The sequence below is a fragment of the Melanostigma gelatinosum genome (assembly GCF_949748355.1).
Source record: "Melanostigma gelatinosum genome assembly, chromosome: 5".
Taxonomy (NCBI): Eukaryota; Metazoa; Chordata; class Actinopteri; order Perciformes; family Zoarcidae; genus Melanostigma; species Melanostigma gelatinosum.
In genome coordinates this window covers 2,377,455-2,521,633 of record NC_136638.1, presented here as the reverse complement: position 1 = coordinate 2,521,633, position 144,179 = coordinate 2,377,455, and the positions used below count along the sequence as shown (strand labels likewise).

At 42.8% G+C, this 144,179-nt stretch overlaps 3 protein-coding genes across 3 annotated transcripts in view; 1 reads left to right on the top strand and 2 right to left on the bottom strand.

Moving 5' to 3' along the window:
* Positions 1–35,512: 35,512 nt before the first annotated feature.
* On the bottom strand, positions 35,513–94,819 carry enpp6 (ectonucleotide pyrophosphatase/phosphodiesterase 6). Its single transcript, XM_079268572.1, has 8 exons — positions 94,531–94,819; positions 52,996–53,175; positions 48,423–48,534; positions 47,663–47,804; positions 47,380–47,559; positions 39,567–39,704; positions 39,207–39,330; positions 35,513–37,075 (listed from the first exon to the last, which is right to left on the bottom strand). Exons 1-8 carry the CDS (start codon positions 94,784–94,786, stop codon positions 36,870–36,872), a joined length of 1,338 nt encoding a protein of 445 aa, XP_079124698.1. The 5' UTR covers positions 94,787–94,819; the 3' UTR covers positions 35,513–36,869.
* On the top strand, positions 74,109–76,877 carry LOC306777450 (E3 SUMO-protein ligase ZBED1-like). Its single transcript, XM_079268571.1, has 2 exons — positions 74,109–75,043; positions 75,400–76,877. The coding sequence occupies exons 1-2, from the start codon at positions 74,188–74,190 to the stop codon at positions 76,416–76,418; spliced, it is 1,875 nt and encodes a 624-aa protein (XP_079124697.1). The 5' UTR covers positions 74,109–74,187; the 3' UTR covers positions 76,419–76,877.
* An 11,767-nt stretch (positions 94,820–106,586) lies between the features above and the next one.
* LOC306777393 (storkhead-box protein 2-like) overlaps positions 106,587–144,179 on the bottom strand; it is an 80,388-nt gene continuing 42,795 nt past the window's right edge. The window contains exons 2-5 of the mRNA XM_079268480.1: positions 131,239–131,391; positions 111,076–113,467; positions 109,553–109,770; positions 106,587–109,158 (exon numbers count right to left, since the gene is read on the bottom strand). Of these exons, the coding sequence (XP_079124606.1) occupies positions 109,566–109,770; positions 111,076–113,467; positions 131,239–131,391 (2,750 nt within the window). The 3' untranslated portion in view covers positions 106,587–109,158; positions 109,553–109,565. The remainder of the gene's footprint in view (positions 109,159–109,552; positions 109,771–111,075; positions 113,468–131,238; positions 131,392–144,179) is intronic.

Below are 144,179 nucleotides of genomic sequence, written 5' to 3'. Positions count from 1 at the left end.
GGTGTTTTGCGCTGTTAAAGAGCGTTAGTTGTGGGTTGTTCATTGTTGTTATAAAGTTATGACCATGACTATACAGCTCTCTATACCTCTCAATACAGCTAAGACGACTAGCATTCCTAGCGGCGAACAATATATTTTGCTGCCTGTTTAAGAGCGACAGAAGTTGTTACGGCTGTGCACCGGTATGACGGTATATGAAAAATTCATATCGTACGGGAAATTAAAACCAGTATACCGGTTCAACCGGTATACCGCCCAGCCCTATTTGGCGTGACATTAATCTTCTAGCATCAGCAGCAGGTTGACATTTTTGTTTTTTAGTGAAATATCTCAACAACTATTGGATGTCTTGCAAGTGCATATGGTAAACACATTCATGGTCCTCTCAGGATGAACTGTAAACTTTGGTGATCCTCCAACTCTTCTCTTAGCGCCAACATCAGGTCAGAATGTGTCCAGTACTTTGGTTGCTGAACAAAAACCTGCAACGCTAATGACATTCCTGTGCAGTCAGTGCAGATAAGGAGATGTTAGCATGCTAACAAGCTGAACTAAGAGGGTGAACGTGGTAAACATAACACCTGCTAAACGTTAGCATGTTAGCATTGTCATTGTGAGTATGTTAGCATGCCGATTAGGGGTGGGAATCGCCAGAGATCTCGCGATACGATATTATTGCGATACTTGGGTCACGATACGATATTATCACGATACTTCGATATTATCACGATACTGCAATATTCTGAGTATTGTGATAACATATATTGCGATGTATTGCTTTTTTCAACTTCAAATTATGTCCCCAAAGGAAAACAACATGTTTTATCTGAGTTCTTTCTTTGATGTCTCCATCTTTGTTTCGACCAACTTCCTACCAATCACGCACGCAGACCCGGCACCTTTGCTGACCTCACCATAAAACAACTCAGCACCATCTAGTGGACTGAAAAAGCAATTGATTTAATTTTTATTTATTTTTTTTTAAAAATAGTTTATATAATAAAAGATCGATACTTGGCGTCCGTGTATCGATATAATATCGCCACGCAAAATATCGCGATACTATGCTGTATCGATTTTTGCCCCCACCCCTAATGCCGATTTGGCTCAAAGTAATGCTGTGCCTAAAGACAACCACTTGGGGCTGCCAGCATAGACATATTTGTGTGGGTGTCTTAAAGCTCACATGGTATTCGGTTTCAGAATCAGCTTTATTGGATAAAGCCGTGTGTCACATCACTGGTCTCATCGATCTGTAACAGCTGAGCCAATCACAGGGAAGCTTGATAACAACAGCTTAACAAATGGAAAGATGTTTCTTCAGAGAATCCCATTGTTGTCTGGATGGTTCCGAGCAGCACGACAGGAACACAAAGTAACACAAATCTGCAGCCAGAGGCAGATGGTGTGGTTTGTCTTCAATTTGGAAAATGACAGCAATAAATAATACAACCTGTTGATGACGCCGTTTATATGTATCGATCTGACACCATTTCAATTATAAGTCTTCCGTATCTCACATCGTAGATTGTCACATCTAATCACTATTGTAATTGGGGTAAGACACATTTGCTTCCGGTCTCCAATGAACCCAGCTCCTTCACTCTGCACGGAGTTCAGTCTGATTCAGCATCGGAAATACACGAGGGCAAAGGGCAAAACTGCCCCGAAGAAATATAATTTTGCCCCTGATATCACTAGGACAAGGGCAAAAAATGCCCCCATAATTTCCTCTAATAATAATGATAATTTAATGAACTTGTCAAAAACATCGTACCCTATATGACCCGGTCCAGTTGCCATAGAATGGTTTTGATTTTCGCCTTGACTGATGTTGCGTGTGCGTGAAGAACCGAACGTTCTAAACAAATGAATAAATGTGCGCTTCTTAATCAGACCTGTGACTGCGAGACTGTGGTCAACTCAGCAGACACTTAAATTTGAGTGCACCTACTGTATATGCTGAAATTCACGGTAAACGCATTCAAACGGCACAGATCGGGCGCGAGTGAAGGACTTTGAAAGTTAGCGGAAAGATTAATGTGAGACAACATCCGGTTTCTTCAGATGAACATCCGGTTTTCAGAATAAGATACCAACAAAGTATACATATTGCATAATGGAAATTAGATTCAATGAATTATATTCACATTAAGTATAAAACATGCTCCCTGCATCTCGTCAGTTAAAGGGAAAATACACCTAAATTGTGCGTAAAGTGTCTTTATTCTTTGATTTGAGGATGCTGGAAATGAATAATACCTGACTGACAGTCAATTAAGATATTTTACAAAGCAAAAACTCTGAACTGAATTTGGACCTTCAAATGGCACATTTTTGAAATTTTTAAGGTGCTATAAAAATGTTTTTCTCAAAAATTCCACACAATGACGAATGCATATAAACGGGTCAATGACATGACATGCATATTTTTGTGTCCACTATTTCCTTTTAAAATAATTGTATCAATTCGTGACATATATCATTTCATTCTATACAACCTATCCAGTTTTGATACATTTTCAGTTCAATCAAATAATATATATTATTTATTTATGTTTTGGCATCTCAAACCCTGAAAATGTCAGGCGGTGCACCCGTCCTAGCAGATGAACAGACTAAAAACTATTAAAAAAGGTATTTAAATGCTAATAAATTAAAAATAAAATACTATGGCATGCTTTTATTGTTGAAACGATTCAAATAAACCAATTCTTTTACAAATACCAAAAGTTTTAAGCTGTTGCGATAATTTAAAAACTTTTGTCCAGCAATTTGAATGTCAAATGTCAGGGTGGCACAGCTGTAAAGATGGGACTTTTATTATGAAATTAAAGTGCAGAACAGTAAACAGGATATTGCATCATCAAGAGGACCTCAACTGACCTTTATAGCAGAGTGAACATGTTGTTATATCTCTTTTGAATATTTATTAAAAACAGCTACTTTCAATTTATAGGTAGAGTGGTTCACTTTCCATGTCAGGGCGGTACAACCAATGTAAAACTAGAAAAAAATAGTTTTATCATAAATGTCTTTATTCTATTTAAAATGTATATGTATGCAGTTGTTAGCAAGAACAAAAGCTAATGCTAGTGTCCTCGTAAATGCCTGTTTAATTTGAAATCAGTTGCAAATGTCAGGTAGCGCAACCAGTAAGGCAGGTGGCGCAACTGCAAAGAATGTTACTCCATGATATTATATTTAAAGCTCTAACATTATTATTTTTTTTATTCAAAAGTTGTTAAGTTGATGTTATTATACACTTTCAAATTTTTTTTATGATATTAATGAATATTGTTTAACTATTAAGGATGCCACTGTCAAGTAAAGCAAAATCAGCAGGATGCAGGGAGCAGACAACAAGTCCTGTATGGAGTGTGTGCAAAACGCTACTACAATGAGGTAGAAGCTGCAACACTCAGGCGGAAGCGACTGTGATTTTGCCTGTTCCAGTTATGTGCTAAACATGATTGCTATGAAATGTTTACTACTTTTACTTAAAAAGAGTCTGTTGACTAAAAGTATGTTGTTGTATTTGAAAAAAAATTGCAAATTGTCTGCATATTTGCTGTGATTACTAATATTGTCAGGTGGCACAACTGATGAATGTCATGGTGGTGCGACCAGGTAAAATATTAATTTAAAGCAATAATAATAGGTTAAAGTGAATATTTTTTGCTTAATATGATGTGAAGAACTATTGTATTGAATGTATTCATTTGTATATTTGTATTATTATGTTTCTCTGTTTAAATGTAAAGTCAAAAGTTAAATATACTAAATACCTGGCCAAGGGAACGTAATTATAATAAATGATTGTATATATATCAAACACAACCACAAAATACGATGTGTTAGACACAGTAGACATTCTAAGGCAGGGGTGTCAAACTCATCTCCACTCTGGGCCACATCAGCATCACGGTCGCCCTCAAAGGGCCGGTTGTAACTGTAAGACTGTATAACTAACTTCTCCTAACATATTGTTAAATAACTCTCTCTGCATTTGATTATTGTTTATTCAAGTGTAAACATATTGTACATGCAGTTATATAAATGAAAAATGATATTTAAACACATTTCTGTTCTAACATAAATCATTTTAATTGAGGGTTAAGAAACCCACATGACTCTATCAAAGATCAAACTATTAAAGAAAATAACAGACAAATATCAAACACAAGTTCTGACATTAACTTTGTTCAAAGCTGTTTGTTCACCTCTCTGCATCACTAATGTTCCTCCCTGTCGTCGTCCTGTGCATGCAGCTACATCCAAGAGCTGCTGACTGAGAGTCAGGTCTGATGAACATGGATAGATGATGTATCCGTGTTGTCTGTGCTTTCATCAACAGTTCATTACAAACACAAGTACCTGCTCGTCTCTTAGCTAGCTGTGTTGTTAGATTGCTGCTAGTTCATCAACTCGGTCTGCGATGGTGTTTCTTCACAAACTGACATTTGTAAAAGTCTGTATCTGGTCGGAGCTCTGCTCACATACCTTCAGCATGCACTGGGCTGTAGCTGTGTAAATATATTCTGCTGTGATTGCTGTGTCTGCCTTTTAATTCTTGGACAGTTTGATGTTTTTCTTGGAGGCTAAATTTAGCTCCGTGTTTGGTGTCAAAATGCCGACGTGAATTGTATCCTTCATCACCGACACGCCTCATAACACAGAAGACAGACCCGTTGTTCTCCTTGAAGCACAAACATGTATTCTCTTTCCCATCTTTCATTACATTTTCTTCCCTCTGCATCAATTTTTCTCTTCGTGGACATTTTGGGATTATTTGTCGATCTTTTTCAATCGTTGGAAAACCGCTTTTCGGGCTGTTGCGATAGTTTTAATGTTGGTACACAGACAACATGCTATCTCATAATTTCGACCATGGGGATACTTTTATTTTCAAGTCTAACTTTTAATAATTTTTCCAAAAAAAAAAAAATAATAATAATTTTATTTTGTTTTGTTTTGCTGGCGGATTCGCGGGCCAGATAAAATGACGTGGCAGGCCTTGAGTTTGACACGTGCTCTAAGGGATACAGTTTGAATAAATATTAGGAATATATATATTGTTTTATAAATATGTGGTTGCGCCACCTGACATTTTTTAGCCATTTTTAAAACACTATGAAAAGTTGGTTCACAACTTAGACTTGTGTCAATACATTTTTCCAGACACAAAAATATGCATTACATCCATTTTGAAGATCATTTTTAAAATGACCTTTTTAGAAGCCTTATTTGTCAATGACCCAAACGTCGAACAAAAAGTTCGGAAATTTGTGTTTGGTAGATTATTTCTCTGTTGTAACAATGCTTCTTAGCAATAAATTGTATTCAGATGGAAAGCCTGTTTATTTACCTTACAAATGGTTCCCTATTTGTAAGGAACATCCATTTCTGGGATGAGCAGCACAGCTGAGGATGTGGGTTGCGCCCATGAAAAATTTGCCAAATCTTCTCTGCCAATGCCAAACAGCTTATTCTGCTGTTGCTATTGACCGCCAGGCCCATTTGCGCTGGTGTCGGCAACACCTGCACCGGAACCTGAACATGTGGAGGAACGTTATGTTCAGCGATGAGTCCAGATTCTGCCTAAGGAATTTGGATCCTAGGGTCAAAGTGTGGAGAAGACTGGGAGAACTCTATGCTGATTGCTGCACCGATAGAGTAATGCTGCGTTCACAGCAAATGCGTCGCGAATTCATCGTGCCGCATATAGAGTGGTCTCACCTACGTCATGATCTCCTTAGTTACGAGGTCTGTCAGCCATGTTGGAGTACATACAGATCCTACATGGCGGCGAGTAAACAAGGAAGTGCGGCGAAAATACCATACTTTGAATCACCGGATAGTGCATCAAAGGTTCGCTACCTGGCCAAATTGAAGGTTATTGGTAATTTGGATCCCTATACGATGAGTGCAGATCGTTTCAGTGCCGATTCTACTTACCTTCCATCGGTAAACTACGCCAACATCTACGCGTATCTCGTGAACACCCCCAGTCCTTACACAAAAGACGAGTTGGCGTGCTACAAAGGGCTCAACGCTTATAATCAGTTTGTCAGTGGATGGGTCCGAGACGTCAAAGCAACGGTCGTCGAGAATTCTCATCTCGTCATTGGAAGGGTAAATATATACAGATCTGGTCAGATATTTAGCAATATTCAATGTTTACTCAGTGCAAACAGACACGTGTGTTTGTTTACATTGTACATGCATGTCATTGTGTGCGTGTGTGTAGGAATTAACTTTCAACCAACCCCTAACTTCATCCCCCCCCCCCACACACACACACACACATATATATATGATCTGACGTTAAACTCATATCAAGCAATGCTGAGGCTGCATCTCTGTGTTTCGCCTGTTGTACACGCTCGACACGTCTGGCACCGACTGCTGTCACGGGCCGATGAAGCTTCGGTAACCTTCTCATGTCCAAGTTTAATTTATATTTCCTTTATTAAATACTGTTCACAAACGAATTTGTAAATAAAATCACTGACCACTTATAAAGTGATCCGCACATACTCGAGTGTACACCAAATTCCATTCCATTATATCTCGAGAGATGCGTGACAGCCATTTCTCGCGACGTCGCTTGGATAGCTCCTTCGTGTCATTTCCTTGATGTGTAATGACCGCTGGCAAACAAAAGTTTTCTCCCCATGTGTCTAATTTCTACTGGCACCACGGGATATTTGTGAATATCCCCATGCACACACTTAATTTTTACCCACAATGCCTCCACCAATGCCCCGGGCCGAACCAGGCTCTGGTGAATCATCGACTGCGTACAGCCAGTATCCACCATTGCCTGATGTATACCCCCCTGAATCCTTACCGGAATGCGGTACGTCGACCCTGGACCGGGGGAGGGCGTTGGAGGGCCGGCAACCCGAACCACCTGGCCCACCTCCATCAGTGGACATTCCCTCCGGAAGTGACCGGGCTGCCCGCACCTCCAACACTCCAGCCCTGGCGCTTGAGGGCCCCGATGTGGGTTGGGAAGAGTGCCGGCAGACGCGGAGGTCGGTGCCTCGGGAGAGGGGAGGAAGGGGGCCGCCCGCGGAGCCAGGGGGGGCCGCACCAGCAGTTGCGGAGGCAGCCGCCTCCGAGGTGCCGGCGTCGGCCGGGCTGGCGCCAGCGGGCGGCCACTGTCTACCGGGCCGCTGGGATGAACTGCCAGGTGGTCCTCTGCCAGGGTGATGGCGGTCCCCAGGGTCGGGGCCCGGTGATATCGGACCCAAGCTGACGTGCGAGCCGGCAGCGCCCCGACGAACTGCTCCAGGACCACCTTCTCCACTACTCCCTGCGCCCCCCCCCCTGGACTCTCTGGTTGCAGCCACCTGGCGGCGTCGTCCCTCAGCCGCTGAGCGAAGGCGAAGGGCCGGTCCTCGGGTCCCAGTCTGGCCTCACGAAACCTCCGCCGGTGGTCCTCCGGAGACAGGCCCAGGCGATCGGTGACAGCTTTACGCACGTCCTCGTAGCGGTGCCTCGCGGCCGGTGGCAGCCCCAGGGTTGCTGTTTGTGCCTCCCCCGTGAGGAGAGGCAGAAGCCAGACCCCCCACTCTGCCGCGGGCCAGCCGCACGCCTCCACCGTCGCCTCGAATGTGTCCAGAAATGACTGCACGTCGGCGGCGGCACTCATCTTGTGGAGGACCACCCCCGCCAATGGAGAGGGGGCCGTCACCGGCGGGCCGGCCGCTGCCCGGACCTCGAGCTGCTCCAGGGCGTGGGCCTGCCGCTCCGCCTGGGTCTGGAGCGCCCCCAGGAACTGCCGGTTCGCCTCAGCCTGGTCCCGCTGCATGGCCACGATCCCTCCCAGCATCTGGCCCAGCATCATAATCGGCTGTGCCGGTGCCTCCGGTGCTGCTCCGTCCATGTCTCTGTGCTCGGCCCCACGTTGGGCTCCACTGTAGCAGGTTCTCTGCTACCCGGTGGGTCTGGGGAGCACAATGATGCCAGCACACGGTGGAATGACGGTTTCAACGGTTCTTTATTGTTTTAAACCCTCACGGGCCTGGCCAGGTGCTCTCCTGCCTCGCCTCCGAGCACACGCCGCAGGAGCTTTCCGCCCTGTCCGTCCCTCGCCTCAGTCTCTACTGTGGGATTAAATACAGCCATGAGTGAGACAATCAGGATCCCTTCCAGCTGCGCCTAATTAAGTCCCTTACCAGCACCGTTCCCCGAACCACTCCCACACTCCGCCCCCTCCACAGCTGAGCCACCCACGCCCACCACCACAAACACCTTTTGGTGGAAAAACGAGGCTGGTCTTCATTGGAGGCAATCTCAATGCAGAGAGATATCGAGATGAGATTCTGCAACCAGTGGCAATCCCATTTCTCCACAGTCTGGGACCGAACTCCATCCTCCAAGATGACAACGCTCGCCCCCACAGAGCGGTTCATCAGAGACTACCTCCAGAATGTGGGAGTAGAGAGGATGGAATGGCCTGCCAGCAGTCCTGACCTCAACCCAAGTGAACACTTGTGGGGTCAGCTGTTCGTGCCAGTGACCAACACAACCACGTTGGCTGACTTGCGACATATCCTGCTTGAGGAGTGAAATGCCATCCCACAGCAGTGTGTGAGCAGGCTGGTGACCAGCATGAGGAGGAGGAGCCAGCCTGGTGACCAGCATGAGGAGGAGGAGCCAGCCTGGTGACCAGCATGAGGAGGAGCCAGCCTGGTGACCAGCATGAGGAGGAGCCAGCCTGGTGACCAGCATGAGGAGGAGGAGCCAGGCTGGTGTGGCTGTGTATGGTTCTTCCACACGCTACTGAGGCTCCTGTTTGTTAAATGAATAAATTGTAAAATTGCCAATATGTCTTGTTTCTTCCTTGTTACTGATAGACTTCAATCATCCAATCCACCAAACAACACCAAACAAGAGTCAACAGCAACAGCAGAATAAGCTGTTTGGCAGAGAAGATTTGGCAAATCTTCCATGGGCGCAACCCACATACTCAGCTGTGCTGCTCATCCCAGAAATGCATGTTCCTTACAAATGGGGCACCGTTTGAAGGGTAAATAAACAGGCTTTCCAACGGTACAACATTTATTGCCAAGAAGCATTGTTACAACAGAGAAATAATCTACCAAACACAAATTTCCGAATTTTTTGTTCAATGTTTATGTTCAGGACAAAAAAGGCTAATATCACAATACTTGAGGCGCTACAAACATTTTTCTCAATAATTCCATACAATGACGTATGTTGTATATGTAAGCAAGGCATCGTTGACTTAATAATTGTTAATAGTTGTGAAAAAATGTAATCATAACAATAAATAACCACAAAGAAATAAGAATAAAATTGAATATGATTGTCTGATTAGGGCCTGAGTAACCGACGTCGGGCCAGTGAGGCCCTATTTAAACTGTAGGGGTTATTATTAGGGCCCGAGCAACCGATGTCGGGCCAGCGAGGCCCTATTGAAACTGTAGGGGTTATTATTAGGGCCCGAGCAACCGACGTCGGGCCAGCGAGGCCCTATTGAAACTGTAGACATCTGTTATTATTAGGGCCCAAGCAACCGACAACGTCGGGCCAGTGAAGGCCCTATTGAAATTGTAAGGGGTATTATTATTATTAGGGCCCGAGCAACCGACAACGTCGGGCCTACGAAGGCCCTATTGAAACTGTAAGGGGTATTATTATTTTTCCTCTGATTCTTATTTTTAAGCTTTGGCTGCACTTTTGGAGTATTTGCCATACCCCAAAACTCACCAGATTTTGGGGACTTGTCAGGCCTGGTGAAAATAGAGGTATGAAAAAAGGATGCACGTTTCTGTGTAAAACAATGGCTCTCTAGCGCCCCCTACAAGTCGGACCGGCGATGCCCCTCGGCCAGTATGTCCGATTGACTTGAAATTCGACACACATGTCTGACTCCGCTAGATCTAAAGAAAAGGGTTTGGGTTATTTGCTGTGGATGATTACTGGATCTACGTCATCAAAAGGTATCAAAAACCTTTTGATATCTCTTTTCGTTTACAAGATATGGACCAATAAACTTCTTAGGGCGTGGCTTAATGTCTTTGCACTGGCTTCCTGTCCAACAAAGAATTGACTTTAAAATCCTGCTCTTGGTTTACAAAGCACTGCATGGTTTAGGGCCAAAATACATCTCTGATCTGCTGCTACCTTATGAACCATCCCGACCCCTCAGGTCGTCTGGGACCGGTCTACTTTCTGTTCCCAGTCAGAACTAAACATGGAGAAGCAGCGTTCAGTTTTTCTGTTCCACAAATCTGGAACAAAGTCCCAGAAAGCTGCAGGTCTGCTGAGACCCTCAGCTCATTTAAATCAAGATTGAAGACTTCTGTTTGCTGCTGCCTTTAATTGAACCACATTCAATTAATATATTAATCAATTTCCTGCATTTCTGCATTTTACTACTGTATTTTATTTCTTACACTGTTTAAAAAAAAAAAAATGTTTTAATGCAATGAATGTTCTTAATTGACCGCAACCCAAAAGTGGGTCGCAGGCCTTTGCCTGACAAAAAAAAAAAAAAAAGATTTTATTTTGAAGGGCATATTTTATGCAGCGGAATTATTCCAGCATTTACGGCACTTGTTCAGCGGTGCAGGAAAAACACCGACCAATGCGTTGTGAATCACATCACGTGATGAAGCTCAGCCAATCAAATATGAGTATATCAGAGCAGGACTATTTATTGAGGTGTGAGTCGTGAAAGTCAAATCATAGGACGATCTCCAAAAGAGAGAAATGGCCAGAGAGACCAGAGTCATTAGACTCTGAAGAATTCACCTCTATGAGTCTGTCCAGTCAAACACTAATTTCTCTTTTTAGAAGATGAGAAAAATATAATATTGTGGCTTTTTCACTTCACCCTGAATGAACTGAATTTGAAGCTGCAGGGCAATTCAGTGAAATTTATTTTTCTAAATTGAATTTCATTAAGTAATTTATTTTTTAATTCAGCAGTTATTTTACTTGAAATGAGAAGAACATTTATTTATGTATTTCTATGTATTATTTATAATCCATCCAGTTTAATTTGAAAATTGAGAATATTTGTTAAATTGATGTGTACTTTCTTTATTTGATTTGACAGTTTACTACACAGAGACATTACTACTACTAGACTTCTTGAATATAGATATACCCAAATTATATATATATATATATATATATATATATATATATATATATATATCAAATTTGGGTCGTGGGTCCCGGCTTGTCATTAAGGGGTTATGGTGGTCCTCTCAGCCAGACCAGTTGAGAACCACTGGTTTACAGCACACTTGTAATTCCCTGCAGAGGGACTTATTTTGGTTTTGTAATGTAGTGAGGTGGCTCACACAGATACAGGTGTTGAAAAAAATGCAGCTTTTTTCTATATTAGACTGTTGTAGTCTGGTTTTTGAAAGCACTTTCTAAATAAAAATGCAGTTCACATTTATCTGACTGCTTCCATTAATTCTTGAAAAAGTAGCGAAACATTGAGATGCATCAATGACTGGAAATGGAATTGTGAGGTGAGTGAAGATTCACAGCTCTACTGCTCTCCGGGTCAATATAGCAGCACTGAGGAACTATTGCTAAATGGACTACATTTACCATCAACACTGTTTGGACAGCCACATAAAAGGTGCCTAGTTTTCTCTTAAAAGCTGCACAGTTGTGCTAATTCTCATTGTGTTTGACATTACACAGAATAGTTTAGCCTCACCTGGTTAGGTGTCCGCTGTGATTTCTCCAGCTGCTCCTCCAGCAGCTGGTTCACTCTGGTTATGTACGTTGCCGTTAGGCGAGCCCTCCTGGTGTACTCGTGTATGAAGAGCAGCAGGGAGCGCTGCTCCAGCAGCCTCCACAGAGCTGTGTAGTGCCCCTGCAGGACGGAGGAGGAGGGCAGGAGGAGAACGCCACCCTCTGCTGGGACACCTTTAACACAGACCTGATGGGGGAGGAGGAGAGAGGAGGAGGGTTTGACACTCAAATTATGACATTGCTTCACAATGAGAACTATAATTCTTCATTTTTGCCTCTCCTTTTTATCTTTTTATTTCACTTCTTTATCTAATTTTTTCAATTATTTAAACATCTTGTTCTGTTAACAACTACCCTTACTGACAAATCGACACCCTCTATATCACATACGCCCATGCAACCACACAGAATAGTCTGGTCTCCGACCCCCATCATTACTCATGTCTCGTCAGTCCAGTATTAACCTGTTAACCACTCATCTTGTCCGCTCTAGTCTTTGTATTTATGCTCTGTCATGTTGGCTGAGCGTTATCACTTACAGCGTTCTGTCTCATTCACCTATTTGATTCATAAAAGTTGTATATGCTTCAATCAGGTAGAAGACAACAGAAATACTGCAGAGATGCTCAAAAAAGAACTAAAACAGTAAACACACGAATCACAAGAAAACTAGGATTACTGCCCATCGACTGTGCGTATACCAACCGTATGTATTATATGTATTGTATGCCCAAAATGTCTTCATTTATCATGTTAGACATTTGTGTGAAGTTGTCATAAAATTATTGGAAATCTTCGGTAATGGCCAAACATGTGGTTTTTTAGGTCACAGTGACCTTTGACCTCCAAAATCTCATCAGTTCATCCTCGAGTCCAAGTGGACGTTCATGTTAAATTTGAAGATTTGAAGAAATTCCCTCCAGGCATTCCTGAGAGATCTCCTTCACGAGAATGAGAAGGACTGCTGGACAACCTGAAAACATAACGTCTCCAATGATGGCATAAAGCTCTTGTTTCATAAAAACTACCACTAGAGACCAGTGCAGCGGGGACATCCAGTACAGTATTGGACCTGTTTCAAATATTGGTCCAAAACTAAACGGGCTGCAGCGTGTCTGACAACATTATGAAAGCACGCATCAGAGAAATAAAAGGTTCTTCCTTCTTTCTCTCAAACATGAGGTTGAGGGGATCACACACATCAACACCTGCTGAAATCCAGAACCCACCTGTGGAGATCCCCTCTGTGCCCAGCTCACCGGCTGCCACTGGGGTGCCATGGTCAGAAGAGCTTGTTGCAGACGAAGGAGACGTGCAGAGGACCGGGACACCAGATTGTGAGCGACCACAAAATTTCCCTCTACGTCTTCCTCATCTTGACTGCGGCCGTGGAACAGCCACTTCAGACTGGGATTAAAGGTGCTTCTGAGTAAAGACTCAGCTCGCTGCAAGGAACGGGAGAGGGACCTCTGTGACCAGGAACCTGGAGGGGCAGACCAGGGGTGGGGGTTAAACAACAAAAGAAGCCAAAAACTCCACACCATTCTGTTACCCTCCTTCAATAACTACAAATTACAAACAATAGTCTCTGATCACTGCAACTGTTTCTGAGTTTGCTTCTCCAGAATACTGTTGTCTTTTATATATTGTACAGATTAGGATGTTGTAATTTTTGTATGAGATTGATTGAGATGTTTCTATGATTTATTTGTTAGTAACGACTTGCCTCCTGTTCCCGCCTTTTCGGCCAGGCGGTCATTGTAAATGAGAACTGGTTCTCAATTGACTTATCTGGTTAAATAAATGTAAAATAAAGACAAAACATTGGTAAAATGTCTTTACTTCACATTAGCTTATCAATTGGCATTTTCAGCTTTTAAAAATGAATCAAACTGCAGGAAAAAACAGTGAAGTGACATTCTACATCTGTATGGGTACTAAAACTTATTTTTGGTAGTGACCAAAGCAAAATGTGTCAGTATCCCTGTCAGACCAGACACCTCCCATGGCCACACAGCTGCAGACACTTCAGCTAATCACCTCCTGTGGGCTGACACACCTGTCCCAGATCCTACTAACGAGGTCTGGGCAGTATTTGAACCCTGGTCCTCCAGACCTGTGCTGTCAGTTCGTACCGTCTTTCACAGGCTTCAACCCCATATCGTCTTCTGCCTTGAGCGCCTGCCTCCGGTATCTGCCGGTCCGGGAATCCCCCGTGCCCTCCGTTGTGTTCCACAGGACTTCACACCGTCGATCTGCCTGTCTTCCGGTGTCGATCCACGGGAATCACAGCGTCGATCTGCCTGCCCTCCGGTGTCGATCCACAGGACTTCACACCGTCGATCTGCCTGTCTTCCGGTGTCGATCCACGGGAATCACAGCGTCGATCTGCCTGCCCTCCGGTGTCGATCCACAGGACATCACACCGTCGATCTGCCTGTCTTCCGGTGTCGATCCACGGGAATCACACCGTCGATTTGCCTGTCTTCCGATGTCGATCCACAGGAATCACACCGTCGATCTGCCTGTCTTCCGATGTCGATCCACAGGAATCACACCGTCGATCTGCCTGTCTTCCGGTGTCGATCCACGGGAATCACACCGTCGATTTGCCTGTCTTCCGATGTCAATCCACGGGACATCGCACCGTAGATCTGCCTGTCTTCCGATGTCGATCCACGGGACATCGCACCGTCGATCTGCCTGTCTTCCGATGTCGATCCACGGGACATCGCACCGTCGATCTGCCTGTCTTCCGATGTCGATCCACGGGACATCGCACCGTCGATCTGCCTGTCTTCCGATGTCGATCCACGGGACATCGCACCGTCGATCTGCCTGTCTTCCGATATCGATCCACGGGACATCGCACCGTCGATTTTCCTGCCCTCCTGTGTCAGACCACGGGCTCCACACAGCCATTCCTGTCTTTTATGTTGGTAAAATAAAATCTGTTTTACCAGATTCTGTCTCCTGTGGTCTTGCTATTGGGTCTTGAACTCTCGTGACAAAATGATGTTGCTCTAATAAAATAAGGTATCTGTTTTTAAGAGGGACACTTTGGACATCTAGTTTGCAGTGACATTCCAAAGTCTCAGCTTGCTGGACATCACCTGTTAGTATAAAGCAGTTATGCATGTTGATGTGTGTCGTAACTGCTAAAACAGTATCTAGTGATGGATGTAGTACATCCTGTATATAGATCTCGGACAGAGATATGTGCTCCAAATACACAACAATTGTCTGATAATAGTGTTTTTGGACACAGTTCTTCCAGCAGCATACATGTACCATTAGTTGTCAGATCCTCTGTCACCATGCAGGAACTCCTCTGAAAGACAAAGGGAAATCAATCGTAGAGCTAGTGTTTTCTAGAAGATCATCTGTGAATGCTCTTTACATTTTAAGTTCTCTCAAAACTTGTTATCACTGCTGTACCGATTCAGTTGTACATCTTGCTTAAGCCTCAATGTCGCAAAATAGTTTGTTTTATAAGACCGCTTCAACCTTTCAAAAAAATATATGGCCGACAATTACCTGCAGCTCCAGGAGTAAACTAGAGGGGACTGTTAACGCTTTCGTTCTCTCCTTTTTGACTTCACACCCCCTGAACCTAGTCTTTGCTGACCTCCAGTCACTTTGATGCGGTGATGTGATAGTGTACTCAAGGACTTTGTGACACTTGTGACCACACCCATCAGTGATCCCAAGTGTGGTCAGAGGAGAAACAGGCTTGAAACTCTCAATCAGAGAAGGCAGAAAAACACTTTCAGCCTGCTTGTTACTCTTTGAAATATGTGAACACATATGAATTTATATTTTATCATGCTTTATCTCGAAAGTATGTACATTATGTCTGTTGACTTAGTGTTTGTATTGTTAATCTGTAGTTCATGATCTGTAGGCTATGATCTGTGATGATCTGTAGGCAATGATCTGTAGTCTGTAGTCTATGATCTGAAGGCTAAGATGTGTAGTCTGAGATGTGTAGTCCGTGATCTGTAGTCTGTGGTCTGTAGTCCGAGATGTGTAGTCTCAGATGTGTAGTCTGAGATCTGTAGTCTATGATCTGTAGTCTATGATCTGTAGTCTGTGATATGTAGTCTGTGATCTGTAGTCTGTAGTCTATGATCTGTAGTCAGTGAGCTGTAGTCTGTGATCTGTAGTCTGTAGTCTATGATCTGTAGTCAGTGAGCTGTAGTCTATGATCTGTAGTCAGTGAGCTGTAGTCTGTGATCTGTAGTCAGTGATATTTAGTCTATGATCTGTAGTCTGTAGTCTATGATCTGTAGTCAGTGAGCTGTAGTCTGTGATCTGTAGTCTGTAGTCTATGATCTGTAGTCAGTGAGCTGTAGTCTGTGATCTGTAGTCAGTGATATGTAGTCTATGATCTGTAGTCTGTAGTCTATGATCTGTAGTCAGTGAGCTGTAGTCTGTGATCTGTAGTCAGTGATCTGTAGTCTGTGATCTGTAGTCTATGATCTGTAGTCTGATCTGTAGTCTGTGATCTGTAGTCTATGATCTGTAGTCTATGATCTGTAGCCTGTGATATGTAGTCTATGATCTGTAGTCTGTGATCTGTAGTCTGTGATCTGTAGTCTGTGATCTGTAGTCTATGATCTGTAGTCTGTCGTCGGTGATCTGTAGTCGGTGATCTGTAGTCTGTGATCTGTAGTCTGTAGTCTATGATCTGTAGTCTGTGATCTGTAGTCTGTGATCTGTCGTCTGTGATCTGTCGTCTGTGATCTGTCGTCTGTGATCTGTAGTCTGATCTGTAGTCTGTGATCTGTAGTCTGTGATCTGTAGTCTGTGATCTGTAGTCTGATCTGTAGTCTGTGATCTGTAGTTTGTGATCTGTAGTCTGTGATCTGTAGTCTGTGATCTGTAGTCTGATCTGTAGTCTGTAGTCTATGATCTGTAGTCCGTGATCTGTAGTCTGTAGTCCGTGATCTGTAGTCTGTGATCTGTCGTCCGTGATCTGTAGTCTATGATCTGTAGTCTGTAGTCTATGATCTGTAGTCGGTGATCTGTAGTCTGTCGTCTATGAGCTGTAGTCTGTAGTCGCTGATCTGTAGTCGCTGATCTGTAGTCTGTAGTCTATGATCTGTAGTCGATCTGTAGTCCGTGATATGTAGTCGATGATCTGTAGTCGGTGATCTGTAGTCTGTAGTCTATGATCTGTAGTCGATCTGTAGTCCATGATATGTAGTCGATGATCTGTAGTCTATGATCTATAGTCGGTGATCTGTAGTCTATGATCTGTAGTTGATGATCTGTAGTCTGTAGTCGATGATTTGTAGTCGATCTGTAGTCCGTGATCTGTAGTCGATGATCTGTAGTCGATAATCTGGAGTCTATGATCTGTAGTCTGTAGTCTATAAACTGTAGTCTATGAGTTGTAGTCTGTAGTCTACGATCTGTAGTCTGTAGTCTATGATCTGTAGTGGATGATCTGTAGTCTATGATCTGTAGTCTATGAGCTGTAGTCTATGAGCTGTAGTCTATGAGCTGTAGTCTATGAGCTGTAGTCTATGAGCTGTAGTCTGTAGTCTATGATCTGTAGTCTGTAGTCTATGATCTGTAGTCTATGATCTGTAGTCTATGAGCTGTAGTCTGTAGTCTACGATCTGTAGTCTGTAGTCGATAATCTGTAGTCGGTGATCTGTAGTCGATGATGTGTAGTCGTGATCTGTAGTCTGTAGTCTATGATCTGTAGTCGATGATCTGTAGTCTGTAGTCGATGATCTGTAGTCCGTGATCTGTAGTCGATGATCTGTAGTCTGTAGTCGATGATCTTTAGTCCGTGATCTGTAGTCGATGATCTGTAGTCTGCAGTCTATGAGCTGTAGTCTGTGATCTGTAGTCTGTAGTCGATGATCTGTAGTCCGTAGTCTATTATCTGTAGTCAATGATCTGTAGTCGATGATCTGTAGACTGTGATCTGTAGTTTGTAGTCTATGAGCTGTAGTCTGTAGTCTACGATCTGTCGTCTGTAGTCGATGATCTGTAGTCTATGATCTGTAGTCTATGAGCTGTAGTCTGTAGTCTACGATCTGTAGTCTGTAGTCTATGATCTGTAGTCGATGATGTGTAGTCTGTAGTCGATGATCTGTAGTCTGTAGTCGATGATCTGTAGTCGATGATCTGTAGTCTGTAGTCGATGATCTGTAGTCTATGATCTGTAGTCGATGATCTGTAGTCGATCTGTAGTCCGTGATCTGTAGTCGATGATCTGTAGTCCGTGATCTGTAGTCAGTGATCTGTAGTCTGTAGTCTATTAGCTGTAGTCTGTAGTCTACGATCTGTAGTCTGTAGTCTATGATCTGTAGTCGATGATGTGTAGTCGATGATCTGTAGTCTGTAGTCTATGATCTGTAGTCGATGATGTGTAGTCGATGATCTGTAGTCTATGATCTGTAGTCGATGATCTGTAGTCTTTAGTCGATGATCTGTAGTCGATCTGTAGTCGGTGATCTGTAGTCGGTGATCTGTAGTCTGTAGTCTACGATCTGTAGTCTGTAGTCTATGATCTGTAGTCGATGAACTGTAGTCTGAGCTGTAGTCTGTAGTCTACGATCTGTAGTCGATGATGTGTAGTCGATGATCTGTAGTCGGTGATCTGTAGTCTGTAGTCTATGATCTGAAGTCGATGATCTGTATTCTGTAGTCGATGATCTGTAGTCGATCTGTAGTCCGTGATCTGTAGTCGATGATCTGTAGTCTGTAGTCGATGATCTGTAGTCTGTAGTCGATGATCTGTAGTCCGTGATCTGTAGTCCGTGATCTGTAGTCTGTGGTCTGTAGTCGATGATCTGTAGTCTGTAGTCTATGATCTGTAGTCCATGATCTGTAGTCTGTGGTCTGTAGTCTATGATCTGTAGTCGATGATCTGTAGTCTGATCTGTAGTCTGTAGTCTATGATCTGTAGTCTGTGGTCTGTAGTCGATGATCTGTAGTCTGTAGTCTATGATCTGTAGTCCATGATCTGTAGTCTGTAGTCTGTAGTCTATGATCTGTAGTCGATGATCTGTAGTCTGTAGTCTATGAGCTGTAGTCTGTAGTCTACGATCTGTAGTCTGTAGTCTATGATCTGTAGTCTATGAGCTGTAGTCCGTAGTCTATGATCTGTAGTCTGTAGTCGATGATCTGTAGTCTATGATCTGTAGTCTGTAGTCTATGAGCTGTAGTCTGTAGTCTACGATCTGTAGTCTATGAGCTGTAGTCCGTAGTCTACGATCTGTAGTCTGTAGTCGATGATCTGTAGTCTATGATCTGTAGTCTGTAGTCTATGAGCTGTAGTCTGTAGTCTACGATCTGTAGTCTGTAGTCTATGATCTGTAGTCTATGAGCTGTAGTCCGTAGTCTATGATCTGTAGTCTGTAGTCGATGATCTGTAGTCTATGATCTGTAGTCTGTAGTCTATGAGCTGTAGTCTGTAGTCTACGATCTGTAGTCTGTAGTCTATGATCTGTAGTCGATGATGTGTAGTCGATGATCTGTAGTCTGTAGTCTATGATCTGTAGTCGATCTGTCGTCTGTAGTCGGTGATCTGTAGTCTGTAGTCGGTGATCTGTAGTCCATGCGACCAAAGCTAAAATGCTTTAAAGCTCCTGGAGCTGCAGGATGAGCTGTCATTCTCTCTGGGTTCCTCTATACAAGCAACCCCCTCTCAATTATTACCAGTAATAGACAGAAACATGTTTTACTGAACTAACCTGCTCTTTTTCTGGACAGATTGACTCTGAATTATCCTGGTCTGGAAGAGAGAGACAAACAAAAAACACAATCATCAGAAAAACAAAACAAATGACAGTATCACCAACATGTTCAAAAAGAGCTAGACTGGATCTTGTATTACTTTCCACGGATTCTCAGGAACCATGAAGGTAATGAAATGCCATGCGTAAGGGTTAGAAATTAATAAACTAATTGAAGGGATGTCATTTGAGAGGTCCTACCACCCCATTGTGTTTGAACCAGAATCATATCAGATGGAATCTAAACAAATCTGTCTTTTTATGTTGGTAGGAGTTTTAAGTCCACCACTTAAGAAATTCACTGTGTCCCAATTTCCCAATACACACTGGGATTTGAGTGTGTAGTGCAAACCAGATAATTGACATCAACTTCACCAACAGTGAGCCTTAGTCAAATACAAAAGCTCCTCTCATTGATAATTTCTAGGTTATAAAAACTGAATCATCTCTGATACAACACTTACAACTTTAAACTATTGGATGTATGGATTTGAGGATCTCGCTAACAGGCTACACAGCAGAGGAGAAAGCACCAAGGTGAACTTGAAGACTGTTTAAAGGTCTGGGGAGCAGAGCTGCTGTTCCTTCACTAATGACACATGATGTGGATGTAAACAACCTCACACTCATTGTTTCACTGCAAATCCAATGTGCTGGAGTGCGAGACAACACGACATAAAATGTGCCACTGTCCTATACTTTGTGAGGGAAATATACAGTATGTTAATAACCATGTGTGTGTATGTGTGCATCACCTGCTGTTAGACCAGGTTCTCCACCAGGATCTGTCACAATCTCTGGGTTGTTGTGATCCATCACAGACAATGCAGCTAAGCTGTGAACACAGTATGGATATTGTTAGCTGCTTGGTAAATGGTAAATGGACTGTACATGTATTTCTCTTTTCTAGTCTTCTGACCACTCAAAGCTCTTCAACACTACATGTTCATTCACCCATTCATTCACTGATGACAGGAGCTACCATTCAAGGTGCCACCTGCTTACTGTGATTGACCAGAACCGTATCCGGCCTTATCCGTATCTCTACGTCACTCCTCCGCATTCCAAATATGGTAACTTCTGTTCATTGGTTGCAAAAAAAACAACAACTGTCAGGATCCAGGATCCCTGTCTGACCCGGTGTGTGTTTCCCCTGATCTCCTCTACTCATGTGTCCTGTCATTCCCCTGTGTGTTATTGTGTGCCATGTGCTCTCTGTTTGTCCTCTGCCTTGAGTCTCCGTTGAGGCAGGTAGTGTCAGGATCCAGGATCCCTGTCTGACCTGACGCCTCCCATGGCCACACCCTTGAGTGTGCACAGCTGAGGACACTCCAGCCGATCACCTCCTGTGGCCTGACACACCAGACTCAGGGCCCACTAATGATTCCCCTGTCTCTATATAAACTCTGGTCCTGCAGTCTGGGGTGGTCAGGTCGTACCGTCTTTCACCCGCTTCAACCCCGTGGCGTCCTCTGCCCTCCTTGTGTTACACGGACTACACACGCCGTCAAGCTGCCAGCCCTCCGGTGTCGAGCCACGGGCCTTACACCGTCGATCTGCCGCTCGGGTGTCGGACCACGGGCTCCACACCTTCCTGTCTTAGTCAGGCTAAATAAAACCTGTTTCCATTAACTTCTGTCTCCTGTGGTCTTGCGTTTGGGTCCTACCTGTGAACTCCCGTGACAACAACATCACTAAAAAAAGTTATTAAAGTGTAACTTTACTCCAGGTCTGAGCCTAAGTCCACCCACTGCATAATTAAAAAAATGCAAAAGAGATGAGGCTGAGAGATGAAACCATTATCCACTTCTGAATGACGAAAGCCTCGACACAGAATCGACAAATATGACAGTAGCTTGAGAAATAGCAGATTATCAAAGGTCACTGAATTTGACGGATCTACTGTTTATAAGACTAAAAATGAGACATGACACATGTCCCTCTGCCTCATCCCTCAACTCTGGGAGAGTTCGCCAGGAGGAGAGCAAGCACCAGTTAAGGAGACGGCTGCAGGAACTGGGATTGAGCCAGAGCCAGACCGAGCTGCTCAGTGTCCTGAGAGGCTGTCTGCAGTCCTCTAGCGGCGGGGGGGCAGGGACCAACCAGTGTAACGTTTGCACTATCGCCTCCATTCCATTGTCATTGTCGTTGTATAGGTTTATGTTCATATGTGTATGTATATATATATATATATATATATATATATATATATATATATATATATATATATATATTGTACATAGTCGTTAAATGTTCATACTTACATCTGTTCCGTTTTTGCGTACGCATACATGGCCAATAAAGCTGATCAAGAAAACATGTTGGAATTAGCAAGCTAACTAGTCAGCCGCCTAATAAGTCAAATTAAACAACGTTAAGAAGAAGAAAGGAGAGAACAGGCTTGTGCTTTGCTCTGATTGTAACGCTAACGTTACACTGTGGTTACAGAAAAAGTAAAAAGAATAGAGTAACAAATGTAAATATTAAGCATTGATGTGTTTCAGTCATATCATTTAGTTTATAGCTTAAAATACATTAAGTCTGCAGTTACTCTTTAAGTTACCGACCTTTAAGGAGAATTTTTAGGTACTTTTACTTGAGTCTTTCCAGGGGCGTTTCTAGGATTCAAAGAAAGGGGGGGCTTTGCCCCACGGCGAGTGGCATGTTTGCGAGGCAATTTTTTGGGGGCTGCTGATTGGTTCAATCAGAACAAGTGATTTTGCTCTGTAGTTTTGCTTGCATTCAGTATATAACACAAGAGACATAATTTCAGGGTCATAGTGAAATTTGACAACACAAATATGAACTTTTCTCAAATAAAGAGAGAGAAATAATTGTCCTGCTTGTAAAGGAAAGACGGATAAACTAGCTTTCATATCCGCGTCACTCCCAAATCATAATTCTTAAAGGGACCGCACACAATGGATCGAGAATGGACTTAGCGAGAAAGTCGCCAAGTCGGCAACACTGCTTGGCAGAGTGAGAAAGCCAGCACAGCAGCCTCGCCAAGGTCCTAGTGCCCGGGGTTTATATCGTTAATATGATGTTAGGCTATTGGATTGTAATTTGAAGGGTGAGAAAACATACAAACCAGAACGCACGCACATATGCAGCATGTTAGAGTTATAAATAACTTGTCCATGTGAGAAACAATAGTTTAATTTAATGACATCACCAAAATAAAAAAAAATATATATATATTTTTAAAGCCAATAATGCCAAATTATTTGGGGGGGGGGGCTGAAGAACATTTTAGGGGGGCTTCAGCCAAGTTTCAGCCCCCCTAAAATGGGCCTAACGATGCCCCTGAGTCTTTCCATTTCATGCAACTGTACTTCAGAGGGAATGTTTTTGTCTTCCTTTACTTTATACATCACTACATTTATCTGACAGCTGATGGTTAGATACTGATCCAGATTTCAGATTCAAAACATATAATGAACTTATAATATATGATGCATTGCTATAGATAACACCACCAAACTGTATATAAAGTAGTTCAAATTAACTTCACCTCGACCAACAGTAACACCCACACGGACCGTATACCTTAAGGTATTTTCCTTCATTTATTTGAGTATATTTGAACAGAATCATTTTACTTCTTGCGGTCTATTTTTAGATAATTGCAACGCTACGTTCACGTCAGTAACGGATATGAATACTGCACCTCTTGGTTGGGAGGTACAGTAGCTGATATGTGTCTTCTGTACCGTTAAAACCGGCACTGTGTCGTCACGTTACGGGGCTCCACAGCGGGCACAGCCGTGTTTACGTGTGACGAAGCAGGAGCTGGAAGAGACGTGGTTCCACAGCTGTTTGTCACAACCCCAAAGCATCATCAAGACATTCTTACTGAACATTAGAAATGGCGTCCAGACGTCCATCCCCGGGGCATCCTGACGACTCCACACAAGAACCGTTGGACCACTCACTTGTCTTCACGAGTTGATCATCCCACAGAACTATAGTCTCAACAGCAGCAGCAGGGTTCGCCCATTTCGCTCCAACTAAGGTTTGTTTGTATCCGTGTACAGTGTACACTATTTGTATTTATCACGTTCCTTCAGTTAAATGGCCGCCGACCGCCAAGTGTCTTATTATTGACTTACTCCTTTTGTAAGATGTACCTGTTAATCCACCGCTCGCGAAGGCAGTGTGGTTTAAAATAGCATCTGCTAGCAAAGCCTGAAAACCGTAAACACAGGATGTAAAATCAGCCAATCAGGAGAAAGCATCCACGGTTGTTATGGAAAACAGGCCGCCTGCTTCTTCTTCTGTTCATAGATTTCCGGCAGACTACATGCCGTGCGGCCCGTCTCTGCCCTCTAACGGGCCGTTGTCAGACTGCAGTTGAGTGTTTCCTTTTTCCCGAGGTGTATGCTGCCGCTGAGGTGAGTTCAATGGTTGTGCGATTGAGCGTGCGATTGAGCCAGGGACGTGCGGTCAGGGGAGGCCATCATGAAAAGTAAAAAACAAATAATGATCAAATAAAATAAAAATTAATATTTATCTACTGATCTGTGCTATACATGTCATTTCTGTATGATTCCCATCATTTCAAGCATTTTTGTAATCAAAATCGCTGAATTTGCGCATTTCCTGTTCAGAGGAGACGTGTCTAAATAATGCTGATATGAAATATGAAAAACAACCAGTAGTCAATGTGCAGGCTGCCAATTGAATTGTGATTTAAGATACTCTATATTGGGTTCATATATTTGTAAATCGGACTCTGAAAGAGTCAGTGCCTCACCAGCCACGAACCTCACCGCACGTCACTGGATTGAGCAGCCTGTTCTTTGTGTCCAGGCATGACGATGCAGCACATGAAGCCTGGCTCTTTGTTCCATGTGATCGTTGCTTTCCACGAGTAATTGTTCCAACAATGTCCCAGTCCAGTCATAACTGGATGCCGATCCTCCTCTCTCTAACTAATGTTATTTCTTTATAACAGCCCTTCTTTTCATTTTCTCACTCGTTCTGTCACACAGCTATTTTTCCTTGGTACGATAAGATTCATACCTAGGGAAATTGTTGTGAAGCAGTTGCAATACAATGTAGAAAAGAGTGCAAATAAAACAAAATAAACAAGATTATCGATAGGGTGCAATTCAACCAAATGTAAATAATGCTTATGTGTAAACAAGCTAAAAGTCCCTGAACAGGATTACACTGAACTTTTCAGAAAACCTCTGACGACAAAAAATGATGAGAGTTGAGGACATTTATGTGTTACAATGAATTTTCAGGTGATCGTAAAATCAACAACAGTACTGAAGGCTGTCACCGACCTCTCTCTTAACATTTAAACTACTGAGTGGAAATGAATTCTGATGGACATGTGATATCAGATCAGTGAGAATTCAGATGCACATGCTACGTATAGATAGGATGTGTTTATAACTGTATAATCAGCCTGACAAATACTCATGTGCGCCACTTAATGTTTACATTGGGCCTGCTCACAGATATGATTTATGTCAGCTAATAGGTCTGCCTCCTGCCCTGAGACACTACGTCATCACACCCCCAGAGCATTTGCTCTGAGCTTCTAATAATGACGTGGATGGGTTTACATTGTGGTGACTTTAAAGCTCGTGCCTTGTCCGTCCGTATCAGACGCCGAGCGGCATGACAAAGTGTCTGTATTCTACACCCTGACAACGGGCCTCAACATTATAATAACAATGAGAGCCTACACAGGAAAACTGTTACAAATGAACAGTTATCTAAACCTATATGTTATGTTGTATAAACCCATGACTCAGAGCCCTTTAAAGAGAGAGTCCCATCATCTCCGTTCACTCCAATGGTCCATTTTTTGCTGTGGAGTTGCAGCGAAACGGACCGTTCATGATGGACTTTTAACAGGTAAGACTTTTAAAGAAGATTTTATATTATCACCACACCTGAATAAAATGTGCATTACAGGATGTTAGTGGAGTTTCATGGAATGAACAACCTAGAAACTGTAAATTATGTTTGCTTAAGGCCATTCTATCAAACGTTGTGTAATTAAAGGGATAAAGGCTTCTAAACAGGATTTTCAGCGTGTGAGATAGATGTATATTTAATTAGTTGTAAGAATATCAATTTATGAAAATCTAGGCTGAACACTGTTGTATACACTGTCTTTAGTTTTCATGAGTAACTAATTTGATACTGTTATGTTTGTAATATCAAAAACGGCCAGCAGCTGTCGCCATCTCACCACTAGAGGGGTTGTCTTGTGCCTTGTGTTCACGCTTCCTTCTCAAGTTTCTCAGAAGAAGAACAGTATTGACACAAAAGAAAAGTGTAATGCAGTAAACAGGCACTCTAATGAGATGTTTGTTTGAACTGTTTTTAATGTGTCTGCTGCCGTTATTTGGTGCCCCCTGCCATCATACACTGACGGGAGGGCAACATATCTTGGCCAGCCCGGAGAAAGGTGTCTGAGTAGAATCTCCAGCTGTGAGAGGAAGAACTTTCTCCCAAGACGAACCTAGAACAACAGTTAGAGAACTACAGTTCCGTCATGGACCCTAACCCTAACCCTTGAGGCGCTTCTGGACAGAGCCAGCTCAATTCTGACCAAACCACACTGGGATCTGGTAGTACAAGTCTGCATACACCTGAACTGTAGACTGCGGTCAAGCCAGCCTCCACTTCGAAAAACACAGTCAAGCCAGCCCGCACGTTGTTTTGCTGTACGCATACATACTAGGCATTACTGTAAGAGTGCGTAAGAACTGACTTCAAAATAAGAGCAACGTTCTTATTCCGGCCCAATGCTGCTCTTCTTAGAAAGAAAGGAGTGGCTCACTGCCGACAGATCTCCTGTAACACCAGAGAAATCTGCCTTCAAGGGTCCGAAGAAACTCACATCCAGAGGTTGAAGGATGTGAGACGTATGTGGTGGCAGGCACAAGAGAATGACCCCCTCCCTCTGTGCCGCCCGGACCAGCTCTGGATCCAAGTGGGATTGATGTCCGTCCATGATGAGCAGCAGCGGGCGCTCCTGCGCGGCGAACTTCAGGAAGTGCACGACTGGTTCCCTGGGCCTGCCTCTAAGCATGTTTAGTCCCCCGGGGCACCATGACCTTTCTTCTTGGAGAGTCCAGCTGAAGCCCTGTTTCATCGCAGTTGTATATCTGACGGGGTTTCTCCCTCAACCCGTGCTCCTCCAGGGTGGTGGTGAGGAGCCCGAAATACTCCTCAATTGGCCCCCTCTTGGCGCAGGATGTCCTCCCACGGTCAATGATGTCTGGGGTCCGGGCAGTAAGGCGATGGTGTTGCCGCTCTCTAAAGTTAATCAACCACGTCTGGCCAAGCACGGTTCTTGGTGCTGCCTGATGGCGGCGGTTGTAAATGGCCAGAGCGTGGGCCAGGACCTGAGGCTTCGTCACTGGAAACCCATAACTGGCAGAATACAAACAGTACTCCACCAGGGAATCCTCATGACCAAAGACACAGTCAGGACACCCTTCCACTGACTCGGTCACTCAGGCTGGACTTGGGGACCCCAAACTGCTGGGCTGCCTGCCGTAGAGAGAGCCTGCCTGCTTTCACCTCCAGTAGGGCCTGTGCCATGGCCTCCTGGGTCCACTCCCTCATCTTCCTCTCCCTCTTCCTGACTTGCCGCATGTTTGGCATCTGCAAATACACATTCATTTTGGCACAGGAAGAAATTTAATTCAAAATTTGTTTTAAAGCCACATTACATGTCTCAATAAATTGAATAATTCTATAAATTGCTAGATTACCATGTATCAGTGGCGGACTGTGGATTTTATACCTGGGCCTTCAGTGCTGTCCTACTACAGTTGAATTTCCTCCTAATAACCTCATTACGAAGCACCAATCCAGCAAACCTGCAGCAGATCCACGCATTCCACCACACAAGAGCACGAGCCATTCAAATAGTATTCATAAAAACGACACGATAGACAAATGAACAGTAGTAACGTTACTATGTAAAAAAACAAACGCAGTTTGTCACTTACCGAAACTTAAAGAGTTTAATCCCAGTACATCGTTTCGGTTCCAGTAAGAAGTCCTTCTCCATTCATGGACACCAGTGACAGTCGAGCCTCCCCAGTTATATTTCGCCGGTCTGCTGCGGCAGGTTCGCAGTGGGACCGGGATCAGGTTCGCAGTGGGATCAGGTTTGCAGCGGGACCGGGATCCCACCTCCGCCGGCGCAGACCTCATGCCAGGCCGCGTTTGTGGAGCAGTTTCCCTGAGAACGTGTTCGTTGAGTTGTAGATCCACTTGAGTCTCTACAAAAGTTTTCAAATGCTATGGCGTCCTCAGGTTAGCGTAGCTCCAAACACCAACAGCTCACTTAAAATGAAATATTTTTATAATAAGGTTTGGGAAGTGGGGAGACTACCTAGTTATTGGAAAGAAGCTGTGATTATCCCAATCAGGAAACCAGGCAAAGACTCTTCAAACCCAATAAATTATAGACCCATAGCATTAACATCCCATGTAGGTAAGATAATGGAAAGAATGATTACAGATAGATTCACTTTTTATATGGAGTCCAGGGGAATGCTAACACCTCATCAAAGTGGATTTCGGAAAGGTAAGGCAAGGCAAGTTTATTTGTATAGCACATTTCAACAACAAGGTAATTCAAAGTGCTTCACATAAAACCATTAAAAGCATCAAAACATAAGGCAAAAGAAAAGGAGATTTAAAAACAATTAAAGAAACAGTGTAAGAAATAAAATTCAGTAGTAAAAAGTAAAGGAGATTTAAAACATACATTGAAACAATAATTGATGTCTCCCTGAGACATTATGCTGCACGCAATCAACCATACACTGCCGCAATTCTGCAATTACTCGCACACAAACCACGTCTTGAAAAGATCTCTGCCGATCTGCGTTTTATAGTGTACGCCTTGCACGAACTCGGTCCCGGAGGAAATGGCGATATATTGTGCAGTCCTTTTAAAACCATTAAAAGCATCAAAACATAAGGCAAAAGAAAAGGAGATTTAACAGCAATTAAGAACAGTGTAAGAAATAAAATACAGTAGTAAAATGCAGAAATGCAGGAAATTGATTAATATATTAATTGAATGTGGTTCAATTAAAGGCAGCAGCAAACAGAAAAGTCTTCAATCTTGATTTAAATGAGCTGAGGGTCTCAGCAGACCTGCAGCTTTCTGGGACTTTGTTCCAGATATGTGGAGCAGAAAAACTGAACGCTGCTTCTCCATGTTTAGTTCTGACTCTGGGAACAGATAGTAGACCGGTCCCAGACGACCTGAGGGGTCGGGATGGTTCATAAGGTAGCAGCAGATCAAAGATGTATTTTGGCCCTAAACCATTCAGTGCTTTGTAAACCAACAGCAGGATTTTAAAGTCAATTCTTTGTTGGACAGGAAGCCAGTGCAAAGACATCAGAACTGGGGTGATATGATCCACCCTCCTGGTCTTAGCGAGGACTCGAGCTGCAGCGTTCTGAATCAGCTGCAGCTTTCTGACGGACTTTTTACAGAGACCTGTAAACACACCGTTACAGTAGTCCAGTCTGCTGAAGATAAATGCGTGGACAAGTTTTTCCAAATCCTGTTGAGACATAAGTCCTCTAATCCTTGATATATTCTTCAGGTGATAGTAGGCTGATTTTGTAATTGTCTTGATATGGCTGTTCAGGTTGAGGTCTGAATCCATAACTACACCTAGATTTCTGGCTTGGTTTGTGGGTTTTAACATCAGTGACTGAAGCTGAGCGGTGATTTTCAATTGTTCGTCCTTGGTACCAAAAACAATTACTTCTGTTTTATCTTTGTTTAATTGAAGAAAATTCTGGCACATCCAGTTGTTGGTTTGTTCAATGCAGTTACCCATCCCTTGTATGGGATTATAGTCCCCTGGTGACATAGTTATGTAGATTTGTGTGTCGTCTGCATAATTATGATAACACACTTTGTTGCTTTCCATAATCTGAGCTAGTGGAAGCATGTAGATGTTGAACAGAAGAGGCCCCAGTATTGAACCTTGGGGAACACCACATGTCATTTTAGTCAGCTCTGATGTGTAATCAGCCACAGACACAAAGTATTCTCGGTCCTTCAAGTAGGATTCAAACCAGTTAAGTGCTGTGCCAGAGAGTCCCACCCAGATGTTTAGTCTTTCTAGGAGTATGGCATGGTCGACCGTGTCGAATGCAGCACTGAGATCCAGTAACACTAAGACTGAACTTCTGCCATTGTCTATGTTTAAGTGGATGTCGTTGAAAACCTTAACAAGAGCAGATTCAGTACTGTGGTGCTGTCGAAAGCCTGACTGGAAAACATCAAAGCAGTTATTTACAGTCAAGAAGTTGGTCAGCTGTTGGAAAACCGCTTTTTCAATTATTTTACTTAAAAATGGGAGGTTTGATATTGGCCTATAATTTTTCATCGTTGCAGAGTCTAAACTAGCCTTCTTTAGGAGTGGTTTAATAACTGCAGTTTTTATGGCTTGTGGGAAGACACCTGAGAGAAGGGATGTGTTTACAATTTGTAAGAGATCAGTGGTCATGCAGTTTGAAATATCTTTGAAAAAGTGTGTTGGTAGAATATCCAAGCAGCAGGAGGATGACTTCAGATGTTGTATAATGTCTTCTAGGCTTCTACGGTCGATTGAATGAAATTGTGTCATGATATTTGAATGGATGTTATTCAGAGATCAGGACAACACATATCCTGTGGTTGGTGTGGAGGCACTGACTGCTTGTCTAATTTTCTGAATTTTGTCAGTAAAAAAGGAGGCAAATTGATTGCATGCCCAGGTGGATTGGAGCTCAGCAGCTACCGACACTGGAGGGTTTGTTAGTCTGTCGACGGTAGCAAATAAGGCGCGTGTATTGTTCTTGGTAGCGGAACTATGGACCCAATTATATGTTTAGAAACAGAAATCAAAAAGGCCCAGGTGAATAAGGAGTCAGTGATGGCTGTTCTTTGATGTGGAAAAGGCATATGATATGGTTTGGAGGGAGGGGTTATTGATTAAATAAAAAATGATAGGAATAGGTGGCAGAACATATAATTGGATTAAAGATTTTTTAGTTAACAGATTTATTCAAGTTAGAATTCGGACAGCACTATCTCGAAGATACCAGGTAGAGAATGGAACACCTCAGGGAAGTGTCATCAGTCCGATACTGTTCTCCATCATGATAAATGATGTTTTTCTTCAAGGTCAGGGATCGCCCAATATCACCCTATTTGCTGATGATGGAGCACTGTGGAAGAGGGGGAAGAACATAAATCATATTAAAGGGAAAGTACAAGAGGCTGTGCATGTGGTAGAAAGATGGTCTTATTCATGGGGATTCAAATTGTCTGTGTGAAAAACTAAAACAATCATGTTTACTAGAAAGAGAGGAGTTGATGCTCAGATAAAGATGTACGGGCAAAAGATTGAGCAAGTGAACGTTTTTAGGTTTCTTGGTGTGAGGCTCGATGATAAATGAACATGGAATGAGCATATTCAGAGGACAGTTATGAAATGTAAAAAGATTCTAAATGTAACTAGAAAAAGCATTTCCTGCTGAAAATGCGTTGGAATGCTGAAAGCTGAAATTAATTGTGAAAAAATTGCTGAAAATTAAGAAATGGGTGACTGTTTGAAAAATGTTGAAGCCCGAAAGCATTTAAACTGCACTGCTGAAAAACCTTCTAGTTGAAATGTCTAACTATGGTGTCTGTAGCTGAAAGTATGAGGAAGAAGAAGGCTTTGAAAGTTGAAGTATAACAGGATTTGAAGATTTTCTCCATAGAGATCCCATTCAAAAGAAAATTGCAAAAAGCTTAATTCAAAAAGTTTAAAGATTGCAAATGTGAAAAATCAAAGCACTCCTTTCCTGAAAGAGCTGAACATTTTGATATTTGAACAATTTCTGTAGCTTAAACTAATTTCAGAAGTAGTGATATTTGTAGTAATAGTAGTAGAAGTATTATTAGCATTAGAATAAGTAGCAGTAGTGATATTTGTAATAGTAGAAGTCGTAGAAGTATCATAAGTGGTAGAAGTATTAGTATTTAGAAGAAGTATTAATATTTAGAAGAAGTAGTAGACGACGTAGTATCAGTAGTCATGGTAATAGCTGTCGTAGTGGTCGTAGTATTTAATATAACAGTAGTAGTAGTAAAAGTAATGGCAGTATTTGAAGTAGCAGTAGTAGTAGTACTGGTAGCAGTCGTACTAATAGCTGTAGTAGTATTAGTACTGGTAGTAGCATGAATAGCAGTAGTAGAAGTTGTAGTATAAGTAATAGTAGTAGTGGTAGTAATAGTAGTAGTAATAATATTGATGGTAGCAGTAATAGCACTAGTAATAGTAGCAACACCAAAAGTTGTAGCAGCAGTAGTAGTAGTAATACTAGAAATATTAGCAGCAGTAGTAGTTGTTGCAGTATTTGTAAGAGCATTCATTATTTCAACAAAAGCCAAATGTTGAGCTTAATGTTCAAATACAGTTAATCCATGGGGCTTTTATTTTGAAAGGGTGGGGGAGAGGAGACATAATCATATGTTTGACACACAAACAGAGGTTATTAAATGACAGGCTTCATCACAAGCAGTTCAGTTAGAATTCACTCTCTGGGGCTTTTATTTTGAAATGGGGTGTGGGGGAGAAGGGGAGAGGAGACAGAATCATAACGTTAGATAAACACAAACCGATTATTAAATGACAGGCTCATCACAAGCATTTCAGTTAGGATTCATTCTGTGGGGCTTTTATTTTTAAAATGGCGTGTGTGTGGGTGGGGGTGGAGGAGGGGGGAAAGACCTCTAAAGATCCCTATGACCTGAATGACTGTATGAGAGACACACAGAGAGAGAGAGAGAGGGAGAGGAGTGTATGTGCGTCTGTGTGTTTATCAACATCACTAATTGGCTCAATCGCGAACACCTGTGTGCCTGAAGCCATTTGAAAATATTCTCCATAGAGATCCCATTGAAAATAAAAAGCTTAATAATTAAAAAAGTTTAAAGGTTGGAAACATGAAAAGTCATAGTACCCCTCTGGTGAAAGAGCTGAACATTTTGATAGTTGAATGGTTTCTGTAGCTTAAAAAACTAGAAAAAGCATTTCCTGCTGAAAATGTGTTGGAATGCTGAAAACTGAAATTAATCGCAAAAACATTGCTGAAAATAGATATCCAATTCAAAAACAAAATGCAAAAAGCTTAATAATTCAAAAAGTTGAAAGATTACAAATATGAAAAGTCATATCACACCTCTCCTGAAAGAGCTGAACATTTTGATATTTGAACAGTTTCTGTGGCTTAAAAAAATTCATCAGTGGTGATATTTGTAGGAGTATAAGTTGTCGAAGTATTATAAGTAGAAGTATTAGTAGCATTAGAATAACTACTACTAGTAGTAGTGATATTTGTAGTAGAAGTTGTAGTTGTAGTAGAAGTATTATTTGTAGAAGTATTAGTAGCATTAGAATAACTACTAGTAGTAGTATTAGTGATATTTGTAGTAGTAGTAGAAGTTGTAGAAGTATTATTAGTAGTAGAAGTAGTAGAAGACGTAGTATCAGTAGTCATAGTAATAGCTGTAGTATTGGTCGTAGTATTTAATATCACACTAGTAGTAGTAGTAGTAGTAATAGTAATGGCAGTAGAAGATGTAGCGGCAGTAGTACTAGTAGCAGTCGTACTAATAGCTGTAGTAGTATTAGTATTTTTGATAACATAGCTGGAGTGGTGATGGATAGACTACAGACAACATATCAGTCATTTACTCCAGCACACACAGATGGGTCTAAAGATCCTGATACAGGTAGAACTGGGTTTGCAGTCACAATATCATCCCTGCAATATGAAGTCAAAAGGAGAACATCAGATCATCTGTCTGTTTATACAGTTGAGACGTTGGCCATTATAACTGCAGTGGGTAGAGGAGGTTCGGCTCGAAAAGGTCGTTGTCTGTTCAGATTCCAGTTCAGTATTATCCTCATTACAATCACACATCTCATAGCAGGCAGGATTTAATTAATGGAATCTACGAAACACTGTTCCGGCTCAAGAATATGGGTATTTTAGTCTCATTTATGTGGGTACCAGCACACAGCGAGGTGAAAGGAAACGAAAGAGCAGATACATTAGCAAAACAAGCTTTAGGAAGTCAGCACAAGACAGACATGTTACTCAGCAAAGCAGAAGCTAAATCAATCATCAAAATAAATATTATTAAGGAATGGCAGCATAGTTGGGATGTAGGAGACACAGGAAGACATCTGTATGCGGTTCAGAAAGAAGTTGGCAAAGGGAGAACATCCAGAAGAAGCACCACAGAAGAAAACATGTCAACTAGACTGAGGATTGGACACACAAGGCTGAACAAAACAATGCAACTAATAAACACACACCCAGCAGGACTATGTGAGCACTGCCAAATATCAGAAACTGTAGAACATATCATTTGTCATTGTCAGAAATTTTCACTTGAGCGAGACAGGTTGAAGAGTGGAGGAACTAAATCTAAAGGATGCATTAACCTTGAGGGCAGGAAACTTACTGCAATACTTGAAAGAAACAGGACTGAACAGAAGAATTAAGGCTCTGAAATGGAGAACTCCTTTTTTGTTTTAAGTTGTGTAAGGGGATCAGTTATAGGATCCACACTCCAATATAGTAGGTGGCGGTAATGCACCATTCACTGGATGCCAGCCGCCATCAAATCAAAAAGAAGAAGAATGTTCTAGTTGTCAGATCGTTTTTGTTCTTCCCCGTGTGCTTCATGTTCTGGCTTTGTTCCTCCCCGTGCGCTCATGGTGTTTCCTGCGCTAACCCCTCGCTCCTCCCCGTGTATGCATCGTGTCGCCAGAGTTTTCCCTCGTGTTGTCTCTACGTTCCATGGTTTGACTTTGCCTTTTGTTCAGTTTGGATTTTTTGCCTGCTCCCTGTTGGAGTTGTTTTCCGTTAGTGTTTGATGGCTTAGACCCCAGTAAAGATACCTCGTTTTCCACTTCACCTTGTCTCCTGTGTCTGCGATTGAGTCTTAGCTGAACCTGACATCTGTACAATACTGCTAGCATTTTGAACAGTAGTTAGTTCAGGTGGGGCACTGAAGTCGGGCTTGTATTGGCTAATTGTCGTCAGCGTTACAATGATTGACTTTTCACAGCTGTGTGGCAATTAACATATCTACAGAGCAGAGATTACAACCCGACACTTATCGCTGTTTAGGCCTTTAAACTAAAGGGCATGGCAAAAAACAATGCAAAAATGCAAAATACTTGCCTGTGTATAGGAGCCACAGTCTATGGCTTCGGCGAGAACTAGGGGTGAGTTTTAATATCTGTCAACAGTAGTTTACTAGCTAATGTTTGCTTCAAGGGCTAGAATGATTACTGTTGCTTGGAAACACTGTCAGCTGCCCCGGCTGTTCTCTCTCATTAGCCATCATGGTCCAGCTCAAGAAGTAGTGAAGTTATCATCCACATTTGAACCCCTTGAATATCAAACATGTTTGATAATATCGGAGCAGTCCCGATGAGGCTGTGAACGGTCCAGAAGGTTTAAGACTGGACTGTATACGTTACCAGATAGTCAGAGTTGAACATCGGTACAGACCAAGGTCTCGGACCAGATTTGCCCTCAGATTGTTTGGAGGGGTGAATCTGCATTAGACTCTTGAAGTCAAGACCCGGCCTGACTCAAAAAGATGCTGAGCTTTTTTCAGCGCGTGATATTCACGTTCTATGTGAGTATTAACTCATTAGCTCCCTCCACCCACCTCCTAATGGGTTGACTTAGCTAAGATCTCTGGTCATGAGTCAGTGAGAGCTCCCTCAAACAGCTGAGTCGCTCTGCCAAATCTAACTGAATAACCATTTGATATAAATGATAAATTCCTTTTGTCACGAACTGCAATATATTCTTGACTAGCAAAAGCTTTGTGGTTTAATCCCAATAGATTCACCGCTCTTCTTCATTCTAAAGTGTTAGCACAGAAGTGGTTAAGCAAAATGATAAAATCCTGATGGCCAGTCATGTTTTCCAAATCAAAGCAAATTTATTTATGAAGCACATTTCACAAAGCGTGTCATACAGAGTCATAAAGATCCAACGCAAAGACATTAATAGCTGAGTTCAAGGTCCAGCGTTATACATACAGGATTGCACAATGGAATAAAGTTGTTGCCCAATCCAAATAAGCATCTCACTTATAATCAACTACACAGAGTGAGCCTCTGTGCCTTGCCAAAAGAACGCATAGTTTATTATTCCTCCTAATTTCTAGCTGTTACACATGTTGAAAGCAGGCAACATCAGCATTATGTACTTTATGAAGTCTGTCAATTTAAAAGTGCTCTTCTGTGGCTAAGTGGAGAGCAGGGTCGGCCTTCAATTGGAGCATTGGCGGTTCGATCCCCGGCTCCGCTAGTCACATGTCGATGTGTCCTTGAGCAAGACACTTAACCCCAAAAGGTGTACGAGTGTTAGGTAGTGTGAAAGTGGTTGAAAAACACCACACAAGTACAGTCCATTCACCATATCCAAAACAAGTCCTTATCTGGATACACGGGGCTTTGTTCTATGCATCACTGTTTCCTGGAGAACGGCAATAATCGAGAGAAGAGGTTTGCATTAAACATCTTCAAGGTTACAAATATCCAGAGATCAGCAATGCTTTTTTTTCACGAGTCTGTATAATTTCCTGGAAGTTCCTAGAAAGAACTTTGTAAAAGAAAGTCCATGTATATTCAACTTTTAATGTTTCACTATGGTTGACAACGAGTAGTTAGCGAGAGAAATTGCAGAAGATAATATAATTAACAATGTGTTGTTATGCTGGACATTTAAGGTATGTACCGCCTCAGACATCAACACATCACTCAGACATTGAGCGATGCAAAAGCAAGAGACACTGCATTAGGGGAGACAGTGGGGCACTGGGTTAAGAGGTCGTCTGGGAACCGGAAGGTCAACGGTTCGAACCCTGACTGGGACGTGTCACGTGTTTAAGTGTCCCTGAGCAATACACTGAACCCCCGGCCTGTCATTTGGCAGCCCACTGCGCCCTAATACAGGGATGGGTCAAATGCAGAGACAAATTTCCCCCTTAAAGGGATCAATATAATATAAATTCTATTCTATTACAGACCCAGAAGTCCGTTGTAAGGTTCATGTAAAATAATTTTTTTCCCCGGTCCATTTGGGAAGTGTGGATGAGGTCCTGGAAAACTCTCCAGGCACTTTAAGTCCAAGTTCTTGGTCCTTAAGAATAACTATTTCAAGATTGATTTTTTATTTCTCTTCCATTACTTTTGAATGCATTACTGTTCTTATTCTTTCTAGCAGATCATTTCGCGATACAATCAGATGCCGTAAACACTGAACTCTGACGCTTTAGTCCCATAGTGCAAGCAGGATTCCCAATATTCCCATGCAGCAGAGGGTTGTGGGTAGGGATGGATTATAAGAGCCATTCAGGAAGTACTCAACCCGAGACCAGGACCCATTATTTGGCAAAGGTTCCACTCCCAACGTCCAGCACATCACGTTGTAGATGTCCACCACTCGAATTGGAGCAGCCCGGAAATTTTTCTTGAAGTCTGAATGAAGTTAAGTAAATGTAATTAGATCTACATTTCAAATGAGCAAATAAATGTGAATGTTGACAGCGGAAATGAATTGCAAATAGTTACTGAAAATACAGAAATCCTGAATTGTCAGTTGAAAGCTGAACTGCATTACATACAAGAAAACAAAATACATTCTATAAAAGCCGGAAGCTAAACTGTAATACTGTCAAGGTAAAAATGAATAAATGAACTCGTTAGACAAAAAGTAATATTTGTATGGCAAACATCTTGTTATCGTGTGTGTACTTACTCTATGGGACTTTCATTTTGAAAATAAAACTTGCTTTTATTTTGGAGGGAGTTGAGACAGAATCACGCCGTCTCTGGTAAATGCCCTTTGGCCTGCTGACCTAGTTTTCACTGTATTCTGAGAGGCCTGATTGGACTATAATGTTAAAGATCAGGCAGGTAGAAACCAAATCACCAAGCCAAATTCCTTGTATGTGCAATGTACTTGTCAAATAAACAGTTTGATTCAGAGAAAGGGGTGTGCCCATTAACAATTTAAAATATATGATATGAATAGGTAGCCAATGAAAGGATGCTAAAGCTGGTGAAATGGATCCCATCACAGCAGCCCATTTGACATATCATTGATTACTACGTCATCATTGATAACAGTCATTCTTCCATTTAGGCCCTGGTATTGTACTTGTTGGCTCAATGGAATGGCTGTGACAGACATTAGAATGGGACCGTAATTTACTTTCATCAATTACGCCCGTTTACCCAGTTATATGAATGTTAAATGGCTGCTGTGAAAATGAATCCAAATGTTCTCAGTTAAGTTTCTGGCTGCAGCATTCTGAACCATTTGAAGACATTTAGTACTGTTGCCAGCTTTAAAGGTTTAAAGATACCAATAATGTGGAACATTGTAAGGTGTGAATGGAGGTTTTAGCTGACAGTACGCGTACTGTCAGCTAAAACTGCGCTAAAAATGCGCAATTAAACTGCACTAATTAGCTCATCTAAATCACCTGTGTCTGCAGCAATCAAAGGTTGCAGTGTTAATGGTAATTGCTAAGCTATAATCTGGTACAGTGCATCGAATGGCGACATTTATGTTGAAACTGTACATGGTTCCTTTTAAATAAATGAAATAAAAAATAAGTGACTCAGTCACATGATCTTTGTGGTTTTGGTCAGAGTTATCAGTTGCTTGGTGCTCTTGTCACTTTCAGGCTCTTATGGTCAAATGAGTAAGTCCGTTGGATTCCATAGTATTATGTCTGCGACCAGCACCACATTTTATACCTTTTGACCAGAAATTAGGCATGAAAAGTAAAAATTGTGGGAATGTCAGCAAGTTGAACATATTTTTTCCCAAAAATGTTAAAGCTCCTCTCCACATCAACTGTGAGGTTACTCACTGTAAGCAGCACAATACACGCCTATTACAAACTCAGAAAATGTCTAAAAGCAGCTGAAACATAAGCTGATAATGTGAAAGCTTATGTTAAGATCCTGATATCGTACAACACTAGACGGCCTAATCAACCAATTGGTACCAACCGTCTCATGCTGAATAATGCCCCAAAGTTCGGCTACATTTTGGTATGTGACTTTCAGAAGGACCCCCTTTGACCTCTCCCCTCAACATATGAGAATGGTTCTTTTACAGACACGCCCACTTTATCCTAATCCCATGCAGATGTGACCTCTAGGATAATTCCAACCTCATGAAATTTAGACACGAGAGACCTTGTGTAGCAGTTTCCAGGACAGAAGCCATCCTATTACAAATCTTGAATCAATTTCCACATGTCAAAATGTTTGTGTAGTATTCAGATGTAGTTAAGAAATGTAAAAATAAAAAAAAAATTTGTTCAAGTTGAAGAATAATGATTTGGATGACAATAGTGTCCTGATATTACAATTTTTAACTTCACAAACTATTGGCCATACGTTCATATACTCAGTCTGCCTCATAAAGCACCCAGGACCCAGTCCAACCTGGCTGTAGGTCATGTCTGCTTTAGATAGTGGACAACAGGAGAGGGCTAGGGTTGCTTTAGGACAGATTGGATTGTGAAGCAGAGAAATCATAGGAATACAATAATGCATAGACTGTACTATTCAAATATGAAACATTTGTTACCAGGTCCTGTCGCAAAGAAAATCCCTCTCATGTCGAGGAACTCGTTGTCATAACCATGCCAACCATTTTGCCATCGTGACGGCTCCCCAGAGTCGTTGCTCCAGTATGGAAGTTTTGCCTTGTTCTAGGGACAAACAAACACGCTCTACATGATTCAAACAAAAGATAGAATGAAGTAAGATTTTATTGGCTGAAACTATACCGATCCACATGTGCTCCAGAATAGCTACTAAATGGACCTTTTGTCAACTGCCATTTCTAAAGTCACCATATTTTAAAGGTGCCCCGCTGAGCTTTTTAAACCCACCTACATTAAGGTTACATTCAGTGTTACCTTAATGTGTGTATTAATGAAGTTACCTCAGCGATGAACCAGCCAGGATGAGCCACCAGTGTCAAGGGGGAAACAAACTGCCCTCCTTTGAAATGGAACCGTTCAGGGATCTCCTGTCTGGCATAGACATCCATGTTAGGGATCTGGGACAATGCGGCATACACCTGGAATAATGCACACACACACATTAATTGAATGGTTTTAATAACAAACCATCAACTTATCCCACAGTAACCCAGCAAGGCCGAGATCCTCCTTGTGGCACTGCAGTGGCTAGTCTATGGCAAGCGTCAAGTCAGGTGTCAGGACTGTGGCAAGCGAGCAGCACTTGTTCGGTGCCCTTTAACTATCCAACAAATAATTCCCTTTTGACGGCACTCCATGGTTTAGGGCCGAAATACATCTCTGATCTGCTACTACCTTATGAACCATCCCGACCCCTCAGGTCGTCTGGGACCGGTCTACTTTCTGTTCCCAGAGTCAGAACTAAACATGGAGAAGCAGCGTTCAGTTTTTCTGCTCCACATATCTGGAACAAAGTCCCAGAAAGCTGCAGGTCTGCTGAGACCCTCAGCTCATTTAAATCAAGATGGAAGACTTTTCTGTTTGCTGCCTTTAATTGAACCACATTCAATTAATATATTAATCAATTTCCTGCATTTTACTACTGTATTTTATTTCTTACTGTAACGGGTGTAGTACGGACCAGTGGCGGCTGGTCAATAGAGGGCCATGGGGCATGGCCCCACCATGAGCCACACAAAAAATAAATAAATAATAATCATAAATTATATAAATTGTCAATATTTGTGTTTTTGAACTGTGGAATGTACCCAGTAATGTGTGTAAAATATGATATCTGCGCAAAATATGCTTTTCCTGCTCCTCGTCTCCGCCTGTGTGCTCTCTGCTCGTGCTCTCTGTCTGTGTGCACGACACTCTGAGAACGCGCAGCTTGGGGGGCCTGATCGTTTTGGCCCAAAAGAGGCGGGTCTATGAAGCAGTTTAGCCAATTGCTGATTAAAGATATAAATGAGTGACATACAATTTAGCCAATCAGCGCCCTCAAATAGATTCAGCGTGGGGCCAGAACGATCAGGCCCCCCTCACTGCGCGTTCTTGTCAGGAGAAGTCTCTACAGGCGAGCACTCCTCCTCCAAGACCCGTTTGAGAGGAGAACTTTGAGGAGATTCTGCAGCCAAAGAGCTGATATCAGATCAGCCTGACCTCACAATCAGACAGCAGACTCGCGGGAAAGGGAAGCAGTACATGAAGCTTCTGTACTAGCTGTACACCAGACAGGTTTGGCTAGCTAGCTGGATGACGTCATGCTAATCATTTATTTAGCTTTTTAAAACAACGGGGACGGATCCAGCACGGACAGTTACGGGAGTGAGGGATGTGGAGGTAAGGAAACATGAGAACACTAGGGTAGGGAGTGAGGGATGAGGAGGTAAGGAAACATAACACCAGGGTAGGGAGTGAGGAGGTAAGGAAACATGAGCACACCAGGGTAGGGAGTGAGGGATGAGGAGGTAAGGAAACATGACAACACCAGGGTAGGGAGTGAGGGATGAGGAGGTAAGGAAACATGACAACACCAGGGTAGGGAGTGAGGGATGAGGAGGTAAGGAAACATGACAACACCAGGGTAGGGAGTGAGGAGGTAAGGAAACATGAGAACACCAGGGTAGGGAGTGAGGAGGTAAGGAAACATGAGAACACCAGGGTAGGGAGTGAGGGATGAGGAGGTAAGGAAACATGAGAACACCAGGGTAGGGAGTGAGGGATGAGGAGGTAAGGAAACATGACAACACCAGGGTAGGGAGTGAGGGATAAGGAGGTAAGGAAACATGAGAACACCAGGGTAGGGAGTGAGGGATGAGGAGGTAAGGAAACATGCCAACACCAGGGTAGGGAGTGAGGAGGTAAGGAAACATGACAACACCAGGGTAGGGAGTGAGGGATGAGGAGGTAAGGAAACATGACAACACCAGGGTAGGGAGTGAGGGATGAGGAGGTAAGGAAACATGAGAACACCAGGGTAGGGAGTGAGGGATGAGGAGGTAAGGAAACATGAGCACACCAGGGTAGGGAGTGAGGGATGAGGAGGTAAGGAAACATGACAACACCAGGGTAGGGAGTGAGGGATGAGGAGGTAAGGAAACATGACAACACCAGGGTAGGGAGTGAGGGATGAGGAGGTAAGGAAACATGAGAACACCAGGGTAGGGAGTGAGGGATGAGGAGGTAAGGAAACATGAGAACACCAGGGTAGGGCGTGAGGGATGAGGTGGTAAGGAAACATGAGAACACCAGGACACACATGAGAACTCTGTCAAGCTACATGTTAGACAAAGTGAACATCTTTTCTTCTACATATTGTCCTCAGTCTCATCTGCTTAACTTGGTCATGGAGGCATCAACATGTAATAGAGATGTTAAATTAACAGTGAAAACTCATCATAGCTTAATTTAACATCAGTATTGATAATTACACTTCATGTTTACTTCTCCTGATCTTTACCGCCTATAACAAGGTCCATAGGGGCATCTCAATAAATGAACATGTTATATTATATTATATAAGTGTTATTTACTGATTGTTTTTTTGTGTTGGAATACATGTTAAATATTTAACTGCCAAGTAATAATGCGTGTTTGATACTTTAATTTTTTTTGCATTAAATCATACTGGGATGTTTGCTGAAATTGATAGGATGGCCCTACCTAGAACATGTTCCACCAGCCGCCACTGGTAAGGACCCAGGAGCAGTAAGACAGCCACCAGGGATAGTTTGAATCAAAGCTTTATTTTCCTCTGGACACACAACGGGTAGAATGTGAGGGAAAGATTTAATGTGGGGGTCCTGATAAAATCTAAAGTTAAAAATAATTTACCCTGGTTCAATGAAAATCTGTGGAAGCTGATGAAGACTAGAGATGCTGCACTAAGAAGGGCAATTACAACTAGAAGGGCCACTGACGTGCTGATCTATAAAGGTCTAAGGAACAAAGTCACCCAGGAGCTGAGATTGGCTAAATCTCGCTTTTATCTCAATATTTTGAATTCGGCAAAAGGCAACAGCAAATTGATCTGGAAAAATACCGATGATCTCACAAAGAGGGACCCAAAATTTTTAGGAGACTTTAAACTCAAAGTACAAGGTGAACTAACTGATGATCATCTTGCGGTTCCGTCTGTTTTTAATAATTTCTCTTGAGTCTGTATATGAACTAGGAAAAAAAGTTTACAAAAAGGAAATTGGACATTGTTCCTACGGATGCTACGGGTCAGGTTTTTGAGTTGTTACAGACCAACGAGTTACAAGTGAACAAAATCATTAGTTCCTTAAACTCCAAATGCAGAGATACTTTTCAATTTGATGGTATGTTTGTGAAAGCCCAGAGTGATATTTTAACTCTCCCTATTGCTCATTTCATTAACTTGTCTTTTAAACACAGCTCTTTCCCTGATGACTGGAAATGTGCCATTGTCACACCTATTTTTAAATCTGGAGACCGCCTTGATGCCAGTAACTATCGAGTGATAAGTATACTGCCAGTACTGTCAAAGATTGCAGAGAAAGTTTTCATTGAACAACTCACAACTGGTCTTAGTACAAGCACCTGTGGTCTACAACGTATGCAGTTCGGCTTTAGAACAAATCATTCCACCGAAACTGCTACCTTGCACTTCAGAGAGCAAATCAAAGCTCGATAGAGTAGTTGGTGCTGTATTTTTAGATCTACGCAAAACTTTTGATACAGTCAATCACGATGTGTTAATATCGAAACTTTCTGTGTTCAACTTTTCACCAGGAGCACTGGCTTGGATGTCTTCTTATTTATCAAATAGGAAGCAATGTGATAAAATGTGTGACTCACTGCCAAGCAACCTGAAGTGCACAATGGGTGTTCCACAAGGCTCAGTGTTAGCTCCCTTATTATTCAGTCTATATATATTAATGATCTCCCTCAACAGCGTCATGATGTACAACTGCAAATGTATGCAGATGACACTGTTGTATATACACATGCAAAAACAGCCGAGTTAGCAGCTGCCAAGCTAACAATTGTGCTGAAAAGGATCACACACTGGCTCCAAAACCATCAGACAACCTCCTGATGCGAACATTCTTATCAACAGAGAAAGGCGAGAAATAGTCACTGATTTTAAGTATCTTGGTGTGATACTAGATCAAAATTTGACATTTAAGAAACTTGTAAAAAAAAAAACAATGGTTAAAACCATAAAATACAACGTAGCAAATTTTAGACACATCAGAAACTGTCTCTCTCCAAATGCAGCAAAGATATTTATGCATGCCATGATCCTTTATCACAGGGATTCCCAAAGTGGGGTGCGCGCACCCCTGGGGGTGCGCGAGCTGCCTCTAGGGGGTGCGCGAGAGGAAAAGTGTAATGGCGGTCTGATGGTGTAATAATATTAAATATAAAAAAAAATGTAATTTAAAAACTGTCAGGTGGGACATCTGAAGCTATCAGTCGTAAAAGAGGAGAGGGACAGAGAGAGAGAGGAATCGGAGGCGAGGGGAACGGAGAGGTGCGTTGGGGAGAGACCGGGAGAAGAAATCGAGCCAGAGTCAGAGGAAGATGAGACGGAGGAGACCGAAAAGGAGGAAGGGATAGCACAGACAAATCGGGAGCACATCGGCCCATCGCGGAGTCAAGGTGAAAAAAGAGGAAACGAGAGTGAGCATCAGACTGGGAAAAAAAGAGGAAATATGATGAAAAGTATGTGCGTCTGGGCTTCACTCGGATTGGCAACGCAGATTGCCCAAAGCCACAGTGCGTGGTGTGCAGTGAGGTTCTGGCTAACAGTCTGAAGCTCTTATTTACGTCGCCACCTGAACACCAAGCATGCCAGTGCAAGTCAAAAGCCCCTTACATTCTTTATATCGAAATTGGAGGAGTTACAAAACAGCCAAAAACAACTGGAGTCTCATTCATGTGTTGGGTCTATAAATGACGCACTACGGGCTTCATATCTGGTTACAGAATAGCGAGAAAGGGGCTACCGCACACAATCGGCGAAGACGTGAGCTTGCCAGCTGCCAGAGAGATGGTGGAATGTATGATTGGGGAGAAAGAAGCAAAAAAGTTGGACATGATCCCGGTGTCCAACAACACTGTGTCGCGCCGCATCGATGCTTTGTCCGAAGACATCCTGGCTGCATTAGTCGCTCATTAATTGTAAATTAAATGTGATAATCTGCCTCTGAGCCTGTGCGTGTGTGCTCGCATCCGTATTGCTCTTTAAAAGTGACGCCTTGTGTCACTGAAAGTTATTGAAACTTTGTTGCAGTGTTTCAGGGCGTTTTCACACCTTCAGTTCGTTTGCTTTGTTGCAGTTGCTCCTTTGTTCGGTTTGTGTTCACACTGCAACATTTAACAGCGGACTAAATCTTGTAAACAAATGCCACGCGCGAGCAAACTGTTCTCTCATTGGTCCGATTATTATGCGGCTATGAAGGCTTAAAAGGCTGTTGCTTCTTTTTTTTTTTTTTTATTAAGGGGGGGGGGTGCGCGAACCCGGTCGGGATGTAGAAGGGGGTGCGCGGCCTAAAAAGTTTGGGAACCGCTGCTTTATCACATGTCCTACTGCATTACATGTTGGGGGCAGGCTGGTGAAACAGCCATAAGACCTCTCCAGTCTCTATATAAGCAAACAATAAAAATTCTGGACAAAAGGCCGCTGCACTGTCACCATTGTCGGGTACTGGAGAAGCATAATCTGAGCTTTAACAATTTTAGATTGTTCTCAAATTTGTGCCTGGTCTATAGACTTTTAAATGGCTTGGCCCCTCCTCCACACCGTGACTTTGTATATACTCGCTCAGCAACTTCTATTAGGTCAGCGAGAATATCCTCTACCATTTCGCCGCACTACTTTTGGTCAATCAGCCTTCTCTGGAACAGCAACACACCAGTGGAACAGCCTGAAGCTGTGAGGAGCTGCAGCACTATTAGCACTTTTAAAGCCAACTTGAAAAGTCTTTTAAAAACTGCACAACACTGCACACACTGACCTCAATTCTTGTTGTCTTTTATGATTTCATGTTATTGACACATTCATTTTTGATGTGCTATTTGTGTGTAGTGTTGTATTGGGTGTCCTGTATGTTTTTGTGGTATAGCTCTATATTATGTCTTTTCCTTTTACTGTGTTGTTGTTATGTCCTTGTTTGACCTGCAGATGCAAATTAGCTTAAACTATAATCTGGTACAGTGCATCGAATGGAGATATTTATGTTTAAGCTGTACATGGTCCCTTTTAAATAAATGAAATAAATTTAATTAAATATTCACAGGGAAAAAGCGGCAGGATGTCGTGGTCGGAGACAGAAGGCTGAGTGAATTACCGGGGCAGAGGCAAGGCGGGGTAGTCCAAGACAGGCAGGGTCGGTAACGGGGAATCAGTCCATGGGTATTCGCTGGAAGGTCTGCCATGAATGCAGAGAACGATCTGGCAGTGAGTGTGTGTGTGACTGGGGTTTAAATAGTGGATGCTGCAGAGTGAGCAGGTGAGAGTGATGAGCTGATGAGGTGGGTGTGACTAACAGGTGCACTGAATGAACTGATTAGGTGAGCGAGAGATAGATAAACAGGATAGTCGTGGCAGAGCTGTGACACGTACACTGCTTTTTAGTGTTTTAATGACTGTTTTTAATGTTTCAATGAATGTTAATTGTTTTTAAATCTCCTTTTCTTTTGCCTTATGTTTTGATGCTTTTAATGGTTTTATGTGAAGCACTTTGAATTACCTTGTTGTTGAAATGTGCTATACAAATAAACTTGCCTTGCCTTACACAGAGCTCTTGCACCCATGAGTCGCTGAATTCTTACAATGCTAGAGTATCTTGCTGGTTCAACGTAATGTCTGCAGTCTGTAGATAATAATAAATCAAATCCATTACAGTGTAGACACTTGGCACAATCTGATTCACACTCTGAAGGTAAAAAAGTGAAGTGCTTTAAACTATCTCGATAGCAACTACCGTAGCTGCATAGATAGTGTTTTCACTGGCTTGTGTGACACATGCGAGCAACTAGGCTCAAGGTTAGGATAGTTCACTTTAGGGGTGTCTGAAATCGTATTACAAGATGCTTCCAGGCATGAATATGGGAAATGAAACTTAGCAGAAGTTCAGTCAGGGAGACTCTCCTAACGCTCCTATTCATTCACAACCTCTCTGTCTCCGGTTCTCCAGCTACTACTAAATCAGCTGAGTATGGACCAGATCTTGACACTATCTCCCTTAGCCAATCATATCTTTGCTGTGAAACTTAAAAACTGTTTTTCTCTCTGCTGCGTCAGTGGTCATTTCAGATAAACCAACCCGATACCCCTCCGCCCCTTCATCTCCAGTCTCCATCACTTCAGTGCCCAGCCCTGCTCCACATCCCATCATTCAGATCTTCTGCCGACTCTCCTTACCAACAACACCAGTGTCTAGACTCCGGGAGACATATTCCTTAACGATATAGACCACATCACAATGGGTCTTATCACCAAAGACACTTCAGATTTAAATGTATTGTGCAACATGTCAAGCAGGGGTCTCTCCTGACATATATTGTATTATTTATGATTACAGGGAAGAAGGATGTATAAATGTTTTCACCTCACGGACATGGTGTTTTTGCTTCTTTTGGGAGGGGGTCCATGTCTTAATTAGGGGGTTCAGACCTCCCCATAATTCAAACCGTGGACCAAGCAGTCATTAAAAGAACATGAGCCTTTGCTGGCTTATCAGCCATGAACAAAACCAATCCCAGCTCTCTTGTGAAAGGAAATACGGATTGTGGCTTTACCTCTTGGTGCTTGTTATATTGGGGCCACAGACTGACTATGGGTCCTCTGTCCATCATCTTGACAATAGCTGACATGTTGATGTACTTGTCCAGCTCTATGACCTTCTCCATCCACTGGATCTTTGTCATACCGTGGTCTGAAAATAGCACAATGTTCAGCTGGTTCACCATCTTTTTCTCCTGAAAGAATCACAAGAGACAGAAACAGATGGAAAATAAACTGCATGACAGGGAGCGCAGTGCTAGTTGTAATTGTGGTAACAATAGTAGTGATATTACTGACTTTTATTTTGCGGTTGAGTGTCTGCATAGCGAGATCCAGTTGTCGTACAGCTGTTCTAACCTGATGAGACTCTGGACCAAAGTGATGGCCCTCCACATCTATTTTCTCATAATATATTGCTGCCATGGTCGCTTCGCCTGAGCTACACACACACACACACACACACACACCTTTAGGTATCTGCTGCTATCATTAGTGTGCCTATTAATGAAAACAAACCATGGGCCGACACAATGTCCACCTTTCAGGCTGTGTTAAGCTTGAGAACTATATTTTTACCATCTGCGGGACATCTTTATTAGTAATACTCTACAACAGTTCATCTGATTGACTTGTTGAGTTAAAAGCAACCCAGCGCTGGTACTCATGTCATTGCCACTGGGTGCCGTCCATATCCATAAAATATACATTTTGAACAAACAACTGTATTACACTGTCAAAAAAACAACTAGTCTTTATCTGAACATGGCAGCAAGCCACACAAGATACTGTGACGAAAGGCTGAATTTTAAGTTATTAGCATTGTTACAACTGTCAATGGGATTTTTGAATGAGGTTTTCTGGATTTCTGGAACTGAACCCACTTCGGATCTCTATATGTTGAATAATAAACATAAGGTCTGGCTTTTGCTGTTTTTTCCCCAGCTCAAAACTTTAAAACGTTTTTACTGTCATGACACTCAAATCTCAAGTTGACAGCTCTTTTCCATGTAAGGGCTAAAAGTAAGCCATGAATCACAGGACATCATTGTGTTCTTACCTCAGGACATTAAGAGCATTCACTATTGACTCTGTGAGGTTTTTCTCTGATGGGTTGTAGACATATTCCTCACAGAATGATGGACGGACACTCAGAATCGCCACCTCACAGCCTGAAGACAAACAAAAGATTATTTCTTACTAACGTTGATGGTCTTATCTCCAAATTAATGTGGGACAACTCAAGGCAAGGCAAGGCAAGTTTATTAGTACAGCACATTTCAACAACAAGGTAATTCAAAGTGCTTCACATGAAACCATTAAAAGCATCAAAACATAAGGCAAAAGAAAAGGAGATTTAAAAACAATTAAGAACATTCATTGCATTAAACCATTAAAAAACAGTGTAAGAAATAAAATACAGTAGTAAAATGCAGAAAATTGATAAATATATTAACTGAATGTGGTTCAATTAAAGGCAGCAGCAAACAGAAAAGTCTTCAATCTTGATTTAAATGAGCTGAGGGTCTCAGCAGACCTGCAGCTTTCTGGGACTTTGTTCCAGATATGTGGAGCAGAAAAACTGAACGCTGCTTCTCCATGTTTAGTTCTGACTCTGGGAACAGATAGTAGACCGGTCCCAGACGACCTGAGGGGTCGGGATGGTTCATAAGGTAGCAGCAGATCAGAGATGTATTTTGGCCCTAAACCATTCAGTGCTTTGTAAACCAACAGCAGGATTTTAAAGTAAATTCTTTGTTGGACAGGAAGCCAGTGCAAAGACATCAGAACTGGAGTGATGTGATCCACCCTCCTGGTCTTAGTGAGGACTCGAGCTGCAGCGTTCTGAATCAGCTGCAGCTTTCTGACGGACTTTTTACAGAGACCTGTAAACACACCGTTACAGTAGTCCAGTCTGCTGAAGATAAATGCGTGGACAAGTTTTTCCAAATCCTGTTGAGACATAAGTCCTCTAATCCTTGATATATTCTTCAGGTGATAGTAGGCTGATTTTGTAATTGTCTTGATATGGCTGTTCAGGTTGAGGTCTGAATCCATAACTACACCTAGATTTCTGGCTTGGTTTGTGGGTTTTAACATCAGGGACTGAAGCTGAGCGGTGATTTTCAATTGTTCGTCCTTGGTACCAAAAACAATTACTTCTGTTTTATCTTTGTTTAATTGAAGAAAATTCTGGCACATCCAGTTGTTGATTTGTTCAATGCAGTTACCCAGCCCTTGTATGGGATTATAGTCCCCTGGTGACATAGTTATGTAGATTTGTGTGTCGTCTGCATAATTATGATAACACACTTTGTTGTTTTCCATAATCTGAGCTAGTGGAAGCATGTAGATGTTGAACAGAAGAGGCCCCAGTATTGAACCTTGGGGAACGCCACATGTCATTTTAGTCAGCTCTGATGTGTAATCAGCTACAGACACAAAGTATTCTCGGTCCGTCAAGTAGGATTCAAACCAGTTAAGTGCTGTGCCAGAGAGTCCCACCCAGATGTTTAGTCTTTCTAGGAGTATGGCATGGTCGACCGTGTCGAATGCAGCACTGAGATCCAGTAATACTAAGACTGAACTTCTGCCATTGTCTATGTTTAAGTGGATGTCGTTGAAAACCTTAACAAGAGCAGATTCAGTACTGTGGTGCTGTCGAAAGCCTGACTGGAAAACATCAAAGCAGTTATTTACAGTCAAGAAGTTGGTCAGCTGTTGGAAAACCGCTTTTCAATTATTTTACTGAAAAATGGGAGGTTTGATATTGGCCTATCATTTTTCATCGTTGCGGAGTCTAAACTAGCCTTCTTTAGGAGCGGTTTAATAACTGCAGTTTTTAGGGCTTGTGGGAAGACACCTGAGAGAAGGGATGTGTTTACAATATGTAAGAGATCAGTGGTCATGCAGTTTGAAATATTTTTGAAAAAGTGTGTTGGTAGAATATCCAAGCAGCAGGAGGATGACTTCAGATCTTGTATAATGTCTTCTAGGCTTCTCCGGTCGATTGGATGAAATTGTGTCATGATATTTGAATGGAGAGAAGGGGACAACACATATCCTGTGGTTGGTGTGGAGGCACTGACTGCTTCTCTAATTTTCTGAATTTTGTCAGTAAAAAAGGTGGCAAATTGATTGCATGCCCAGGTGGATTGGAGCTCAGCAGCTACCGACACTGGAGGGTTTGTTAGCCTGTCGACGGTAGCAAATAAGGCGCGTGTATTGTTCTTGTTTTTGGTTATGATGTCAGAGAAGAATGACTGCCTTGCATTTCTAAGTTCCAAATTATAATTGCGAAGTCTCTCTTTATAGATGTCACAGTGAACCTGGAGATTAGTTTTTCGCCACCTGCGCTCAGCTTTCCGACACTCTCGTTTCTCTATTTTGACCAGCGTAGCATTTCTCCAAGGAGATCTTTGCTTACCCGAGACAACCTTCACTTTAGTGGGTGCAATGGCATCAATAATATTTTTAACTTTAAAATTTAAGCCATCTACAAGCTCATTGACTGAGAGGCAAGAGAGGGCTGGTGTGGAGGAGAACTTCTGAATAAATAGTTCACTGGTGTTTTCAGAGATGTAACGCTTTGTCACAACCTTGGTTTGGACATTTGTGTGCAAGGAGATTGCACTCTCAAAGAAAACACAGAAATGATAAGAGAGTGCAACATCAGTCACAGCAACCTTGGAAATGTTTACACCTTTGGTGATGATTAGGTCCAGAGTGTACCCCCTGTTGTGGGTGGGTCCTGTCACATGCTGAGTCAGATCATAGTTATCAAGGACACCACATAGTTCTATAGACTCTCTGTCCTGGGGATTATCAACATGGATATTAAAATCACCAACAATAACAACACTTTTTTAAAAAGTAGGTTAGATCCCACTGCACTGTCTCCCAGGAAAAGCTGATTCCAGGGTTCTGGAAAGGTAGCACAAACCAATAATTCAACCTCAGATGCATGAGGAGAAATGCGGATTCCGTCCTGGTTGTGGAACAGTGGACCATCTCTTTACCCTTGCAGGGTTGTTTGGGGGTTCATGGGAGTTTGCCCATCCAGATGTGATTTGGTTGTAGTAGTCGGGACGAGAGGCAGCACCTCCAAATCTGAGGCTACTTGGGTAGTGACCGAAATAATGAGATTATGTAGGGGTCAGTTGAGATCGTTCGGGCATCTGATCAGGATGCCTCCTGGGAGCATTTCCTCTGTTTCCTGTGAGCGTCCTGACTGGTAGAAGACAATATATCTAATCTGCCTTGGGTAATGTAAGTAAGACCTGGAAAACTTTGTTGGGGAGAGTTCTTGACCACTTTGCTAATCCTGTTTCCTCAGTGACCCGGCCCTGGATTAGTGGCAGAAAATAGATGGATGGATGCTTTGTGACTCTACTTGAATGTGACAACCTTTTGTTGCTTCAATCTTGTGTGAATAAAGAGAGGGACCGGTGTTCGTGAGAAGAAAGCCGTGAATCAGAATGATTAAATGTCATTTTCGGATTCTAATCTATTCTGAAGCACAAATAAACACATCCCCACATCCTCACAAACCTGCAGGATGGTGTCGTATTTTGAATGAATGCAGCTCGAGGCAGGCTTCATCCTGCTGTCTGCTCTCTCTCTGCTCTCGGCTCTAAAACTAAAACTGACTGTTCGATATTACACCATACATCAGAGAGACTGACAGGGAAACACATATACACAGGAATACTTACAAAACAAACTGCAATGTAACAACACATGCTCCACCTGTATAAGACTATACATTGTTTTTTATGGTAATTGTTGCATATTATACCCTTAAGTGATCATAAACGGGGTGCTGTAGTCGTTTCCAAGGAGCAACATAGTGGCATTATAGCTTTGAACAACTCTAGTGTGGGCAGCAGACCGCTGTCTCATCATCTCCTCCAGTAGCACATTATATAGCCTATTTCTTCTTTAACTACACAACAAACTTTTAAAATTGTTTTTAAAATGATATTTTATTATATTTTTAAATAAATTGTTTGACTAATAACCGGTCGATTAATTGGTCAAAATGTATTTAACTGATTAACGGTTAATTATTAACACAGTAACACAGGTGTTGAAGAAAATCATCATATAACTTAGGATTGAACTGAACACATTTGGTTTCACAAGTAAACAGTTTATATAACTTGTTATGTTGAACACATTTGGTTTCATAAAAACATTCTTAGGAAGTGACTAAGGTGCGCCAGACAAAGTGTAATCTATCACTCCTATTTGTATCAGAACATTTCCCGTACACGAATCGTGTGTCCTGCCAAAAGGTTATCTTGACCCAAACGAAAACACGAGAGCATGACATAGTGAAGAGACCAGATGTGCTTTGTTTGTGGTTCAACCGACTGGTTTGATTGGTGGAAAGTGACTTAAGGGGGGTGACGTTTAACAATAAGAGTAAGCTGTAAAAAGTAATACATTGGATTTGTTGAACTTGTTGTATGTTGGCTTGTTCTGATTAAAACACTTTCCGCTGGGTTGCAACTCCAATTCGCTGTCTCTTCTTGTCATTTTGCCACAACACAGGCTGTGTAGTCAGCTGTATTGGTGAAAATAGAAGACAGTTTCAGTTGAGTGTTCATGTTAACAATGGGTGTGCTCACCAGGCCAGTAGTACATGAAAACCTTCTTTCCCAGTTTCTGCAGGGTGACCCATAATGGCTCTGATCCATCCCACCACAGAGGCAACCGACTGTCATGGTTGGTCCCAATCAGAAACTCCTTCTTTGAGGCTTCATCCCACATGTAGTTTCCAGTCATCTGATGAACGTCACAGTGACGACCTGACACAAATAAACAAAAATCATTTTAAAAAAGCAGTTTGATATTCAAAGCCAGATATTATTTCTCTGTGCTAAAGAGTTACATTGTTGTCAAAAATCCATTAATCCGTTATCCACACTTTACCAAAAACACACACACTGTAGTTCTTAGAAAACATAGTGAGCCGTCATCAGAAATAAAAGTATAAAGAAAGAGTCAGCATCAAGCAGGACTGACTGGCACGGGGATAGCGGAGGTGTCAATGAACTGTGTGTGTGTGTGTGCGTGTCCTGCCAGTGATTCTTTCAACAGGAGAATTTGCTCTATCAAAACACACATCAGCACATCGCCAGGGGGCAGGCTCCAAAACTCACATCCTGTTGGCCATGATGTGCTTTTGTTTATGGAGCTTAGTAAGATAGAATCAGAATCAGAACCGTTTATTGCCATGGTATGTTGAACATACAAGGAATTTGGCGTGACGGGAGGTGCAAACATTTAACAATCAACAACAATCAGTGCAAGTAGAAACATATTAAAATTTACATAGAGATATGAAATAAAGTAAGACATAAAATAAATGAAATATAAAATAAAGATGAAATATTGAATAAAGTGAAATCTAAAATAAAGTGCACAAACGAACAGATAACAGGACTATACTATAAACAACGAACAGATAACAGGCCTATAAACCAGTGAGATGTAAGTGTAGTGTGAAAGTGTCGAGTGTAATAGAAGGGATGTGCGGCGGAGTGACCGGTGGGAATTTGTCCTGGGGGTGTCAGAGTCAGTGGGGGTCCCGGGCTCTGTTAATGAGCCCGGCTGCCGACGGGAAGAAACTGTTCATGTGGCGTGAGGTCTTGGTCCTGATGGACCTCAGCCTCCTGCCAGATGGAAGGGGCACAAACAGTTCATGTCCAGGGTGAGAGGAGTCAGCTACAATCCTTCTTGCTCGCTTCAGGGTTCTTAAAGAGAACAAGTCCTGGAGGGACGGCAGATTGCAGCCAATCACCTCTCAGCAGAGCGAATGATGCGCTGCAGTCTGCCCTTGTCCTTGGCAGTGGCTGCAGCACCAGACTGTGATGGAGGAGCAGAGGATGGACACAATGATGGCTGTGTAGAAATGCACCAACATTGTCTTTGGCAGGTTGAACTTCTTCAGCTGCCTCAAGAAGTACATCCTCTGCTGAGCCTTCTTGGTGATAGGGGGAGTCACACAGGGTGATAGGGGGAGTCACACAGGGTGATAGAGGGAGTCACACAGGGTGATAGAGGGAGTCACACAGGGTGATAGAGGGAGTCACACAGGGTGATAGAGGGAGTCACACAGGGTGATGGGGGAGTCACACAGGGTGATAGAGGGAGTCACACAGGGTGATAGAGGGAGTCACACAGGGTGATGGGGGGAGTCACACAGGGTGATAGGGGGAGTCACACAGGGTGATGGGGGGAGTCACACAGGGTGATAGGGGGAGTCACACAGGGTGATAGAGGGAGTCACACAGGGTGATAGAGGGAGTCACACAGGGTGATGGGGGAGTCACACAGGGTGATAGAGGGAGTCACACAGGGTGATAGAGGGAGTCACACAGGGTGATGGGGGAGTCACACAGGGTGATGGGGGGAGTCACACAGGGTGATAGAGGGAGTCACACAGGGTGATGGGGGGAGTCACACAGGGTGATAGAGGGAGTCACACAGGGTGATAGGGGGAGTCACACAGGGTGATAGAGGGAGTCACACAGGGTGATGGGGGGAGTCACACAGGGTGATAGGGGGAGTCACACAGGGTGATAGAGGGAGTCACACAGGGTGATAGAGGGAGTCACACAGGGTGATGGGGGAGTCACACAGGGTGATAGAGGGAGTCACACAGGGTGATAGAGGGAGTCACACAGGGTGATGGGGGAGTCACACAGGGTGATGGGGGGAGTCACACAGGGTGATAGAGGGAGTCACACAGGGTGATGGGGGGAGTCACACAGGGTGATAGAGGGAGTCACACAGGGTGATAGGGGGAGTCACACAGGGTGATAGAGGGAGTCACACAGAGTGATAGGGGGAGTCACACAGGGTGATAGAGGGAGTCACACAGGGTGATAGAGGGAGTCACACAGAGTGATAGGGGGAGTCACACAGGGTGATAGAGGGAGTCACACAGGGTGATAGAGGGAGTCACACAGGGTGATAGAGGGAGTCACACAGGGTGATAGGGGGAGTCACACAGGGTGATAGAGGGAGTCACACAGAGTGATAGGGGGAGTCACACAGGGTGATAGAGGGAGTCACACAGGGTGATAGAGGGAGTCACACAGGGTGATGGGGGAGTCACACAGGGTGATAGAGGGAGTCACACAGGGTGATAGAGGGAGTCACACAGGGTGATGGGGGGAGTCACACAGGGTGATAGGCGGAGTCACACAGGGTGATAGAGGGAGTCACACAGGGTGATGGGGGGAGTCACACAGAGTGATAGGGGGAGTCACACAGGGTGATAGAGGGAGTCACACAGGGTGATGGGGGGAGTCACACAGGGTGATAGGGGGAGTCACACAGGGTGATAGAGGGAGTCACACAGGGTGATGGGGGGAGTCACACAGGGTGATAGGCGGAGTCACACAGGGTGATAGAGGGAGTCACACAGGGTGATGGGGGGAGTCACACAGAGTGATAGGGGGAGTCACACAGGGTGATAGGGGGAGTCACACAGGGTGATGGGGGGAGTCACACAGAGTGATAGGGGGAGTCACACAGGGTGATAGAGGGAGTCACACAGGGTGATAGAGGGAGTCACACAGGGTGATAGAGGGAGTCACACAGGGTGATAGGGGGAGTCACACAGGGTGATGGGGGAGTCACACAGGGTGATAGAGGGAGTCACACAGAGTGATAGGGGGAGTCACACAGGGTGATAGGGGGAGTCACACAGGGTGATAGAGGGAGTCTCACAGAGTGATAGGGGGAGTCACACAGGGTGATAGGGGGAGTCACACAGGGTGACAGAGGGAGTCACACAGAGTGATAGGGGGAGTCACACAGGGTGATGGGGGGAGTCACACAGGGTGATAGAGGGAGTCACACAGGGTGATAGAGGGAGTCACACAGGGTGATAGAGGGAGTCACACAGGGTGATGGGGGGAGTCACACAGGGTGATAGGGGGAGTCACACAGGGTGATAGAGGGAGTCACACAGGGTGATAGAGGGAGTCACACAGGGTGATGGGGGAGTCACACAGGGTGATAGAGGGAGTCACACAGGGTGATAGAGGGAGTCACACAGGGTGATGGGGGGAGTCACACAGGGTGATAGGGGGAGTCACACAGGGTGATAGAGGGAGTCACACAGGGTGATGGGGGGAGTCACACAGGGTGATAGGCGGAGTCACACAGGGTGATAGAGGGAGTCACACAGGGTGATGGGGGGAGTCACACAGAGTGATAGGGGGAGTCACACAGGGTGATAGAGGGAGTCACACAGGGTGATGGGGGAGTCACACAGGGTGATGGGGGGAGTCACACAGGGTGATAGAGGGAGTCACACAGGGTGATGGGGGGAGTCACACAGGGTGATAGAGGGAGTCACACAGGGTGATAGAGGGAGTCACACAGGGTGATAGGGGGAGTCACACAGAGTGATAGAGGGAGTCACACAGGGTGATAGGGGGAGTCACACAGGGTGATAGGGGGAGTCACACAGGGTGATAGAGGGAGTCACACAGGGTGATAGGGGGAGTCACACAGGGTGATAGGGGGAGTCACACAGAGTGATAGGGGGAGTTACACAGGGTGATAGAGGGAGTCACACAGGGTGATAGGGGGAGTCACACAGGGTGATAGAGGGAGTCACACAGAGTGATAGAGGGAGTCACACAGGGTGATAGAGGGAGTCACACAGGGTGATAGGGGGAGTCACACAGAGTGATAGGGGGAGTCACACAGGGTGATAGGGGGAGTCACACAGGGTGATGGGGGAGTCACACAGGGTGATAGAGGGAGTCACACAGGGTGATAGAGGGAGTCACACAGGGTGATGGGGGGAGTCACACAGGGTGATAGGGGGAGTCACACAGGGTGATAGAGGGAGTCACACAGGGTGATAGAGGGAGTCACACAGGGTGATAGGGGGAGTCACACAGGGTGATAGAGGGAGTCACACAGGGTGATAGAGGGAGTCACACAGGGTGATGGGGGAGTCACACAGGGTGATAGAGGGAGTCACACAGGGTGATAGAGGGAGTCACACAGGGTGATGGGGGAGTCACACAGGGTGATGGGGGGAGTCACACAGGGTGATAGGGGGAGTCACACAGGGTGATAGAGGGAGTCACACAGGGTGATAGAGGGAGTCACACAGGGTGATGGGGGAGTCACACAGGGTGATAGAGGGAGTCACACAGGGTGATGGGGGAGTCACACAGGGTGATGGGGGGAGTCACACAGGGGGATAGGGGGAGTCACACAGGGGGATAGGGGGAGTCACACAGGGGATCGCGCTACAATACATACGTCACGTTACATTTTAAAGTTGAATTAAAATAGTTTATTTACATTTCCCTTTAACTCTGCATTCACACCGGTCGCGTTGATTTTTTGACGCACTGCAAAAAAGCGTCCAACGCACTGCAAAAAAGCGTCCAACGCGCCGCCGGTCGTGTTCACACCGGTCGCCGCAAAATCTTGTAGCGCCGGAGAGGGGGCGTGGTTTATCGTCCTGGAAGCCTCGATCTGGCCGCCATTGTTTTCCGCCGTCAACCATGACAGGAATAAGGACAATTGCTGCTTTGTACGTGTTGTGGAAGTCCCTCAAACATCGGAATGCCAAACGCCGTCATGTCTGGTTCATAATATTGTTCAGAGGAGCTCCGTGGATTGTATCGAGCTGTATTCACTGTGTCTAGCAAGCCACCGGTCGCTGTTTACTACAGCTGTAGGAACACAAAATAAACTGATTTGGCTGTGATTCAACGGCAATAAACCGACAAAAAGGGACTCCGAAATAACTACGTAATGATGCCGATTTGTACTTGTCTTCTCCGACAAAAAGGGACTCCGAAATAACTACGTAATGATACCGATTTGTAGGTTACTGGTCTTCTCAATGGAGCTCTGATGGATCGGTGCTAGGCTATGCTAACATCGTAGCAGCTCCACCAGCACTCAATAACGTCACGTAGACGTAAATACGGCAGCGTCTATTTATTGTTTGTACCGTATGGTTTACACACACACATGCATACACATAGTTTGGGCCGGTCTCTGTTGATATGAGGTATCGTAGCGCTCTGGGTGAACACAGACGGCGACAGGATTTATTTCCTGATTCAACAACGGCAGGAAGCCAGTGACGACAGGGGGAGCAACTCAACGCTGATAGGCTATCGCGCCACAGCGTCACGCGATTATGTCGCTGAAGTTGAAAAATTTCAACTCGCGCGTTGGCGATTTTGCGGCGTCCAACGCGTCCACCGCACTGCAATAACGCGTCCAACGCGCCGCGGGATCGCAAAATCGAGGCGCGCCAGTCTCATCGCGTCTGTGCATAGACTTTGTATGTAATCTCGACGCGCGTCAAAAAATCAACGCGACCGGTGTGAACGCAGCATAAGACTTGCACATTTGAGTATTGAGTTTTAAAAGTTCTCTAGTTGACATTCAGAGCAATAATATGGCATCAAACAATTAATAACTCTGTATAGATATATTGGAGTAATGTCCTGCCCTGCTCTTGCTGTGTGAATATGCAGTCAACATTCTGCATGATTGGTCCCAAGGATGACAATATTGTCCAACACAATTAGTGTCATTTCATTTCAGCCTGACTCACCAAATACACACAGCTAGTGATCTCTGCCAATAGCTTCAGTTCTCTGACCTAGAGGCGCTGTTTCAGCAATACAAAGGTTTGCCAATGTGACATGCCGTCAAGGACCTATTAGGCTGTAGGTTTTGTTTCAACGGGGGGGGGGGGGGGGGGAACCATTGAATGGAAGGTCTGCATGTCCTCTCCCAGAAACTCCAAGGAAATGAATGGTGGAAAAGTAGAATTGAATGAAAACAATGTCATACTATTTTAAGTCTGCTGTGCAATACGTTCTGTAGTCTGCTGATATGGTAGACCGTCTGACACACTGGATGAGACAGAGTTTAGCAAAGTGGCTGTGTGCTGGTCTACTTTGGAGATGGAAAATAGTAACTGTAAGAAATTTGAGCAAAAAACTGTAGTTAGTAGATATAATAAGTGTTTAATAATTCATAATTAAGAATTCATAATTAGTCATAATCATAAGGGTTTTGGGAATGCATAATTAAGATAAACATAAAGTGATGTAGGATTAGTAGCTAAAATAAATGAAGCTTCTGCCAAGGTTGCAGAAGTCTATCTTATATACTGAAGGATTATCATAGAAGGAATTAAGCCATAACTGGGGATTGAATGTGTTAGCTGCTCAGGGAGAGAGAGATGTGGAGATAGGCGTTTACAGAAGTTAGCCAATAGAAATTGAGATAGACGGAAGGGGAGGAGTCGCGAACGAATATGTGGGAGGTTTGATTTAAAAGACTTTTTTGCTCTCTCGCGTGATGGCTCTCAGACGACGGACGTGTTTTTTATACCTGAGGAGCTGAGTTGAGTTTTTTGCAAAGGGGTTTTATTGATTTAATATTTCATAGGAGTATGTACTCCAATGTTTAACTGTAATCGTACTTGCATCAGTGGAATTAAATTCATTATAATTGTAAACCAGTCTTGGTAGATTTCTTATTGCAGCGTGTCGACTGCACAAAGCAGCCGGACACACGTGCTCCGGCCTTCTCGCTGTGGGGTGTGAGTTTTAGCCTCCACATAACAAGGACAAAACACTTGTCAAAACACAAGACACTCGATCTATGAGAGGAAATCACTGTCAATACCCGCGAGTACAAATGAGATCCTGGAGCATGCGTGTGTAGAGGCCCCAACAGCCACGCTTGCATATAATGTAAAAAGTACATTATTTACCTCTGAGATGTAGTAGAGTAAAAAGAACATTATTTACCTCTGAGATGTAGCAGAGTAAAAAGTACATTATTTACCTCTGAGATGTAGCAGAGTAAAAAGTACATTATTTACCTCTGAGATGTAGCAGAGTAAAAAGTACATTATTTACCTCTGAGATGTAGCAGAGTAAAAAGTACATTATTTACCTCTGAGATGTAGTAGAGTAAAAAGTACATTATTTACCTCTGAGATGTAGTAGAGTAAAAAGTACATTATTTACCTCTGAGATGTAGTAGAGTAAAAAGTACATTATTTACCTCTGAGATGTAGCAGAGTAAAAAGTACATCAGTTACCTCTGAGATGTAGCAGAGTAAAAAGTACATTATTTACCTCTGAGATGTAGCAGAGTAAAAAGTACATTATTTACCTCTGAGATGTAGCAGAGTAAAAAGTACATTATTTACCTCTGAGATATAGTAGAGTAAAAAGTACATTATTTACCTCTGAGATGTAGCAGAGTAAAAAGTACATTATTTACCTCTGAGATGTAGCAGAGTAAAAAGTACATTATTTACCTCTGAGATGTAGCAGAGTAAAAAGTACATTATTTACCTCTGAGATATAGTAGAGTAAAAAGTACATTATTTACCTCTGAGATATAGTAGAGTAAAAAGTACATTATTTACCTCTGAGATGTAGTAGAGTAAAAAGTACATTATTTACCTCTGAGATGTAGCAGAGTAAAAAGTACATTATTTACCTCTGAGATATAGTAGAGTAAAAAGTACATTATTTACCTCTGAGATGTAGCAGAGTAAAAAGTACATTATTTACCTCTGAGATATAGTAGAGTAAAAAGTACATTATTTACCTCTGAGATGTAGCAGAGTAAAAAGTACATTATTTACCTCTGAGATGTAGTAGAGTAAAAAGTACATTATTTACCTCTGAGATATAGTAGAGTAAAAAGTACATTATTTACCTCTGAGATATAGTAGAGTAAAAAGTACATTATTTACCTCTGAGATGTAGCAGAGTAAAAAGTACATTATTTACCTCTGAGATGTAGCAGAGTAAAACGTACATTATTTACCTCTGAGATGTAGTAGAGTAAAAAGTACATTATTTACCTCTGAGATGTAGTAGAGTAAAAAGTACATTATTTACCTCTGAGATGTAGTAGAGTAAAAAGTACATTATTTACCTCTGAGATGTAGCAGAGTAAAAAGTACATCAGTTACCTCTGAGATGTAGCAGAGTAAAAAGTACATTATTTACCTCTGAGATGTAGCAGAGTAAAAAGTACATTATTTACCTCTGAGATGTAGTAGAGTAAAAAGTACATTATTTACCTCTGAGATGTAGCAGAGTAAAAAGTACATCAGTTACCTCTGAGATGTAGCAGAGTAAAAAGTACATTATTTACCTCTGAGATGTAGCAGAGTAAAAAGTACATTATTTACCTCTGAGATGTAGCAGAGTAAAAAGTACATTATTTACCTCTGAGATGTAGCAGAGTAAAAAGTACATTATTTACCTCTGAGATGTAGTAGAGTAAAAAGTACATTATTTACCTCTGAGATATAGTAGAGTAAAAAGTACATTATTTACCTCTGAGATATAGTAGAGTAAAAAGTACATTATTTACCTCTGAGATGTAGTAGAGTAAAAAGTACATTATTTACCTCTGAGATGTAGTAGAGTAAAAAGTACATTATTTACCTCTGAGATATAGTAGAGTAAAAAGTACATTATTTACCTCTGAGATATAGTAGAGTAAAAAGTACATTATTTACCTCTGAGATGTAGTAGAGTAAAAACGTGCTTCGATATCTAAAGGAGCGTAGTGTCTGTAAATAGGACTAAATTGAAAATCACACCGTCAGGATGAACACCTTCATATAGGTATACCGGCATACTGTAACAGGACTCAAGCGAAGTTTCGACAACACGTCTCTGTCTGATCGGTCCCTCAGTGTGTTCTTTTACTTTGTTTCTTGTTTCATGTCTTACGTTTGTGTTTCGTGCTGCGTTACTGCATCAAGAATTTCCTCTTGTGGGACAATAAAGATCTGAACTGAACTCTATCACTCTGCTCAGCTCTCTCTCTGTGATGGACTTCTTTTGTGCCTCTCTTTTCTCTCTAGATTCTCTCGACAGAGGCTCACTGACTTGTCTCATACTAGATCAGGGGTCGGTAACCTGTGGCTCCGGAGCCGCATGCAGCTCTTCAGCCCCTCTGTTGCGGCTCCCTGAGTCTACGTCCACACTAATAGGTTTTCGTTTTCAACAATCTCCGTCCACACAGCGTTTCAGCTTCGTTTGCTAAATGATCTCCGTCCAGACTTAAACGCCTGAAATCGAATATCACGTGACTCTTCACGTACACCGGGCATGCGTGTGGGTGCCGGTGTAAACAGGAAGTGGATTGGTTGCTCAAAGCCGCTAACGTGACTTCAGACGCCGCTCCGTAGGTCTGGTAACGCCGCTAATCCCTCCAATAACAGCTGCTTCCTCCGTAATAATGCAGACTTTAACTGGACAACAGCTGCTAGTAAAGACAACAAGGTCAGTAATACCTGACCCTAAATAAAAATGTTTTAATATTTTGTCAACTAAAATGTACGTCACATCTAGGGCTGCAACTAACGATTATTTTAATAATCGATAATCGGGTGATTATTTTTTCGATTAATCGATTAATCGGATAAAAAAAAGCAAAAAAGCATTAATTTCCAACCCTTTATTCAAAAACAGAACTGATCTTGATCTGCTTTTAACCTCTAAAGTCAGTCATGTATGTTTTCTTTCTTTCTTTTCGTGTTTATTTTATTTTATTTTTCTTACTGTTGTGTCGTAGATTGTTCTTATTATAAATGCTTCTATTGTTTCTGTTTTTAACATGTAAAGTGTCTTTTGAGTGCCTTTTAAAGCGCTATATAAATAAAATGCATTATTATTATTATTATCATTATTATCTTCAGAAAGTGCACAAACAGGTTGCTCCTTGAACATCCCTGAGCTGTTAAAGTAATAATTAAAAAACAAAAGGACGAACACAAAAAACATACACGTGCACAAAAACATGTATATTTTAGTTTAAAGGGACCTGAGCTGTCAGAACAATAAATAATTTATAAAAAATAAAGAAAAATACAAATCAGAAAACAGGATTTGTTTGAACGTCAGAACTTGTTCTCTACACTACACGCACAAACTGAATCATCACCGTGGTGCTCCCGTGCCATATCATGTGGCTTTTGCATATATTACAATGAATGCACTTTTTAAATGTATTAAGTGTGAAATGCTCCCACACCCTGGACGACTTAGGTCGTACTGATTCCTCTGCCTCCGCCATGTTTCAGAACAACGTTACGGGCAATGTTCCCTCTAAGCTGCGCGCTTGAGCAATCGCGCACTGCTCGCACATTCTCAGCGCACAAGAAAATCTATGCAGCGCATAAAATAAAATTCAACATAAACGTATTAATTAATATCTAATATTAGTCCTAATCTTATCTAATCAATTAAACCAATAATAATAATAATTTTGTTTTCTGTACTATTTTGCAACGTAACTCAGTGAGTGACAGGTGTCCAGCCAATGATACGATTCGGTTCACTTACGCTACGCAGCCAATCATAGCATTGACACTATTGCCCTGCCCATTCGCGCCGTGCAGGTTAGCTAGATAACAACAGTGCGGCGGAGTTACGAGACGCAAATGCCCCTTATCCCCCCTTATCATGGCGAAACGAACGGGCAGCGACATAAAGTCAAAGCAAGAAGTAGACGAAGCCATCAACCTGGACAAAGTGTACAACCATTGGAGAAGTGAGAAGGACAGACGTGAAAAATAAGGTAAAATTTAAGTCAGATTTGTGCATATTCTAGTGACATTTATTAAGATTTTTTACTTATGGATATTAATCATTAAATTATGTTACTACTAGATAATTTATGGGTAGTAGAAATGATAATAAAAAACTGAGTAATTACATATTTTACAGACAGAGTTACAGGAATTTACACTGTATCACAAGCTACAGCACACGTCATTGTGCAAAATGTGAATGTTTTAATGTGAACAAAATGTTATGTCTGAAAGGTGTATATGTATCATTTCTTCCAGAACAGGACCCTCACACAGGCCACAACAGGACCTCACACAGGCCAAAGCAAGACTCTTCCCATGGCCAAGCAGGACTCTCACATAAAACATACTACACATCTCATGAACAACAAGATTTTTGTCTTTTTCCTTTAAAGTTAGTCAAATCAGTTATATTAAAAGTAAACTAGTGAAAATTGCTGCTGTAATTTGATTCTTTTAATAAGCCATGTAACTTGCTATGATCCAAGGTTTTGAACAGGTGTGATACTGGTGTGTGGCCACAGCGTGCACATCTGATGTTGCTCACAGTGGTCCTCAGTGTGCTCAGGGAGCTTGTGTGTATGCCCAGACACATGAAAAATTAGAGGGAACATTGGTTACGGGTCCGATGCTCTTTCCTCTGCTGTAAATTGTTTGATCGCATGTTTACTTTTATTGTGAAGAGCATGAACACGGAAGTGATTTTACTGTGAAGAGACTGGAAGTAGCATGATACTTGCTTATTCACGGCAACAATGATAACGATAAGTGAAAACCTAACGTATATGTCGGGTGCAAGAGCTCGGTCTGTTCACTGTAACAGTTGTTAAACTGCAGTTTTCAGGAAGTAAAGTGTTCCGTTCAAAACCAGACGTGTCTTGGTCGTCATTAGAAGCTCCACTTCACAACAACCTGCGCTCTGCTGCGCTCTGTTTTTTTTTCTCAAACATCTCTGCGACTTATTGAGTGGCGTAATAATCGCGCGACACAACGAATCTATAATGAAATTTGATAATCGATAATGAAAACTGTTTTAATAATCGATTATTATCGATTTCATCGATTCGTTGTTGCAGCCCTAGTCACATCATATTAACCCTGTCAAGGGCTTTTCCCTGCAGGTGGCTAATGATGATCTGCAGACCCCGCCCTCTATAAACTATCAATGGATAAATCCAAAAAAAGAAAAGTCACGGAGGAAAATAGAGAGTTTAACTCTGCGTGGACGTCTTATTTTCACTGCCAACGATGCTGGCTTATCTCTATGTTTGATATGTGAAAACAATGTAATGTTGAAAGTCACTTCCAGAACAAACAGCATGTGCTGAAAAGTGTCACGCTGGAGATGAGCGATAAAGAGCGATTCCTCAACTGCTGCAGCAAACTCTCCTCTTCATAAGAGTTTGATATTGTTATAACTGGTAAAATAGCAATAAAATGTCAAGAATTGTCTTTATTCTTGTTCTATATTTTCATAAATACAACAAACTATAGTTTTTGTATATATAATATAACTATTTACAACACTTTATAGGCTGTGATATCAAATAGCTTTTGCGGCTCCAGACGAATTGTATTTAGTGGAAAATAGAGCAAAATGGCTCTTTGGATAGTAAAGGTGGCCGACCCCTGAACTAGATGGATACAATGCAACAATGGGACCACAAGTGTCATGGTAATAATTATAAGGCATCTTCACCTGATAATACAATAATTAATTCATAAACGAGTAGATAAAAAAACTGAGTATTTCATTAATTGATATTAAATGGGAAATGAAAGAATTATAAAATAATTGATTAATCAACATATTAATCCGTGAACAAATGGATCGAATTCAAAAGATTGATAATTAATACCTAATAAATCTGTCAATGAATACATCATTTAAATGTAGATGATGTATTATGTAGTGCTGGGCAAGTTAACACGTTAATTTCGCGTTAACGCATTCAGTAATTAACGCCGACAATTATTTTATCGCGCGTTAACTCATTTTTAAAATAATTTTTTTTTTTTAACTGAAAGACAAGAGACAATACATATGCACACAATACATACAATCAAGATGGCGCCGTGTCAGCGGCTGCCTGTTGCAGCAGCTCCCCTGTGTTTTAATTTTTAGTCTTTTTTCACTCTTTCCCCTCTACTTTTTATTTTTATTTTTCCTTAACGTTTGGTTCTTACGGTCAGACAAGGACTGTAACTTTTTGTCAACTTTCTCGTGGCTTTCTGTGACTTTTCTTCCTGTTTGTAACGGAGAGCCACAAACAAACAATGAGTGGGTCCATTGTTTACTCCCGCGATCAGCTGTTTGCGCTGAGGAAACCGCGGCCGCTGCCCGGCGCCAGGCATGAGATTCCGGCGGAGCTATGGAGGAGGGCTCGGGGCTGCAGGTCGGGCGCTAAGCGGAGGGCGAAGAGGAAGTACAAACCTTCGGTACCGGTGATCATAACGGGGAACGTGAGGTCTTTGGCGAATAAGACGGACGAACTCGGCGCGCTGGTAAAGACTGAGAGGGACTTCCGTGAGTGCAGCGTCATGTGTTTCACGGAGACATGGCTGCACGCGGATTTTCCGGATCACAGTGCGTCGCTTCCCGGCTTCAGGACTGTTCGGGCGGACAGAGACGTTGTACAGAGCAGCAAGAAGAGAGGTGGCGGGATTGCAGTGTATGTGAACGAGAGGTGGTGCAATCCCGACCATGTGTGTGTGAAGGAACACTTCTGTAGCCCGGACATTGAACTGTTGGCCGTGGGGATGCGTCCATATTATTTGCCGAGGGAGTTCACGTCCGCCATTGTTGTGGCTGTGTACGTCCCCCCATCAGCTGACGCTGAGGCAGCAGTGGACACCATCCACTCCACTGTGTCTGGATTGCAGATTCAACATCCAGGTGCGTTTTTGACGATTATGGGAGACTTTAATCACACCAATCTGGATAAAGCCCTGCCAACATTCCACCAGTATGTTGACTGCCCCACTCAGAACAATAAAACTCTGCACCTTCTGTATGCTAATGCTAAGGATGCTTACAGTGCCACTGCCCTTCCCCCCCTTGGCAGGTCCGATCACAACCTGATCCTGTTGACACCCAGGTATGTTCCTCTGGTGCAGAGGCTGCCTGTGACCACCAGGGCTGTGAGAAGATGGTCTCAGGAGGCTATCGACGCCCTGCAGGACTGCTTTGAGTCTACGGAGTGAGATGTGCTTTGTGGACCACACGGGGAGGACCTGAATAGCATGACGGACTGTATCACTGAATACATTAAATTCTGCAAACAGACCGCCATACCATCCCGGACTGTACGCTGCTTTCCCAACAATAAACCTTGGATTACCAGTGACCTGAAAGTTCTTCTTAACAAGAAGAAGGCAGCTTTCAGGTCTGGCGACAGGGACGAGCTCAGGACAGTCCAGCGTGACCTGAGGGTGAAGCTCAGGGAGTGCAAGGACACCTACAGGAGGAAGCTGGAGGCCAAACTCCAGCAGAACAATGTGAAGGAGGTGTGGTCAGGGATGAAGCAGATAGCCGGCTTCAAGGTGGGAGGCAGACAACCAGGGGGCTCCCTGGAGAGGGCCAATGAGCTAAACTGTCACTTCAATAGGTTTAGCTCTGAGCCCTCATCTGTCTCCTCCACACACCACACCTCCCAAACACCTCCCCCTCTGTCCCCCCTGGTGAGCTGCATGGACTCAGAGTCCTCCACTTCAAAGGGCTCTGCCACCACGGACATAATGACCCCCCCTCCCCCCTCTCTGTGATGACTGGCCAGGTGAGAAGACAGCTGGAGAGACTCCACCAAGGCAAGGCTGCGGGACCTGATGGCATCAGCCCCAGGGTCCTGAAGACCTGAGCCATCCAGCTGTCTAATGTCCTTCAACACCTCTTTAACCTGAGCCTGAAGCAGGAGGAAGTCCCGGTGCTGTGGAAGACGTCGTGCCTGGTTCCTGTACCGAAGAAGACGACACCATCTGGCCTCAATGACTATCGACCAGTTGCCCTCACATCCCATGTGATGAAGGTGCTGGAGAGGCTGGTCTTGGCCCACCTCCGGCCGCAGGTGAAATCCTCACTGGACCCTCTGCAATTTGCATACCAGCCTCATGTGGGGGTGGACGACGCCATCATCTACCTGCTGCAACGAGCTCAGTCGCACCTGGATGGATCCGGTGGCTCTGTGAGAATCACTTTCTTTGATTTCTCCAGTGCATTTAACACCATCCAACCAGTGCTGCTGAGTGAGAAGCTGCGGGTGGTGGGGGTGAACGCGTCCACCGTCTCCTGGATCACTGACTACCTCACGGGCAGACCACAGTTTGTCCGACTGGGCCGTGTGCTGTCTGATACGGTGGTCAGTGATATTGGAGCCCCACAGGGAACTGTTCTGTCTCCCTTCCTGTTCACCTTGTACACCACTGACTTCCAGTACAACTCGGGGTCATGCCATCTGCAGAAGTTCTCTGATGACTCTGCAGTGGTCGGATGTATAAGGGACGGACGGGAGGAGGAGTACAGGGCAGTAGTGGATGACTTTGTGGAGTGGGCCGGTAGAAATCACCTGCATCTGAACGTGGCCAAGACCAGAGAGATGGTGGTCGACTTCAGGAGGAAGACGACGACTCCACAACCGCTGAGAGTTCTGGGAGAGGATGTGGACATGGTGGAGGAGTACAAGTACCTGGGTGTCTCCATCGACAGCAGACTGTGTACAAGAAGGCGATGAGTCGACTCTTTTTCTTGAAGAAACTTCGATCCTTCAACGTGTGCAGCAAGATGCTGGAGATGTTCTATCAGTCTGTTGTGGCCAGTGCACTGTACTTCACCGTAGTCTGCTGGGGGAGCAGCATTGGAGCCGGAGACACCAACAGACTTAATGAACTGGTTAAGAAGGCCGGCTCCATCATTGGCTGCAAACAAGACAATCTGGAAGAGGTGGTGGAGAGGACACTGAAGAAACTATCATCCATATTGGATAACCCGGACCACCCTCTCCACCACCTCCTGCAGGGACAGCGGAGAACTTTCTCCAACAGACTGATCCAGCTCCGCTGTCACAAGGACAGATTCAGAAAAACATTCCTGCCCACTGTCATTAGACTTTATAATAAAACACCTTGGGCCAGATCGTCGTCCTTCACATGACTACAACGCTACACGGCTGTTGCTTGTTGTTGGTGATCCTGGCTCTACTGTCCAGGTTGTTTAGTTTAGTTTACTAGTTGCTAATTTTATTTAATTAATACCACTATATTCATGGTATATACTGTGCATTTCTATTTGTATTCTAGCTTATTTTTTTATTAATCTATTCCTTCAATTCAATATCTGCTCTGGTATTTTATTGTACTGTAGATATTGTGCATTCCATATGTTATATTTTATTTTACTCTGTAAATTGCTGCTGCTACAAACGAATTTCCCCCTGGGGATAAATAAAGTTTATATATATATCTATCTATCTGTACATAACAAGAGGATGACAAGAACAGTGGGATCAAAGCCAGCAAACATCCTGTAGTCAGACTGTCTCTTGTTTATCGTTTTGTATTAGAGATATGATGTCCCTTCAGGGTTGCCGTAGAGAAAAGGCGACTTCCGCTGCTCTCCCTGGAGACTACTGGACATCGCTGGTAAAGTCAGCAGACACTCAGATCTCCGTGGTCAACTCAGCAGACACTTACATGTTAGTGCACCTATATGCTGACATTCACGGTAAACTCATTTAAACGCACAGATCGGGAGCGAGCGAAGGACTTTGAAAGTTAGCGGAAAGATTAACGTGAGACAACATCCGGTTTCTTCAGAATAAGATGCCAACAAAGTATGAATTATATTCACATTAAGTATGAAACATGCTACCTGCATCTCGCGAACCAAATGTTATTGCCCTTTTGTTTGTAGCAGTACTTTAAAATAAAAGTATGCAATACAGTACTTTATAATTCATGATTGAACTTTGCCATAACAATGCGATTAATCGCAAAAAAATCCATGCGATTAATCGCGATTAAATATTTGAATCGTTGCCCAGCACTAGTATTATGTAATTCCACCGTTACAAGTGATCTTAAACATTTACACAAATCCTCTCAGAACAGATGCCTGTCGATATGGAGAATTACATCTCTGACTCATTCAGTCAATGGCCTCTCACGCGTTTGGGCTGCTGAATAATAGTTTACACTCTGACACGACCCCCTTCATTAACAAAAGGCATGTCTTCTCAATATCGCTCGTAGTTGTAGGTTAGTTCTGTTTTTTATTATTATAATTCGCTCCGCTCTATTCCTAAAACACCGGCACAGAGTATGTCGTCATGGCAACTCATCACATGTCGACTTAAAACGCATTAGATTCAGGCGGGTACGTTGGTGTCTGGTGATTGGTTAGCAAAAATCAAACCCCCCACCCCCCATGGAAATTGAATAGAGTGGAGGCTGATATCTGGCAAACCTGGAATGGCACTGGGCCACCAAGCATCTGCTAGCGGACCGCTAGTAAATGGCAAATATGTTAATCTAAAAAACTCAAACATATGACATTATAAGAGGTCATCAGTGTCATCGTCAACCGGCAGAGATTGGGACTTGAGTCTGAAACACAGTGACTTGAGACTCAAAAGAATTGACATGGACTTGAGACTCGTGAACAATCATTCATCATTACATCATTTTCTGCTCTCTCTCTCTTATTCAAATTCAATTTGCTTTATTGGCATGAATGTTGAGAAACGGTATTGCCAAAGCATCAAAAAATTAAACATACAATAATATCAATACACAACAACATGAATACACAATAACATTAATATAACATCTAGATTGATTATTATATCTGTATATATATATATATATTAGGGGTGTAGCAATACGCGGATTCGTATTGAACCGTTCGGTAGGAGGCTCACGGTTCGGTACGCATGACGAACCGAACAATACGTTTGAATAAACGTTTCAAACCTTTATTTAACCAGGTAGTACCATTGAGATTAAAAATCTCTTTTGCAAGGGAGACCTGGCCAAAACAGGCAGCAACACAAGAAACATATAGTTCGACAGAAAAACACAGAAGGCAAGGCAAGGCAAGGCAAGTTTATTTGTATAGCACATTTCAACAACAAGGTAATTCAGAACAAGAGAAGTTAAAATAAATTAAAAGTTATAATACTAGTATAATATAATAATAGTAATAGTATAATAATACTAGTGCATTTGGAAAATGCAGAAGCTTAAATTGTGGGAAATATTATGTTTTCGGTAGAGCCACTGTTCTCAAACTGGCAACCCACATGACTGAACGGACAGCGTGCTCTCTGACACGCCCACCACCAAAGAAACACGGTCTACTCCAGTCGGGCACTTCTGCGCTGTGAGACGCTAGTGTAGCACAGTTTTAATGAATATATATTTTAAAATCAAGTACATTTCTCTGGCATTTATAGTTTTATACTGAACCGAAACGTACCGAACCGTGGCTCCACTGTATCGTACCGAACCGATATATATATATATATGTATATATATATATATATATATATATATATATATATATATATATATATAAGTGTGTGTGCATGTCGGTCACTCACTGTCCCTCAGGTTGTGGCATGTTAATACGTACACTGTAAACCCGAATTTATTTCAAATTAAACTTTTCAGTAGTCATTACTGATACTTGGGTGTTTTGTAAAGCAACTGTGTCATTACTAAATCTATTTAGTAGTTTGCACTAATCAACTGAAATATTGAGTGCACTGATCATGTTTAACAGAGATAACTTGGTAGGTTACGTTTCTGTAAGGGGGGGGGGAGGGGCCTGTTTGAATTTCAATCGATTCAGCATTAGTGCCGTGTGCAGCGCAGTGACGAGCCCAGAGGAGTCTGCTCGTCCTGCGTCCTGCGTCCGAGCGCGAAACCTATCCTGGCTTTGACGGAGCTGCTGGATTTCTGAAACAACTTTGAACCAAGTGGAATGGTGAGTGTGTAACTCTCACCATATTGACTGTAACGTTAGATATCATTCTGGGAGCATTTATTTCAACAAGTAACGTTAAGCTAAACGCTAACATTAGCTGAGTGTTAGCATGCTAACGATTTTTCTGTGGGCTCCTGTTTATAACTTTAACACGTGTTTGCATGTGCTGTGTTTTAAGCTAGCTGACGATAACGTTACGTTATCTTTTCAAAATGGTGTTTGGTTAGGTTGCACAGGAGTTATTTATTGCATTTATAGCAGTAACTTAGCTAACGTAACGATGGCCTGCCTCGGTCGGCGCTAGCTGCTATTGGCCTGTCTCGAACGATTCCGTCGTGACGCCCTTTCCGGTCATTACGCTGTCATTTTCTTCGGTGATCGCCAACCAAACGTAAGTAATATTAATTCATACATATCAAATAATCTATGTGTCAAATTTCATGAATATATATGGACGTTTATATGTCTAAATACTATAGGAAAGTGACTTTGATGAGAGAAAGCAGAAAGAACGCTCGGGCGACGGTAAAACAGCTCAAACGGAAATTAAGGAGCTTTTATTGCATCATTTGGAGTTGTTGAAGCGTGATATCTTATTGTGAAGGACAGAACTACGGTCCCGGATGTGTTGACAGCATTGATGGTCATTTTTGCGACCCTGGAACAAGCGAATATCCCCGAAAAACCAGCAGCAGCCAGTGTTTACAACGAGGATAGAAGTCCCCACGGATTAGGCCAATAGCAGTGCACGGCTAATTCACCGGTGTTAGCATCGTTTGAACGACTCTGGTAAAGGCAAAGCTAACTGTAATAATTACAACAATATTTCGTTTGAAAGGTACGAAGTTTAACTTCAGTTTAACACCATTAAATCAACTGAAAACATTACACGATCATTTTTATCAACATTGTAAGTGAATTGTATTGAAACATTAGCTAAAAACTGTCCGGTTTGGGGTACAACTCCGTTAGCTTCTCAAGGCACGAGGTCATTAGTTGGTTATTAGCAGAGGCTGGGTAACGTTTTTCAGTGGAGTTAATGTTACTGGGTTGTTGAATTTAATGTTGAGCTAATAGTTTTCTTGTTCTTGTTTTTACAGGTTCTTATGAATAATGCAGTGGCAGTGCAAATACTGTGCGTTGATAACTGGGAAAAGGGGTTACCTGTTAAAACATTACAGGTTAAACATGGGACCTACCTTAGAACTGTACCGTTTCCTTGTTTACACCAAGAATGTTTGTGCACATTTAACTCCATTAATGCCCTTAATGAAGGTCCACTTGTCAAAAATTCACCAGAAAGCCCAGAAGATGGACCTGACGTTTGCACTTAGAAGAAAAGAGGTGGTGGAGTCTGAACCTGCCATACACATGATGCTGGAACGCTGGCCTGGGCTTTTCACAGAAGATCAGGTATGTTGAAGAGAGTTATAGTGCTAATGTTTTTGCATGTATGTATTTTTATCATTATTTGATGTCTCTTGCCAAAGCCAATGAAGAGAAGGTCTGACGGGTGGGATATTGGTCAGTTGTATGTGGTTGTGGATGGAACAAGGAGGCAAATTAATTATCTAAAAAATGAACATTTCAAATCCAGCAAGGACATTTATTTGTATTTTTCCAGCACTGCTTTGCAGGTGGCTTCACCTCACGCTGGTGCCCACTGGCAAAGTATTATTTAGTCTCGAAATGTGATACTGGAGCATTCTCTGTCCTTTACAGGTGCGCATGGAGTTCAACTGGATAGTGGGCAAAAATCTCAAGCAGGAATTTTACGAAAGCCTTGATCGGCACAGTCATTGGCTTATCAACATATTTCAATCGAAAAGAGGGAATGTTGGGCAGCTGTTGGCACATCTTTCTGAAAAGACCAAGGTTGGTACATGTCCATTACCCATTTGCATTGTTTTTCACAGCCGATGGAATGACATGACACAGAAAGTATACTGCAGTAGTTACAATCAAAATTGTCTTTGGTTGGTTCAGCTTTCTCATCGATCATTCTAACTGTGGAACTTGTGTTTTTCCCCAAAAGACTACAGAGTAGGGCTGGGCGATAAATCGATTTAATCGATTAATTCGAATGTGTGCTTTAAGGCGATGTGTTTTATTGAAAATCGAGAAAATCGCCCCCACCCCTCCCCCACGTGGGGTTCCCGTACTAGAGTGCGCGCGCATTGTTTACAAACGAGAACAATGGCGGCCAGCAGTGAACCTCTCGTTTTTAAGAGAGGGAAGAATGTGTCTTCGGTGGTCTGGAAATGGTTCGGGTTCGTGTCATCTGACACAGAACAAACAGAACCACGATGTAAGGTCTGTCTAAAAGCTGTTGCCACAAAATCAAGCAGCACAACAAATTTAATGCAGCACCTCAAACAGAGGCATGCCGCCGAGTGGGAGAAATGTTGCACCCTGAGGAGGCAGCAGGACGGGAGCACAAGCGCCGCCGCCGCCGCCGCGACCACCTCACAACAACAACCCAGCATTTTGGAGACATTCACCAGCTGTACTCCGCATGAGAAGAAGAGTGCCCGGTGGAAAGCCATCACGGATGCAGTCGCGATGTATATCGCAAAAGATATGGTGCCCATATACACCGTGGAAAAGCCGGGGTTTATTCACCTTCTCAAAGCTTTGGACCCCAGGTACGTGCTACCAAGCCGTAAACACTTTTCTGACGTTGCCTTGCCTCGGCTGTACAATAGTACACGCGAAAGGATCTCTGCGGAGCTGGAGGGGATGTCGTTCTACTCCGCAACAACTGACCTGTGGTCCAGCAGAGTGATGCAGCCTTATCTAAGTTTAACGGTGCATTACATCAATGACAACTGGACTCTGCGAAGCGTCTGCCTGCAAACGGTTTACTTTCCTGATGAGCATAAAGGCGAAATAATTGCCCAGGGATTAAAAGACTCTCTAAGCTCGTGGAATCTGGCTGAGGACAGACTCACCTGCATGACGACAGACAGCGGCACGAACATGCTCAAAGCTCTGAGAGAAAATGGGTGGCCCAGCCTTCAGTGCTTTGGGCACAGATTGAACTGCGCTATAGGTAAGAATCAAGTGATATTAGCAGCTGCATGATGTAATTGATGCATTATACCAGTATTTACACAAATGTGCATGATTAATCATAATTATGGTACATGGTCCTGTCAGTGTGTGTGTCAGTGTCTGTCTCTGTGTGTGTGTGTCTGTAATAAAACACAACATAAAAACTAAATAAAAATGAAAACTAACAGAAAAAATACAAAACTATAATTACTTGTGTGCATGCTCTTGTGTACATTAATAGGGTTAGGGTAGCATGCGGATATGTAAAAACATAAAAAAGACAAGTTTGTGATTGTAGGTCATGTTACACAAAAATGTTTTGCTTGTGTATTTATTTTTTTATTTTTTTTACAGAGAATGGTGTGAAGGACCCACGGGTCGATCGAGCCGTTGGTGTTTGCAAAAGGGCTGTATCTGCCTTTTCTTACAGCTGGCTGAAGAGAAAAGGAATGGCTGAAATACAGACTGAACTGGGGTTACCCTCTCATCAGCTTGTTACAGAGTCCCCGACGAGATGGGGCTCCCGCCAGAAGATGATCGAGAGGTTTCTGGAACAGGAGAGAGCCATCGTCCGTGTCTTGGGTGCGGACAAGAAAAGTCGCCATCTTGTGCCCACTTGGCAAGATCTTCAAGTCTTAGAATCCATTAATCAAGCCGTCAAACCCCTCCAAGATTTTACAGACGCACTCTCAGGGGAGTCATACGTGAGCGTTTCATGTATTAAACCGGTGCTCCATTTGTTCAAAACCAGTCTCCTACAGCCAGTGGAAAAAGACACAGAGCTCACAGCAACAATAAAAACAAAAATAATGCACTACCTCGACGACAAATACAGCAACGCTGTACAGGAGGAACTTTTGGACATCTCCTCCTTGATGGACCCAAGGTTCCGTACAGCCTATATCGACCCAGACAAGGTGGAACAAGTCAAAAAAAGGGCTGTCGATGAGCTCATGTCTCTACCTGCTCCTGCTGACAAGAATACACCACAGCAGCCTGGTCCAGCTAAGCAGGTGTGCGAAGGAGAGCAGCGTCCACCAAAGAAAAAAATGACTTTGGCTGCCTACTTCAAACTGAATGCGCCTGTGCCATCTCCTAACCAGTCAGAGGCAGATAAAATACAGACTGAACTGACAACTTACCTCCTGACCCCTGAGGTTGACCCAGACACCGATCCACTTGACTGGTGGAAGCGTCACCAACTGAACTTTCCACGGCTAAGTACTTTAGCAAAGAAATACCTCTCTGTGCCAGCTACAAGTGCCCCCTCTGAGAGGCTTTTCAGTGTGGGGGGGGGCATTGTTACATGCCACCGTGCATGCCTGAAGCCAGAGGTAGTAGACAGGCTTGTCTTCCTGGCAAAGAATATTTAGGAAAAACATGCACTACTGTTTAATGTTTACTGTTTAATACTGTTGGTTATGTTGTGAATGCACTTGATTTTGTTTACATGCACTTATTTACTGTGCAAAATATGTTATGTTGATGTTAGATCAGATGTTGCACTTTTGAAAATGTGAACGTTAAAGGGTCACATACATTTTATTTCATGTTGTGTTTGTATCAGTGTATTCAGTTAAAGCTTACTGTAAAAAGTTACATTTGCACAGACAGTTGTTTACAATGGAAGGCTACTATTTAATGCCATTTAATGTTATGTTTAATTTAATTTTATATTTAAATGATTCAGGGAAACAAAAGAGTGACCAAATACTTTTTCTATACTACAGGCACCTTTCTACAATGTTCAGGTTTTGTTTGCACTTTATTTTTATCAACCTACGAGGAAAAATCATCACAAAATAAAATAAAAAATTGTTTTCAACAGCTTCTGTCATCTGCAAAATTTTTTGGGGGAAAAAATCGATTTAAAATCGTGAATCGGATTTTTTGTAAAAAAAACGGAGATTTTTTTTTTAGGCCATATCGCCCAGCCCTACTACAGAGCCAACTGATGTTCGGACACTGGTGCTGAGAGGGCTTCCTGTAATCCTTGGTGACAGTCCCACAGACTTCTACAAACCAGCTTTTGTAAGTAACTCTTACTTTCTGAAAGAGTACATAGAAGGACCATCACATCATAATTTAGAACTGTCACCATTATTTGATGAACCCTGTGAGCATAGTTTTATGGAATAATGTTCACACCTTCCCTCATGCGTCTGATTCTCCTGTAACTAGGCTACATTGCTTAATATTATTGATAGTTATTTAATGAGAAATGTCATAATTGTGTTTTTACATTTTTATTATTTGTTAAGGACTCGGATGATGATGATGACTCATTCCGCAACGTTGAGATTGGGATCCGAAGCCATGCGAAGCCATGTCTGTGTTAGATTTTTCCATGGCTTCGGACAGGGTGAAATGATAATGCTGACTGAAGGATGCTTCTGAAACTACAGAAGGCTCAGTGAAATCACCAAGCAGCCCTCAGACTCAGAAAGGTGTGACTTGAACATGTCTCAGAGTATTTTGTTTTTTTGTTTTTATGAAGGAGAGTTGAAGAAGTAAGTCGTAGTATAAGTATCAGTAAAAGTGAAACAGAGGGTCAATCCCTGTATGAATCCAGTTCAGAAATTATTCAAGGATTGCTGTGTGTTCAACCCAGTTCCTCTGTTTTTATCCTATCACGTTAAGATTGTAGTTTAAATGTTATGTGAATATTCATTCACAGGGCAGTTACTGTCTAATGCTGCATTCCTTGTTGGAATTTTTTTTAGTGTTAAGTTACTACTTATTACTACATTGATCTACAAAGTTACAATACAATGTTTTGATAAAATAAAAGTCATTGGAACAATAAAATGTATTGTTGAATTTCTTTCCTTCTGTACAATTTTCTTGAACCAATGCATTCAATCTCAAAATCAAATAGTATAATTAATTTTATTAAATGTAAAGTCATTACTTAAATAAACTAATGGTCTTAAGTAGCAATAAATAATGTTATATTAGTGATTTGTTTATATATGCTTATGTATGTTGAACTTAAAATAGTTATTTCATTAAACTTAGACCAGGGGTGTTCAAACTTTTTTCAAAGAGGGCCAAATTTGATAATGTGAAAATGCCCAAGGGCCAACAGTCCCTGCTGACATTATTTTAAACAATACAAGTAGCCTATACATACATTGTTATTTTATCATTTTATTTTCAATGACAGCAAATAGCAATGTAACCAAATGTAAGCATTCATGTGTGAACACATCTCAACAACTATTCTGCCTTTCTTTCACATCTTGAAAGTCAGATAACAAAGAACAAGCCATCTAAAAGCTAATTACATAGGAACCGATCAATATTCTCACCTCAAGACAATCTTAAATATGACTTAGTGAGGGTGATGAAAAGTTGTCACATTTAAGTTCAACACACATGAAACAGGCAAATCAAGTTGTCTCTTCGTATCTGATGATAGCTCTTCAGTGTTACGAGCCAGGCAAACATTAGCAAACTGTTTTCTTCTCGGGGCAAATGTTTTCTGCTATTTTCATAACACAGTCTTTGGTAACCTCACATTCCGTAAAAGGTTTGTCATGTTTAGCAATTACCACGGCCACTCCGCAGCTTACTTTGATGATGTTTTCATGTGAAAGGGACCGCTGCTGTGTGGCCAAGTTATCTTGGAGTTGCTTCACTTTTCTAGCACGGACGCTCTCTGATAGCTTGTTGTAGCATTAGCACGTTTGGTCTCGTAGTGTCTCTTTACATTATATTCCTTAAACAAGGCAACAGTCTCGTGACAAATTAGGGAGACACAGTTGTTTCGGTTTTCGGTGAAAAAAATATTGCGATCTCCACCTCTCCTGGAAGCGGCGGCCCTCATTATCGACTTTCCTTTTTTTACTTGCCGTAGCCATGACAGTTCAAGGGTCAGAGCCAATTTCAAACAGCCAGACAGTTACAGAGTGGTGCTGCCACCATGAGGTAAAAATAGGAATTGCATGTTGAATTTGTATGATTTATTCATTCCGTTTTGACTGTGCTGGCGGGCCATAAATAATGCATTTTAAGACAGAAGGCGCGGGCCGTATAAAATCTGACCTCGGGCCGTGATTGGCCCGCGGGCCGGACTTTGGACATGCCTGACTTAGACTAAAGAAAAAATGAGTCAAGTGAACTAAGGGTTAGGGTTAGGGATTTTTAGTAAAGATTACTAATGTGGACTTAAATCTATCTACTGCATTCATTAAGGTTCGATGTTAACACAACTAGATCTGTTTAGTTCCTCCATTTGTAAAAACTTAAATGGTTTGAGGCAACGGGTTTCCACACGGTTTTCTAGTAAAGTCAACTAGTTCGGGTTAACAGTGTATTGGGCTATGCCCTATCTCATTTTTCCTATACTTCCTATCTCCTTTTATACTTCCTATCTCCTTCTCCTGGACCCTGGTCCTGCTGACACCCACTGCTACTATCCTTCTTATTATTATTAGCCACATTACTATTTATATTACCGATACCATTCATTTTGTTATTGTTATTCTATAAAATAGAATGACACAGGGAGAAAGTATTGAACACGCTTACTGAAATTGATTAAATACTTCGTACAAAAGCCTTTGTTGATAATGACGCTTCAAGATGCTTCCTGTTTGGAGAAACTAGGCGCATGCATTACTCGGGTGTGGTTTTGGCCCAGTCTTCCACACAAACAGTCTTCAAATCTTGAAGATTCCGTGGGCCTCTTCTATGAACTCTGATCTTTAGTTCTTTCCATAGATTTTCTGTTGGATTCAAGTCAGGTGATCATCTGGGCCATTCTAGCAGCTTTATTTTATTATGCAGACGCCAACGGGATTGACAGCAGTTGGATCGGGGAAGTCTTTAATTCTAGATCTGATTCTAAAGCTAGAGACACAGCAATACTTATTGTAATGGCAAAATATGTTTTCGTATCATGGAAAGTTTTAAAAGATCTACCACTGAAAGAGAAAGTGAGGAACACTGTCAAAACACAGTAGTCTCCTGCAGAAGTAGTTCATCAATTTATGAACCGGGTGTCCTGTGTGTCTTTTAGCTGATCACACTCCCACACAAGAACGAGAAGTGAAGACACACCGTCTTCTTTGTCTGTTTGGCAAGTTTGAGACAGACCTTGAAACCATAACTAGTCCCAGTTGAACGCACCTGGCAGAAACTAGATAATGAGCAGATCAAGACAGCCTGTGACAAAAGACCTCTCCTCCCCTGTGTATGATTTACCTACAGAAGAGGACATCTCCATGTATAAAACCATGATGAATCCTGTAGTTAGTCGAAGCTTTTACAACACACTGCTGAATACGTACTCTGTTGTATACTCTTCCCTTGCAAGCAAGTAAACGGAGAAAAAGACAACTTTGAATCTTTTGAAAACTTTGTTATTGATTTGTGAACAAAAACTCTCTTCTCCCAATTAACATAGAGATCTTCCACAACAATGAACAGAGACATTCCCTTTGAAGGTACAAATGGTAGATGTATCATTTCTTTTACAGACCTGGGACTCTGACAAAAATCTACATTATCAACTGGGATGATGAAGCTTTTATCTATTCCTCATTCCCCAGCCTACCAAATGTAGACAGCCACTCACTTATCATTATAATTGTACTTTAAGTCCTGAACAGGATTGCTCCTCAAGCAGACCAGCTCAACCATTACAAGTGGCCACTTCCATAAGCAGTTTGACTGCAGTTATTCCTCAGCGGCGTGCAGCCTACTCTATGTCGACAGTGCCAGGTTATAACATTTACAGGAGAGATAGGGTTGGATCAAAGGGTGGTGGTGTCATGATCTATGTGAGAGATAGTATCCGGTGTAATGAAATCCAGTAGACTGTCTGTAAAGATTTGGAATGCATAGGTCTAGATATAATCTTTTCACCACAAATGTCTTTCACACTTATTGTAATTGATCGCCTTCCCTCTTCCAATAATCATTTCTATGAGGAATTTGAGAAACTATTAAAAGAATGCAATTTCAGTAAAGAGGTAATTATTATGGGTGATTTTAACATCAATTGGGAGGACAAATCATCAACAAAGAATCTTAAACTGATTACTGATGACATTGGCCTTGTGCAGTTGATCAGTGGGCCCACAAGAATAACAAATTCCTCCAGGACCCAAATTGATTTAATATTTAGTAATTGGCCTGAGAGAGTTCTAAAATCTCTCAATATGGTAACTGGTCTCTCCGACCACAATCTGACTCTGGTAGCCAGGAAACAGGTAGCAAGCGTTTTAGGCCTTCTGTCAGGGATGATGAATCTTTTAGAATCCCCAAAAACTGCAGCAACTTAACATAAATGGAAAGCTGTCCAATAACCCAGCGGAAGTAGCAACAGCTTTCAATCACTATTTCATTGATTCTGTAGCTGCGATTGCTAAATGTTTCTCTGAGAAAACACACGTCTGTACAGTAAATTCTTTGGAGCCGACCTTCAGCATAAGAAATGTCACTCAATCAGAGGTCACAAGAATAATCAGGTATCTTAAACCTTCCAAAGCAAAGGATGTATTTGGTATGGATACAGTTATGCTCAAAGAACTTAACACAACACTAACTGATCCCATCAGAAAAATCATCAACCTCTCAATCTCTCAGAGCGTTTCCCAGTGTTTGGAAGTCGGCTGCTGTTGTTCCAGTATTCAAAGATGGAGATCCCCTTTCTACCTGTAATTACAGCCCCATCAGTATCCTGCCAACAATATCAAACGTTGCAGAGAAGTTGGTAGCTGAGCAAATAATCTGCCATTTGAATACCAGTTATTTTGCCCTTCACCCAATGCAATTCGGCTTGACAGCCAATTATTCTACTGAGACAGCACCTGTTTCTTCACAGAAAAAATCTCATTTATAATGGACAAAGGGGGAGTTGTTGGAGTTGTGTTTCTTGATCTCAAGAAGGCATTTGACACTGTTAACCATAGCATTCTTTTGTCTAAGTTGCACACCTAAAATTTCTCCTCAGGTACACTAAAATGGATTGAATCGTATTTGCTAAATAGATCACAGTATGTCCAAATACAGAACCATCAATCGACCGCCCTACACTTGTCCACAGGCGTCCCACAAGGATCTGTCCTGGGCCCACTGCTGTTCTCTTTATATATCAATGATCTGCCATCAGCATGCCCTGACACCAACATCCAAATGTATGCAGATGACACTGTGATTTACTTGCATGGTAGCAAAATGGGACAAGTGGCAAATTAACTCACTAACTCCATGGTTCATGTAACTGCATGGTTAAAGCAAAGCTGTTTACAACTAAACATATCCAAAACAGTGTGTATGTTTCTTACCAAAACAAACTGTGGTAGTGTAGAGCCGGATGTTTTTGTATCTGGGGAGAGGCTACGGGTTGTACCTGACTACAAGTATCTCGGAGTACTTTTTGATTCCAAATTGTCATTCAAATCTCAGGTGAAAAAGGTCTGTAACCGGGTCAAATTTAATCTATCAAATTTCAGGTTCACACGAAACTACATGTCAAGGCAGCGAAGACATACAGCGAAGACATACATGCTTGCTATGGTCGTTTCCCATATCACTTACTGTTTCACAACCTGGTCACAGGCTAGCACCACGACTCTGAAACCACTACAGTCATTGTATAAACCAACACTCAAAATCCTTGATAAAAAATCTGTTCGTTCTCATCATTGCCCTATACTAACAAAATATAACTTGTTTAGTTGGGAGAACATGATTAAATATGTGAATGTCTGTCTCATGTAGAAGACTATACATGGCTTCACCTCTCCTCCGCTGAAACTATTTGTTATCATAAGAACTGGTTATCGGCTCACAAGAGGAGCAGCAAGAGGGGATCACATTATCCCACTCAGGAAAAGTGCTTTCAGTCATTCTGCATGTTCAGTACAAGCTGCACTACAATGGAACTCCATCCCAGTGACCATTAGAACCACACACATAATGGTTAGTAGTACTCAGCTCTGTCAGCAGGTTGTAACTGTTTCTGTCTGTGTTGAACTTCCCTCCATCTGTCTGTTGTCACCTTTCTGTCTTTAAATTGCCGGTCGACCGTCACCTACCTGCATGCATGTCTTTTATTGTTGTTTATCTGTGTCTGAGTGATTTATGTATTTGACACACTCTGCATGCTTTTATGTTTTGTGCCTCAGACATGGATGTTTTTTAGTGTCTGAACTACAGCATAATACTGTTTTTAGTCCATGTTTCTATTTTAACATAGTTATTCTCACACACACACACACACCATTGTTACTGGTTCCTAATTACTCCTGTATTGCTTTCATTTTTCATGCAGTTCTGTTGAACAGAGCATCTCTTGGAGTTTTCATGGCACAGAAGAGAAAGTATGATCAGTAACCAGAGTCTGTATCAGTGGTTTACAAGAAGCCTCAGTATAATATCATTATGACCGTATGATATGATAACAAGCGCTTCACTAAAAGTATACTCTGTGTGGCAAACACATCCCCTCAAACTGTACGGGTAAAATATGCATTTGAACTTTGTGTCCTCGATGTGAACTCGAAAACTTAAGTGTCATCTATTAAGGAAAATGGCTTCTGAAAAAGTAGCAAAACTACTTGCAGAGTGGCAGAACAACTTGTTCCTTCCATGGAGTAAAGAAAGGTCAGACTCAGCAGTAATCAGGACTGGTGGTTGAACCACGTCATGTTGCCTTGAATGTATGGAAGCTGTGAAAGGTCAGCTGGATGCAGCAGACGAGCTTGCACTTTGAATCCAACATGTTGCTGTAGAAATGAAGGAGCCTGTGTGTTACATATTCTGAAGCTTTTACCAGACTGCTGAATATGTACTCTGTTGTGTACTCTGTTGTGTACTCTGTTGTATACTCTGTTGTATACTCTGTTGTGTACTCTGTTGTACACTCTGTTGTACACTCTGTTGTGTACTCTGTTGTGTACTCTGTTGTATACTCTGTTGTATACTCTGTTGTACACTCTGTTGTGTACTCTGTTGTACACTCTGTTGTATACTCTGTTGTACACTCTGTTGTGCACTCTGTTGTATACTCTGTTGTGTACTCTGTTGTACACTCTGTTGTACACTCTGTTGTGTACTCTGTTGTGCACTCTGTTGTGTACTCTGTTGTGTACTCTGTTGTACACTCTGTTGTATACTCTGTTGTACACTCTGTTGTGTACTCTGTTGTATACTCTGTTGTATACTCTGTTGTACACTCTGTTGTGTACTCTGTTGTACACTCTGTTGTGTACTCTGTTGTGTACTCTGTTGTGTACTCTGTTGTACACTCTGTTGTATACTCTGTTGTACACTCTGTTGTGTACTCTGTTGTGCACTCTGTTGTGTACTCTGTTGTGTACTCTGTTGTGTACTGTTGTACACTCTGTTGTACACTCTGTTTTACACTCTGTTGTGTACTCTGTTGTGTACTCTGTTGTATACTCTCTTGTACACTCTGTTGTGTACTCTGTTGTACACTCTGTTGTACACTCTGTTGTACACTCTGTTGTATACTCTGTTGTATACTCTGTTGTACACTCTGTTGTGTACTCTGTTGTGCACTCTGTTGTGTACTCTGTTGTGTACTCTGTTGTACACTCTGTTGTATACTCTGTTGTACACTCTGTTGTGTACTCTGTTGTATACTCTGTTGTACACTCTGTTGTACACTCTGTTGTACACTCTGTTGTATACTCTGTTGTGTACTCTGTTGTACACTCTGTTGTATACTCTGTTGTACACTCTGTTGTGTACTCTGTTGTGCACTCTGTTGTGTACTCTGTTGTGTACTCTGTTGTGTACTGTTGTACACTCTGTTTTACACTCTGTTGTGTACTCTGTTGTGTACTCTGTTGTATACTCTGTTGTACACTCTGTTGTGTACTCTGTTGTACACTCTGTTGTATACTCTGTTGTACACTCTGTTGTACACTCTGTTGTATACTCTGTTGTATACTCTGTTGTACACTCTGTTGTACACTCTGTTGTGTACTCTGTTGTATACTCTGTTGTATACTCTGTTGTACACTCTGTTGTGTACTCTGTTGTGTACTCTGTTGTATACTCTGTTGTATACTCTGTTGTACACTCTGTTGTATACTCTGTTGTGTACTCTGTTGTATACTCTGTTGTATACTCTGTTGTACACTCTGTTGTGTACTCTGTTGTACACTCTGTTGTGTACTCTGTTGTATACTCTGTTGTACACTCTGTTGTACACTCTGTTGTGTACTCTGTTGTACACTCTGTTGTATACTCTGTTGTACACTCTGTTGTGTACTCTGTTGTGCACTCTGTTGTGTACTCTGTTGTGTACTCTGTTGTGTACTGTTGTATACTCTGTTGTACACTCTGTTGTACACTCTGTTGTGTACTCTGTTGTGTACTCTGTTGTATACTCTGTTGTATACTCTGTTGTACACTCTGTTGTGTACTCTGTTGTGTACTCTGTTGTGTACTCTGTTGTATACTCTGTTGTACACTCTGTTGTACACTGTTGTACACTCTGTTGTGTACTCTGTTGTACACTCTGTTGTACACTCTGTTGTGTACTCTGTTGTACACTCTGTTGTGTACTCTGTTGTACACTCTGTTGTACACTATGTTGTGTACTCTGTTGTGTACTGTTGTATACTCTGTTGTACACTCTGTTGTACACTCTGTTGTACACTCTGTTGTATACTCTGTTGTATACTCTGTTGTGTACTCTGTTGTGTACTCTGTTGTACACTCTGTTGTGTACTCTGTTGTACACTCTGTTGTGTACTCTGTTGTGTACTGTTGTATACTCTGTTGTACACTCTGTTGTACACTCTGTTGTGTACTCTGTTGTACACTATGTTGTACACTCTGTTGTACACTCTGTTGTGTACTCTGTTGTGTACTCTGTTGTGTACTCTGTTGTACACTCTGTTGTGTACTCTGTTGTGTACTCTGTTGTACACTCTGTTGTACACTCTGTTGTGTACTCTGTTGTGTACTGTTGTATACTCTGTTGTACACTCTGTTGTACACTCTGTTGTGTACTCTGTTGTGTACTCTGTTGTATACTCTGTTGTACACTCTGTTGTACACTCTGTTGTATACTCTGTTGTACACTCTGTTGTGTACTCTGTTGTGTACTCTGTTGTACACTCTGTTGTGTACTCTGTTGTGCACTCTGTTGTGTACTCTGTTGTGTACTCTGTTGTGTACTGTTGTGTACTCTGTTGTACACTCTGTTGTGTACTCTGTTGTGTACTCTGTTGTACACTCTGTTGTGTACTCTGTTGTGTACTGTTGTATACTCTGTTGTGTACTCTGTTGTATACTCTGTTCTACACTCTGTTGTGCACTCTGTTGTGTACTCTGTTGTGTACTCTGTTGTGTACTGTTGTGTACTCTGTTGTACACTCTGTTGTGTACTCTGTTGTGTACTCTGTTGTACACTCTGTTGTGTACTCTGTTGTGTACTGTTGTATACTCTGTTGTGTACTCTGTTGTGTACTCTGTTGTATACTCTGTTGTACACTCTGTTGTGTACTCTGTTGTACACTCTGTTGTACACTCTGTTGTATACTCTGTTGTATACTCTGTTGTATACTCTGTTGTGTACTCTGTTGTGTACTCTGTTGTACACTCTGTTGTGTACTCTGTTGTACACTCTGTTGTGTACTCTGTTGTGTACTGTTGTATACTGTTGTACACTCTGTTGTACACTCTGTTGTGTACTCTGTTGTATACTCTGTTGTACACTCTGTTGTACACTCTGTTGTGTACTCTGTGTACTCTGTTGTACACTCTGTTGTACACTCTGTTGTGTACTCTGTTGTGTACTCTGTTGTACACTCTGTTGTGTACTCTGTTGTGTACTCTGTTGTACACTCTGTTGTGTACTCTGTTGTATACTCTGTTGTACACTCTGTTGTGTACTCTGTTATGTACTGTTGTATACTCTGTTGTACACTCTGTTGTGCACTCTGTTGTGTACTCTGTTGTGTACTCTGTTGTATACTCTGTTGTACACTCTGTTGTGTACTCTGTTGTGCACTCTGTTGTGTACTCTGTTGTACACTCTGTTGTGTACTCTGTTGTACACTCTGTTGTACACTCTGTTGTGTACTCTGTTGTACACTCTGTTGTACACTCTGTTGTGTACTCTGTTGTACACTCTGTTGTACACTCTGTTGTGTACTCTGTTGTACACTCTGTTGTACACTCTGTTGTGTACTCTGTTGTACACTCTGTTGTACACTCTGTTGTATACTCTGTTGTACACTCTGTTGTGTACTCTGTTGTACACTCTGTTGTACACTCTGTTGTACACTCTGTTGTATACTCTGTTGTATACTCTGTTGTACACTCTGTTGTGTACTCTGTTGTGCACTCTGTTGTGTACTCTGTTGTGTACTCTGTTGTACACTCTGTTGTATACTCTGTTGTACACTCTGTTGTGTACTCTGTTGTATACTCTGTTGTATACTCTGTTGTACACTCTGTTGTGTACTCTGTTGTACACTCTGTTGTGTACTCTGTTGTATACTCTGTTGTGTACTCTGTTGTACACTCTGTTGTATACTCTGTTGTACACTCTGTTGTGTACTCTGTTGTGCACTCTGTTGTGTACTCTGTTGTGTACTGTTGTACACTCTGTTTTACACTCTGTTGTGTACTCTGTTGTGTACTCTGTTGTATACTCTGTTGTACACTCTGTTGTGTACTCTGTTGTACACTCTGTTGTATACTCTGTTGTACACTGTGTTGTACACTCTGTTGTATACTCTGTTGTATACTCTGTTGTATACTCTGTTGTACACTCTGTTGTGTACTCTGTTGTGTACTCTGTTGTATACTCTGTTGTATACTCTGTTGTACACTCTGTTGTATACTCTGTTGTGTACTCTGTTGTATACTCTGTTGTATACTCTGTTGTACACTCTGTTGTGTACTCTGTTGTACACTCTGTTGTGTACTCTGTTGTATACTCTGTTGTACACTCTGTTGTACACTCTGTTGTGTACTCTGTTGTACACTCTGTTGTATACTCTGTTGTACACTCTGTTGTGTACTCTGTTGTGCACTCTGTTGTGTACTCTGTTGTGTACTCTGTTGTGTACTGTTGTATACTCTGTTGTACACTCTGTTGTACACTCTGTTGTGTACTCTGTTGTGTACTCTGTTGTATACTCTGTTGTACACTCTGTTGTGTACTCTGTTGTGTACTCTGTTGTGTACTCTGTTGTATACTCTGTTGTACACTGTTGTACACTCTGTTGTGTACTCTGTTGTACACTCTGTTGTATACTCTGTTGTACACTCTGTTGTGTACTCTGTTGTACACTCTGTTGTGTACTCTGTTGTACACTCTGTTGTACACTATGTTGTACACTCTGTTGTGTACTCTGTTGTGTACTGTTGTACACTCTGTTGTACACTCTGTTGTACACTCTGTTGTATACTCTGTTGTATACTCTGTTGTGTACTCTGTTGTGTACTCTGTTGTACACTCTGTTGTGTACTCTGTTGTACACTCTGTTGTGTACTCTGTTGTGTACTGTTGTATACTCTGTTGTACACTCTGTTGTACACTCTGTTGTGTACTCTGTTGTACACTCTGTTGTACACTCTGTTGTACACTCTGTTGTGTACTCTGTTGTGTACTCTGTTGTGTACTCTGTTGTACACTCTGTTGTGTACTCTGTTGTGTACTCTGTTGTGTACTCTGTTGTACACTCTGTTGTACACTCTGTTGTGTACTCTGTTGTGTACTGTTGTATACTCTGTTGTACACTCTGTTGTGTACTCTGTTGTGTACTCTGTTGTGTACTCTGTTGTATACTCTGTTGTACACTCTGTTGTGTACTCTGTTGTACACTCTGTTGTGTACTCTGTTGTACACTCTGTTGTATACTCTGTTGTACACTCTGTTGTGTACTCTGTTGTGCACTCTGTTGTGTACTCTGTTGTGTACTCTGTTGTGTACTGTTGTGTACTCTGTTGTACACTCTGTTGTGTACTCTGTTGTGTACTCTGTTGTACACTCTGTTGTGTACTCTGTTGTGTACTGTTGTATACTCTGTTGTGTACTCTGTTGTATACTCTGTTCTACACTCTGTTGTGCACTCTGTTGTGTACTCTGTTGTGTACTCTGTTGTGTACTGTTGTGTACTCTGTTGTACACTCTGTTGTGTACTCTGTTGTGTACTCTGTTGTACACTCTGTTGTGTACTCTGTTGTGTACTGTTGTATACTCTGTTGTGTACTCTGTTGTGTACTCTGTTGTATACTCTGTTGTACACTCTGTTGTGTACTCTGTTGTACACTCTGTTGTACACTCTGTTGTATACTCTGTTGTATACTCTGTTGTATACTCTGTTGTGTACTCTGTTGTGTACTCTGTTGTACACTCTGTTGTGTACTCTGTTGTACACTCTGTTGTGTACTCTGTTGTGTACTGTTGTATACTGTTGTACACTCTGTTGTACACTCTGTTGTGTACTCTGTTGTATACTCTGTTGTACACTCTGTTGTACACTCTGTGGTGTACTCTGTTGTGTACTCTGTTGTACACTCTGTTGTACACTCTGTTGTGTACTCTGTTGTGTACTCTGTTGTACACTCTGTTGTGTACTCTGTTGTGTACTCTGTTGTACACTCTGTTGTGTACTCTGTTGTATACTCTGTTGTACACTCTGTTGTGTACTCTGTTGTGTACTGTTGTATACTCTGTTGTACACTCTGTTGTGTACTCTGTTGTGTACTCTGTTGTACACTCTGTTGTGTACTCTGTTGTACACTCTGTTGTACACTCTGTTGTGTACTCTGTTGTATACTCTGTTGTACACTCTGTTGTTTACTCTGTTGTATACTCTGTTGTACACTGTTGTGTACTCTGTTGTGCACTCTGTTGTGTACTCTGTTGTGTACTCTGTTGTGTACTGTTGTGTACTCTGTTGTACACTCTGTTGTGTACTCTGTTGTGTACTCTGTTGTACACTCTGTTGTGTACTCTGTTGTGTACTGTTGTATACTCTGTTGTGTACTCTGTTGTATACTCTGTTCTACACTCTGTTGTGTACTCTGTTGTGTACTCTGTTGTGTACTGTTGTGTACTCTGTTGTACACTCTGTTGTGTACTCTGTTGTGTACTCTGTTGTACACTCTGTTGTGTACTCTGTTGTGTACTGTTGTATACTCTGTTGTGTACTCTGTTGTGTACTCTGTTGTATACTCTGTTGTACACTCTGTTGTGTACTCTGTTGTACACTCTGTTGTACACTCTGTTGTATACTCTGTTGTATACTCTGTTGTGTACTCTGTTGTGTACTCTGTTGTACACTCTGTTGTGTACTCTGTTGTACACTCTGTTGTGTACTCTGTTGTGTACTGTTGTATACTGTTGTACACTCTGTTGTACACTCTGTTGTGTACTCTGTTGTATACTCTGTTGTACACTCTGTTGTACACTCTGTTGTGTACTCTGTTGTGTACTCTGTTGTACACTCTGTTGTACACTCTGTTGTGTACTCTGTTGTGTACTCTGTTGTGTACTCTGTTGTGTACTGTTGTATACTCTGTTGTACACTCTGTTGTGCACTCTGTTGTGTACTCTGTTGTGTACTCTGTTGTATACTCTGTTGTACACTCTGTTGTGTACTCTGTTGTACACTCTGTTGTACACTCTGTTGTGTACTCTGTTGTATACTCTGTTGTACACTCTGTTGTGTACTCTGTTGTATACTCTGTTGTACACTGTTGTGTACTCTGTTGTACACTCTGTTGTGCACTCTGTTGTGTACTCTGTTGTACACTCTGTTGTGTACTCTGTTGTACACTCTGTTGTACACTCTGTTGTGTACTCTGTTGTACACTCTGTTGTGCACTCTGTTGTGTACTCTGTTGTACACTCTGTTGTACACTCTGTTGTGTACTCTGTTGTACACTCTGTTGTGTACTCTGTTGTACACTCTGTTGTACACTCTGTTGTATACTCTGTTGTACACTCTGTTGTGTACTCTGTTGTACACTCTGTTGTATACTCTGTTGTACACTCTGTTGTGTACTCTGTTGTATACTCTGTTGTACACTCTGTTGTACACTCTGTTGTATACTCTGTTGTACACTCTGTTGTACACTCTGTTGTATACTCTGTTGTACACTCTGTTGTGTACTCTGTTGTACACTCTGTTGTACACTCTGTTGTGTACACTCTGTTGTACACTCTGTTGTATACTCTGTTGTGTACTCTGTTGTACACTCTGTTGTATACTCTGTTGTATACTCTGTTGTGTACTCTGTTGTACACTCTGTTGTACACTCTGTTGTGCACTCTGTTGTGTACTCTGTTGTACACTCTGTTGTATACTCTGTTGTGTACTCTGTTGTACACTCTGTTGTATACTCTGTTGTATACTCTGTTGTATACTCTTCCCTTGCAAGCAAATAAATGGAGAGAAAGACAACTTTGAATCTTTTGAAGACTTTGTTATTGATTTGTGAACAAAACTCTTTTCTCCCAATTAACTCAGAAATCTTCCTCAACAAAACACACAGAGTGTGATGAGAACAGCTGATTCCAGGTGCACTAGCACCACGAGTTCCACAATCACTGCTCCTCCTGCTGGACCGATCAAATGTTGAAACTGGTTTCCATACAAGAGGCATCGGGACATTACAAGTGGACACACATACCACTGTAGACGAATGGATGCTGACTGTGAAGTGACTGACTGTGGCTAAACTAACATCAACTAAAAGGTTCATTACACAGCCCAGCTTCTAATAACACAAGGATGGAAAGCTAGTGGAGCATCTGCACAGCCTACAAACATGAGAAGCACGCAGACAGGATTTACAGAGTCACAAGGCAGAACCAGCAGCAACAGCCACAGCGACACAGTGTTTGTTCAAATGTCATCGTAACACTGTACATCTAACAGATTCAAAACATACAGACGCAAATAATTCATCAATAAGACGATCGCATCCCGTCGGTAGAAATGCATCCTGAGCTTATAAACAGAACACAGGACACAGAACACAGTTTGTTAAGAGACTACAGAGAGAAACACCTCTGGTGATCACTGTGTGTCTTTATTAGTTATTGTTGGAATGCTGTTAAGCATTGTTCTTCAAATCTTTATTCAACTTCTATTTCTTCCGTGCCCCTCTTCTCCTCCTTCATTTTTTAAGCTACAGAAACCATTCAACTATCAAAATCTTCAGCTCTTTCACCAGAGGGGTGCTATGACTTTTCATATTTCTAACCTTTAAACTTTTTGAATGATTAAGCTTTTTATTTTCAATGGGATCTCTATGGAGAATATTTTCAAATGGCTTCAGGCACACAGGTGTTCGCGATTGAGCCAATTAGTGATGTTTATAAACACACAGACTCACAGACACACGCGCACATACACTCCTCTCCCTCTCTCTCTCTGTGTCTCTCATACAGTCATTCAGGTCTTAGGGATCTTTAGAGGTCTTTCCCCCCTCCTCCACCCCCCCCCCCCCCCCACACACACACGCCATTTTAAAATAAAAGCCCCACAGAATGAATCCTAACTGAAATGCTTGTGATGAGCCTGTCATTTAATAACCGGTTTGTGTTTATCTAACATTATGATTCTGTCTCCTCTCCCCTTCTCCCCCACACCCACAACCCATTTCAAAATAAAAGCCCCAGAGAGTGAATTCTAACTGAACTGCTTGTGATGAAGCCTGTCATTTAATAACCTCTGTTTATGTGTCAAACATGATGATTATGTCTCCTCTCCCCCTCCCTCCCCCACCCAGTCCCACCCTTTCAAAATAAAAGCCTCATGGATTCACTGTATTTAAACGTTTAGCTCAAAATTAGGCTTTTTTGTTGAAATAGTGAATGCTCTTACTAATACTGCGACAACTACTACTACTGCTAATATTTCTAGTATTACTACTACTACGACTTCAACTTTTGCTGTTGCTACTATTACTACTACTGCTACTGCTATTACTGCTACCATCAATATTGTTACTACCACTACTGCTATTACCACCACTACTACTATTACTTATACGACATCTGCTCCTACTACTACTGCTATTCATGCTACTAAAAGTAGTAATACTACTACAGCTATTAGTACGACTGCTACTAGTACTACTACTACTGCTACATCTTCTACTGCCATTACTATTACTACTACTACTGTGATATTAAATACTACGACCAATACTACAGCTATTACTATGACTACTGATACTACGTCTTCTAATTACTAATACTTCTACTACAACTTCTACTACTACTACAAATATCACTACTACTACTACTAGTAGTTATTCTAATGCTACTAATACTTCTATGAATAATACTTCTACTACAACTTATACAACTACAAGTATCACCACTGATGAATTTTTTTAAGCCACAGAAACTGTTCAAATATCAAAATGTTCAGCTCTTTCAGGAGAGGTGTGATATGACTTTTCATATTTGTAATCTTTAAACTCTTTGAATTATTAAGCTTTTTGCAATTTGTTTTTGAATTGGATATCTATTTTCAGCAATGTTTTTGCGATTAATTTCAGTTTTCAGCATTCCAACGCATTTTCAGCAGGAAATGCTTTTTCTAGTTAGTATTATTAGTTAGTTATTAAGTACAGTGGTGATTACTGTGTGTCTTTATCAGTTATTAGTATTATTAGTTACTGTTATTAAATACAGTGATCATGTGAACAGACACTAACTTATCTAAAGTCTCTCCAGCTGTTAAAGATGACTGACAGCTGATCCAGATGTGATCAGCTGATCCTCCGTCATCAGAAACAGACGTCGCTTCACGTGGCAACTGAGGAAAGGACGTCTCATGTCTCTTAAAACATATTTCCTCGTTCCTCTCTCCTTGTATGGTTTCCTCCATGCATCCCTGGTGGGAGGGACTAGGACGCAAGGAAAGGACCCAAGTGAGGGAAACGGGGATGCAGTTAAGAGACTTGAGAAGTACCCTATATACTCCGTGCAAAGTGTTAAAGTTAAGTTTAAGTGATCGCCTTTGAAGATTCATGTGTTTTCCAGTGGACTCATTTTCCCTCTGGTGTTGGCAGATTAATAAATCCGTCAGTAACAAGAGCTAAGGAGTCGTGTATTTCCTGGAGGGAGCGATAGGAGAGTTACTACTCTGTTCATTTGTCTGTCGTGTCGTTTTCATGATATGGGTAATATTGTTCCCTCTAATATGAATAATATTTGAATGGCTCGTGCTCTTGAGTGTGTGGCGGAATGCGTGTTTTAGCTGAATTGATTTTGACTCATTGTTTATTGCGCCGCATCCCGTCATGCGGGTATTCATGCATCTGCACTCTAGTGCGTTTGTAGGTGTTGAGCGTCATTCTTACGAGTGCAGGCCCAGCTATAACATGCACGGCCCGCCACTGACATCTATCATTATAATACAGTCGTAATGTACTTTATTATTTTGATGCTTTTTTGGCAACATAGTTGGGTTATTTTAAATGTTCACATTGATTTGAATGGAATAGATGATAGATTACCTGTCATTAATGAGTAGTAGTTGGGGTATGATAAACTCGGGAAGTCCGGAGTCAAGTAGTCCACCTTCACCCCATTGCCCACGAGCTCGCGGAATCCGGGTAGAGCGTGCAGGTCGTCCATGTAGTCATAACGGAACCCATCGATGAGGAACACGAGCAACGGACGGGCAGCGAGACACTGCTGTCCGGCTCCGAACAGCAGCAGCAGCGGCGGGAGGAGCCGCAGGCAGAGAGCGGCTGTGTGTCTCGGGGACATGATGTGCTGTGACTCGGCTTTACCCTGGACCTTGATCTGTGTGGGGATCATGTCCTGGTGGCAGTGTTGCCAATTCCTCAGTAAGGAAAGTAGCTATTGGCTGTCCTAGAAGTCGTTAAAGGACGTCATCGCCTAATTTGCATAATGGTAATGAGCGCTGTAGGAGAGAGGCGGGAACAGCGGCGGCTTTGCGCATGCGCGATTCATTCGCAGTCTGGACACGGAGAGTGAGGGTCTCCTCTTTCTGCAGCTGGGACTGCTGCGCAAGGGGCTACTGTCAGACTAACCACCTTTGAGTGCTTTGAGGCGGCGGAGGGGCTCACCACAGCTCCCACGTGCCGAACGGTAGTGCTTTCACGTCAGAGTCAAAACACCAGAAAAGTCTCCAACAACACCAGAAAAAGTAGCTAGATTTGTTGCAAGTAGCTTTTGACCAAAAAATGAGGGTTTGGAAAGTCGCCCGATTTAGCGAGAAAGTCTCCAAGTTGGCAACACTGCCTGGTGGACACCCTGCGGTGGGCGGGGCTACAGCACGGCTTCATGTCCGGCAGATCAACAGTTACTAATCTACTGGAAGCAATCGACATCTGGACTGAAGCCCTTAGTCACAAGCTTCCAGTCGATATTCTCTTCCTAGACTACGCTAAGGCCTTTGACACGGTTCCACATGAGAGACTTCTCCTTCAACTTTCAACCTTTGGCATCCAAGACAACATACTTCAATGGATCTGTAACTTTCTTACCAATCACAGACAACGAGTAGTGGTAAATGGACAATTCTCAGATTTTGCAAGCGTCAACAGCGGGGTACCTCAAGGCTCAGTACTTGGCCCTTTGCTGTTTGTACTATTTGTGGCTGATATACCGGATTTCCTCAACAACTTTGTCCTGATGTTTGCCGATGACACTAAGATCTTTGAAGTCATATCACAGCTACATGACACGCAGCACTCCAGTATTTAGTGTGATTTGGACCATCTCCAATCTTGGGCCCAAACAATGTGCATGTTATTTCACCCAGATAAATGCAAAACAATGCACCTCGGGAACACCAACCCACAACTCACATACACAATGAGGAACAATGACGGCACAACCCACCAGCTTCAAATCACACAAGAAGAGAAAGACTTAGGTGTAATTATCGACCGCAACCTCTCATTCTCCAGGCACATCCAAACCCAGGTATCCAAGGCCAACCAAGTGTTAGGAGCAATCAAACACGTTCAAGTCCTTGGATCAAACATCATTTCTCCACCTGTACAAATCCTTGGTACGTCCTCACCTCGAGTACGCCTCAGTCGTATGGACGCCCAAACTCAAGCGGGACAAAGACGCCCTGGAACAAGTTCAGAGACGCGCAACTAGACTAGTGCACGGCCTCTCCAACCTCTCATACCCAGAAAGACTTGCCAGCCTCAACTTGCAAACGCTGGAATTTCGCCGTAAACGAGCCGACATGGTCCAAACTTTCAAAATACTGACAGGAATCGACAGCGTACAGTCGAACAGAAGTTGTCAAGAATGTGGCAATAGTATGTTCAAAAAATCCCTCAGCACCAATACAAGAGGTCATGATCTGAAGCTACAGGTACAACACCAGCCTGGTCCACGGAAACCTTTTTTCTCAGTAGAACACCACCAGCATGGAACAGCCTGAGTCAAGCAACAGTTAGTGCCTCCTCAGTCAACGCATTTAAGACCAGCCTAGGGAGAGAATGGCAACACCATCAAAGCCAACACCAACACATATGTTCCTACTAATTCACCGTCCAGTTTCACGTTCTTCACCAACATATCTAACAAACCTTGAGACTCAACTGAGGATCTGATCAACGGATGAGGATCAAGCCATCACCTTGGTTTAGGGTCTCAATACTCTTAAAGCAGGGGTGTCCAAACTTTTTTCACTGAGGGCCACATCCAGAAAAATATACCAAGGGCTGGGCCACTCAGGTCCGATCGCCTCACCCCTAGTGTGTTAAAGTGAGCAAAATCAATCAAATTTGGTTCTCAATGTGCTTTTGTTCAGATTTAACAGAGATGTTTGCTCACGTATGTTGAGCCGAACAGACTCATTATTCAAATAGAAGGGAGTTGAGAACAGCTCGATGTCTCTCTCAATGAGAGAAACATATTGAAAGCCATGGCAGCTGGTGGAACATGTTCTAGGTAGGGCTGTGCCACATCCAATCAATTTCAGCAAACATCCCAGTATGATTTAATGCTAAATAAATGAAGGTATCAAACACGTATTGCTACTTTGCAGTTAAATATTTAACATTTATTCCAACATGAAAAAAAGCAGAAAATAACACTTTGACAAACACGTCAGGACATCTTATTTACAGCTGGTAGCTTCATGTACTGCTTCCCTTTCCTGCTAGTCTGCTGTCTGATTGTGAGGTCAGGCTGATCTGATATCAGCGCTGCAGTTTCTCCTCAAAGTTATCCTCTCAAACGGGTCTTGGAGGAGTAGTGCTCGCGCTGGAGCTCGCGCCCGCCTGTAGAGACTCGTCCGGACGGGAACGCGCAGCTTGGGGCATAACCGATTCTGCTCCAAGCTGAATCTATTTGAGGGCGCTGATTGGCTAAATTGTATGTCACACATTTATATCTTGAATCAGCAATTGGCTGAACTGCTTCACTGCTCTTTTGGGCAGTTTCTCCAGCGCTGCTGAGACGTGCACACCCAGAGAGGACATGCAGGAAAAGCATATATTTACCGCAGATATCATATTTTACACATATTACTGGGTGATTCCATATTTAAAAAACACAAATATTGACAATTTGTATAGTTTATTATGATTATTATTCATTTTATTTTATTAGTTGTGGCTCAAGGTGGGGCGGCGCCCTATCGCCCTCTATTGACCAGCCGCCACGTAAGCACTGACTGAGTTCTGTCACGAGAGACGTTATCACGGACACGTATTTCCCCTTTTAGCAGAAAGGTTGGCCTTTGGAAAAGCACATTTGACTTCGGACTGCGTGGGGAAGTGCACAACATTGAAGTTGCGTAGAGTGCCCTCGTGCTCGAATTATGTTGACAGTTTTCACAACCGTGTTCATCACATCGCCGGGCTGGACTGTGTTAGCACAGAGTTCTTGGTGGGTGATACGCTGCATTTTAACGGCCTCACCTCCGCTCTCTTGCGCTCGCCTTTCATAGCTGGAGCCCTATCTGTTATAACTCCACACAGCTTGTCCCATCTTGTCAATTGCATCTGACACAGCTTCAAATATGTCCTTACCTGTTGTTGTGCTCTTTAGACTCCTAAAATCAAGCAGCTCCGAATGCAGAAATGATCGTCAACTCCCCGCAAACAAATGAACAGCTGTGCGGTGTCTGTGGCATCTGTGCTCTCATCATATGCAATTGAGTAAAAAGCAAAAGCACGAGCTTTATCTGACACTTGATGGTTTAGGTTAGCTGACAAGTCTTCGATTCGCCGCACAACTGTGTTTCTGGACACGCTAACGTTGTTGATTCCTGCATTTATTCCGGGCACTTGCGACTTTAGTGAGGCACTGTTTTATGAAGTCACCATCTGAGAAAGGTTTCCCGTGGCGGGCAATGAGTTGAGCTACCTCGTGGCTGCTATTGTGACTTTTTCTTGTGTTTTGTTTGCACGGAAAAAAATACTCTTATTGAGCTAACTGCCATTTAACTTTCTGTTCTCGCTCGGCACCAGTGTAGGACGTGTCATCATCCGGGGCTAAACGTTTCTTTGATTGCTCTTATTTTGTGGAGAAGCTGCCTTGTTCAACACAGTATCTCCACCTAGTGGTGAAACTAAGAAGTACAATACAGTCAAGCGCAAGTTTCAAGTGTGGGCCATATGACATTATATTTTTAGAAGTTGCTGCGGGCCAATTAAAAATGGACGGCCCGCGGGCCGTAGTTTGGACACCCCTGTCTTAAAGGGTACCTAATGACCTTTACTAAAGATAAATTACTAAAGATAAAAACATGCTGCCTGCATCTCGTGAGTTAAATGGAAAATACACCTAAATTGTGCGTAAAGTGTCTTTATTCTTTGATTTGAGGGTTGCTAATGAATAATACCTGACTGACCGTCAATTAAGATATTTTACGAAGCAAAAACTCTGAACTGAATTTGTACCTTCAAATGGCACATCTTTGAAATTTTGAATGTGCGATAAAAAAAATGTTCTCAATAATTCCACACAATGACTAATGCATATGTTCAGGACAAAAATGGGTAATATCACAATATTTAAGGTGCTACAAAAATATATTTCTCAATAATTCCATACAATGACTGATGTATATGTAATCAAGGCATCGTTGACTCCACCCATACAGAACTTACTGTACCATTAAGAGATATTTCAAAGTAAAAGTCTTACATTCGAGAAAATATCTAATAAATTAATATTTGGTCCAGTAACATTACGTGTGTGTTATCCCAGGAGCAACATTAAACCAGATCAAACTCATTTTAGTGTTGAACGTTAGTCCATTGTCTCAGCTTAATTTCTTTACCTAACGTAATCAGCTCATCACATGTTAATTTAAACTGTATGGTATTGTTGTATTAGCTTTTTGCAAAGACTTGCACTGATATGTTAATATGTGTGAGGCACATGCGAACCCACAGTTGCACACCCAAAGCTTCTTTTACAGTAAGTGTGGTTATCCTGGATGTCATAAAACGTTCCAGAAGTTCAGAACATTGTGTTTCTAATTTTTTTATTTTGTTTGTTTTACAGTCACTCGTCAGAGATTGAGGATACCAGCCAGCCGTTGCAGTTAAGTCCTCTTTTAAGGTGTTCTCTCTCTTTATTGTTTTCGTTCATGTGTGAGTTCATGCAGTTCAACTTAACTATCAATGTGTACAAGACTTGTTAACATGCTAGACCAGGACTGCCCACACTTTTTCGCCTTGCGAGCTACTTTTAAAATGACCAAGTCAAAATGATCTACCTACATTAAAAATGCTGAATATCTGTTTATATATATATATATATATATATATATATATATATATGAGTATACTTTATATTTACAATATATGTTGGCGTACCTTGCATAACTGCATGAACCCTTATGGCACAATACAATTCTGTACATTTTTGGTCGTTACCTTACTCTGATGCACTGAATGGGATTGGCCAGAGTTGCATCGTCTGACAGTAGCTGCTGGTAGCCGCCTCAAGCAGACTTCATATGATCATCAGTCATGGTGGAACGGTGTTTGGACTTAATGTTCTTCATGTGGGAAAAGGCTGACTCACATAAATGAGTAGAGCTGAATAATGCAGTCTAAGGTATCACATGTCCTCATGTTTGGGGACTTTTCCTCTGTGAGGAAACTGTCCATGAGCCCTGGACTTCAGCTGAATGTCAGCTTCAGTGTCAACATCTCATCCTCCAGACGAGTTCAGGTGAAACAGCGTTGACATTTTTGATGCGAGTAAATCAACCTCAATATCTTCCTGAAGTGTGCAGCACATAAGTGTAGCAACTGGCTCGAGTAAAGCAAAGTCTGGAAAGCATTTGTCAAACTCTGACAGACACTTGCAACCTGCTCTGTGTAGCGCGCACTGTCACGTTACCACTGATTGCGATCAGCATGGTCACGTTCTAGAGCTCGTAATAACAACAGGGTTACACATTGACCATCACTGTGTTTCATCAAAAGAAATGCCAAAGCTGAAGCAAAGTTCTCTATAAAAAAACAAATAAAAAAACAAAATGTGGTAAAATAATTTAGTAAAATCAACAACTAAAAACAAAATAGAAAAGCGACGACATGACATAAAAGCCAGTCTGTAAAAATGTGTTTTAAGAAGGGATTTAAAAGAGTTCACTGATTCTGAGAGCCTCATCTCCTCAGGCAGCTCGTTCCAGAGCCGAGGGGCCCTGATGGCAAAAACACGGTCACGGTTTTCCAGGTCAGGTTGAGAGAGCATTCCTTTGGTTTTGCCGATGGTTCTAATTTGTAGAAAACAGGACTGGAAGACTTTTGTGGTTTGAAGCTTAAATCTGAATCAACAACTTCTCCTAAATTTCTGGCAGTGGACTTTATGGGACTTTTAATGGGACTAAATATTATGATCTCTGATTTTAAGTTATTGAGTTGGAGAACATGTTGTGCCATCCAACAGTTGTTATCATTCAGACTCTAAAATAGCAGCTAGGCTTCTGCTTTAAATACTGTTGCTACACTGAGGATTAAACATTGCTCAACCCGACGGACCCGTTCACCCCTGTGGCCTACTTACAAAAAGTAGCAAAGGAAGATGGTCTATTAATAGAAGATATGTATGTCATACAGTTTTGAGAATCAATGGAGTCTTCAGCTTTCAGAAGCTGTATGTTGTCCAAACTATGTCTTACTGCGAAGTATTTTAACAATCAAGTTGTACAAATCTAAACTTTGTAAATAAGTTGTGATTTGGGATCATTTTCTCGTCAGTCTTCATACATTACCACGCTTGATATTGCTGTAAACTAGAAATTCCCAGCTTTCGAATGCACGAAAGGACCAGGTGTACGTGAGCTCTGGCTCGTAGTACTGTGATACTGCCACCAGGTGGCAACAGACACCGCGCTGCCTTCAGGTGAACTAGGAACACAGTTCCAGCCCTGTAGGCCTTGCACTCTCCATCTATCTGCTTTAGATCGTGGAGCTCTTCGTCACTGAGGAATATCACTTTTTCCATGTCTTTGTACCATGTCTTTATTTGTATTATGGCTATATGGATATGTATTAAACACTCAACATGTAAACATGGCCAAAACATGGAGACTGCCTGGGTAGGCCTATATCTTCATAACTTGTATATGTGTATCATAAATGTAGTATTTTAGTGTATTTTCATCACATGTACAGTCCCAGTTGTAGTAAAGAGTCGTATATTCATGCATCATCATCATCCATTGATCATTTGATGGTGAAATTGAGATAGGGGCGACTGTGGCTAAGTGGATAGCAGGGCCGTCTTTCAGTCAGAGGGTCGGCGGTTCTGGCTCTGCTAGTCGCATGTCGATGTGTCCTTGAGCAAGCGAGCAAGACACTTAACCCCAAAATGTCCTCTGTAGTTGTGCCTACGGTGTAGAATGTGATAGACTCTGAATTGTAAGTGGCTTTGGATAAAAGCGTCTGCTAAATGACTGTAATGTATACCAGGCGAGGATACAGATCTTATTCATTCATTGCATCTTATATTGAAACGTTAATAGAAATAAGTAAACTTATAATGGACACATATTCCAGTTGCTTTTTCAGTTACTTTTCCAAGATTATTACAGAGAATGCTGAAAACTCAAGCGTATTATCCTCCACTAGTGGGCAGCCACTCATGAGCCCACCAGTCTGCAGGTCTCTGTCTCCACTTGTGAACAACGTGCAATGTTCACCACTGACAGAATAAGTTCAGTCCGGCCAAATCACACCACGTCATTAGTGACACTTGAAAACATAGTTTCAGTGCAAACTATTACAATATTAATAACAATAACTGGATTTATATAGCACCTTTCCAAAACAAAGTTACAAAGTGCTTCAGAATAAACATGAAAGCAAATAAGAAACACAATCAAACAGGTCAAATAAATGAATAAGTAAATAAAATAAAATCCGTCAGATGTGAAAATAAGTCAGCCGGTATCAGTGAGATTCAGAAGAGGAAACTGAATTGTCCTGCCTTAGATTACCAGGAAGAGAGTTCCACGGCTTCGGAGCTCGGATAGCAAAGCGCTACAAAGATCTAGCGGCTCACAAGGACTCAGGTCACAGATATAGGAAGGAGCCAGGTATTTAAAAACAAGCAGCAACACTCCCAGGTAACCAGTGAAGGGCAGAAGGATTGGTGTGATGTGGACACAGAATCAAGAGCATCGCAGCAGTCGAGGCTGAGGAGATGAAAGCATGAATGACTCAAAGCAGATGTGCACCATCATGCTGCCACTTGTGACATCATCAGAGAGCACAATGTACGTTTCCATGGTTATGTGGATGAAACTGTACGTCTCTGCTGAATGATGCTCGTCTTTTGGCAATAAATGAATGGATGAGGAAGTCCGTGGGTCCGTGAGTGGAGATCCGGCCTTTATGTACCAAACGCACGGACGTCGTAGCTTCAGAGAGAAACGTCATGTGACTTTTGTGTGTTTAGTCTTTCTAATGAACGTTTTCAGATCTCTACTTTAACAGTTTTATAACAAACTGTGACTTTCTTGACTTGCTAAATTCATAAAGTTCCAAAACTCCCTTTTTGCACTGATACAATGTTTTTAAAATGTTGTATTTGACTTGATTTCTTTTTTGCATTCTATGTACTGATGTATATGTTCATGCTATAGATGCGAGTACTGACTTTATTGTCTTGAATTGCTATCAGTGGTTGCCGACACACATAAGACCAGTGAAGCCACACCCTTTAGGGAAGATGTTCTGAAAAATGCGAATTTCAGTCAAATCGAGACTTGTGACTTTGAATTTATTTCAAGCAGAATCGCTGTTTGCTTCTGGCCTCAGACGCCGAGGTACCGAATATTTATTGTTCACAAGATGCCAAAGCTTTCAGAGTTTGCGTTTGATAAGTCGTACTTATTCTTTACATGTTCATTCCACGTCTACCTTCCTTCATTGTGAAGCGCTTTGTGCTGTATTGTTTGTATGGAAGGTGCTACACAAATAAAGTGTATCATCAATGTGCTCATTATGGTGACTCAGCTGAATATTGGCTCCTCCCTGTGCTATCAGTGTTGAGCGCTCATAAACAGATGATCACATTAAAACACACAACAGTGGTGTAACCAAACATTGTTATTTTATTGTCTTAAAAAGTAACACAATCCCATTAGGGTATCACATACACCACAACAACGGTAACACCAGTACTACACATCAAAGGGACTTTCAGATATTATAGACATTTAAAAAAATCCCTCTTTTTATTGTTTAAATTATTTGACTAGGCATGACAGATAAACATCATTTACAGGTATGACATACCGTCCACCATTAGAAACAATGTTATTGTTGAACCTCCATTTTATAAACCACCGCCGATGTTAAGGGAAGACATTTCATGGACTGTCAGTGTAGAAAAGGGATGGAAGGTTACAGGGCTGTGGCTGGAGGAGACAAGGGGCTGATGGAGGGGCCACTGGGCCAGACAGTGGGGGGGGGGGGGGGGGGGGCAGTGCAATCATCAGACATAAAGGATGGAACCCATGACCTCCACCATGCAGGGAACCACAGTCATTTTATTGGTGGAACAGGGACAAGAACCCCACTATGCTGTGGAACCGGCGCTAAACCCTCGGAGTTGTGGGGACAATAGAGATTAAACTTCACTGGAGGGACAAGAACTCAACTCCAGCGCAGTGGTAAACCCAAGATCAGTGGTACAACAGGGACTGAAACCGCTGTATTTGTAGGAACCGGGCACCCTCTAGGTGGTAACGGTGGAACAGAGACTAGAACTTGACAAACAGAAGCTGTCTGTCATAGATAAGGCTAAACTATGTGGGAACAGATGGCACTACAAACACTACTGGAGAGGTAGAATTGGATTAGAATCCAATTAAAGTAAAGCACTGCTGTAATTGATTGGAAGCTGACTGTTGGGATACATATACTCCAGAGTATGGACAGAAGAGGGACTAGAACCCTTCAGTGGTATTAGAACACTGCTGACATTGTAGACGACGGGCTACAATCAGAGAATACTGAAGAGTACAAATCTCTTTCAGCTGTGGAATAGAGATTAGAATCATCAGGTGTTGATAGATTAGGGACCATGTCCGTAGAACACCAGCATCAGTCCGTTAGGGGGAGACTATACAGCAGTTCCCTGGCACAGAGCTGAAGCGTTCACCTGTGGTGGTAGGACATGAGGTTGCACCTCATGTCCTGACAAGTCCTGACAAATGACAAGATGTAGAGTAAGATCGACTGTTACAGGGATGAAAGGAGTTTCATGGAAGAGGCGTTTGTTCCATTTGTTCTCAGCACATGGTGGCGAAGAGTTCAAGTTCCAGTCTACCATTTCAGGGGTTCGGTTCCCACAAACACAATGTGTTTTCAGGTGGGAAGCCAGTGAGGGTTACTGGTCACGGTGCCTACAGGCGCCCAGACCAACAGTAGAGTTAGCTGTGACAGCTGGGCAGAAGGACCTGAGCACCTCACATTGAGCCCCATGAGATTTAAATTCATTAGGTCCTCCATACAGCGGGCACACGAACTGGAGGTGAGAGCGACACGTATCCTGATATACACCAGTTTCACTAAAAGCAGCTACACTTGTATCTTTTACTGAGGCACACTTAAAGGGCCAGCACACTTCAAATGAAGTGCTTGGCTACAAACTCTCCAGATATTGATTCCAGTAAGGTGAATGAGAGCACACTGGGGACAGGTAGAGGACGTCACGCTGGATCAACGAGTTTGTTTCGAGCACGGTGAGCCCTCGAGGCTAGACTGTCCGTCACACGGAGCCTCACAGGTCCGTGTGACGGACAGCTCATCTGAACCACATGGACCAGTCCGACAGTGTGCACATCCTCACTGAGGGATCGCTTGCATAGCTGGATGTCAGGATATCGTGACACGATTCGGGTTTAAGTCCCTCACTGGGATCAGGGAGTCAGGTAACGGGATGAGGAGCAGCAGCAGGAGGAGGGGGAGCAGGAGGATGAAGAGGAGCAGGAGGATGAGAAGGAGCAGGAGGATGAGAAGGAGCAGGAGGATGAGAAGGAGCAGGAGGATGAAGAGGAGCAGGAGGATGAGGAGGAGCAGGAGGATGAGAAGGAGCAGGAGGATGAAGAGGAGCAGGAGGATGAGGAGCAGGAGGATGAGGAGGAGCAGGAGGATGAAGAGGAGCAGGAGGATGAGAAGGAGCAGGAGGATGAGGAGGAGCAGGAGGATGAGGAGCAGGAGGATGAGGAGGAGCAGGAGGATGAAGAGGAGCAGGAGGATGAGAAGGAGCAGGAGGATGAGGAGGAGCAGGAGGATGAGGAGGAGCAGGAGGATGAGAAGGAGCAGGAGGATGAGGAGGAGCAGGAGGATGAGGAGGAGCAGGAGGATGAGGAGCAGGAGGATGAGAAGGAGCAGGAGGATGAGGAGGAGCAGGAGGATGAGGAGGAGCAGGAGGATGAGGAGGAGCAGGAGGATGAGGAGAAGGAGGATGAGGAGCAGGAGGATGAGGAGGAGCAGGAGGATGAGGAGGAGCAGGAGGATGAGGAGGAGCAGGAGGATGAGGAGGAGCAGGAGGATGAAGAGGAGCAGGAGGATGAGGAGGAGCAGGAGGATGAGGAGGAGCAGGAGGATGAGGAGGAGCAGGAGGATGAAGAGGAGCAGGAGGATGAGAAGGAGCAGGAGGATGAGGAGGAGCAGGAGGATGAAGAGGAGCAGGAGGATGAGAAGGAGCAGGAGGATGAGGAGGAGCAGGAGGATGAGGAGGAGCAGGAGGATGAAGAGGAGCAGGAGGATGAGAAGGAGCAGGAGGATGAGGAGCAGGAGGAGGATGAGAAGGAGCAGGAGGATGAGGAGCAGGAGGATGAGGAGGAGCAGGAGGATGAGAAGGAGCAGGAGGATGAGGAGGAGCAGGAGGATGAAGAGGAGCAGGATGAGAAGGAGGATGAGGAGCAGGAGGATGAGGAGCAGGAGGATGAGGAGCAGGAGGATGAGAAGGAGCAGGAGGATGAGGAGGAGCAGGAGGATGAGGAGGAGCAGGAGGATGAGGAGGAGCAGGAGGATGAGGAGCAGGAGGATGAGAAGGAGCAGGAGGATGAGGAGGAGCAGGAGGATGAGGAGGAGCAGGAGGATGAAGAGGAGCAGGATGAGAAGGAGGATGAGGAGCAGGAGGATGAGAAGGAGCAGGAGGATGAGGAGCAGGAGGATGAGAAGGAGCAGGAGGATGAGGAGGAGCAGGAGTGTGTTTGGGCTGCGGGGTCAGCAGCTGAACCACAATGCTATCGTGTACCATGAGAGGAACCTCGTTAGTGAAGAAAGGAAACAGGGAGTCCAGCACTTTGATGTGTAGTGTGTGTGTGAGTGTGTGCAGACATTCACAGGCTAGAGGCTGATGACAGTGATAGTAGAGAGGACGGGCGGTGTTTTTGCTGCTGTGGAGGTAGTTGTAGAGGAGCCTATTGGACGACAACACTGGGATGACTGACAGCTCCCTGAGCCTAGAGAGGGATGGGAAATGATTGGCCTATAGGACTGCAGGTTTCTTCCAGATGGGTAAATCCAGCTCAGCTCAGGTTACAATGAGCCCGACACATGTTGAGAGCGGTCTTATTCCACGCGCCCCTGTGCCATAGTCACTGTGTGGTCCCAGCCCTGTTCACCCACGCTTCATAGAAGGGACTGAATGCTCAGAGCCAAACGTATGCAGGTGAAACCTATTATACAACTGCAAGCAGCCATTGACTCGATTCCAACTCTCTCATCACCTTTTTATTATGACTATTATCATGGCCGTCACTGGCCACAATACATCGTAGCACCAGGAGTGAGAGTGGCTCAGGGATGTGACTCAAACCTTTTGAACAAATACTCAAGTAGCCATGAACTTGACAGAAATGTCAATTCATGGTAATGTGTGTAACTAAAGAAATACTGAAACCAAAAAACAAAGTGTCGTCCCTGCTTGGTGTGTCTAACACTGGTGTGGATGAGTTGTCTCCTTCTCTCTGCTGGACGCTCAGCCAGCTGCTCCTCATGACCGTACACCAGCATTTCATTTCAGAGTGAAAACAGACAGCGCTGTCTGCTGGCTACAGGAAGTCAGCCAACAGCTTAGCTGTGAAACTCACAGGGATGGACTGTAGCCCTCATGTCCACAGACGCAGCCGGTCACGTCCTCTAGCAGTGCGGCGTAGCGCGGCGACCTCGTCTGCACTGCTCTGGAGGTAAGGGCCTTGGTTTCATCTTTCTTTCTGCTTCTGTCTTATCTCGAGGTCCTGCTGTGATGTTGCCACATAGCGCTGAGGTTCATGCTGTCGGGCAGCAGCAGGGCGATGGCTCCTCACAGCTCCTCCATCAATGAGTCGTTACATCTAGCTGGTCTTCTCTGGACACCTGAGGTCTCACCTGAGCTCTAAGGGAACTACATGAAGGCGATGGCTGCTCCATTCCTCCTCAGGTGCACGTGTGTCAGCTCACTGGCGATACTCATGAATCAATAAATCATGAAGATGATGACATCTCCACCCTTGGTCCATGTCAGTTTGTGCTCGTCTGTTTCCTGCATAGCATACGTGGCTAACGTCTCGACAGATGAGAACACAGTGTGCTGGTCAGCACAACCCTACTGAACGAAGAACAAGCAACCGAACGCAAGAAGTTCTGATGAATAAGGACCAAAGCAACGAGATGATCAAATCCAGCGCTGTCTCATGTCAGCAGTGATCTTCTACAAGTATGAAAGTCAGAGCTGAAAGTTAAACTCCAACAATGGCCTCCATCACCACCCTGCTATTCATCACCAGCATCCATCAATCTCAGCTCAGGCTATTAAAGGAATGTTTGGTATTGTGACGGCCATAGTGGACATGTTATGTCAACACCTCACATCTGAACACGGCTGTGAAGTGACTCAACAAACGAGAAAAGTAGTTCTTCTATATGTACATAAAGACAATAAGAAAATGCAGCATGTCATTAAATATTAATTTCATGTCAACTGTCAATAAATATCGGCATTTATACACTGTATATATAAACTCACTTATAATGTGTTAGGCATGTGTACACTGTCACCTCTCTGAGTTCTTGAATATTTCTTTCAAATAGAATGAGTTCTCTGTGGTGCGACTCCCCCGCGGATCAATAGTCTGGTCTGCAGCGTGTTGAGCTGCAGGGCCGTCGTACAGCCATGACAGAGGCATGAGCTGCATCCCGTGGACATGAGGGGTAACGTTGAGAAGAGAGACAAGTGGAGGAAGATCTGCCCCATGAAGGAGTCCAATCACAAGTCTCATCCCTGGAGCGGTCCACATGTCTGACAGCAGCCGGTCTAAGCTGCCACTACAGTGCTCACTTCAAATGGGCATCATGGCATCCAGCAGACACAAGAACTGCTCAGCTTCATTCTACAGAGCGTTCCAGTGAACACAGCCCTGGTTACAGGTCACTCATTGGACCGTCTAACTCCCTCACTTTCTTGATGCACTTTGGACAGATGGTCATTTCTTGTGGCACTGCACCTTACAAGGTGTCTGCCGGTGGTGAATTTAGAGAAGAGCTAACAGATACAAGTGAGTAGGAGCTGGATCAGTGCCAATGTGTGTACCATCAGTAACAGCAGTCAGCAGAGCAGCGTCTCTTCAGGGTGTAGTACCACCAGACACCCCTAGAGGGAGATGCGCTGATCTGGAGCAGCTGGAATGAGAGTGGAAATAACATGACCTGAGATTACAGATTATACAAACATAACCCACACACACACACAGGCGCACCCACACACGCACACTAGAACCCACGTGATAGTGAAACAACACAACAGCAGCGTGTGAACTAGAGGCTGTAGAATGACATGGTCAGAGTCTGCCCAGTGGCCTGGTGTGTGTGTGTGTGTGTGTGTGTGTGTGTGTGCGACAGAGAGCAGTTTCCTGTGGTCTAAATGTCTCTCTCTGTTGGTGTGTGTGTGTTAATAGCTATAGTTCCACAGTGGGCCTGTGGCAGCTCCACTGATGTCAGTCTAAAGATGGAACAGTCCTTGGGGGTGGGACTTTTATTTTCTGGACCCTCTCCATAGGCTCCACCCAGTTCTTACAGTAGTTCCGCCCCTAGACGCTGGTGATTGACGCAAGGCAAGCGCTGGGCTTCTGGAGTTTCTCCGGTTGGGTGCCGGCAGGTTCTGGGATGGCACGGAAGGAGAAGGGGGTGGCGGTGCCGGTGGTGATGCCGAGGTGGCCGGGGCTCAGCGCCAGGTTCTGCCGACGGTTGCTCTCCACTATGGAAGAGGTGTTCGACGCTAGGCTCTCCCTTGTTCTGCAGAGAGACAGTGACACACAATGAGAAGTGATAGAAGCACAACAGCACATGAAGTGCTTGAAGCTCCCGCTGCTGTTGAGACAAACGAGAGGAAACAGACAGCAGGACCACACACGAGTATCAACACTACTCTCTGTGCACAGCCACACATCACGTGTGTCTGCCTTTCTGCTTCTTCCGTTCAGCTTGTGCTTCCTGCTTGTTCTTCCCTAAAGCTGTTCTTTATTCATATACATGCTCAATAACATTACTGACTGACTCACTTTGAATGTTAAATATGAGTCAGTCTGCTGCTGCCCCACGCTAAACTCTTACAACAGCTACTCTCACACTTTAATGCCTTTGTTCAGCATCTGTCATGTGAAAATGTCAGATTTCCAAACAACACAGGAGTGTGACCTGGTCACACCTCTTCCACAGAGCGTCTCTTCTGTGGCAGCAGTAGTGGAGTTGTACCAGCGTCTGCTTCAAACACACATCCAGGATCAGAGCTGAGAGCATGGGGGGCACGTTCTTTATTCTAGATGTGGTGGGGGCTCTCTGAACACTGCTGCTGTATTAGAAAAACACGAGACATGTCTACTGCCCTCTTCACATTCTAGTGGCTTTTGTATTGGTATCAGCCACAACAATCAAAGATGCACCAATATGGAATTTCAGGGCCAACAACAAAAACTACTTGTTCATTTTTTACCACTATGTCAGCAGCTGCAGAGCCAGAATATATTATTTACTATATGGTTTGTTAAATAAAATGGTCGGCTTGGGTTCATATAGCTGGTTCCATTTGTGATCCAGAATCACTTATCAGACCTGTCAAATTGTACTTTTTGAGACCAGAATGAGTTTCCCCCACGCAATGAGCCCTTCACAAGATGAATGAAGCAGAGTTAACCTGCAGCATCCAAAGAGCGCCAGTGTGATGAGGAGCAGTGCTTCTACTCCATGCTCTTTGGATTTAATCAGGAATTCTGAGTCAGTAAATGAATCCTATCAAATGCTAACTTAAGACACAGGTGTGACAGCTTCTTCTGATGACTCATCCAGAGACTGTACACACTTCTATACACGTCAGCCTGTGGATCGTTGTATACATATATGCTGAATAACTGCTGATAATACTTGTTTCACAATATCACAAAGGAGGACATGATTTGTTCTCTCCTCTCTGGTGTGCCAGTGAGGCTACAAAACAATCAGCTTGCCTCTGAAGAGAAATGAGTGGAAAGGTTTTGCTCTTCAACAATGCAGGCCATCGCATCAGATAAATGGAACATGAGAGTTGTAAATACATGTTCTCACCGTGGTGAGTTGAATCCACTGTCAACAGTGACGGAGCTGGAGTCCATACTGTCAAGTCGAGCAGAGTGGGCTGACTGCTGGTTCTGACTGGGCTCTGGAAGGTTCTCTTTAGCACCAGGGAAGGTGAGGGTTCTTTCAAACCTCCTCTGTAGATCCCTCTCCTTCTCTCGCTCCAATAGCCACTGCATGGTCCCTGCTCCACCTCCACCCATCCCGACAACACCTCCTCCAGCCTTTTCGTCCTCTCCTCGACTTTTGTTCCCCCCCTCCTCCAATTCATCGTCGTCTGAGACGTTGTAGTAGTCAAAGGAGGCCTCTGCAGCACTGGTAGTGGGTTCAATGCCCTGTTGGGGAATGGACGTTGTGGCCACCAGAGGTTTGGGAGCATCAAAGGCCTCCTGGGAATCAAGTGCATCGCAGGACGAGGACAGAGGAGAGGAGGTGAGGGCTGGGGTTTTTCTCAGGGAGCTGTAGCCTGGCAAAGGGAGGCTGGGAGGAGGTTTAAAGAGTGTGTCTTTACTAAAGATCTCCTTACGTTTCTCCTGACCAGAGGAGGCACTGTGGGGAGGTCTTCCATTAGGAAGGGGGGGGTCAGGGATAGACAGGGGTATTGGAGGCAGGCTGCCACCCTTAGGTCCCACCTTTGACAAGTCCTCCTTACTTTCTAGAGGATGGGGTGTCTGTCTGTCCATTTGCCTGTCGGCGCTGCCTAGTTTTAGTCCCTCATGGCTACTTTTGCCTAGAGTTCCCAGTGGGTTAGCTGCTGTGAGAGCAGCCTCAGAGGAGCCAGCGCATTGAAAGTAATCATCAGGAGGGACGGCGATGGGTAGTGGTTTGGGTGAGTATGCCGGCAGGCTGTCCCTGCTCTTACTCTTCTCTAAACTCCTGCCGCTATCCAACCCCAGAGAATCCAGAGGCAGTTTAGCTGAAGGAGGGGTGGCACGAGAGTAGTGAGAAGAGCTCTGATTGGCTCGCAGGGTGCCATCGTCAGTATAGTAACGGCTCCGGTCGTCGTAATAATCAGGTGGTCCAATAATCCCAGCTCCAAGCGGTCCTTTGGAATTGTCCATGGACCTGGAGCGTTCCTTTGCCTTGTCGCTGCGCTCGTTCCTGGACTTCCTCTCCTGGGTGTGGGAGTGTGAGCGGTGGACTTTGGAGTGGTGGGCTGATGGGCCATGGCTTGGCTCGGGGAAAGGCATTTCTGTGCGCCGCTTGGCAAGCTCTCCGGACACATCCCACTCGGGCGTGACAGGCAGGTGGGAAGAGTCGAGGATATTGGGGTTGCTATGTGCCAGGTGAAGACGGGCCCGTTGCCGATCCATGGCCAGGGCGTGTTCCCTCGGTGACCGAGCCAGTGAGGACGAGTAGGCTCTGTAGTCCCTGTCGGCCAGCTCCAGGTGGGAAGCATCGGCGGGCTCGCCGCGGGGCGCTCTCGTCTTGCTATGTGAGCGGCTTAGTTTGGTCTGAGACTGCTTCCTGTGTCTGCCCCCGCTTCTCCTACTCCTGGAGCTCTGATTGGCTGATGACGCTTTGCTCCTCTGCGCACGCTCTTCTTCGAGGCGCTTCATGACCGCTGTGTGCCGGGCAAGGTTCTCCACAGTGAGGTCAGGGTTGATTCGGCGGATGATCTCCATCTCTACATTGCGTGGCAGCTGGCTGGGTGCCTCCTCGTCACGGAGCGGCCACTCCTCTGGGGGGAACTGTGCGGAGAAGGTGGCCAGCTGCTTGGTCTTGTCCTTCTTAAAGCTCAGACGGAACAGTTTCAAACCAAATTTCCGACTTCCTGTACCACTTCCTCCACCTGCCTGTTTCTCTACCTCTCCAGTTCCCCCCCCTCCTCCCCCACTTCGGTGTTTAGTGAGCGTGTCCGTCTTGAAGGGGAACCCAAGGGTGCTGCGACTCTTTTCGGTGTTGCCTGCTGCTGCTTGCTGAGGAGGTGTTTGTGGGGAGTGCGGGGACGAGTACGCCTCCCGGTGGTCTTTGGGAGATCGACGCTGCAGGGTGGTGTGGTGGCTAGGGGGGTCGTCTCCACGGTAACTGTTGTTGTAAAAAGAATCCCCACCTCCTCCACTGTGGTTTTGGCTGGACTTTGGGTGTGTTCGATCGCGCACGGCTCCAGAGGTGGACGGGGTTATGGTGCCAGAGAGAGGGGAGGTGCACTGCGTCTGCTGATGCTGCTGTTGGTTCTGATGCTGCTGCTGCTGCTGGTGTCGGTCAGCAGAACGTTCGTCTAAGTGGTACCACTTGGAGCTGGTTCGGATTAGGCTCGGAGTGATGAAGTAAGTCTGAGGGGTTACAATAAAATATCCGTCTGGTGTTGGGTAGATCTTCCGCTCACGGACCAGCATGCTCAGCGTGTGGTGCAGAACCTCCTCTGTTGGTGTGGGAACACCTGAACAAAATCAGAGACAAGAAGTAGTTCGAGCAGATCATTTCACACAGGTCCACATTACATTCTCTTTTTATTCGGTTTAATTCCAAGGAATCACACTGTTTATGAAAAACAGTAACAGCAATGTACAAAACTGTAAAAACAGTAATGAAACAATTCTTCATCTTGCCAACATTAAGGGCCCCTACAGGTCCTTTGAACTGAATGTCTTTTTAAAAACAATTTGTAGAATAAAAGGGTAGAAACAAGTATTCCACACTTTTTGGTGTGGTTTTGGTGTTTCATTTACTGTAGACAGCGAACTAAAAAAAGAATCTGATAAAATGCAGGTGTAATATTATCCTCATAAATATATATACACTGCAGTCGCAGTTTGTAAAAACATTAAAATCAACCCTTGTCAGAAAGGCTTGATTTTGGCAACCATTTTGAAAAATTGGCAAACAATTCATGGTTGTTGGTTAGCAACAGTGGATACCACAATTCAACATATAAAAAACGGGGACAAACACAAAAATGTTTATCCCAACGTGACACCGCTGCTGTAACGTGACCCCGCTGCTGTAACGTGACCCCGCTGCTGTAACGTGACCCCGATGCTGTAACGTGACCCCGCTGCTGTAACGTGACCCCGCTGCTGTAACGTGACACCGCTGCTGTAACGTGACCCCGCTGCTGTAACGTGACCCCGATGCTGTAACGTGACCCCGATGCTGTAACGTGACCCCGATGCTGTAACGTGACCCCGCTGCTGTAACGTGACCCCGCTGCTGTAACGTGACCCCGATGCTGTAACGTGACCCCGATGCTGTAACGTGACCCCGCTGCTGTAACGTGACCCCGATGCTGTAACGTGACCCCGATGCTGTAACGTGACCCCGCTGCTGTAACGTGACCCCGCTGCTGTAACGTGACCCCGCTGCTGTAAAGTGACCCCGCTGCTGTAACGTGACCCCGCTGCTGTAACGTGACCCCGCTGCTGTAACGTGACCCCGCTGCTGTAACGTGACCCCGCTGCTGTAACGTGACACCGCTGCTGTAACGTGACCCCGCTGCTGTAACGTGACCCCGCTGCTGTAACGTGACCCCGCTGCTGTAACGTGACCCCGATGCTGTAACGTGACCCCGATGCTGTAACGTGACCCCGCTGCTGTAACGTGACCCCGCTGCTGTAACGTGACACCGCTGCTGTAACGTGACCCCGCTGCTGTAACGTGACCCCGATGCTGTAACGTGACCCCGCTGCTGTAACGTGACGCCGCTGCTGTAACGTGACCCCGCTGCTGTAACGTGACACCGCTGCTGTAACGTGACCCCGCTGCTGTAACGTGACCCCGCTGCTGTAACGTGACCCCGATGCTGTAACGTGACCCCGATGCTGTAACGTGACCCCGCTGCTGTAACGTGACCCCGATGCTGTAACGTGACCCCGATGCTGTAACGTGACCCCGCTGCTGTAACGTGACCCCGCTGCTGTAACGTGACACCGCTGCTGTAACGTGACCCCGATGCTGTAACGTGACCCCGATGCTGTAACGTGACCCCGCTGCTGTAACGTGACCCCGATGCTGTAACGTGACCCCGATGCTGTAACGTGACCCCGATGCTGTAACGTGACCCCGCTGCTGTAACGTGACCCCGCTGCTGTAACGTGACCCCGATGCTGTAACGTGACACCGCTGCTGTAACGTGACCCCGCTGCTGTAACGTGACACCGCTGCTGTAACGTGACCCCGCTGCTGTAACGTGACCCCGCTGCTGTAACGTGACCCTGATGCTGTAACGTGACCCCGATGCTGTAACGTGACCCCGCTGCTGTAACGTGACCCCGCTGCTGTAACGTGACCCCGCTGCTGTAACGTGACCCCGCTGCTGTATGTGTGTTGGTGTGTTTCCTTGTGTGCACTTTGAGGTGGACAGAAAATGATCCTGAAAAGCATGAACATCATTCACATTTTCACTATCAAGCTGACATTTAAGATCAGCATACAGGTGATCAGGTGACTAAAAATGGCAGACATTTTTTATTTCAGCAACCACAAGCTAATGCCTGGTTTCCACGATTACAACAACTTTTAACAGTTAGTGTTGAGCCCTGCAAATACAGTGATGAATACATATTAAAAGAAGCCAGATGAAAGATAACTGGTTGAAAGGTTGATTAGAGCTGCATCCCTCCACATACATTGATTATGTAAAGGCCTCATCATGCTTTAAGCATCGTGTTTCTAACTTTCTGGAACAAACAATCAGACAACGCGGCCCATTTTATGCAGTGATTGGCCAGCTGTGTGGAGGTATGAAAGTATGCAGGATTGTAAATTCTCCCCTTTCATTCTCCACACCTCTGTCACTTTTAACACCGACAACAACATGAATGCCTTTGAGGAGAGACGCTGTGAATATGTGAATGTCAACATCTCAAGTTTTGTCAGCGATGTTTCTTTTCAACTCACCTTATCTATGTCTATGAGAAACACCTAATGATGCTAGTTATACTAGTTCTACCACACTAAACGTGTATACCAGTCTCCATGTCAACACACACATTTTAATTCCATGTGCATTCAAACTAACTCTAACCCTTAATCACCTGTCATGTGAAAATCTCAAACGTTCAGTTATAGAAATGAGCATTTGCTTTGGTTTTACGTATAAATGATAAAGCTGACACGGTCTGCTGTTAGCCATTGAATGGCTTTGAGTGTTCTCCAGTGGAGAACAATTTAAAGAACTGTAGTTATGTGCTTCAGTTATTCCTTCATGTAAGAATCCTTTTCGTATGGGGCGACAGTAGCTCAGTCTGGGAGGACTTGGCTGTGGAAAAGGAGGAGGTTCAAGTGTGGAGTGGGAGCTGGAGAGGTGCCGGTTCACCTACTGGGCACTGCCAAGGTTCCCTAGAGCAAGGCACCAAACCCCTAACTGCTCCATCCCCCTAACATCCAGCTGAATGTCCATGGGTCCTGTGTGTCAATATGACAGAGATGGACAGAAGCCATCCTAGTGATGATGTCATTCAGAGTGAAGAGAAGAATACACCTAACACTGGACTTGTGGGGTTTGGAGAGGAGTTGGGGGCACTTCTTCACAAATGATTGCACTTGTGCTTTTTCTGTGTCTGGAAGGTCTCTTCTATCCATTCACATTATATTGATGTACACACTTCCTTCCTTCAGATTCCAATAGACCAGTTAAGCACAAAACCGATGTTACTGCGTTTCCTTTGACTGCTGTGTGCGTCCGTCCACTGAACTGTAAGAAACACACGCACAAATACAAGCTTCAACTATTCCTTCCACTTGTTCTGCAATAACGTTTCCTTAACTGGAACATCAGGACTATTTGTGATTTGACCAGTCACTTCAGTGAGCAGATCCACAGTCAGCCGTCCTCTTTCTGTCACAGTGTACGTCTTCACTTCACAAATGCCTTCTGTATCCTCTCTACTTCTTCTCTTCCCTCCATTAACCTCTCTCTCTCGCTCTCTCAGTCAGTCTCAAGGTATTACTGCCAGTTACATCATAGCAGCTTTTCAGCCCAGCCAGAATGATGCAACTCCATGCAGACAGACAGACAGACAGACACACACACACACACACACACTTTCCCCTCCATCTTGTTGATAAGAAGGCCAGACGCGAGACAGAAGCATTCTGTGTCTGAAAGCTGCTGTTCTGGATTCAGGACGGAGTAATCCCGACATCAACACGCTCACACAATGTAATACAAATCCAAATGTGCCGTATCCCATTGCATCAGGGGAGAACTTGTCTTCTACTAAATGGTAATGGTAAATGGACTTGTATATCTCTTTCTAGTCTTTCCGACCACTCAAGGTGCTTTCACACTACTTGTCATCATTCACCCATTCACACACTGATGGCAGGGGCGATCTCGTGTGACGTCACAGTTTAGCTGTTGGCCATGTTGGAGTACACACAAAGCCACTGGCATGCACGGCTGAGTCGCATAACCTATCGGTGGTGAACTTTTGTGCTGTCTTTGGTTGTGGCAGCAGAGCTGATAGACAAGAAATCATTATTTCGTTTGCCAGCGGTCATTACACATCAAGGAAATGACACGAAGGAGCTATCCAAGCGACGTCGCGAGAAATGGCTGTCACGCATCTCTCGAGATATAAAGGAATGGAATTTGGCGTACACTAGAGTATGTGCGGATCACTTTATAAGTGGTCAGTGATTTTATTTACTAATTAGTTTGTGAACAGTATTTAATAAAGGAAATATAAATTAATCCGATAAGACTACTTCGGTAAACTTGTATTTCAATGTTTATTACAAACTTTCAGGTAAACCCTCTACTCTCCAAGATGCCGATAATCCAGACTGGTCTCCGTCTCTAAAACTTGGACATGAGAAGGTTACCGAAGCTTCATCGGCCCGTGACAGCAGTCGGTGCCAGAGACCGTCGAGCATGTACAACAGGCGAAACACATAGATGCAGCCTCAGCATTGCTTGATATGAGTTTAACGTCGGATCATGCAAATGACAGCCCACCAGCAGCAGAGGATGAGGACGAGGATAAGAATAACCAAGCCAACCAGACGGACCTCGGTGGGGCCACGATTGCAGCAATGCAAGCTGAGATGCAGCGCCGACTCTCGGAAAATCTGAATTTGAAAAAGGAACTTTCCGATGAACGATCCATGTTTGATTCAGAATTTTTCGAAAATAATGATGAAAAAGTGAGATATTATACTGGACTGCCGGACTTCTCAACCCTGCAAATTCGATACCATTTTATAGAACCACACATCCCATATTCTACTTGTGTAAGGACTGGGGGTGTTCACGAGATACGCGTAGATGTTGGCGTAGTTTACCGATGGAAGATAAGTAGGATCGGCACTGAAACGATCTGCACTCATCGTATATGAATCCAAGTTACCAATAACCTTCAATTTGGCCAGGTAGCGAACCTTTGATGCACTATCCAGTGATTCAAAGTATGGTATTTTCGCCGCACTTCCTTGTTTACGCGCCGCCATGTAGGATCTGTATGTACTCCAACATGGCGGACAGACCTCGTAACTAAGGAGATCGTGACGTAGGTGAGACCACTCTATAGTGTGAATGAGAGTTTCTGAGAGTTCCAGGTCCAGACTGGTTGGTACCTGAAAGCAGTTGGTGCACTGCACAGCTATTGATGTTATCTGCCAGTAAAGCTGAAAGTGAGTGCACCTGAAATGTTGTTCATAATATCTCATCTCAGCAGAACAGTGGGTCAAAGTGGAAGCAGGAAGTGGGTGTGTGAACTGTGAGGGATGATTATAAAGGTCGGTTTAAAGAATAATTATTCCATTCTCATTCATTTTCCTAATAAATTGGATGAATGGTGTTCATTTGTCCAGCCTGAGCTGTGGTACAATCAGGGTGTTGCTACTAAGATCTTTACATAGACGGCACATTTGCCTCTTTTAAGCAACTTATTGACTGATTTTTATTCCTAGAGTTCACTGTTTGAGATACTTTCAGGTCAGCGCCTCTGTACGAGGCAATGATCTGGTTTCCCATCCATCCCCCCTCTGCTGTTGACCCTCTTCTAGAGTCCAACCCATGCCTAAAATATGCCATTTCTATATTCTATATCAGGGATTCCCAAAGTGGGGTGCGCGAGCTGCCTCTAGGGGGTGCACGAGAGGAAAAGTGTAATGGCGGTCTGATGGTGTAATAATATTAAATATAAAAAGAAAATGTAATTTTAATTTAAAAACTGTCAGGTGGGACATCTGAAGCTATCAGTCGTAAAAGAGGAGAGGGACAGAGAGAGAGAGAGGAATCGGAGGCGAGGGGAACGGAGAGGTGCGTTAGGGAGAGACCGGGAGAAGAAATCGAGCCAGAGTCAGAGGAAGATGAGACGGCGCAGACTGGGAAAAAAAGAGGAAATATGATGAAAAGTGTCTGTGTCTGGGCTTCACTTGGATTGGCAACGCAGATTCCCCAAAGCCACAGTGCGTGGTGTGCAGTGAGGTTCTGGCTAACAGTCTGAAGCTCTTATTTACGTCGCCACCTGAACACCAAGCATGCCAGTGCAAGTCAAAAGCCCCTTACATTGTTTATATCGAAATTGGAGGAGTTACAAAACAGCCAAAAACAACTGGAGTCTCATTCATGTGTTGGGTCTATAAATGACGCACTACGGGCTTCATATCTGGTCACAGAATAGCGAGAAAGGGGCTACCGCACACAATCGCCGAAGACGTGAGCTTGCCAGCTGCCAGAGAGATGGTGGAATGTATGATTGGGGAGAAAGAAGCAAAAAAGTTGGACATGATCCCGGTGTCCAACAACACTGTGTCGCGCCGCATCGATGCTTTGTCCGAAGACATCCTGGCTACATTAGTCGCTCATTAATTGTAAATGAAATGTGATAATCTGTCTCTGAGCCTGTGCGTGTGTCCTCGCATCCGTATTGCTCTTTAAAAGTGACGCCTTGTGTCACTGAAAGTTATTGAAACTTTGTTGCAGTGTTTCAGGGCGTTTTCACACCTTCAGTTTGTTTGCTTTGTTGCAGTTGCTCCTTTGTTCGGTTTGTGTTCACACTGCAACATTTAACAGCGGACTAAATCTTGTAAACAAATGCTCTGTTGCTTCTTTTTTTTATTTATTTTTTTAAGGGGGGGGGGGGTGCGCGAACCCGGTCGGGATGTAGAAGGGGGTGCGCGGGCTAAAAAGTTTGGGAACCGCTGTTCTATATCATCTTTTTGGGCTTCGGTGCTCTATAACTGATATTGTAAAAACGGTCTGGTCTCTAGACGTAGGTGAGGATTGGACCTTGGAGGCTATGCAGGATCAGGTCCACTACTCTTCTATTTGTTCCAGGCACAGGCTACCTACAGGGCCCAGTGTGCCTAGGTTCAGACTCTTTGTATTACCTTTATGACCCACTCATGCAGAGAACCAGTGTTATGTTTGCACTTCTGTTCTTATTGTGTTATGTTTTGTAAAACCCCCACCAGTCCGGGTTCAAAGTGGGTCACTCGACTGAGACAGCCCTCCTTGCGTGATGGAGTCGCTTCACGCAGCGAGAGCGAACTCTCTCTCCTCTGTCCTGATTCTCCTGGACCTGTCTGCAGCGTTTGACACGGTGAACCACCAGATCCTCCTCTCCAACCTCGAGGGGATGGGCATCTCAGGCGCTGCACTCTCCCTGTTTGCATCCTACCTGACAGGTAGGGTTGGGTATCGTTTGGGTTTTTCCCGATACCGGTGCTAAAACGATACTTTTAAAACAATACCGGTGCCTAAACGGTGCCTGAACCGATACTTTTTTCTTCAAATTGAACAATATATTAACTGTTTAAAGTATACTATAAATACAAAACACTTGGCTTCAAACTACAGCTTCAAACTTTTTAACTATGAACAATATGTTAACCGTTAACAGTTTACAGTATGTACTTAAATAAATATAAATAAATACAAAACACACACGCTCTGTACACACACTACAGCTTCAAACGTCAGCAATTATTTTGCAGAAATATGAGCATATTTTCCTTCTCTGGCAAAATACGACATGTCTCATGCCTTATTTTATTTTACCAGTTGGTGGCAGTAATGTGCCAATTTGTCGTTTGCCAACTGCCAGTACACCTCAAAGGAGGAGAAGAAGAAGCTTTGGCGTGCCTGTGTTGTTGTGCTTATGAGCAGCAGCGCTAAGTACCCCGTTGTAATAATACTGTGAGTGAGGAGCGGAGGACCGAGTCCTGCTGCCAGGACGGAGTCATCAGGGTAGTGTAAAAAAAGTATTTCAATCAGCTCAGGCACCGAAAGGAAGCACCGAAATCTGCGTTGCATTTCGGTCCGGTAGATACCGGACGTATAGGAACCGGTGCCATATTGGCACCAAGTTTTGGTACCCAACCCGACTGACAGGTCGATCCTATGACATGGACTGGGGCCGTGTCGGAACCACGCATGCCGACTACGGGGGTTCCACAAGGTTCAGTCCTGGGCCCCCTTCTCTTCTCGCTCTACACAACATCTCTGGGTTCTGTTATTCGCTCGCACGACTTCTCTTACCATTGTTATGCCGATGACACCGAGCTGGTCTTGTCATTTCCCCCCAGGGGACACTCAAGTGGAGGCACGCACCGCTGCGTGCTTGGCTGACATCTCGAAGTGGATGACGACACACCACCTCAAGCTCAACCTGGACAAAACCGAGCTACTGTTTCTCCCGGGGAAGGGTTGCCCTCACCGAGACCTGTCCATCACCATTGATGATACCGTGGTGACTCCAACACGGACTGCGAGGAACCTGGGTGTGACCCTGGACGAGCAACTGTCGTTCTCAGCAAACATTGCATCGGTTACACACTCCTGCAGATTCCTGCTCTACAACATCAGGAGGATTCACTTCCTCACTGAGGAGCCGGCGCAGGTGCTCATCCAGGCTCTTCTCATCTCCCGCCTGGACGACTGCAACTCACTACTTGCCGGAGCCCCGGCGTCGGCCATCAGACCTCTGGAGCGTGTCCAGAAAGCTGCAGCTCGCCTGGTGTTCAATCGCCCCAAGTTCTCCCACACAACCTCCCTTCCCCGTTCTCTACACTGGCTCCCTGTAAGAGCCCGCATCCAGTTTAAGACTCTGGTGCTAGCCTACAGGGCAGTGAAAGAAACAGCTCCTTCCGATTCATGTTGGACTCACTAAAAGAGCTTTAAAGTTTGCAATACGCCGAAATCACACAAAACATCAATTATGATATTGCTCAGCAGCATTCAGACGCTAACCACAGCTCTACAGCATCATTCAAGTTCTGGGGAGCAGAAAAATGTCCCCCTTCCCTAGAGGTGGGGACATTATCAACTCACTGCTCTGCAGAGAGGCATATTGGATTCATATAGTTTGGCCTGAATGAGAAACTATATTTCAGTTATTTAGTAAAAGTGTTTTTAACAACTGTTTGAGTGTTTCTCAAGAGGAAACTCTTTGTGCTGTTTAGGAGGACTCCTAGTGGTCACATGGTCCCCGGTCGCTACGCATGATCTAGTTCCAAACCTGGCAACCTCGCTGTGACGACAGAACTTCAGACGTGTATGCTGCCTGCTCCTTCTGTTTCTATATGAAATTGCCACACCCCCTATAATCATTAAGTCTTTTGTACATGATTGTTATTAATATACAATAAGCATATGTTGCAAAATGTTGAACAATACCTTTAAAGTAACCAAGAATGTTAGAATTGTGTTTACTAGGTCATGAATAATGGAGAAAATATTTCTTTATTAAAGCATAAAGACGCCTGGGTCACAGAAATTGTCAGGATCCAGGATCCCTGTCTGACCTGTTCGGTGTTACCTCTGTTTCCCCTGATCTCCTCTCCTCATGTGTTCTGTCATTCCCCTGTTTGTTATTGTGTGCCATGTGCTCTCTGTTTGTCCTCTGCCTCCAGACGCCTCCCATGGCCACACCCTTGAGTGTGCACAGCTGAGGACACTCCAGCCGATCACCTCCTGCTGCCTGACACACCAGACTCAGGGCCCACTAATGAGTCTCCTGTCACTACATAAGCTCTGGCCCTGCAGTCTGGGGTGGTCAGGTCGTTCTGTTATGTGGGAGTTCGCAGGTAGGACCCAAACGCAAGACCACGGGAGACAGAAGTTACTATGAACAGGTCTTATTTCGAATGTGTGAAGGTGTGGAGCCCGTGGTCCGACACCAGAGTGGCAGAGCGACGGTGTGAGGCCCGTGGCTCGACACCTGAGGGCTGGCAGCTTGACGGCGAGAGTAGTCCGTGTCACACAAGGAGGGCAGAGCGGCGGAGTGTAATCCGTACACACAAGGAGGGCAGAGGACGCCACGGGGTTGAAGCGGGTGAAAGACGGTACGACCTGACCACCCCAGACTGCAGGGCCAGAGCTTATGTAGTGCCAGGAGACTCATTAGTGGGCCCTGAGTCTGGTGTGTCAGGCAGCAGGAGGTGATGGCTGGAGTGTCCTCAGCTGTGCACACTCAAGGGTGTGGCCATGGGAGGTGTCTGGAGGCAGAGGACAAACAGAGAGCACATGGCACACAATAACAAATGGGGGAATGACAGAACACATGAGGAGAGGAGATCAGGGGAAACAGAGGTAACACCGAACAGGTCAGACAGGGATCCTGGATCCTGACAGAAATGAGGGAACAAGTCGGCTTTATTCAATGGTATGCTGTGTTCACACCAAACGCGGCGCGAATTTTTCGCGCGAGTAGATTACATACAAAGTCTATGCACAGACTGGCGAATTTGCAATGGCGCGGCGCGATGGACGCAAATTTGCGGCGCGATGGATGGGAATTCTCGTCCATCACCCCAAACGCGTGAGTTGAAATTTTTCAACTTCGGCGAAATAATCGCGTGACGCTGTGGCGCGATAGCCTATCAGCGCTGAGTTGCTCCCCCCGTCATCACTGGCTTCCTGCCGTTGTTGAATCAGGAAATAAATCCTGTAGCCGTCTGTGTTCACCCAGAGCTCTACGATACCTCATATCAACAGAGACCGGACCAAACTATGTGTATGCATGTGTGTGTGTAAACCATACGGTACAAACAATGAATAGACGCTGCCGTATTTACGTCTACGTGACGTTATTGAGTGCTGGTGGAGCTGCTACAATGTTAGCATAGCCTAGCACCGATCCATCAGAGCTCCATTGAGAAGACCAGTAACCTACAAATCGGCATCATTATGTAGTTATTTCGGAGTCCCTTTTTTGTCGGTTTATTGCCGTTGAATCACAGCCAGATCAGTTTATTTTGTGTTCCTACAGCTGTAGTAAACAGCGACCGGTGGCTTGCTGGACAGTGAATACAGCTCGATACAATCCACGGAGCTCCTCTGAACAACATTATGAACCAGACATGACGGCGTTTAGTTTCCCGGGATATCTGTGACTTCCACAACACGTACGAAGCATAAATAGGTTATTTGTTCCATGGTTAATGGCGGACAGTTGAGCGGCTTTCAGGGCGATAAGCCCCGCCCCCTCTCTGGCGCGATTCGCGCAAATGTACACAAATGGTCCCCGGCGAGACCTGCGGCGCGATTGACGCGAATATGCAGCGCGATGAATTCGCGGCATTAGAGTGATCACAGCATTACAAATGAATTCACCCATATGGGCGAAATTATCCTTAAAAATTGGTGTGAGGAGATGACTGAGCCATACACATTAAAACTCATTGATAGACTGCATAGCAGCTGGGCAGACAGCTGTGTGTGTGTGTGTGTTGCCTGTTATTACATCATAGAAGTGCAGTTGCTTTGGTGACATGACGCAAGTTCTCTAAAGAGGGAAACCCATGCAATGTAAAAAGACGGAGTAGGTCCACCATGGAACACGACAAAAAGCATTTACTGCCCGCTAAAAGATGAGAAGTAATGAAGAAGAAGTATAATTGGAATAATAATTTTAGTTAACCAATCAGTTGATAGAAAATTAATGAGTAACAACTTTGACAACTGATTTCTTGTTGAACTTATTTCCAGCCCTCTGGTTCTAGCTTCACAAATATTTTGGTTAGAGCTGTTGGACAGAACAAGATGTGAGAACATCACTTGAGCCCCGGGGAACTGCAGTGACATTATAGCCCTAATGAACGATTGATTGTAAAATGAAACAGCAGATGATAATCCTCAACCGTCGGGTCAGTCCACTTAAATATCTGCAGTAGCCAATCACAGGAGCCAATCGCAGTTGACACTGGGCGAGAGGCGGGGTACACCCTGGACAGGTTGCCAGCCAATCACAGGGCCTCACGCTAACATTTAGTCTCCAATCAACCTATCCTGCATGTTTCTGAAGAGTGTGCGGAAACTCCACACATTGTCCTACCGTCTACCATTTCAACCATCTGCCTCGGGACACAGCAACATCAATACTCCAACCCTGTGATTAGTGGAGTAAAGTGTTCTACCAGCTGAGCCACAGCTGCTCAGGGTTACACTCTTCCAGGGACACACTGGGACTCAAATTTCGTCTGGGACTTAGAGGTGGAGACGCCTTTTGTGCCAGTGCCATTTAACTGCAGCCAAAAAAAATGTGCCAGTCATTTTAACACCAATACAGCTTTTGTTGTATGAAGAGAATCTGATGGATGTTAAATGGACTGTACTTGTATAGCGCTTTTCTAGTCTTCCGACCACTCAAAGCACTTTGTCATGATTCATCCATTCACACACTGATGACAGAGCCTACCATGAAAGGTGCCACCTGCCCATCAGGACTAACTAACCATTCATACACCAATTTTGGGTTAAGTGTCTTGCCCAAAGACACATCAGCATGGACTAGCAGAGCCAGGGATCAAACCGCCAATCCTCTGTTTAAAGGACGACATGCTCTACCACTGAGCCACAGTGACGCTGAAGACCTTTAAGGGTCTTGCTGACATCTGCCTCCTCAGATTGTATATCACATCACTACTGTACTGACTCAAAGAAGACTGGCCAGACAAGCCTAGGTGAGCTGGAACACTAGTCAGTCACGTTCACGGTGAAAATGACTGAGGCAATCGGATTTCAACAAAAACGAAGATCAGTCCAAATTGGGAGGGGCCGCTCGAATCCCCGCTTAATATGGAAAGTATTGCATTGGCCGAGTCAGACAGGCAGTGTTCTATTCTATGTTGTCTGTGTATGTGAGGGGTCACACCGTCTTCCCGAACTTGCTGATGGCCAGTCGACCCCTGCATCCTTAAGCAGTGGTTGGACTGGTTGGATCTAAATCCTCAGAGAAGTAAAGTCGTGTTACTACTGTGTCATTCCAAATGTATTTGTACAGCCTACATAGTCAAGGGAAAGATTTCGGTAGACACACAGATGCAGATCTGCTTTAGATCGCACAACTTGAGTTGAAAACGTTTTCACTTCATAACTTTACCATAGAAAATATAGATTTTGTCTGATAAAAGAAAGCAGAAGACACACATTCAGATGATGAACTGTTGAACTTTGGTGAAACACTGTGAATTTAGTAAAGTTACAATTTACTGTAATGTCTGTGCTGGTCATACTTACACTAAATTTCTTGATGGTCTGCAGTACTGAACCGTATTAGTTTCCTTTCAATTGTGTGCCACGGTAAATAAATGACCAGCCTAGAAAGGTGCAGTCAGTAGTGTGTAGATCTCTGTCAGGTGTGTCTGCAACAACCACTGCTGTAATGTTGAATGAATACAACGCACGACTGTCTGGACACCAATGGGCTGTAAGATGTTATAAAACACATTTAAACTCAAAAACAAGCTGTGATGTACCGTTATGCAAGCAATCAGCTCAAAGTTGTCATATAAGACACTTCATACACTCAGCAGTGTGTGTCCTGGTAGTTCTGTTAGTGGTTTGCCAAACACACCATCCAAATAAATGAAAATTAGCCAACTAACAACCGATGTTGTATGCAACCAATGGAGGCAATGAGCCGATTGCCTGCATACATTGCTGCTTGTTGTCTAACAATCCTGCCAAAAACAACATTTAACTCACCAAGCTATCTGTCTATGTAGCCACGGCTGAGTTGTGGCGAGGTACAGCTGTGTGTGTAGTGACAAAATAAAATAGGAGTAGAAAAGTCATTAAACTTATTGCAGTAGTAATTCTCTGAGGGCAAAATAAAATGGCGACTCTAGATAGTTGCTACGGTGAAAACTCACGTCAACAACTTTGCTTGGGCTACATTTTGTGGGAGGTGAATGATGGATGCTTTGGTCACCAGTGCAATGCACATACGTTTTCAAACACCAGTTACTCCCATTAAATCCAGCAATCCTTTATTCCTCTCCAGTAGCAAGGCAACGCTAGTGCGTCCACGACTTGCTGTAAGTCTGTTTAGTTTATACAGAAGTTAGCCCGCTACAACCGTAAGTCTGTTTAGTTTATACAGAAGTTAGCCCGCTACAACCGTAAGTCTGTTTAGTTTATACAGAAGTTAGCCCGCTACAACCGCAAGTCTGTTTAGTTTATACAGAAGTTAGCCCGCTACAACCGCAAGTCTGTTTAGTTTATACAGAAGCTAGCCCGCTACAACCATAAGTCTGTTTAGTTTATACTGACGTCAGCCCGCTACAACCGTAAGTCTGTTTAGTTTATACTGACGTCAGCCCGCTACAACCATAAGTCTGTTTAGTTTATACTGACGTCAGCCCGCTACAACCGTAAGTCTGTTTAGTTTATACTGACGTCAGCCCGCTACAACCATAAGTCTGTTTAGTTTATACTGACGTCAGCCCGCTACAACCGTAAGTCTGTTTAGTTTATACTGACGTCAGCCCGCTACAACCGTAAGTCTGTTTAGTTTATACTGACGTCAGCCCGCTACAACCGTAAGTCTGTTTAGTTTATACTGACGTCAGCCCGCTACAACCGTAAGTCTGCTTAGTTTATACTGACGTCAGCCCGCCACAACCGTAAGTTTGTTTAGTTTATACTGACGTCAGCCCGCTACAACCGTAAGTCTGTTTAGTTTATACTGACGTCAGCCCGCTACAACCGTAAGTCTGTTTAGTTTATACTGACGTCAGCCCGCTACAACCGTAAGTCTGTTTAGTTTATACTGACGTCAGCCCGCTACAACCGTAAGTCTGTTTAGTTTATACTGATGTCAGCCCGCTACAACCGTAAGTCTGTTTAGTTTATACTGACGTCAGCCCGCTACAACCGTAAGTCTGTTTAGTTTATACTGATGTCAGCCCGCTACAACCGTAAGTCTGTTTAGTTTATACTGACGTTAGCCCGCTACAACCGTAAGTCTGTTTAGTTTATACTGACGTCAGCCCGCTACAACCGTAAGTCTGTTTAGTTTATACCAGCGGTTCCCAAACTTTTTAGGCCGCGCACCCCCTTCTACATCCCGACCGGGTTCGCGCACCCCCCCCCCCCCCCCCATTAATAAAAAAAAAAAAAAAAAGACGCAACAGAGCCTTTTAAGCCTTCATAGCCGCATAAGAATCGGACCAATGAGAGAACAGTTTGCTCGCGCGTGGCATTTGTTTACAAGATTTAGTCCGCTGTTAAATGTTGCAGTGTGAACACAAACCGAACAAAGGAGCAACTGCAACAAAGCAAACAAACTGAAGGTGTGAAAACGCCCTGAAACACTGCAACAAAGTTTCAATAACTTTCAGTGACACAAGGCGTCACTTTTAAAGAGCAATACGGATGCGAGGACACACGCACAGGCTCAGAGACAGATTATCACATTTCATTTACAATTAATGAGCGACTAATGTAGCCAGGATGTCTTCGGACAAAGCATCGATGCGGCGCGACACAGTGTTGTTGGACACCGGGATCATGTCCAACTTTTTTGCTTCTTTCTCCCCAATCATACATTCCACCATCTCTCTGGCAGCTGGCAAGCTCACGTCTTCGGCGATTGTGTGCGGTAGCCCCTTTCTCGCTATTCTGTAACTGATATGAAGCCCGTAGTGCGTCATTTATAGACCCAACACATGAATGAGACTGCAGTTGTTTTGGCTGTTTTGTAACTCCTCCAATTTCGATATAAACAATGTAAGGGGCTTTTGACTTGCACTGGCATGCTTGGTGTTCAGGTGGCGACGTAAATAAGAGCTTCAGACTGTTAGCCAGAACCTCACTGCACACCACGCACTGTGGCTTTGGGGAATCTGCGTTGCCAATACAAGTGAAGCCCAGACACAGATACTTTTCATCATATTTCCTCTTTTTTTCCCAGTCTGATGCTCACTCTCGTTTCCTCTTTTTCACCTTGACTCCGCGATGGGCCGATGTGCTCCCGATTTGTCTGTGCAATCCCTTCCTCCTTCCTCCGTCTCATCTTCCTCTGACTCGATTTCTTCTCCCGGTCTCTCCCCACGCACCTCTCCGTTCCCCTCGCCTCCGATTACTCTCTCTCTCTCTGTCCCTCTCCTCTTTTATGACTGATAGCTTCAGATGTCCCACCTGACAGTTTTTAAATAAAAATTACATTTTTTTTTTATATTTAATATTATTACACCATCAGACCGCCATTACACTTTTCCTCTCGCGCACCCCCTAGAGGCAGCTCGCGCACCCCCAGGGGTGCGCGCACCCCACTTTGGGAATCCCTGGTTTATACTGACGTCAGCCCGCTACAACCGTAAGTCTGCTTAGTTTATACTGACGTCAGCCCGCCACAACCGTAAGTTTGTTTAGTTTATACTGACGTCAGCCCGCTACAACCGTAAGTCTGTTTAGTTTATACTGACGTCAGCCCGCTACAACCGTAAGTCTGTTTAGTTTATACTGACGTCAGCCCGCTACAACCGTAAGTCTGTTTAGTTTATACTGACGTCAGCCCGCTACAACCGTAAGTCTGTTTAGTTTATACTGATGTCAGCCCGCTACAACCGTAAGTCTGTTTAGTTTATACTGACGTTAGCCCGCTACAACCGTAAGTCTGTTTAGTTTATACTGATGTCAGCCCGCTACAACCATAAGTCTGTTTAGTTTATACTGACGTCAGCCCGCTACAACACTCGAAATGGCAACCCTGCATGCTCTGATCATCCGGCTAGGTTGATTTGAATGGGAGTGTCCGTTCCACTCTTATTTTATATCTATGGTGTGTATGGTAGGTCTGTTAGCTTTAGACAGCGCAAACTGTTATCCCACCTACTGGGACAAAGCGACGAGGTCGGTGGTGCACTCCGCAGTGTTACCACTAGCGGCCCCTACCAGCCGCAGGCCGGTTGACAATAGAGAGTGAGGAGTCAGTGGCAGTATAAAACAGGAAGTAAAAGGTGTTTTGAGAAATTGTGAGTGACCGCAACCAAAAGAAGTCCCCAAGCATGCAGCCATAACTGGCCACCCAAAATAATATGCAGTTTTCTGCAGCAGAGTGAGATATAAACCGTGGACAGACACAGAGGTGTACACTCACTCACAGATTTACACACTCGCAACAATTTTCTTGGTGGAAATAATAAATGCTCAAAGGTATTAAATTCATCATAAAACTGAAAACAAAGGGAACTTAGTCTGCATTATTTTGTATTTCCAACAAAATCATCGGATATAATAGAGCACTGCATTACTTACGGCTTGTTAGCATCAGCTGCTTCATTCATGCTTCACCATCTCTGGCTCATGGCACGATCAGACCAAAATCCACTTTTAGGGACACGTTCGCTTTTGGTCGCAAAGCGACCCCACCTCCTTTGCTTCAAGCATCGTTTGCTTTGATCGAACTTTGAAACACATAATTGCAAGGCCGGTTTGAGAGAGGGGGTGGGATTGGCCTCTTCTCTCCTGTTTGGCTCGGATTCTATGAGAGCTTCCTTAATCAAACTGTGGAAGCATTTATTGTAAATGGTAAATTCCCTGACATCAGTCAGCACCAACCACTTAGCATGAAGCTTGGGTGGTGCAAACCTGTTACCCACATGTCTCTTTTCTTTCAATAATGTACTCCAGGAGAAACTGCTGGGTAAAAAGAAGCATGTGGACACACCATGTCTATGGCTGTCTACTTCCCAGGTTGACATGTGTTTCAACAAAATTCTATTTAACTCGGAAATATTATGAGTAAAATGAAACATACAACTTATTTCATTTTTAGAAATGTTCGCTATTCAATTTTCTTTTTCAGGTGGTGGTGACAGAAACATTGAGTCTTTTATACCAGCTGCTATAACAACACTAAACACACACAAATGATCTGTATCTTTGTATTTCATTTATAACAGTGCAGTGCAGCAGTAGACAGAGGCTGATGGATGGGGTTAGCTGTGGACCCGTGTAGGTGTTTGAGCTGGTGTTACCTGGAAAACATGTCTGCAGGTGTTCAGTTAGGGCCTCCTGAGTGACAGGCTTGTGGGCGGAGTTCATAGCAGAGATAGCCAATAGCAATACCTCTCCCAAAGGGATGAATTGCGATTGGCTGATGGGGGACATACTGATGGGTGACACATCACCTGTGAAAAGACAGAAATCACAGAAATCAGTCACTTTGAATGATAGTGGATAAAAATGTGCTATAACCAGGACCTGTAGACTATGCAGTCTCAGATCTATCTCTCAGATACATTCAAAAATAAATCCTCTGGCTGTCTCGGTTGTCCGGCTGAGGACCTCTGTGTCTCTAAGTCTTTAGAAACATATCAAAATACATAGTTTCATTTTTGTAGACGATTCTGTAATTTCATTAAACATTTGGTCATTGTAGTTTTTAATCAAACAGGACTCAAACAGGAGGAAGTAGCGCATTTGTTGAGGACTATTTTCAGCAGTGGATTAATCCACATTTGGTGCTCTAGCATTTGTAGCAGGACAGTGTATGTGAGATTGACTCAAAATAAACTGGTGTGTGGAAACCAGCCAAGGAAACTGTTAAGAATGTGTAGATACTGCATTACACCTGACTGATCTGATAACAATGTGAGCCAGACCACCTCCTTCTTTGCAGTAGTTATGGATGCATAGTGTATATGGTCGGTTCTGATAATATACATCCTAGTACTATTTGAACTGTTCTGACTGTACTGTTTGTATCATGTTTTGTATGTATTACATTTTGTCCTTTCTGTGGACTCCAGGAAGATTAGCGGCCGCTGAGGAGTCAGCTGAAGGGGATCTAGTTTATAAACAATAAACAATATATGGTCCGGCTGAGTTAAATTCCAATCCAACGTATTCTGCAACATGTACACCTGCATAAACCTGTGTTTTTTGCTTCTCAGATAAGATGGAGAGATGACATGATAATACCAGGTGTCACTTTGCAGTTCCATGACCAATTTGGTAAGAAAAATGCACTTGGCCACTATACATTTTTTTAAATTATCTTTCAATTCCAGGAGAGTGTAGCGTGATGAGCAATCACCAATGAATGAACGTACAAACATGACATTTGTGATGATTCTGACAATGTCCTCCATGCTGCTTAATTGTAAAGTCCAGTTATAAAGTGCAGAACTTACAGAAGAAATAAGGTAAAGACAGAAGACAATACACTACAGCTGATTCAACAGATCTAAAGAAGGACACCCGTCCAATCCTGAAAGAACAAGCATTGTCGAGTGTGACTGAACCAAAACATCATTCGAGATCACGACCACTGAAAGTCAATCTGCACGGAAACTACAGAAACAAGTTTGTGTGAAATGGTATATGAGATGTAGGGAACACATTATTATCACGATGGATCCTGTAGAAAGAGCTGGAGGTGAGTGAGGTGAACTTTAGCATCTATCATATTCTAATGTACACAAATGTTATGAAACTTTGTGACTTGCAAAACTATCTTCTAAATTGACAAACGTGTGTGATTTATACCACAAGTCAAAAGTGAGCAAAACATGATTTGTATCTTGTTGTTGACTACCCTATATATTGTTTCCAAAATAAGGAAATAAGGTAGATGTGAATTTTTGGTTCACTTGCTAAACTACCAAAAGATTCAGTGGCAAAATAATGAATATACAGAGACAGGTTTAAGAGACAGATGATATACCAGACTGTGAAGACAGAAGAGGACAGAGCACAGATCTCAGTTTACTGATATTTCTTAGATGGAAGAAACATGATCTGGACAGCTGCTTAACATGAGGGTCAAACGATATGGATCGATCAAAGAACATCCCTAGATTGCGCAGGTTGCAATGGGCAGCAGAGGAGAGTGAACCAATACTCTGCCTGATCATGGGGACAAACTCCTCTGGAGCAATAACTAGGACCTCCGTCTTAGTGTCGTTGAGTTGTAAGCAGTTTTCTGCCGTCCAGTCTCTGATGGCATTGACACAGTCCAGGAGCCTAGTTAACGTGAAGGCCTCGCTGGGTTTGAATGACAGATGGAGTTGGATATCATCTGCATATAAATGATAGGACACATTATAGCTTTTTATGATCGGTCCCAAAGGTAACAGATAAAGGGAAAATAACAGAGGCCCCAAAACTGAGCCCTGCGGTACACCACAAGACAGTGGAGAGGTAACAGACACAAAATCACCCACAGAGACATTGAAACTTCTGTCATTGAGGTGAGATGTAAACCAGTCTAACGCTATGCCAGATATGCCCACCCAATCACATAGCCTCTTAATCAGGATGTCATGGTCTACAGTGTCAAATGCAGAACTGAGGTCCAGAAGAACTAGCACAGAGCAGTCACCTGCATCAGCACACGAGAATGTCATTTGAAACCCTCAGGAGAGCGGTTTCAGTAGAGTGTTGCTTACGAAACCCAGACTGGAACTTGTCGTACATGTTGTGCCTCTCCAGTGCACCAGTAAGTTGGTTGGCCACCACTTTCTCTAAGATTTTTGAAAGAAAAGGCAGTTTTGATATGGGCCTGTAGTTCATGGGCAAAGCTGGATCTAAGTTAGGTTTCTTTAATATGGGCTGGATAGTGGCATGTTTGAAATAGGAAGGGACAATTCCTGTAGACCAGAGGCCTTCAACAGGGGGTCCGCGGAATTTTTGGTCAATTAGACAATTTAAAAAAAGAAAAAGAAAAAGAAAAAAAAACTCTAAACATGAATGTGTCCATTATTTTAATAGTTCAGTGTTGTATGAAAGATAACAGGTATCTTTATGCATGGCAGTGGTACTAATAGGCCATCACTCATTTTTCATTTCCACGTTTAAAATAAAAACATCAATGTGAATAGCTTGTGTGTATGATTATCATGCAATTGACAGACAATGTTGATATTGGCATTGCTATCAGCTGACACGGTGTGTTTCTAAATGTCAGTGGCACGGCCTCCCTACTCACTGTACCTTACACAAATCTACATAACTATGTCACCAGGGGACTATAATCCCATACAAGGGCTGGGTAACTGCATTGAACAAACCAACAACTGGATGTGCCAGAATTTTCTTCAATTAAACAAAGATAAAACAGAAGTAATTGTTTTTGGTACCAAGGATGAACAATTGAAAATCACCGCTCAGCTTCAGTCACTGATGTTAAAACCCACAAACCAAGCCAGAAATCTAGGTGTAGTTATGGATTCAGACCTCAACCTGAACAGCCATATCAAGACAATTACAAAATCAGCCTACTATCACCTGAAGAATATATCAAGGATTAGAGGACTTATGTCTCAACAGGATTTGGAAAAACTTGTCCACGCATTTATCTTCAGCAGACTGGACTACTGTAATGGTGTGTTTACAGGTCTCTGTAAAAAGTCTGTCAGAAAGCTGCAGCTGATTCAGAACGCTGCAGCTCGAGTCCTCACTAAGACCAGGAGGGTGGATCATATCACCCCAGTTCTGATGTCTTTGCACTGGCTTCCTGTCCAACAAAGAATTGACTTTAAAATCCTGCTGTTGGTTTACAAAGCACTGAATGGTTTAGGGCCAAAATACATCTCTGATCTGCTGCTACCTTATGAACCATCCCGACCCCTCAGGTCGTCTGGGACCGGTCTACTTTCTGTTCCCAGAGTCAGAACTAAACATGGAGAAGCAGCGTTCAGTTTTTCTGCTCCACATATCTGGAACAAAGTCCCAGAAAGCTGCAGGTCTGCTGAGACCCTCAGCTCATTTAAATCAAGATTGAAGACTTTTCTGTTTGCTGCTGCCTTTAATTGAACCACATTCAATTAATATATTAATCAATTTCCTGCATTACTGCATTTTACTACTGCATTTTATTTCTTACACTGTTCTTAATTGCTGTTAAATCTCCTTTTCTTTTGCCTTATGTTTTGATGCTTTTAATGGTTTTAAAAGGACTGCACAATATATCGCCATTTCTTCCGGGACCGAGTTCGTGCAAGGCGTACACTATAAAACGCAGATCGGCAGAGATCTTTTCCAGACGTGGTTTGTGTGCGAGTAATTGCAGAATTGCGGCAGTGTATGCTTGATTGCGTGCAGCGTAATGTCTCAGGGAGACATCAATTATTGTTTCAATGTATGTTTTAAATCTCCTTTACTTTTTACTACTGCATTTTATTTCTTACACTGTTTCTTTAATTGTTTTTAAATCTCCTTTTCTTTTGCCTTATGTTTTGATGCTTTTAATGGTTTTATGTGAAGCACTTTGAATTACCTTGTTGTTGAAATGTGCTATACAAATAAACTTGCCTTACTGAATGCACAATAAAGAGGTATACGCGGTACTAGGCCCATTTAATATAAAACACAATTTTATACAATATATATAGTCGGGGGTCCCTGCTCCATCTGTCGATCAGTTTGGGGGTCCTTGGCCTGAAACATGTTGAAGACCCCTGCTGTAGACAATGAGGAATTGACAATAGATGTTGCTGCAGGGCCAATAATTAGCAGAACTTTCTAAAATAGAAAGGTTGGTATTAGATCCAGAGGACAAGATGATGGCTTTGTTTTGTTAATTAAGTCCATCAGGTCTTGAAGGCTGATAGGCTAGAAAGAGTCCAGAACAGCAGGAGATTGCGAGGAGCTACATGTAGATGAACAGATCCCAGGCTGAATGCCAGACCTAATACCTGTTACGTTATCATTAAAATAGATAAGGAACTTGTTACAATCATCAACAGAGGAGCATGGTCATGTAGAGACAGACGTTGAAACAATCATATTAATTGTGTCAAACAGAATCTTGGGATTTCTCTTTGAAGAAGAGATTAAGTTGGCAGAATAAGCAGTTCTAGCTTCCTTTACTCCAGTATTAAACAATACTCTGAGGTCTTTGAGATAAGTGCGATGCACTTCTAGTCCAGTGGCATTATTGGTCGCTGATTTTTTTTATTATACTATATTTATCCTGGTAAGGGGGGAATTTGTCTTTGTCTTGACCCTTCCCTGTACATAGGGAGCAGTGGGCTGCCTACGACAGGCGCCCGGGGAGCGGTTGGGGGTTCAGTGTCTTGCTCAGGGACACTTCGACACATGACACGTCCCAGCCAAGGATCGAACCGTCGACCTTGCGGTTACTATGTATATATATATTTATATATCAAGCATGTTTCAGAAAATCCTAATAAGAACGGCTGGCACTGACTGGATATGAAGACTTAAGATCAGAATCTACATGTCACTCACGATATGATTATATCTGCCGAGTGTCAACGGACCCGGACTGGAACAGACCCGTGTGGAGCAGAAGAAGAAATAAGGACGAGACAGCAGTGTACAGGGACTCTTTCGTCCCTCTGCAGATAATTGCTGCCCAGCATCTGCACAGAATGTATGATTGTGCTTCTTAATGATCTATGGCTGAGTTCAGATAGCACTGATCATATCATCAAGGCAATGTGGAACTACAGAGTGACACTTCAGCTCTGGTAGCTGTGACCTCCTGCTCAGAAATGTCCTTGTTGTTTTGCTTGCAAACTTGCTATGTTTCCAACAGCAAAGATGGCATCCCAAAATATGAGTGCAGAACTTGTTATGGACAAGGATTTTTAAAGTGTATATTACATTGCTTTGGCCGGAGAGGTGTAAGAAATTTGAGCAAAAAACGGTATGTTCAGTAGATATAATGAAAGTGTTTAATAATTCATAATTAAGAATTCATAATTAGTCATAAACATAAGTGTATTTGGAATGCTTAATTAAGATAAACATAAAGGGTTGTAAGATTAGTAGCTAATAAGACATGAAGCTTCTGCCAAGTTGCAGAAGCTTAGCTTATATACTGAAGGATTATAGAAGGGAGTAAGTCATAACTGACAATTTGAATGTGTTAGCTGCTCAGGGAGAGAGAGATGTGGAGATAGGAGTTTACAGAAGTGTGTAGAGAAGTTAGCCAATAGAAATTGAGATAGACGGGAGGGGAGGAGTCGCGAACGAATATGTGGGTGGTTTGATTTAAAGTCTTTTTCTCTCTCTGTGAAGGCTCTCAGACGACGGATGTGTTTTTTATACCTGAGGAGCTGAGTTGAGTTTTTTGCAAACGGGATTTTATTGATTTAATATTTCATAGGAGTATGTACTCCAATGTTTAACTGTAATCGTACTTGCATCAGTGGAATTAAATTCCTTATAATTGTAAACCAGTTTTGGTAGATTTCTTATTGCAGCGTGTCGACTGTAAAAGCAGCGGACACACGTGTGCTCTGGCCTTCTCTCTGTGGGGTGTGTTTCATCCTCCACAGAGGGCGCTCCAGGCTGCAGCTGCAGTGGGGAGGTTATGGCCGACAGGGACCTCCAGAAGCTGAGCTGCCATGAACCAACACTAACTGGTAATAAATGTAAGCGTCTGCAGTTTTTGTTGGATGCTGTCGCCGACAGCGACACCAAGAGAGCGAGCTATGCAAGAAAGTTTTCCTTCTCACTGGGACAATGGTGTGCTGGAGACCTTCAGGCGCCCAAAGACAAACTGGGAAAGACAACCGAGACCAGCATTGTTTGCTTATTTAATGGTCTACTTCTAAAGACGTGAAGGCCACCAACGAGTCGCTGCAGCAGGTAGAGACGGCATGTTTCCACATCTTAGAGAATTTAGGATTCATTAGCTGATTGTTGAAACAGTGTAAAGACCAAGATGTTTGACGATGAGTTAAAGGTCAATTAAACCCGTCTCAGTTTGGTGGAAGAGAGACAATTCAATTCAGAGGGTGGAACGTTGTATTTTTCGGTTTAGCTGTAAAGATATTGTCTTTCTTGACATTTTGTGGGTTTCATTTGTCTATTTATCAAAGTCGATCCAAAAACGTTATTTAGCGTGTCAATCATCAGTCAGTACATTAGACTGTTATTACTGGCTCAAACAGAAGGAACCAAAACACATCTGTGTTTCCCTTTCATTGAACAAAAAAAAGACCCAAGTTGTAGAAGAATGCCGAATACTCTAAAAGCTAAAGAACAACCACCACTACAACATGTGCTTCTGCTGCTTCCTTCCTCTCTCACTGCAGGTGCAGAATGCACACTGACCAGGTCACGTAGCGGGCAGCTAGCTCACATACATGGAGGCAGAACACACTCCGTCATTACGAACACACAACTCAACGTGGGACTGGTGAGTGTTCACAAGCTGCAGCAGCACGACTGTTGCTGATCCAGTCCTGCCGACGGAATCCCTGAGTTTGAGGTAAAGAAGAGCCATTTTGTAGCCGCAGCTGTTAGCTTACAGCCCCGCTCACTCCATTACTACTACACTGTCCAAAGACACAGAGGAGGAGAAATGATACGCAGGGGGAGAGAAAACTGTGATGCAGAGGATGAAAGAGGGGAGCAGCTGTGTGAATCAAAAGAGAGAGAGAGTGTGATAGAGGGAGGATGATGGAACATTGATCGTCCAGTCTCTCTCACTGCAGTGGTAGTAAACAATCAGCCAGCCTCCTTTGTCCACAGCACTAAACCACACCCCCTCCTTTTGTCATGCACTCCCTCCCTCACTTTCTCACCCTCCATTTCTCCCTCCATCCTTCCATTTCTCTAGCTTTCTGTAAAGCTCCAGTATCTACCTCTCCTCCAATATGTCTGCATCCATCCTTCAATCACTCGTACCTGTCTCTCTGTGTGCCTCTCCCTCTCCCTCTCTGACGCTATGCTGCTAAGGCTAACTAGCAGCTGCTGCTAACAGGCTAGCCAATGAGACAGACAGACAGCGTGTGACAGACAGATTCAAACCTTGGCTGATAGTAATCCACTCCTTCAGTAGAAAAACAAATAGAATCCGTTTAAAAAGCCTCGTAGAGCTTCTGATGGCAGCGCAGCTCTTTCTCCCTTTCCCTCTCTCTCACACACACTAGCTCATCCTCCTCTCTCTCTCTCTCTCTCTCTCTCTCTCTCTCTCTCTCTCTCTCTCTCTCTCTCTCTCTCACACATTCTGCTCCTCCCCCTCCCCTCTCTCACACTCACACAACCCCCCCCCCCTTCCCTCTTTTCCCACTCACACACACAAAAGAGCATTCAGTCAAGGGCTTCCCACAATCCCTTGCGGCAAACAAAGACAAGGGGGTGTGACCAATCACATACCGCCTCACTCTGCTCCCCTCCCTCACTGTGTGATGCCCACAGACATACAAGCTCGTGGGCGGGCTGCCAAGAGGGCTGCCATGACAACGCATCCCCAGTTGCTCTTTGTGGCTATCTCACACGCACGCACACACACGCACGCACACGCACGCACACACACGCACACGCACACACACAGTCTCTTCCCTTTAAATATCTCTGTAGCCTGTCTCTGCTGTGCTACGTACATCTCTGCTCCACTGTGTGTGTGTGTGTGTGTGTGTGCACATGCTCTCTTAGCCGGTGTTGCAGTACTGCAGCTGGGTTCTGGTGTGACCCAGTTCGAACACTAAAGCTGGATGTAGGACACACGCACACACACGATGAAACAATTGCTTATATAAGTATAGAAGTGGAGTTACAGCATATTATCATTACAAGTTGAAGTAGTAGTTCTGCACTTATACATACACACACATATCTGTATGGCTATATCTGTATAGATATATCTGTATAAATACATCTGTATAGATATATCTGTATAGATATATCTGTATAGATATAGATGTATAAATACATCTGTATAGATATATCTGTATAGATATAGATGTATAGATATATCTGTATAGATATAAATGTATAAATACATCTGTATAGATATATCTGTATAGATATAGATGTATGGATATATCTGTATAGATATAGATGTATAGATATATCTGTATAGATATAGATGTATAGATATATCTGTATAGATATAGATGTATGGATATATCTGTATAGATATAGATGTATAAATACATCTGTATAGATATAGATGTATAAATACATCTGTATAGATATATCTGTATAGATATAGATGTATAAATATATCTGTATAGATATAAATGTATAGATATATCTGTATAGATATAGATGTATGGATATATCTGTATAGATATAGATGTATGGATATATCTGTATAGATATAGATGTATAAATATATCTGTATAGATATAAATGTATGGATATATCTGTATAGATATAGATGTATAGATATATCTGTATAGATATAAATGTATGGATATATCTGTATAGATATAGATGTATAGCTATATCTGTATAGATATAGATGTATGGATATATCTGTATAGATATAGATGTATAAATATATCTGTATAGATATAAATGTATGGATATATCTGTATAGATATAGATGTATGGATATATCTGTATAGATATAAATGTATGGATATATCTGTATAGATATAGATGTATAGATATATCTGTATAGATATAGATGTATAAATACATCTGTATAGATATATCTGTATAGATATAGATGTATAGATATATCTGTATAGATATAGATGTATAAATACATCTGTATAGATATATCTGTATAGATATAGATGTATAAATACATCTGAATATATATAGATGTATAGATATAGATGTATAGATATAGATGTATAGATATATCTGTATAGATATAAATGTATAGATATATCTGTATAGATATAGATGTATGGATATATCTGAATAGATATAGATGTATAGATATATCTGTATAGATATAGATGTATGGATATATCTGTATAGATATAAATGTATAGATATATCTGTATAGATATAGATGTATAGATATAGATGTATGGATATATCTGTATAGATATATCTGTATAGATATAGATGTATGGATATATCTGTATAGATATATCTGTATAGATATAAATGTATAGATATATCTGTATAGATATAGATGTATGGATATATCTGTATAGATATAAATGTATAGATATATCTGTATAGATATAGATGTATAGATATAGATGTATGGATATATCTGTATTGATATAGATGTATAGATATAGATGTATAGATATAGATGTATGGATATATCTGTATAGATATAGATGTATAGATATAGATGTATAGATATATCTGTATAGATATAGATGTATGGATATATCTGTATAGATATAGATGTATGGATATATCTGTATAGATATAGATGTATAGATATAGATGTATGGATATATCTGTATAGATATAGATGTATGGATATATCTGTATAGATATAAATGTATAGATATATCTGTATAGATATAAATGTATAGATATATCTGTATAGATATAAATGTATAGATATAGATGTATAGATATATCTGTATAGATATATCTGTATAGATATAGATGTATAGATATATCTGTATAGATATATCTGTATAGATATAGATGTATAGATATATCTGTATAGATATATCTGTATAGATATAGATGTATGGATATATCTGTATAGATATAAATGTATAGATATATCTGTATAGATATAGATGTATGGATATATCTGTATAGATATAAATGTATAGATATATCTGTATAGATATAGATGTATGGATATATCTGTATAGATATAGATGTATGGATATATCTGTATAGATATAGATGTATGGACATATCTGTATAGATATAAATGTATAGATATATCTGTATAGATATAAATGTATAGATATATCTGTATAGATATAAATGTATAGATATAGATGTATAGATATATCTGTATAGATATATCTGTATAGATATAGATGTATAGATATATCTGTATAGATATATCTGTATAGATATAGATGTATGGATATATCTGTATAGATATAGATGTATAGATATAGATGTATAGATATAAATGTATATATATAAATGTATAGATATAGATGTATAGATATATCTGTATAGATATAAATGTATGGATATATCTGTATAGATATAGATGTATAGATATATCTGTATAGATATAAATGTATGGATATATCTGTATAGATATAGATGTATGGATATATCTGTATAGATATATCTGTATAGATATAGATGTATGGATATATCTGTATAGATATAAATGTATGGATATATCTGTATAGATATAAATGTATAGATATATCTGTATTGATATAGATGTATAGATATATCTGTATAGATATAGATGTATAGATATATCTGTATAGATATAAATGTATGGATATATCTGTATAGATATAGATGTATGGATATATCTGTATAGATATAGATGTATAGATATATCTGTATAGCTATAGATGTATAGATATATCTGTATAGATATAGATGTATGGATATATCTGTATAGATATAGATGTATAGATATATCTGTATAGATATAGATATAGATGTATAGATATATCTGTATAGATATAAATGTATGGATATATCTGTATAGATATAAATGTATAGATATATCTGTATAGATATAGATGTATGGATATATCTGTATAGATATAGATGTATAGATATATCTGTATAGATATAGATATATCTGTATAGATATAGATGTATAGATATAAATGTATGGATATATCTGTATAGATATAGATGTATAGATATATCTGTATAGATATAAATGTATGGGTATATCTGTATAGATATAGATGTATAGATATATCTGTATAGATATAAATGTATGGATATATCTGTATAGATATAGATGTATAGCTATAGATATAGATGTATAGATATATCTGTATAGATATAGATGTATAGATATAAATGTATGGATATATCTGTATAGATATAGATGTATAGATATATCTGTATAGATATAGATGTATAGATATATCTGTATAGATATAGATGTATAGATATAAATGTATAGATATATCTGTATAGATATATCTGTATAGATATAGATGTATAGATATAGATGTATGGATATATCTGTATAGATATAAATGTATAGATATATCTGTATAGATATAGATGTATGGATATATCTGTATAGATATAGATGTATGGATATATCTGTATAGATATAGATGTATGGACATATCTGTATAGATATAAATGTATAGATATATCTGTATAGATATAAATGTATAGATATATCTGTATAGATATAAATGTATAGATATAGATGTATAGATATATCTGTATAGATATATCTGTATAGATATAGATGTATAGATATATCTGTATAGATATATCTGTATAGATATAGATGTATGGATATATCTGTATAGATATAGATGTATAGATATAGATGTATAGATATAAATGTATATATATAAATGTATAGATATAGATGTATAGATATATCTGTATAGATATAAATGTATGGATATATCTGTATAGATATAGATGTATAGATATATCTGTATAGATATAAATGTATGGATATATCTGTATAGATATAGATGTATGGATATATCTGTATAGATATATCTGTATAGATATAGATGTATGGATATATCTGTATAGATATAAATGTATGGATATATCTGTATAGATATAAATGTATAGATATATCTGTATTGATATAGATGTATAGATATATCTGTATAGATATAGATGTATAGATATATCTGTATAGATATAAATGTATGGATATATCTGTATAGATATAGATGTATGGATATATCTGTATAGATATAGATGTATAGATATATCTGTATAGCTATAGATGTATAGATATATCTGTATAGATATAGATGTATGGATATATCTGTATAGATATAGATGTATAGATATATCTGTATAGATATAGATATAGATGTATAGATATATCTGTATAGATATAAATGTATGGATATATCTGTATAGATATAAATGTATAGATATATCTGTATAGATATAGATGTATGGATATATCTGTATAGATATAGATGTATAGATATATCTGTATAGATATAGATATATCTGTATAGATATAGATATATCTGTATAGATATAGATGTATAGATATAAATGTATGGATATATCTGTATAGGTATAGATATATCTGTATAGATATAAATGTATGGGTATATCTGTATAGATATAGATGTATAGATATATCTGTATAGATATAAATGTATGGATATATCTGTATAGATAT

Excerpts from the sequence above, each read along its gene's own strand:
- LOC306777450 (XM_079268571.1), top strand. The coding sequence starts at position 74,188 with ATGGCGGCCAGCAGTGAACCTCTCGTTTTTAAGAGAGGGAAGAATGTG. Across the intron at positions 75,044-75,399 it reads CAGATTGAACTGCGCTATAG|AGAATGGTGTGAAGGACCCA; the intron begins GTAAGAATCAAG and ends TTTTTTTTACAG.
- enpp6 (XM_079268572.1), bottom strand. The coding sequence starts at position 94,786 with ATGTCCCCGAGACACACAGCCGCTCTCTGCCTGCGGCTCCTCCCGCCG. Across the intron at positions 53,176-94,530 it reads CTACTACTCATTAATGACAG|GTCGTCACTGTGACGTTCAT; the intron begins GTAATCTATCAT and ends TATTTGTGTCAG. Across the intron at positions 48,535-52,995 it reads TTTCATGTACTACTGGCCTG|GCTGTGAGGTGGCGATTCTG; the intron begins GTGAGCACACCC and ends GTTTGTCTTCAG.